The 144,179-nt window shown below is 37.6% G+C and overlaps 2 protein-coding genes and 1 long non-coding RNA gene across 4 annotated transcripts; 2 read left to right on the top strand and 1 right to left on the bottom strand.

Moving 5' to 3' along the window:
- Nucleotides 1-15,503: 15,503 nt before the first annotated feature.
- On the bottom strand, nucleotides 15,504-21,779 carry UTP23 (UTP23 small subunit processome component). The gene is made up of 3 exons (XM_038555377.1): nucleotides 21,508-21,779; nucleotides 17,601-17,775; nucleotides 15,504-16,046 (listed from the first exon to the last, which is right to left on the bottom strand). The coding sequence occupies exons 1-3, from the start codon at nucleotides 21,693-21,695 to the stop codon at nucleotides 15,666-15,668; spliced, it is 744 nt and encodes a 247-aa protein (XP_038411305.1). The 5' UTR covers nucleotides 21,696-21,779; the 3' UTR covers nucleotides 15,504-15,665.
- Nucleotides 21,780-21,877: 98 nt separating this feature from the next.
- Nucleotides 21,878-29,326, top strand: LOC102156646. 2 transcript variants are annotated; one of them, XR_005368571.1, is made up of 6 exons: nucleotides 21,878-22,109; nucleotides 24,384-24,466; nucleotides 25,191-25,236; nucleotides 25,406-25,469; nucleotides 26,288-26,339; nucleotides 28,637-28,839. It is a non-coding gene; the product is annotated as an uncharacterized LOC102156646 (long non-coding RNA). The 2 variants fall into 2 exon arrangements; XR_005368570.1 differs by lacking the exon at nucleotides 28,637-28,839 and adding an exon at nucleotides 28,846-29,326 and having other exon boundaries at nucleotides 21,879-22,109.
- A 3,684-nt stretch (nucleotides 29,327-33,010) lies between these two features.
- EIF3H (eukaryotic translation initiation factor 3 subunit H) lies at nucleotides 33,011-128,904 on the top strand. The gene is made up of 8 exons (XM_038555376.1): nucleotides 33,011-33,177; nucleotides 56,525-56,681; nucleotides 113,670-113,837; nucleotides 115,361-115,460; nucleotides 116,642-116,791; nucleotides 124,840-124,960; nucleotides 127,130-127,262; nucleotides 128,675-128,904. The coding sequence occupies exons 1-8, from the start codon at nucleotides 33,046-33,048 to the stop codon at nucleotides 128,770-128,772; spliced, it is 1,059 nt and encodes a 352-aa protein (XP_038411304.1). The 5' UTR covers nucleotides 33,011-33,045; the 3' UTR covers nucleotides 128,773-128,904.
- The last annotated feature ends 15,275 nt before the right edge of the window (nucleotides 128,905-144,179 follow it).

Below are 144,179 nucleotides of genomic sequence, written 5' to 3'. Positions count from 1 at the left end.
CACAGACCTGCAGTGAGAGGCAGAGTTGCCTCAGCTGCCACACTTGGAGAAATATCCAGTCAAGCTCAGCCTAGGTCTGCAAAACCATAGCCACCAATTGTAAAGGATTTTTTTTTTTAATTTTATTTATTTATTCATGAGAGACAGAGAGAGAGGCAGAGACACAGGCAGAGGAAGAAGCAGGCTCCATGCAGGGAGCCCGATGTGGGATTTGATCCCAGGACTCCAGGATCATGCCCTGGGGTGAAGGCAGGCACTAAACCGCTGAGCCACGCAGGGATCCCTTGTAAAGGATTATTAATTTAAGCCGATGAGTTTGGTATGCTTTGGTATTTAGGAATACCTCAATGACACTTGTTCAAGCTACTGTCTTTTTGCCTCTTATTTAGAAACTAACCAAATCCAAATTAATTCAGATACAAAGGAGTATAAAGTCCAAGCCCTCCAGGAGTATGCAATCAAAATGGGAAAATAGGAATGAAGTTAATTTAATGAAGAAAGGAAAGCCTTTTCTTTTGAAGGCTGCTGTAACTGGAAATACCGTATTCTTAATTCAAAAAAGAAATTTGACCCCTCATTCCATATGCAAAAATTAATTGAAGATGGAGTATAGATCTGAACATAAAACTCCATGTTAAAATAAATTTCTAGGGCAGCCCAGGTAGCTCAGCGGTTTAGCGCCACTTTCAGCCCAGGGCGTGATCCTAGAGACCCGGGATTGAGTCCCCCATCGGGCTCCCTGCATGGAGCCTGCTTCTCCCTCTGCCTGTGTCTCTGCCTCTCTCTGTGTGTCCCTCATGAATGAGTAAATTTTAAAATTAATTAATTAATTGATTGATTAATTAATTTCTAGATGGAGCTGCTCCTGCCCAGGGTGCCATATTAGTAACTTGAGATTTAGGTTACTCTCATGTCTCTGTAACTGCTCTGCCTGAACCAAAAACATAGTGTATCCAGTCAACTAATCCCCAGACACCAAGCCAACTCTGGGTTCCTTATTTATTTCCTTGTTCCTTCGCACCCCAAACAAGGTTTACTTGGTAGTCCCAGCCAATCAGATATTTTTCTCTTCCTTGTACTTTACTCTTTATCCTATACCAGCGATCTGCCTTTTGCACCATTTTGCAGATCTCCCAAAGGAGATAGTCCATTCATGAAGTGTTGAAGTTTGTGTCACATACACAGTTTTCTTTAAACATTTCTTTTTTTTTTTAGAGTGTGGCCTTTATTTATTTATTTTTATTATTCATGAGAGTCACAGAGAGAGAGAGAGAGAGAGAGGCAGAGACATAGGCAGAGGGAGAAGCAGGCTCCATGCAGGGAGCCCGATGTGGGACTCAATCCTGGGACTCCAGAATCACACACTGAGCCAAAGGCAGATGCTTAACCGCTGAGCCAACCAGGCATCTCTCTTTAAACATTTCTTAACATCAGAAATATAAAAGTTATAGTTCCTAATCTAATTATACTATGTGTTCACAATATGCTGTTTTAGTCAAAGCAATTCCTAGAATTCACTAAATACTTATGTACCAGACCCTGAAAAACACTTCCACCTGTATTTTATTTTGTTCTCAAAAACAATGTATGATATGTAAGTGATGAATCACTAAATTCTACTCCTGAAACCAATACTACACTATATGTTAACTAAATTGAATTTAGATAAAAAGCTTTTAAAAATTCAAATTCTGGGTCTTACCCCAGACCCACTGAATCAGAGGCTCTGAAGAAAGACCCAGAAATCTGAGTTTTAATAAAATCTCCAAATGATTCTTATGCGCACCAAGGTTTGAGGTCCACTGTTCCATTAGTGCTCTTGAACTCTCACTACATATTGGAATCACTTGGGAAACTTTAAAAATATTCAGAAGCTTAGGCACCTCCTTTAGAGAATCTCATTTGATATTTGGAAACATCTCATTAGAGACAAGTCTGCAGCTGAGGGATGAAAAAAGCTGCTCTGAATCATAATGTTTTCCTTAGAAAGGAAAATAGGGCCCAGGTGTGTGACTATAGAAGTTGGGTGGAGTGGAGGACAGAGTAAGGGAACATTTATTTTCTTAGATCATTAAGTAGCCTTCTAATATGAGTTTTGATGGCTGCATAGTATTCTATTATAATCTATGAACTTTTATTGAACAGATACTAAATGCCAGACACTATCTTATTTACAACTTGTATTAACTCTGTTTTACCCATGAGAAAACTGAGGCTGAGAGAAGCTCTGTTAATTGTTTGGACCTGGAACTGCCTGACTCCCAGACCCAAATTCTTCTCTATATCAGAGGTTCTCCATCTGAGGGCTCCTGAGAAACACCTGAGGAACATTGAAATTACATAAATGTGAGCTTTCCAGATGGTAAACATGTGGAGACTTGGGGAGATGCCATGCTCAGAGAGAGTGTGGAAGCTCCTGCCCTTGCCCTATGCATCTCTTTCATCTGGCTGCTCCTGGTGACATCTTTTTATTATTATTATTATTATTATTATTATTATTATTATTAAAATATTTTATTTTTTCTTTTTTATGACATCTTTTTATTATGAATCAGTAATCGATTATGTATGTATGTATGCATGTATAGATGAATGAATGAATGCCTGGATTCCACACGAGACTAAAGAAATCTAAACCTCTTAAGAAGGGGTGAGAGAGTTGGGCATCTTTTTTTTTTTTTTTTAACTATTCCCCATGACTCTAATTCAAAGTAAAGGCTAAGACCTACTGTCCCATAGCATTCTGCTTCTGGTGTTGATGGTATACATACCTATTTCTCGCTCTTTTTTTTTTAAATTGTATTTATTTATTCATGAGAGACAGAGAGAGAGGCAGAGACATAGGCAGAGGAAGAAACAGGCTCCCTGCAGGAAGCCCAACATGGAACTCGATCCCAGGACCCTGGGATCATGACCAGAGCCAAAGGCAGACGCTCAACCACTGAGTCACCCTGGTGCCCCCCTACCTATTTCTGACTTCCTTTTTCCTTTTTCGCTTTAGCAGAGTCATTTTCTTCTCCTCCTTTTGTTACTTCACCAAAGTCACTAAGAAAACATTCAGAAGGTCTAGAGTGTATTTAGCCAGAATATGGTAAGGGCCAGAAAATTTGTGATGGTGGCATATTACATTCAGAGAGGCTAAAGTACTTTCTCATTGCAGTGAGAAGTAATGGGGAGGTAGAGGCTGTCCTCCCAGGAAGTCAGAACAGCATGTGTATCAGTGCAAAGAATAAAGACACAGTTGAAAGGACACTGAATCAGAGAAATTTTGAGTGTGGTCCAATGATGGCTCCCTTATAATCAACTGGTTTTGGTTGACAGAGACAGAAAGGAAATAGTGTATCTCTCTGCCCCCCTGTGAGTCAGCAATGACCTCTGGAAAACAGAGTTTTAGAATTGGTGAGGCACCCAGCCAGTAGCCTTGCACCGTAACCATACTTGTTCTAAAAAGTAATGTGTTTTATGTGCAACAGATTGTACACACATGTGCACATACATGTACAGTCTCTCTCAGAACCCCCATACACACACACATTAGATTACCTGAATCAGTATAATTCATAAAACAATGATGAGAAAAGTACTAAATAATGTTTAGAGGCAGATAAACTTAATATTTTAGTCGGGGTACACATTTTGCCAACCAACATATTTCTAAATGTTTTTTCCTTTTCAACAAAATGTAAGTTTTTTTTTTTTTCCTTATGGCTGGCTATTTCCAAATTCTAAAGTGCTCAAGGAATAAAATTTTGAGCAATGTATGTGCTGTATTGGCAAGCTAAATTAGATGGCCCTTATTTTGTCATACATTAAAGAAACAGAGTCATGAGTTAGGAAGGCAGGAGACTCTGGATACAGATATAATAGAAGAACCCATTTCATCCAATTCAGTTTTTCATTTGTTCATTCATTCACTCACTCATTCAACTTTTATTAAGTACCTAGGTACCAGAATGATATCAAACACTCCTAAAAACAAGACTGAACTTTAAAAAGGCATTGAAGTTTAGTCAAAGAAAAACCTAGTGACAGCTCTGAGTGTCTAAATGTATTGTTTTGGGAAATGATGATGAGACAGAAAAACCCAGAAGCTGTCAGGATTAGGGTTGGAACCTACCTGACTCATACTCTGGGCTGGCTGCCATTCTAAGGGGACACACATGTGGACATTACATGCTAACAATAAACGTGGGTCTTCTAAACTTCACAGTTTCTTTTCATGCCTCTGCTCTTTCTGAATGTGGAAACTATAAATGTCACCGTGAATGTTATTCCATCATATAGCTAAACAGCATCATGCTCATGTTGCCTACCATGTGAAAGATTTACAGGCACTAATTCAGTTTTGGAACTTAAAATGTTTAATTACCTAGGAATTATGATTTTCACATCAAATTGAACAAAATATCATTGTATAATAGTTGTGTAAAGTGATGAGCATTTGGAAAACTTTCCTTTTCAGCATTTGCTACCTGTAGAAAGATTTAGATAATTTGTAAAATTTTGGCAGCTGAAGGGAACAGATGGCACTTTTCTGACCACATCAGGAAGTGAACAATAAGCATTAGCTAGTTGGCAGAGATCCACCTGAGATTAATTCATAGGAGAAGCAGAAATGAAGTATTAGCACCCAGATAGCTTGCCAATAATTTTTTTCCTTAAAAGAAAGTGGAAACATTCCTACGTTTTCTTTTCTTCTTTAGCTGCCACTAAAAATATCTAAGGTGCAAAAGTATATTTTGTTCAATTCATTCAGGTACATGGGTAATTTATGAGTAAGTATATAATATACACCTATGGTATATACTTTTTTAAATGGCTTTTTTGAGATGTAATTCACATAGCACAATTCACCTACTTAAAGTGTACAAATTCAATGGTTTAATATATTCACACTGTTGTATATCCATCAGTACAATCAACTTTAGAATTTTTTCTTAGAACTCTAAGAATTCTAGAGGTAGCAACTACAGGAAGCAGCCTCTGCCCTTAGGGGAAGGGGAGAAAGGGAAGAGGTTAGAATTTTTAAAAAAGATTTTATTTATTTATTTGACAGATGACAGAGAGCACGGGGTGGGATGGGGGGCAGAGGAAGAAGGAGAAGCAGACCCCCTGCTGAGCAGGGACCCCCCCCCCCTCCATGGAGGGGGCAAGATTGGATCCCAGGACCCTGAAATGATGACCTGAGCCAAAGGCAGATGCTTAACAATGGAGCCACTCAGGCACCCAGGAAGAGGTTAGCATTATTAAAACTTAAAAACTAAGAGAAGGAGTCCTGTGGAGCTGAACCCTGTGAGGAGGTAGGCTCTAATTCATTGGTGCTATCATCTCCGTTCATGGGAGGAGCCCCATGGATCTTCTACTGAGACAGAACTCAGAAGAATGGGCTCCAGCCAGTGAGTGCTGATGTCTGCTTCTCTGGTTAGGGGAGAGGGATGGAGGCAATGCAGCCATTTCTGTAAGTGTTGCAAACTAGATTTAGGTACCATTGGTAAGAAAGAAAAGGTTGTTGCTTCCTACAGTGAAGCGGTGACCCTCGCAAGAACCTCAAGGAGTCTACGGTAAACTCACGGGAGGAAGCACCTTCTTTCCACCCTACCTTTCTTCCAGGTACCTTTCTTCCAGGTCCTGCCTCTGGCACCTCTCATTGGCAGAATTTAAGAGAAAGCAGCTGCCTCCAGAGAACTGTGGTTTGCAGAGTTTCGCCTCCATCATTACCCTGCACAGTATAGGAAGGTGGGCTTGGAGTGAGCACAAAAAACCCTTTTGGCTATTCAGCATCCATCATACCTTTCTGTACCAATGTTAACTTTCATGTAACAATTAAACAACTCCTCCTGTCATCTAATGTGATGTAATGATCTTTCATACAAATGAAAATATTTTCACCCTCTTCATAAAATGGGAAGATGCAAAGTGCTAATGGTCATTGTAGCTATCTCTGAGCTATACTAATCATGCCTCAATTCAGTCTCAGTCCCATCTGAAATTGTTACCTAAAGATTAAATAGGAAAGTTAACCTCAAATAAACAAACAAAAACACTCATATAAAATAATCAGGGAGGGGCAGCCCGGGTGGCTCAGAGGTTTAGTGCTGCCTTCAGCCCAGGGCCTGATCCTGGAGACCCGGGATTGAGTCCTACGTCAGGCTCTCTACATGGAGCCTGCTTCTCCCTCTGCCTGTCTGCATCTCTCTCTCTGTGTGTCTCTCGTGAATAAATAAATAAAATCTTTTAAAAAATAAAATAATCAGGGAGGGATGCCTGGGTGGCTCAGTCAGTTAAGCATTTGCCTTCCACTCAGGTCATGATCCCAGCACCCTGAGATCAAGCCCCACATCGGGCTCCCTGCTCAGAGAAGAGTCTGCTTCTCCCTCTCCCGTTCCCTCTGTGTGTACGCTCTCTCTTACCTGCTGTCTCTTAAATAAACAAATAAAATCTTTAAATACTCAGGGAAAGGAAGAGAGAGGGAAGAGAGAGAAGTAAATAGTATATATGTGTGAATGTATGATTCTATTATATATAATACATAGTGTGTATGCATAATAATGTATATGCACATATATTTATATTATATTAACATATTGTCAATATACATGGCTGTATATTACACATACATATAGACATAGAAAGGAAGCAGCAAGGAAGAAAATACTCATACAGGTTAGAGACATAATTTATGTAACTGGTCACAAGGCCATAGTTGATATTTTTTAAAACTTCCTTCTTCTAAAAAAAAAAAAAAAACAACAAACTTCCTTCTTCTGCTATTGTATTAGTTATCTTTTGCTGCATAACAAATGACTTCAAAATTTAGTGGCTTACAAACAACCACAAACATTTATCTCACATAGTTTCTGTGGGTCAGGAATTCAAGAGTGGCTGAACTGAGTGGTTCTGCCTCCCGTGAATTCACAGTCAGGATGTCAGCTGGATTGCAGTCATCAGAAGGCTTGAGGAGACCGAGAGGAAACACTCCCAAGATGGATCACTCCCATTGCTAGCAAAGCGATGCTGGCTGTTTGCAGGAGGCATCCTTCCCTCTCCACATGGAATTCTTGGTAGGCCTTGCAACATGGAGCTGGCTTCCCCCTAGAGGAGCAAGTGATCCAAGAGGCAGCAAGATGGAAGAAGGCCCATGTTTTTTTTAAGATCAAACTTGAGTTACACACCATCACTTCCATAATAGTAATATCCTATGGTTACATGGGTCAGCTCTATCCAGTCTGGGAGAGGACACACAGCTTATGAATACCAGGAAGTAAGAATCTTTGGGTACCATCCTAGAGGCTGGCTACTGCAACTACCTGTCCCATATTTCCTTTGACCTCTGCCAGAATCTCATTTTGTTCTTTAATTGGTGGGGTAACAAAACTTTCATTCCTGAAAGGTCTGAATTCTATCCCCCTTTGTTTGTAGTAGTTTCTTTCCATTAATGTTCACTATTGGACATAGAAGTACTAAGAGACATCTTAGAGACTCTCCTGGATTGCAGAAATAGTCTTTCACACTCTCATCCTATAGCAGCAATCCAATTTGTTCTTGGAAATTAGGGTCAATCATCCCATCAGTAGAATAAATCCTTTCATGGCCTGTTGGTTCAGAAGCATAAGAAAGAAATTCCCAAGTGACCTGGTGGCAGTCTTATCTTCCAAAGCAATGGAATTATTGTTGTGTCCTCAATAGAGGTATTCCTCCTTTGGGAACAAGACCTTGTAACCAGCAGAGCCCAAAGTTGTGGGAGAAGGAAGCAAAAATTCTCCAAGTAGGTTATAAGAAGTGATAGAAGCTACTTCTACTTCTATTCCTCAATTCTTGCACCCGTATATTCTAGTTATAGGAGAGACATACCATACATTGGTCTCTGATTCAAAGCTTATACTAGATCTTATAAGATAAAATGTCTATTCTTTCCAGGTGTTGTCTCCAAATTGACACTGTAAATAATGTTTATATAGCAAAACCACTTAATACTACAAATTCCTTGACCAGAAGCAATGTCGGTGAAATACCATGATGCCAGATAAGGCATTTTGTTAAGTGATGCTGGCAGAAGCGTTATGGGAAAGAAAAGAAAGTCCTATACAGAATAGGCTCTGCTCCACTAAGGATGCATTTTCTATTCCCTCCATAATGGAAAGGATACTAGTGTAATCAACCTACCACCAGGTGGCTCACTGGTTCCTTCCCTCTATATTCCCAGGAATGGCACCATATTGGGTGCTCACTATTGATCTCCGTGTGTCATGTTAGGCACTTGCTTGCATTGGTTTGGTAGCTAGGTCAGCTATGCTGTTGAAGCCCATGTATACTGTCCATTCCTGCCACCATAATTACTTTGTTCACAAGCCCAATGAACAAGCACCCAGTTGGTAGGGAAAGAAGTTGACATTTATAAAAAGTGCACCTTTGTCTACCTGACTGCTGAGAGCTTTCTATATAGTGAATGCCTATAATGGTGTTATGCAAATTAAGTCTGATTAGCAGAAGTGCATTCAAATGACACACAAATATCTTCATACTCTGTTATCATTCTGAAAAATCTATCTACGTACCTCTTCGCCAGACATCCTTCCCACCAATCTTCTAATCTGATCCTTTCCAAACCTTTAACTACCCAGCCAAGCCATTAGCAACTGCCCATAAATAAGTGCAGTTCTATGATTCTGACCATTTCTGAATCCAAACAAAGTGGACAACCAGATATATTGTTCAAATTTCTGCCAACAGGGGAATTTCCCTCCTTTGCTGTCTTCCTGGACTATCAGTAAATGCGACTTTAATGTTGCAGCTATTTACTTTTGGTTTTGGGCAGCATATAGCATCCAGTAAACCAGGCTGAGGTTTTTTTTTCCTCAGACAACTGATCATAGGAAAACTCCTTGAGGTTATAAGTATGAGCTGGGGGAGCGGTGGCAATGCAGCACAAGTTTGTGTTAAAAGAGTATGAGACAACTCATTCATGCACCTTACTTGTACATGCTTCCCCTACCTAAGTCAGGTCTCTTATGCCCCATTTCCACTTGATGCACATGCCCAACCTCATGGCTTAATGGGCAAATAGCATCCAGTTAATTACAGGAAATTCAGGTTGCCTGGTCATTTGATGTCCTATGGCTAGGACCCAGTAGCAAGATTATAGCTCTTTGTCAAAGTATAATAATTATCTGCAGAAGAGGATATGATTTTTTCTAAAACCTTAGAGGTATGTGCCATGATTCTTCTATTGTGTTTGCCAGAGACTTCACGCTGCTCCAGACACTTCAGTATCATTGGATCTGGTGGCCCAAGCAGAAAAAGAGCTTGCACTGCACCCCAGACTTGCTACAGAGCCTTATTTTGACTAGCTCCCATTCAAACTCTCAGTCCTATGGGTTATTTAGTAATTGGGACAAAGTTACAAATCAAAATGTGGCATGTGTTGCCTCTAATACTCAAAATAGCCTACCAAGCTTTTGTGCCCCTTCTTGAGTGATACATGGTTGTGGTGCAATAATATGTCATCAAGAGGTTATTTGGGCTCTAGACTCTCTGTCACTGAGGTAGCTGACCCCTGACTTTTCATAGGATCTATCTCCCAGCCTCTGGTTCATAAAACTTGACAAAGACATTTGTAGTACTTGCTACTTCCTGCTTATCAGATTTAATTTGCATAATTCTATCAATGTCATGGGTCAGTGTGATGTTTTATGCAATGTCAAGATGGTCAAGATCTCTGCAGACTATGTTATGGCTGAGAGCACGTAAACTGACTTAGCATGAAGCAAGATTGTGAAGGTGTACTGTGGACTCTATCAAGGAAAAACATACTGCTTTTGGTGGCACTAGCAAATTATTAAAAACAAAGGGGACGGGGGAGGGGAAGAAAAGCATTTTTCGTGTCAGGTTCAAAAAGCAGTGCGGATTTGTTCCAGCAAGGACTATACATCTGGAAGAGCTGCTTCAAATAAGTCACCCTCTGATCAACATTAAAATAATGTAGTCATGCTTTGAAGTCCATCTGCCTCTGCACAGACCAAATAGAGGAGTTAAGTGGAGATGTAATAGGAATCAACACTTCTGCATCAATCAAGTGTTTGATGATGGTAGTAATTCCTGTAGTCACTCCAACGACATCCTATTCTCGTGGTTTACTATCCTGGTAAGGAGGAGAAATGCTAACAGCTTCCCCTTGACTCTTCATATCCTAGTGATCCTTAGTCCATAAATTAGGGAGCTAACATGGGACACACCAATTGCCTAGTGTACCTTTACCAATTCTACGTTCTGGAACTGGAGAAAAACACAGGGTGAACTCACAGACCTATGGAGCCCATTGTGATTCAAACTTGGCCTGTAACTCAATCACCTGACCCCCATAAATCCCTACTTTGATTGTCGGAGCAGCACCATTTGGGGCCCTCACCATTATTATCAATTGAGAACCAGTATCTAATAATCCTCCCAAAGTCTGGGTATTTCCATTTTCCAATGCACATTCACTTTAGAAAATGGCCTCAGGGAAACTTATAGCAGTGCTTCAGGATCTTTTCTGAAAAAAACCCAGCTTCCCCTTAAATTGAAGGGCTCTGGGCCTCTGGACTCATTTAGGTGTGGAAACTGAATGAGATCGCTATAGCTGTTCTTTCTGAGAGACGTGACTTCATTTTCACATATTTGACAAATATGTATTGACACATCCTACTCTTAGTACACTCTTTGCCTACTATACTGTCATAAAGGAAAGCCAATGATATAGTCAGCTCTTACCAAAAAATGTAATTGTAAGAAGTACTTCAAGTGGATTCATATCCAATATTACTGATAAAACTTATGACTTGAAATACCAGCTTTACAAAGCCATCTAATGGCAAAGATTTTAAAATAGTATATTTTATCTTCGCCATCCTTTACATTTGGGTTTTTTCTGTGTGTATTTTTATACTGTACAGTAAAAAATCTATATAGTTTATAAATATACATTTATAGTTATAGACAAAAGTTCTTTTACTGACAAGGATGTATGATTAAATATTCAGAGGCCACCAATCTAGGATCATATGATTTCTTATATGCTTATAAGTTCAGTCCAAGGGATCCCTGGGTGGCTCAGTGGTTTAGAGCCTGCCTTTGGCACAGGGCGTGATCCTGGAGTCCCAGGATCGAGTCGAGTCCCACATCGGGCTCCCTGCATGGAGCCTGCTTCTCCCTCTGCCTGTGTCTCTGCCTCTCTCTCTCTCTCTCTCTCTGTCTCTCACGAATAAATAAATAAAATCTTAAAAAAAAAAATTAGTTCAGTCCAGACATTTCTTTTGCCTATATTCCTAATTAGTTTTGGACCTCAAAATATATAGAGAGTTATACCAACTTACTGTATTTTTTCATTTACATTTAAGCTAAGAACTCTTAAGAAAAGATGTTTAAAAACATTTTAAAGAATACAAACTATTCACCTAGCCACCCATGAAAATCTATTAATTAAACCTGTTAAATCACAGCCAACTTGCTTTACCAGGTACAGAGACATAAAATACTATCTCTTAACTCTATACATAAATAGAAAACAGGAAATCTTACTTTTGAAACTCAGCTGTTCTGAAATGACTTCTAGTTTTGACTTACATACTTGTGGGAGTGAGAAATGGCCGTAGGGCTTCAAAAATGTAGGGACTACAGAATCCTGCTCAGAAATTCAACTACAAATACTTTTTTGAAGCATTCATACCAAACAGTCTGGCAAACTTCAGAGTTCAAAAGCACATGTACTTCACTTTTATCCCCCAACAAAGCTAGTAGCTACCCTCTAAAGCAGATGCTCTCAACATTTTCTTTTTCCCAAACTGCAAATTGGATTCTGATCACATGTTCACATGTGTACACTCTCATGTGCCACGCCCCCTTCCTTAAGGTGTATGGAGAAAAATAAAGCAAGTAGCACTAAGGATTTCTGGGGTGGTGTTATGAGGGTACTATTCGCAAAAGAATTGTACAGATACGAGATCCTTTAGTCAAAATATTTTTAAAGTAATTTATAAATATGTAATATTTCTATATATAACTACTGTTTTAAAATATTAAATATTATAATACAATGTATTAATATTTTAACTTAAAAATTACTATTTTATAAAAATCAGTTGACTTTTCTAGCTTTCCAGTTCAGATGCTATTAATAGGTGACCAGATAGCACTGAATAAATATATATTTTGGTTCCTTAGACCCAATTTCAATGTATATTGGGGGTTTAACCCTTACACATACAAGAGGCAGTGTGTCTTACAATTCAACTCAATTCTGACATTATGTACCCAGAGATGGTATTAGATCCGACAACTTAAGGGTTCAATCTTTTAAGACTGCCACCTTCCCACCCCACCCCACACACACTTCAGACCTATGCCTGTGCTTCTGACTTCTGGCTATAAAGCAGGAGTTCCCACAACACTCTTCTCCATTAAATTAATTTGCTAGTGTGGCTTACAGAACTCAAGAGAAACATTTTACTTATTACATTACAAGTTCATTATAAAAGGATATAACTCAAGAACAGCCAGATGGAAGAGACGCATAGGGCAAGATATGGGGAAAGGGTAGGAGCTTCCAAGCCCTCTCCCAGTGGGTCACCCTCCCCAATCTCCGCTTGTTTATTAACCTGGAAGCTCTCCAAACCCAGTCCCAGTGGGTTTTTATAGAGGCTTCATTACATAACCATGATTGATTAAATCAGTGACCATTCTACCTGTTACCTCTCCCCACAGGTTAGGGGTGGGGTGGGACTAGAAATTCCAACCCTCTAATCACATGATTGGCTCCAAAGGTAACCAGCTGCCATCCTTAGATATCTCTCAAAACCATTTCAACATGAGACACCTTTAAGTTCTCATCACTTAGGAAATTCTCGGTTTGGGGAGCTGTGAGCCAAAAACCAAATATATATGTACTTATTATAAATCACAATAAAATTTGTTAAAAAGAGAAATACCCAAAACATGCATTTTAGTATATTGAAAATATCATCAGTGTACATTTCATCCATTTTATCACTTTGTCTACATTTGATTTGGTAATCCTCTCATCACTCTTGACAGTTTTTTCTCCTCACAGAAACTATAGAGCTATATTCATTTTTTCCCAGTATCTTTTCCTTCTTTTTAAAAAATGTTCATTAAGAGTTTAAAACAGAATTATGCAATGACAATCAAGCACTAACCTAGCTTGCTAGGTAATACAACCTGAATGTTATTCCTGGTGTACTTAAGGCTGAAACTTCACTTTCTACCCCAAAAAAGCATCTCTGAATTCCACTGTGAATATTTCTGTAGAAAAATGTAATTGGTCTCAAATTTAAGAAACATAATTTTAGTCATTAAGAATTTATTCATGAAAAAAAAGAATTTATTCATGATGTACTTCATACCTGATCATGAAACCCTAGGGATACTGATTCAGAACCACCATTCAAAGGTGTCATAGGCAGTACAAAGTCAGGCGTTAAAGATCAGATTCCACTTTTCCAACTTTATATTTCAATAGTACAGCACAGAAACATTGTAATTTTGGTCTGGTGGATAATTAAAACAATTGGGGAGAGGGCTGAAAAAGACAATTTTATTCCTAATAGATTCCTAATAGAATCAGCCATTCAGACATTTTATTAAAAAATTCAAATGTATTTACTACATAACCTGTTAAGTTCTATTTTTTTAAGACTTTATTTATTCATGAGACACAGAGAGAGAGAGAGACAGAGACATAGGCAGAGGGAGAAGCAGGCTCCCTGCAGGGAGACTGGCAGAACTCAATCCCAGCACCCCGGGATCATGATTTGAGCCAAAGGTAGATGCTCAATCACTGAGCCACCTAGGTGTCCCAAAATCTATTAAATTCTGGTGACCTCTTAGACACCCTTTAATTTACATTCATAACCAATCTTAGAGTATTATTTTGGAATTTTGCTATTGAATTTAACATTTACTTTCTTAGTGGACAAATGGAAGTAAAAAAAATAAAAATAGTTTTCGTTTTTCCCCCTTGGACCCTATAAACAATTAAGAGACTCTCTAGGGGAACTGAGTGAAATGATCCTCAATCAAGGATTATCTTCAGGCTCCCTGCTCAGCAGGGAGTCTGCCTCTCCCTCTCCTGCCCCTCTTGTGCTGTGTGTCAAAAAAATAAATATTTTTTTTTAAAAGGGGGGCACCTGGATGGCTCAGGTGGTAAGCATCTGCTTTTGGCTCAGGTCATGATCTCAGGATCGAGATCAAGCCTCATGTCCATCTGGCTCCCTGTTAAGTGGGGAGTCTGCTTCTTCTTCCTCTGCTGCTCCACCTGCTTGTGCTGTGTCAAAAAAAAAATAATATATATATATATATATTTTACTATATATATATAGTAAAATATATATATAGTAAAATATATATATATATATATATATATATTTTTTAAAGAACTATCTTGTTAGGGTTGCCTGAGTTAGTAGAATAGAGCTTGCAACACTTGATCTCAGGGTTGTGACTTCAAGTATCATGTTGGGTGCAGATATTACTTTAAAGTTTTTTTTTTTTAAAGTAATTATCTTGGGGCACCTGGGTGGCTTAGTGGTTGAGCATCTCCCTTTGGCTCAGGTCATGGTCCTGGGGTCCTGGGAGCTTATCCCACATTGAGGTCCCCACAGTGAGCCTGCTTCTCCTCTGCCTGTGTCTCTGCCTCTCTTTCTGTGTCTCTCATGAATAAATAAAATCTTAAAAAAAAAAAAATCTTTAAAAAAATAAAATAAATTAAAAAAAATTATCTTGCTAGATTATTAGTGCAACAAATGAAGATAAACATTGGTTGAGCCTCAAAAAATGTTCTACCTACACACTCCATGCTTCACTAGAGCAAAGGGAAAACCAAGAAAGAGTACAAAAACCTAAGAAACAGAAATGACAAAGTAAGTTTCTGGATAAGGGCAAGAAGTGCTTGGATGACAGCTGAGCAACATAGCTGGCAGAAAACCTTCCTACATTGGAGGACAGAGGACTCTAGGAGTATCTCCTGGAGTGAGGAATTCTCTCACATTATCATATAGAAAATCCTAAGTTTCTTTACAGAGTTATTGGAAAATGAGGCAAAGCCTAGTCAGAGACTTAAAGAAAATGAGGACATTAACTTTCAGAATAACAAAGTAGTACAGGAAATAAATTCAATCATAGCATGGCAAAGTTTATAGTCATAATAATGAAAATGCTTTATTTATAAAGACTAAAGTATTAATATATTAGAAATGTGGAGGAGTAATAAAAGCAAAATTTCCACTTTATAGTAGAAAGTCAAGTAACAGATGGACGAAAAGGTAGCAGCATATTCTTATTATTTGGAAGTATAAATTTTACAACCACTATGTGAATTGAATGAAGACTTTCTGTGAATGTGAAAGGGGACAACCTCTTGTTGTAAAAAATACAAGTCTTTTGTATTTTTTAACACTATTTGCATATAATGTTAGAGGGTATAGGGCTATGGTGAGACAAAGAGACAACAGTTTTATACTGAAAGAGTGTTTTTTAATATAAATAATTTTACTCAAAGGCCTATGGGTCAATATCTATTTATAAAAATAATAGTCTTTTATTGTAAATACTTCCAGTTTTAAAAAGAAATTTGGTTTTCACATGAGTGTCTTTAAAAAGTATTCAAAGAATTATCATTCTGCATTCTGCTTTTCAGAAAGTACTTTTGAGATAGATCTGTTCCGAATTCTTTTTCTTTTTCTTTTCTTTTCAGAAGCAGATGATTTTGTATCCTGTGCTTTCTTCTTTTTCTTCAAACAGCTAAGAGGATTGGGGCCACTTATTTTCTTGTGTTTCTTTCTTCTTCTCTGTTCAGGGTTTTTCACTAAACCCTGTTCTTCTTTGAGTTGCTTGATACTTTGTTTCTCATGCACGGAGACAAGCTGACCTGACTCTACTGCTTTAACAAAAGCAACTGTTTTGGGAGAAGGTTTGTCCAAGACTATTGTGTTCTGAATAATAAACATGAGAGGAACTCCAGGCTTTTTCTTTACTTTCATAGACAAATTCTGATCCTATTAAAAGGAAAAAGAATTGTTTAGTTCAGATATTAATTAAACAAGCCAATTAAATACGATGCCTTAAATAGTAAAAATAAAAGAGATCACAAGTTTTACTTTACTTTTTTTTTTAAGATTTTATTTATTTACTCAGGAGAGAGAGAGAGAGACAGAGAGAGAGAGAAGCAGAGACGACACAGGCAGAAGGAGAAGCAGGCTCCATGCAGGGATCCTGATGTGGGACTCGATCCTGGGTCTCCAGGATCACACCCCAGGCTGAAGGCAGTGCTAAACTGCTAAGCCACCAGGGCTGTCCACAAGTTTTACTTTTCAAATCAGTATGTCGGTTTCACTAATGGGAGTATACTTTATGATTTAAAAAAAAAAAAAAAAAAGGACAACCATGAAATCTGAACACAGTTAAGAGGCAACAATGTGAACCAGACATCATTATGTAGCACCACAAATTACAAACTAACCCAAAGGTAAATGTATTAGGCAATGCCCCATGTTTCTACTCTAAGACATACTTCAAAAAGGGATAAGAATGTTAACAGAGGATGAAGGAACAGCAACAAAGAATTAGCTGACTCAGATTCTAGATTCAGCTCTGCATCTAATTGTATGATTTTATAATTCTAAGCATATTTAAACAAATTTGTATATATGTGAACTTCTTTGTTAACATCAATCCTGAGAGTCTCTCTTTCCCCTTCCTAATCTTTAAAAGTCAGAAACAGTTCTATATTGGTAGCACAATTTCAAGTAATATGAAACATGACTTTCTGAGAAAAAATATGAACTATAAGAACACGAAAAAACACTGATGAACACAGAATGTAAAATCTTTGCTCCACATATTTTCCCTTCAAGAACCCTGAAACATACAATCATATCTTTGTCAATAATTGTATTTATTTTATTTTTTTAAAGATTTTATTTATTTATTAATGAGAGAGAGAGAAAGAGAGAGAGAGAGGCAGAGACACAGGCAGAGGGAGAAGCAGGCTCCAGGCAGGAGCCTGATGTGGGACTCGATCCCAGGTCTCCAGAATCACACCCTGGGCTGAAGGCAGCACTAAGCTGCTGAGCCACCCGGGCTGCCCAATAAATGTATTAAAAAAAACAAAAAACAAAAAACAAAGAACCTCATCAAGAAGAAAAATCAATTATGCTTAAGGTTCTCTTCTCAAATTCTCCAATGATAACTGCTTTTTTTTTTTTTTCTAAGATTTTATTTATTTGACAGAGAGAGAGCACACAAGCAGAGGGAGTGGCAGGGAGAGGGAGAAGCAGGCTCTCTGCAGAGCAGGAAGCCCAACGTGGGACTCGAACCCAGGACCCTGGGATCATGACTGGAGCCAAAAGCAGATGCTTAACTAACTGAGCTACCCAGGTGCACTGACAACTGCTTTTATTGACTGTAAATTAACTTAAAAGGCTTCATTTTAAAAAGTTGAAACATTTTAACCAAGCACTTCCACCTATTTTTTTCTGATTATAAGTAGCTCCACATGAAATTTAAATACAAATGATTAAAATTGAATCTGGTTTCAAAAGCATGATCACCTGTGTTGCCACAAAATAATGATGAGGATTTCCCTCTTCAATCATGGAGAGCAGACATTCTGATCCACTCACTGCATTCTTGAAATGGGGACAATTTCTGACTTGGCATTTTTGTGCAATCAGTTTTGCCCCATATAAGTCCTTTCCCAATGTTTCTAACTCTTTTAACACACATCTGGAAAAAAAAAAAAAGTTATTAGCAGCTCACAATTATATATAGTCATATATTGATTGTTCACATAAACTAAGTATAAAAAATATTCAATTTTATGAAATTAAAACTATATCATTACAATCAATTTGTCATGTGTTGGCCCCAATCATATGGTAGCCATTTTACTCTTTTAAAAACCTGGAAAACACAAACATCAAGTAGAAGGAATAATAGTTCAAGTTTACTGAGCATTTATTGTGTGTCAGGCTGCATGCTAACTGCTCTTTAATCTTAAAGCAGCCCTGAGTTAGCCACTTTACTTGAAAATTATCCTTATTTTAGAGCACCTCACTCCGAGAGATTTTTTTTTTTAAGGTTTTCATTTATTTATTCATCAGAAACACAGAGAGAAGCAGAGACATAGGCAGAGGGAGAAGCAGGCTCCATGCAAGGAGCCTTGACTCGACCCCAGAATCCCAGGATCACACCCTGAGCCAAAGATAGACACTCAACCATTGGGCCACCCAGGCATCCCAGTCTGAGAGATTTCAAGTAACATGCTCAAACACAACTAATAAATGGTAAAGCTGAAATGTGAATCCAAGTAGTTGACAACAGATGCCTTGCCCCAACCTTAGTGCTACATGCTTCTACAAGTACAAACTGGTACATCTTTAAACTGTTTTCAGTACAGAAAGTAAAATTTTCAAGTCATCATTTTAATATCACAACTTGCTTTTTCAGTCTGCATTTCTGTATTAATATAAGCCAATGTTTTTCAAAGTGTCAGCTAAAAACTAACCATATCAAAATGAAAGTGATAATTGCATTAATTTCTACTCCTTTCTCATCCCCAAATCTGCACCTCTCATGGAGCCAAGTATTAGCATTTTAATAAGCTCCCTAGGCACTTCTTCCATCAAAGAAAGAAAGAAAAGAAAGGAAGGAAAGCGGGAGGGTGAGTTGGTGGAAGGAAGGGAGAAAAAATTATGAGAACTACCTAGTTAAAAATTTCTTACTCTCTAGCCAGCTCTTGCCAGACTCTACGTTGACTCACCTTTAGCATCTCTTTAGGTTTTAAGAAGAGACTGCTTTCTAGTCATCAGTTTTGAACCCTTTTTTGGAGTTTCAGGACCAAACTACCAAGTATTTATTGAATGTTTCCTACGGATGTACATCAGCTCTTCAAATTCATGTCTATAATTAAAGTACTTCCCTGCCTCCAAACTTCTCCAGGACATGCTATCTCTTTGAATTTATTTATTTGTAATAGATAAAATCTTCATATTAAAAAAAAATTACTTATTTATTCAAGAGAGACAGAGAGATAGAGAGAGAGAGGCAGAGAAGCAGGCTCCATGCAGGGAGCCGGACGCGGAACTTGATCCTGGGTCTCCAGGATCACGCCCTGGGCTGCAGGCAGCGCTAAACTGCTGAGCCACCCAGGCTGCCCTAGCTCTTTGAGTTTATTAACTTCTCAGACCCTGGGTGTAAGTCAAAAATCCTAATTGACCTTTTCTTCCTCATCCCTACCTCTATTCCACCACCTGTTAGTCTTATTTTGGCTGTTGGTGTCTATCTTATGTCTCTTTGTAGAACTCTGACATTCCTGCCTTTCCTCTCTAAAGTCCAGGCTCCCATTGTATCTTGATTGGACAACCATAAAAGGAGTTTGCCTGTCTTCATGCTTCTGCTTCTCCAACTTAGCTGCCGCACCACCGCAATTAGCTTTTCTAAAAGACAGCTATCAGGTCTGACAGCAATTATCTCTTCATAATGCACACCAAGAATTGACAGAATAATATGCTTTAAAATGAACTATTAGTAAAGTGGGAGGATGGATAAATGAAACAAGATTGGCTGTGTGGATAATTCGAAAAGCTGGGTGATAGACATTTCATTGGACTACTCTACTTTTGCGTATGTATAAAATATTTTTGAAGTTAAAATGAATCTTTTAAGGAAAAAAATGCTATAGAATATTGTTTCATGCCGTACTTCCCAAACTTTTTTTATTATAGTACTACATTAAAAACATTAATATTTCTAGGCACACAGGAGTAAACAGAAAGGTTTTGTGTAGCCAGAAGCGATGGACTCAGGGCACAGGCCAACTAAGGAGTTGTCTGGCAGCCCTGAGGGCTAAGGGGATAAAAAAATTGTGGGGTATCTATAACCAATCTGAGGCGCTACTAGAATATGGAAAGCTGTTCAGTATTATGCAAGAAAAGCAGGCCAATACTGTATGCCCAAGAAGAGTCCGTTCCTCCGTGTGTGTGCATGTGCATACATAAAGAACGGGATGGATGCTGCAGCATGTTAACAGTGGTAGTAATTCACGGGGGCATTTTAATTTTCTTTTACTTTTTTTGAGTAAATACTCTCCAATGGGGAAGAACCCCCTAAGTTCCTTATCAGTTCATATTGTATATTCCATTTACCTTCTTCCCAGCTTCGTTTCCAATTACATCCTGTGCTCTAACCTCTTTTCCAGGCATTTCACGACTCCATTTCTTTCCTTTTTAAATAAAATGATTTATTCATTTATTCATAAGAGACACACAGAGAGAGAGAGAGAGAGAGACCGAGACACAGGCATAGGGAGAAGCAGGCCCCACGCAGGGAGCCCCACGCGGGACCGGATCCCGGGTCTCCACGATCACGCCCCGGGCCGAAGGCGGTGCTAAACCGCTGCGCCACCCAGGCATCCGGGAGTCCATTTCTTTACTCAAGAGGTCTCCACAAGTCACTCATCTCTTTTCTGTCACTCAAATAGTCCTTCGGGGGAAGCCCGGGTGACTCAGCGGTTTAGCGCCTGCCTTCGGAGTCCTGGGATCGGGTCCCGCGTCAGGCTCCCTGCATGGAGCCTGCTCCTCCCTCTGCCTGTGTCTCTGCCTCTCTCTCTCTCTCTCTCTGTGTCTTTCATGGATAAATAAAATAAATATCTTAAAACAACAACAACAAAAATAGTCCTTCGCCTCAGAACCGAAAGGAGACTGGGCTCGAAAGTGATGTCTTCTACGAAACCCTCGGCGATTCCATCCTCACTCCCATCCCCCAGAAGTTCCATTTTAAAAGTGTCCCCACACTGAGGAAGTCACGACAGGTTGGGGTCAAATCACACGCGCGGAGGCGGACTTAGGCACTTCGCTGGCCCTGAGGGCTGGACGTGAGTGTCCTGTTGGAGGAATCCTCCGTGACCGGAGCAGTGCCTGGCCTGCGGCTGGTACTTATTAAGGCAGCTGAATAAACAAATGACCGCAGGCAAAGGTTTTCACCTCGAGTTCGGAATTCTGTGCCTAGCAACCGAAGACGTCCCCTCACAGAGCAGGCTTGAAAGTTTGTTTCATTTACGCCAGGAAAAGGTGCACAAACGACAGCAACCACTGACGGGGGTAGGTTTGGGTGCCCGCAAGCGCTCTACACACACTTGACCTGGTTTGATCCTCACAGCAGCCTCCTCAGCCACGGTCTCCTCCTCACAGACGAGAACTCCAAGGCCCAGAGATGAGCTCGCCGGAAAACACACCGCTGGTGGGGCTGGGACCTCGACTCGAGGCCAGGTCGCACTGCGGGGCGCTGCTCTTACCTGTGGCGCTGCGCTTTCTACCGACATTGCAGACACCGCCGGGCCTCCCCAGGGCCTGCGCTGTCGCCTCGTCGTGGGCGGGGCGTTTAGCACCGCGTGCCTCCGCCTCCACCACACCCGCAGGACCCCCGCCCGGGCCTCCTCCCCGGACCCGCCGGGCCCACCTGGTGGTGCACAGCTGTGTCTCCCCCATGAGGTAGCGGGGCAGCTGCTCCCGCAGCTGGATACGGCCGCGCAGCGCCGCCTGACAGAAGGTACCGTCCAGCAGGATCTGGTACGGCTCGCGAACTCCGAAATTATTGCGGAAGAAGCTGAGGTGCTTCTTGGCATGTTTCTGCCTCGTGATCTTCATGCCCGGTTGTCGAGGACCGAGACCTACGGCGGTAAGAGACGCCTACAGCACCGGCCGCCCCTCCCGGAAGTAAAGCGCCTTTGCCCCCGGAAGCAAACGCCCCCATCTGCCGGGCCTGCCCCGCCCCTGCTTACGTCACGGTCAGACGAGCGCGCGCTTCATTCGCAGCGCCCGCGCTTTACGGCGCGCGCCCTCGGAGCCGTGCTTGCGCCTGGCGCGCCCCTGGGCCTGCCGTCAGGCAGCCTCTCGAAGGTTGGCGGTCCACGATAATCAGCGAGAGCTCTCGGGCCCCAGATATGCTGCCGCCATCGTTCTCAGTAATTTACCATCTATCATTCCCTTCAATGTGTGTAATTCCCAAGTGGGGAAAGGAAAGGGCCCAGACTCTGGACAGGTGTGGACGACTCTGGGCAGGTGTGTCCGACGGCCTTCCCCTAAGGTGAAGGCAGTTTGCTAAGGGCACGCGGGTCTTCAGTGTTAGGGCCGAACCTGGAAACCACCGCTGGGGTTAGGGTCCCTGTAGTCCAATGTTCTCGCTACCCACCCTCCGGAGGAGCTGCTGTGGCTGAGAGCCGAAGTTGGGGCAGAAGATCACATCATTTTCCATTTCCCCCGCCCCTTAGGACCGTTCTAAATGGTTTCCCCAAGGTGTTTCCCAAAACACTCTCAAGAGCTGCTTTTTCTGAGGGTCAGAATCCCTCAACTTGAGTCCTATGGCTGCCACTAACCCAAGCTGTTTCACCTTGAGCAACAACTCACAAGAGCTGGGTCCAGTTCCTCAGTCTCCAACTGGTTGGTGGGACTAGACTATTTAAAACATAAATATATATATATATATATATATATTATTTATTTATTCATGAGAGACACATGTAGACGGAGAAGAAGCAGGCTGCATGCGGGGAGCCGGACGTGGGACTCGATCCAGGTCTCCAGGATCAGGGCCTGGGCTGAAGGTAGCACTAAGCCCCTGAGCCATCCAGGCTGCCCCTGGGTGAGACTAAATTTAAGAACACTTTATGTCTCCACTCTCTGAGGTGTGAAGATCACATACTGCAGTAGTAATAGGAAGGGGAAAAGATGGCCAAAAGTTTACAAATTACGTGGTCAACTCAACTAATGAAGAGTTATTTAGAAAACGTTGTTCTCCAGCAAGTAATTGCCAAGCATCCGCCTCAATTCACAGCATGATAATCAAAGAATGTGGAGAATAGAATTTTGCATATTTGCCCTGGCCTGGAATCTGTCCCAGATCTAGCTTTGGCTAACGCTCGAAAGAAAGAACCAACACAGAACAGTGATTTACAAAGTGATTGAGATGTATTATTTGCATTTGGGGTTGTCTTTGAAGATCCAGGTTTATGAAACTGGAACTAAGACCTTCTATAATGTTTGCCGTGTTCTAATTCCCAACACCAACACTTAGATGGGCACTTTTATCTGACTGAAAATAAATTTAGGAACTGGAAGCTATAACGTGTTATTATGGGATTGGATTCATGATTCTTGAGTATAATTGCTCACTGCTTTCCAGTGTTACTCTTTTATTCCTTCATGCCAACTCCCCACCCCAGCTATACTCCCACCACGGAGAAATGATACCATCCGAGCCTTGCAAAACAGTTAAAACATTTGTTTTTTTAATTGAGGTATTATTTATTAGCACATATTTATGTACTTACAAAATTGTTTTTATCCAATACACCATCCTACATAATATCTCAAGAATGAACATCATATTCCGGAAGTAAAAATGCAAGCTTCTTAATAATGTATGCATAACCCAACATCTTTTGGATCACAAAATACCATCTATTTGGCTTTAGAGAACACAAATAACTTTTTACAATTTTTTGTAGTCAAGAAGAAAGTAAAAAAAAAAAGAAAAAGAACAAAGTAAATTCAACAACATAAATTTAGTTGACCCTGAGTGTATTGCTAATTTGCTTAATTTTTTAAATACATGCATATCATTCTTCCCTTAAACTTACTAGTACACTACCATTTGGTTTCTATTCAGTCATCTCGATTTTCTACCTCATTAATTCCTAAGATAAGAAGGAACAGAGAGGGATGCCTGGGTGGCTCAGTGGTTGAACACCTGCCTTTGGCCCAGGGCATGACCCTGGAGTCTGGGGATCAAGTCCCATTTTGGGCTCCCTGCATAGAGCCTGCTTCTCCCTCCGCCTATGTCTCTGCTTCTGTCTTTGTGTGTCTCTCATGAATAAATAAATAACATCTTTAGAAAAAAAAGAAGAACAGAGAATGGGCAACAGTTAAAACATTAAAAAAAAAACCCATAAGATTCACAGATTTATCTACCAACTTCATCCCATTGGTCATATTTTATTTGTGATCATTAATAAAGGGAAACCTCACGGCAATGGAGTTGGAAAATTAGGCAGAGAGAGCTCTCACACCCCACTACTCTTACTCAATAACAGACCCAATCAGAAGCAACAGACCCTGTAGGTGGATACTACTTTACTACCCCAGCAGGGGGATAAAAGGCTTTCCTTATCCAATGCCCCACCAACAGCCCAGCCAATGATAGACAGTCACAACTTAGCCCTCGAGAAGCCACTACAAAGTTCTCAGTTTACACCAATGGGCTTTTTGTTTATCCCAGTCTTTCTAACCCTCTGATTACCTGTATAAAAAGACCAGTACCTCTTCTTTGTTTCCCAGATTTGCCTATGGTTTTGCTGTAGCTCGTGTGTCTGGTATCGCAATTGTCTGCTATTCCTGAATGAAGCCATCTTTTTTCCTTGGTAAAATAACTGGGTTAAAATAACTGGTTTGATTTTTAAGGTTTACTCGTGAGAAAAATGTGGTGCAGGACTAGGGAGTCTTATTCTAGTTTTGTTTTTTTTTTAATTTACTAAGTGACAGCAAAATTATTTTTCAAATTTTCTATATAGGACAGTGCAGCTTGCATATCAGATCCTTATTTCACAAACATGAAGACAGTCAATAATGGTGATTACCAAGTTTAAAACAGTTTTCTGTTATAGCAGTATTTCTCAAAACATGATCGTGGGACATACAGAAAAAGGCTCTTTTTCTGAGCCTTTTCTGCTGTGCTTGTTTAAAATGACCATTTCTGGCTTGGAACATGTATTGAGGGATAGGGATACTATTCAGAAAGGAAGTGATGTTTATTACAATCTTCCCAAATCATTATTATGCATATTAATGTTCCTGAGGTTTGCAGTAAAGCATCACTGTTTATCCAATAGGACATTTTCAGTAGGTAGTCCAATGAATACTTTTTGGTCTGATGGTCAATGACCTAGTATTAGAAAACCAATAAGTGGCCACAACCAAGGCAGAAGCCGAATATTGCCATTAATGGTTGAACTATTTAGATATAAATTAAAATCTGAAATTTTCTTTAAAAATTATTATGATATCATTGTTAAGAGTTTTAATAGTCATTGAAAATAATTTTGGCCTTATATTGCTGGAACAATAATCTGCTAGCTTTTTTCTTAGGTCACTACCCTGGACATTTTCCATGCCAAATAGACATTCAACTCAGGTAGGTAGGGAATTAATTTTTTTTCTTTATTTTTTCATGCCCTTCATATTCTTTATTATGTCTGGATCAAATATAATTTATAATATGATTTGTTGTACATGATTTTGAAGTTTTTTTCTTCATGAAATTTTGATGAAGCCAAGTTGACAGAATGATTTATTCTTGCAAGGTGTGGCTAATTCCCAAACAAGACTTCTTCATGAAAGATTCATGGCCGAAATGGAATTAAATAGGTAAACATTAAATACAACTCATAAAGGTTATTTTGTTTAATTTCATAAATGTTAGTATTCCAGATAATTCACAAAGATCTCTTGTGACATTATTCTGCTTTACATTCATATTTAAATATTTTAAAACATTGGTTAACATCCATTAGTTCAAAAAGAATACGATGTTCTTTCTAATATTGTGTAGCTAACACATGTCCTAAGCAAATAATTTCCCTAAATAAGTCATTTAAAACAACTTAGGTAAACTGCATTGAGGGCCTACTAAGTTCTTCACTAGGATCTCCTGTGATAAACTCCATCCTGGACTTGCTTACCGTGAATTTTCATATATGGCAGACAGTGTTTTGAAGGTTGGATCTGGAGGCTCCTCAATGTTCTAAAACATTTTTATGTTTTTCAAATTGCAAAAATGGCTATCACGACAAGTGGAACAATGGAACAACACAAAGATATTCATCCCTTCTTCCCTTGCCCAGAAAAAAACATGAACAACCTACTGTGTATCCTTCAATTTCTCATACTCATATACTTACACATCATTTGCAGACACACATGTAGAGTTTTGCCACTTTATGTTATTAAAAATGAAATCATATTTTATCACTTTTATACATTTTGCTTTTCTCACCCAGCAATCCTTGTGGAAATCCTCCCCTGCCACATACCCCAAGTCAGTTGGCATAGATCTCATTCATTATTTTTAATGGCTGCATGACATTCTCCACAAACCATCACATATAACATAGTGGATGTGACAGACTGTGAATTGTCACCCAATCTCTCTTTTTTTTTAGTAATAGAATTTTGATTTTATTCAGGACATTAATACGTGCTCAAAGAAAAGAATCCATTTTCCAGACTTCTGTGCAGGTAAGTATCATCATATGGTTAAGTTCTAGCCAAGGATACATAAGTATAAATGTTACAAGGGACTTCTGGGAAGGCTGCTTAAAAGATGCCAACTTAGCTCAGCGATTGGCACTTTGGTTTTTTTCCACTTTCTTCCTTCCTAGTGGAATTGGGTTGTGATGAATGGAATACTAGAAGCCTATTTTAGTCCATGAGGTAAACTTGGGCATGGAGACCATGCTAAGCTGGCAAAGCAGATAAAGGAAGGAGTCTGTGTTTTTTGTGAGACCATCTTTCCAAATCTAGGCTTTCTATGTCTGGACTTGTTTTACATGAGAAGAAAAGTAAACTTTTAGCTTGGTTTAAAAAATATTATTTTAAGTTTTTTTTTTTTTTTTCACTTCCCGAGACTTTATTTATTTTGGAGCAACTTAAGGTTTACAACAAAATTAAAAGGAAGATACAGGGATTCCCTATATATTCCCAGCCTCAAGACATACGCAGCTTCCCTCATTATCGACATCACTCACCAGAATGCTACTTTTTTTTTTCATCCGAGGATAAATCTAGAATGGCACATTCAGTTTCTTTTATATGCAGCCAAACCCACTCCTAACTGATAAAGTTAAAACTACTTGCCAGAATTTTAAATTGTCAGATGTTTTTGATGAAACTTTGATGTCGGTTTGTGTTTGCCAATATAATTGCCCTTTCTTTGAACAGACTAAAAATTCTAGTTTATATATTTTCTGTAAAAGGTAGAATATTTTTTCAAGGCAAATTAAGTTAAACCTTTTTACATACAATAAAAGCTATCTTAACATTTTTTTTTCTTTTGAAAGTTTAAACAATTTGATTTGAACTGGATATGTCAATGGGATGAATCTTCTGTTGAGTAAAGTTATTTAAATACGAAGACCCCCCACCCCCACCACCTCCAGCTGCTTGGGCAATAAACATCAAGGAAATGTTAGTGCAACCCAGTTGTCAATTAAAGAAAGCAATTAGGATTTTTGTCATGTTGGCCCAACTAGTACCAGTGAGCACTTCCTCCAGGGTATATGAGAATAAAGAAAACGTCTCTTAGAAAAAAATTTCAAGGGATTTCGGTTTGTCAACGATATTTTCAAACCAGGCAGTAAACAGGAAGTATCCACCATTGGTTATCAGATGGCTGTAAAATTAGGCTAGCAAATTTGCTTGCTGTAATAGTCTATCTGAATGAAATCATACAGAGAACAAATACTGCCACGGGAATTAAGTCTAAAGGGATTCAGTATTTCATTATAACAGATCTGAATAGTGTTCTACATCGGGAGGTTACTAACAAAATGTTTAATGGTATTAATTAAAGTAAAATCGAAAACTGGTAGAGAAGAGGAAAAGTTCAAAAGTGGCAGCAATGTGCAAACTATCTTACTTTGATGCATAACAAACTGCCCCTTTGAAATTTAATTAAATCATAACTGAAACTAGTAGAGAAGTTTGTACCGTATGGGGTCTTTCATTTTAACTTATCAAAGCATTTTAGAAGATTAATGAATCCTTGTAAAATTACTCTAGGTAAGCAAATATTATTGCTGTTACTTAAAGGAGTTCGAAGATTGAAAATTATGTCAGATTATGGCATCAAAAGGATTTTCTACAAACACTATTTATTTATATTGAACAAAATGTTGAAGACAACCATTTCACTCATGCTTTCGTATATATTTTTAAGCAGCAGGAGGACTTTAGGGCAGAAACTGAACTCCTGGTGGCAAGAAATTAAACAGACTTTCAATAATCCAGTAGAATATTATTTCAAAGTCTCATATTTATAATTAAATTGCACCAATACAAGGTATTAATTACATGATATTATACAAAAGAAAAGTCACTCTTAGAACCTGTGCAAATGTTTTCAGTGCTAGATCACTTGTTTTAATACTAGTTGGTAATTCATAAATCAAAATACTGGGATGAGAAGGCCAAATGTTGTTCTTTAAATTATTATTATTTTAGCAAACACATAGAAAATGCCTACATGCTGGGTCATATGTATAAATGAATATTATTTTCTTTTTATTGGCTCGATCTCTCTATTGTTCCTTTCGTGATACTGAGCAAATCACTTAGCTCTTTAAACAATGGACTCACACAGTCTCATTCCACATGTACATAGAGGGAAGCTTAGGACTTAAATTGATCCCAATCAGACTAAAGAGAAAGATCCTTTTTCCCCATGGGTGGGGGAGAGGTTTTCTTTTTCTCGCAATAAACGTAAGAAAGTAAGTGCATTGTGTCCACTGCTACTGGCAGCTGTTTTGAAATTATAGGGGTAGCCAGTCTGTGGACAGAACCAAAACATGTCAGAAGCCAGAGTCAAGAGAATCCTAATGATATGGAACTGAGATTTTATGCTACTTTATTCGGAATATGCTCGTACTAGAAATTTTATTATGTGATTGAATATATATCCTTCTTGTTTAAAATAATTAAAATTGTTTGTGTGTGTGTGTGTATTTGTTTTTTTTGTTACTTATAGCCCAAAATGACCTACCTGATGGAATATTTGCTAAATCCAGCCCCCCAAAAAGTGTATTTTAAAAGGAAAAATGATGCAGGTGCCTGGCTGACTCAGTTGGTGGAACGTGCAACTCTTGGTCTCAGAGTTGTGAATTTAAGCCCCATTTTGGGCGTAGAGCTCACTTAAAAAAATAAATAAGTAAAAGGACAAATGATGGTATTACCTCTATAATACCTTGCTTTAAAGAAATTTAAGGTGTTCTGCATATGTTCTTGTCTTATCCTGAGCAACATTAGGAAGAGGCTTGGATGCAGAAACCTGTTGCTATTATCTGCTTTCAGCATCTCCCAAAGGCATCTTTTCCACTCTAGTTAAATATTGAGAGGGGATCCCTGGGTGGCTCAGCGGTTTGGCACCTGCCTTTGGCCCAGGGCGGGATCCAGGAGTCCCGGGATGGAGTCCCATGTCGGGCTCCCGGTGCATGGAGCCTGCTTCTCCCTCTGCCTGTGTCTCTGCCTCTCTCTCTCTCTATGTCTATCATGAATGAATAAATAAAATCTTTAAAACAAATAAAAATAAAAAAATAAATATTAAGCAAAATGTTAGTGTTTTCAGCCTGATGATTTTCTTTGGCCAAGTGAATATTTGTGGACTTCTAAAAAAGTATACTAGCTTAATCCAGAACTTTAGTTTTTCCTTATTTATATGTTGTTTCTTCTGGCTTTGCTTACATCTAATTTTTGTGTCGTAGACCTGGCCTGTTATTTATGATGACACCATATAGTCTCATAGGGAGGAGGAGAAATTGCCCTTTCCTCTCATTTCCATAGAAAGGGGAGTTTCTGATCCCCTCCTGACAAGTGAGTATCATTGGAGGGTAGCCTTCCTGTTTCTCTCCATTCCCTGTTACTTGTGACGCCTGAAAGAAGGAAGAGCTAATCTGATATTTTTGGAGATGTCATAACCATTACATAACCACATCTCTTTCCCAAGGGTAAAAAAGATCTTTGTACGCCTTTTCTAGAAAATAATCTATATAGAAGAGTTAAGAACATACATCTCTTAACAGAATCTCTTGCTGGAAGCTTTGAAAGTTTCCTTGCTTTGTTTGTTTCTAATGGATAGTAGAGGACAACCCCTTAGCTGTTGTCATGGATATACAGTTATTTCCCAAAAGGAACAGTAAATAGAAAGATCAGATTATTTCCTACCCTCTTCCTTCCCACAAAAGCTAGAACGGATGTTAAGTTGGTCCTATAGAGGTTAGCTATGAGCCCTGGGCAGGCACAGACACAGAGCCCAATCTATGTCTATCTACTCCATGACCTAGAGAGCTGCTCAGCTCAGGCCTCAAGACTTATCAGATGTTCAAAGGAACTTTGCCTTCCACAGAGGTCTGGAAGCAGGCAACAACTGAATCAGAATAAGCTGATATTAAAAAAAAAAAAAATCCTTCGGCTCATCTGTGTACTAAATAGGAATAAAGTGGTATTTTAAAAAATTCTTTGGCTCATCTTGGTGTCTTGACTCTCATTTTACTACATTGAAAGATTTAAGTAGGCCTTAGCCAAGTCAGAAAAAGCAGCTCCAACACTGGCTGGTTTCTAGAGTATATGGCTGGACTGGTGACAGTCTGACATTCAACGGGCTGTGTTTTCCTAGTGGGTAGAGTTACTATGCCACAAAGCGGAACTAGTCAGACTGTTTATTTTTTCATTTTTTCATTCAGGTATGGCAGGCTATTCTTTGCTTCCTGACTCTAGGCAGTAGTCACCCCCCGGCACAGCCCACAGCTTGCTTTGGAAGGTCCTTACCATCCTCTCTCTTTTTGCTTCTGACTAAATTTGTAATACTTTCGGGATATGTAGAAGTATGCTAAAAACTTTAGTTCCTGTGACAGAAATAATGAAGAATGTATTATTACAAATACAGGGTAAATATATTTTGTCCAGTAAATGAATAGCCACAATAACATTAATATCCATGATATCAAACTGCTTTTGGCTGGGGTGGGGGGCAGAAGTACAATGTAATGACTCTGACCAGCCTTCTTTGGGTGATCAGTACAGAATAATCAGCATTCTGCAATAATCTGTTATTTAAATTTTTCTGCATGCTTTAGTTTTATTTTTTATGTTTATTTTATTTTATTTTTTATTTTTATTTTTTTAAAAAGATTTTATTTATTAGAGACACAGAGAGAGAGAGAGAGAGAGAGAGAGGCAGAGACACAGGCAGAGGGAGAAGCAGGCTCCACGCAGGGAGCCCGACATGGGACTCAATTCCGGGAACCCAGGATCATGCCCTGGGCTGAAGGTGGCGCTAAACCGCTAAACCACTGGGCTGCCCTTTTTAATGTTTATTTTAAAGATTTTATTTATTTATTTATTTATTTGAGAGGGAAAGAGAGAGAGAGAGTGCACAAGCAGGGGGAAGGGCGAGGGAGAAGCAGACTCCCCAACGAATGGGGAGCCCTACACAATCCCAGGACCCTGGGATCATGACCTGAACCAAAGGCAGACACGTAATTGAGCCACCTAGGACTTTAGGTTTATTTTGCTCTTATTTTTCTAAGATTTTGAGAAGGGAGCTTTGGTTATGGATTTGAGATATTTCCTCTTCCATAATGTATACATTTAGCTATAAACTTTTCTCTTAGCACTGATGTAGCTGTGTCTCACAAATTTTGACATTTTATGTTTTCACATTCATTCGGTTCAATGTGTTTGTGTTTTTAAAGTTCCCTGAAGACTTCCTCTTTGACCCATGGGTTATTAGAAGCATGTTGTTTAGCTTCCAAGTATTTGGAAAATTTTCTGTTACCTTTTTGTTTTGACTTCTAGTTTGAATCTGTTGTGGTTGGAGAACATACTCTGTGATTTCAGTTCTTTTAAACTTGTTGAGGTTTGTTCATGGCTCAGGATACGGTTTATACCTTCCATGGGCATTTGAAAATAATGAAACAAATGTGTATTCTGTTGTTGGGTGGAATGTTTTTATAAATGTTGATTAGATCCTGTTGATGGTATTGCTGAGTTCTTTTATATTTTTGATGATTTTTTCTCTAGTTGTTCTGTTAATTGTTGAAAGAGGGGAGTTGATGTCTTAAACTATGACTGTGTATATGTCTATTTGTCTTTGAGTTCCAGGAGTTTTTTCTTTACAGAAGCTCAGCTTTGTTGCTAGGGAATACACATTTAGAATTACTATGTGTTTTTGGTGATTGGCCAATTTATCATTATATAATGTCTCTCTCTGTCTCTGGTGGTTTTCTTTGCTCCAAATTCTCCTTTATCTGATATTAATAATATAGCCACTGCTGCATTCTTTGGCGTAATGTTTGCATGATATATTTTCCATCATTTCACTTTCAGTATGCCTATATTACTATGTTTGAAATGAGTTTCTTTTCGACAGCCTATAATTGGGTGGATTTGTACTATGTCAACTTTGCTAAGCTGGAATCATACTTCCTAGAATTCCCTTTCTTGTAGAGTCTGAGCTAGGGTTGGCTGCAGGGGTGTGAGGGAAACAGAGAAGTCAAAGATGACTCTAGGGTTTTTGGTCTAATAAACTGGAAGAATTGAGCTGTCATCAAATGAGATGAGGAAGACTATGGAGGGAGGTGGTATTTGGAGTTCAGTTTTGGAAAGTCTGGGTTGTTAGTCCATGTGGAACATTTAAGTAGAGAAGTTGCATAGGCAGATGGACATGCCGGTGTGGACTTCGGTGGAGGGGTCTAGGGAAAATCAATTTGGGAATTATCAGTTCTGCATAGACATCTCTTGAAGGGGTAAACATTTCAAAAATAAGCAACAGGCAAAATTTGGAAAGACGGAAAGAATGTCTTCATTAAAAAAAAAATTAAAAGTGAAATCGTTTTCAGGCGAGACGCTACCTGCATGAGAGCTATAACGCTGTTACGGCCAACTGACTCATGGAGACTGACTAAACGTGAGGTGGGAAACATCTTTAAAAGTCTACCTGTGTCTTAGAAAGCTTTTGCGGAGCAAGAAGCCGCAAACGCACTTCGCACATGCGCAAAGGCGTTCCCTGGCGGAAGCGTGGGAGCCGGACGAGCGGAGGGAGGCGGGGCCCCGCGCCAGCCTCTCCTCCCGCTCCGCCCCCCGGGCGCCGGGCTGCTCGTGACGTCACGTGGAGTTCGTACTTCCGCTTCCGGCCACTCACGTTTCTCTTTTTTCCTGTCCGGCTGAAAAGATGGCGTCCCGCAAGGAAGGCGCCGGCTCCGCTGCCACTTCTTCCAGCTCCACCACCGGCCCGGCGGGGAAAGGCAAAGGCAAAGGCGGGTCCGGAGATTCGGCCGTGAAGCAAGTGCAGATAGATGGCTTGGTGAGTGGGCTTCCGTTTCGCCGGGTCCACGTGGGGACCTCGGTTCTTCGTCCTGTCCCGCCAGACGCGCTGCTTGGCAGCCTCTCCCTGGGGCCTCGTGAGACTGGGACAGAGTTTTTTTCCCCGAAAACCTTTCTCTTTCATCTTCACTGTTTGTGGGGAGGCGCGACAACTTTCTCTGCCACCCATCGTGGGGGTTGAGGACTTAGGGAACAGGCTAGGGGTGTGTGTGTGACAGATTCTTGGGGTCTTGTCACGAGACGCTTAGATTTGGAGAAAGAGTCGTTTGGAAGACACATAGGGGAAGGCAGGTATCAAGAAGGATCTAGGAATCCACGGCTTTTGGAAGGTGAGGTAAACTTCATTGCTTCTCTGCCTGGGTCTGACATCCGTAACTTCCCAAGTGGAGATTGACTTTATAGCCACTTGTGAGCCGGTGAAGCCGTGGAGTGGGGATGAACATGTCTTATGTTGGCTTCCCCTTTCCCCGTCTGTGCCTGTTGGAGGGCCTCGGGATTGGGGTTTAGGCATCTTTCTATCCGGTCTCTGTTTGACGGGTGTAACCAGAGGAGGTAAAAGCACACTCCTGGAGCCAGACGGCGTGGGTTTGAGTCCCACCTGAATAAGAGGCGCCTGGGTGGCTCAGTGGTTGAGCATCTGCCTTCGGCTCAGGTCCTGGGATCGAGTCCCGCATCAGCCTCCCCACATGGAGCCCGCTTCTCCCTCTGCCTGTGTCTCTGCCTCTCGCTCTGTGGGTCTCTCATGAATAAGTAAGTAAAATCATTAAAGAAAAAATTTAAAATTAGCTGAATGGTATTGGTTAAGTTAATCTTTACATTTATGTTCCTCATTTCGGTTGTTTTGAGGATTAAAATTGGCTTAATATATGTCAGTAACTAGAACAGTGTTCTGGGACATAGTTAATGACCATTTAATCCCTAGTTGCTCAAGTGTTATTATTTGTGTTCCAAAAAGTCACAACAGTAGATACTCCTTAAATTCCTTTCTTGTGGCTTTTTTTTTTTTTTTTTTTTTTAATGATAGGCACACAGTGAGAGAGAGAGAGAGAGGCAGAGACACAGGCAGAGGGAGAAGCAGGCTCCATGCACCGGGAGCCTGACGTGGGATTCGATCCTGGGTCTCTAGGATCGCGCCCTGGGCCAAAGGCAGGCGCCAAACCGCTGCGCCACCCAGGGATCCCCTTTCTTGTGGCTTTAAATATAATTTATATTCTGATAACCTTTAGATTTATATTTCTTGCCAGACTTGGTTTTTGAGTGCCACTCTTGAACACCCCACTCTTTGCCTGACATCCCTATTTGGATATCTTATAGGCATCTCAAATTTTACTTGTCCAAAATAAAAGTATGGCCATGTCCCTTTCCTTCCTTTCTCCTCTTCGGTCTTTCCTTGGTCTCCCGTCCTAGGAAATGGACCTATCATCTATGCATTTGAACAAGTCAGAAAACCTAGGCATTAACCCTACATTTGTTTTTTTTTTTTTTCCTCCGTCAGCAAATCCTGTTAGTTCCACCTCCAAAATGTATCAAATTCCATTTTTTTTTTAAGATTTTATTTATTTATTTGAGAGAGAGAGAGAGAGAGAGAGGCAGAGACACAGGCAGAGGGAAAAGCCGGCTCCATGCAGGGAGCCCAATGTGGGACTTGATCCCAGGACCCAGGATCACAGCGTGAGCCAGAGGCAGACGCTCAACCGCCGAGCCACCCAGGCATCCCTATATCAAATTTCTCTGCTTCTCATCTATATGCCATCAACCATGTCCACTTGGAATAAAATATAGTCTTCTTACCCCATTCTTCAAGGTCCTGCTATTCTAGTCTCTTCTCCAAACTCACCTCCTACTTGTAGACTACATTCCTAGTGACATTTTAGTTCTTTGTTTTCTCCTGAAATACTCAAGTATTTCTTACTACTTGGTGGCTTCTTACGATCCTCGAGGTCCTTGGCTTTATTTTTAATTTTTATTTTTTTAAGATTTTATTTATTTATTCATGAGAGAGAGAGAGAGGCAGAGACATAGGCAGAGGGTGAAGCATGCTCCATGCAGGGAGCCCGACATGGGACTCGATCCCAGGTCTCTAGGATCACACCCTTGGCTGAAGGGAGCGCTAAACCACTGAGCCCCCCGGGCTGCCCTGGTCCTTGACTTTAACGCCGCATTTTAAGAACGGCTTTGCCTACCAAACCTGTCGAAATGTATCTCTCTCTCCATCCTCCTCCATCACACCACTCTGTTTCATAGCATTTTCCACTTCCTGTAACTGTCTTTGTTTTCTTGTCTCCCCCACCAAGAATGTAAGCTCCTGAGGGCAGGCAAGGGACTATGCTCTTTCATGAGTTATGTTTCCAATAGAACCTTTTAGCTGATATGGATAGAATTTAAATGAATGAATAAAAGATTTCATTTTATTTTTTTTTTAAGATTTCTTTATTTTAAGAGGAGGAGTGGGCAGGGTAAGGGTGTGGGTCAGAGGAAGGAGAGAAGCAGACTTCCCACCCACCAAGTGCTAGCTGGCTGTGAGGCTACATCCTATGACCCTGAGATTATGACCTGAACCAAAATCAAGAGTTGGACACCTAAAGACTGAGCCACCCAGGTGTCCCTCATTTTTATACTGTTCCTAGTTCATGTCCTGATATCTTATAGATTATTTTAGTGATATCTTGAATTGTTCTCTTAGCCCTCTTCAGTCAATCCTTCATACATTTTTTTTAAAATTTTTATTTTTAAGATTTAGTTTATTTGAGAGATAGCAAGAGAAAGAGAACACACAAGCAGAGCAGGGAGGGAGAAGCAGGCTCCTCTCTGTGCAAGGAGCTGGACACGAGGCACCCAGAGTCCTGGGATCATGACCTGAGCCAAAGGCAGATGCTTAAGCAGCTAAGCCAACCAGGTGCCCCTTTCCTTCATACTTTTCATTAAAACCTTCACTTAACTTAATGTGAAAGTTAAGATCTTGTTAACTTCCTTCCTGAAATGTTTACAGTGATATTGTATTGAATTCAAGGCCTACTAAGATGTCCTTGGTTTTGTGTTCAGATTAATTTCCTTCTATTTCCAAGACTTGTAGAAAGTGTATGTTCCAGCCACATAGGACAATTCGTTAGCTTGGTGTTTAATTTACATTTGTTCCTGCCATCTTGTTAGAGGTCAAGACCTGTTTTTCTTCTTGTATTGACCCTTTCCTTTACTACCTTTGGTCTATTTCATAAAATCTTCTATATCTTTAATATTACCTTCCTCTTACGAACATTGTCAGGACTTTTCCCATGTTAAAATGTTCAGTTCTCTTTTTCACGTAACACTGTGTTCCATTCTTAGTTGCCACTTTTTTCCTCTTGAAGTCAACGGTTAAACAATTACATAGACTTGTAGTTTTTCATTCTTTCTTCAACTCACTGTTAGAATCTCCATCACCAGTAATTCCCTGATTTAGTATTTATTTATTTATTTATTTATTTAAAGATTTTATTTATTTATTCATGAGTGACACAGAGAGAGACAGAGACACAGGTAGAGGGAGAAGCAGGCTCCATGCAGGAAGCCTGATGTGGGACTCGATCCCCAGACCCTGGGATCATGTCCTGAATCAAAGGCAACTGCTGACCCACTCAGGTGGCTAAATCCCTGATTTAGTATTTAGAAAAATCATTGATAGCATTTGCAAAGAAGTATAAAAAATGCCAAAATATTCTCACACATGCAAAATATCACACATGCAATTATATCTATGATACATAATTTAAATAATCACAAAATTAACATCCAGTTATCTGCCATTCAACTTGAGAAATAGAACATTATGAATATCTTTGAAACCTCTTCCTCTTTCGTTCTTTTCTCCCATCCCTAATCCCCACTATGTAATCACTATTGTGAGTTTTGTTTCAAGGATTGGGTTTTCTTTATAGCTTCACCATAGAGTATTTCTAAACAATTTGTTTACTTTTGCCTCTTTATATTGATAATATGGATGAAATATGAATTAAATCATAGTATATGTTCTCTAATGTCTTGAGTCATATATGCATATCTCACATTGTTTTTGAGATTAGCCCATTCTAGACTAAGTGGCTATAATTCATTCATTTTCATTACAGTAGAGCATCTCATTGTATAAATATGACATGATTGTCCTCATCTGACCATTAATGGACAATTAGATGGCTTGTTTTCCTTGTGTGAAACGGTATCTCACAAGAATCTTTTCGTTGTCCATTCCATTAGAACCCTGCAGAGTCAGTGCTCATGTATCCTCTTGGAATGGAGGAATGGATCTGTGGATCTTTGTTGTAGTCAAATGATCTCATTGTTCCTAGAAAAGATCAAACTTATCCTTCCTGTTGAACTTTTCACGTAAAACCCATGTCATTCCCCCGAACCAGTTTCCATGGATTAGAGAGACAAGCTGAGTTGCTCTCACCTGGTACCTTGTTAAAAATGCAGAAATACAGTATATCAGAATCTCAGGCCCCCATCTTGATTTACTGCATCAGGTGATTTATGGCATATTAATGTTTGAGAAGTATTGTTCTGGTCCACATTGATTTTTTCCTTTATCTGAACTTTTTATGATGACTGCTTATATTGCTCATCTTGACACATGGTCATAGACTGTTCATTACTGGTTTCCTGTTTATTTTTCTTTTCTCACTGAGATGACAATTTGAAGGCAAAATTGTAAAACAAAATTTAGGATTTTATTTATTTATTTTACAGAGAGAGTGATCGTTAGTGGGGGAGGGAGAGGGACAGGAAGACACTGTGCTGAATTCTTGAGTCTGGAGCCAAACTCCAGAAGCAGGGCTTGGTCTTGACCTTGAGATCACTACCTGAGCCAAAACCAAGAGTCAGACCATTGCTTAACTGACTATGCCCCCCAGGTCCCAAATTGTAAAATATTTGTATCTTTCATAGTTCCAGTGCTTAAAACTAATTACCATAGAAATTTATTTCCTTTTAAATTTTGTTTTTCTCTTTATGTAAAACTATCTTATTGTTTAAAATTGTTAGCTACCTCATCCGTCCTTTATTGGAAGTAAGGTAGAGTATGTTACTAATAAATGAAAAAGTCAGAGTTCCATATACTTTGTCATTTGGGTGTCAGCTCAGATGTTACCTCACAGGTACTTCCCAACTGCTCTACAGTGACCCCATCAGTTCTTTGACCTTTATATTCACTCTGTTGGGCCCTTTGTTACTGTTGAAATTCTCTTATTTGTTGCTTGTCTCTCTCTCTCTCTCTCTCTCTCTTTTTTTTTTAAGATTTTATTTATTTATTCATGAGAGACACAGAGAGAGAGAGAGAGGCAGAGACACAGGCAGAGGGAGAAGCAGGCTCCACGTAGGGAGCCTGATGCGGGACTCAACCCCGGGTCTCCAGGATCAGGCCCTGAGCTGAAGGCGGTGCTAAACCGCTGAGCCACCCGGGCTGCCCTGTTGCTTGTCTTCTCAAACTAAAATACCAGCTTCCTGAGAGCAGGGCCAGTGTCAGGTTTGTTCACTGCAATGTTAATAGTGACTGACACAAAGAAAGCACTAAGATACTATAAATGAATTAATACAGTTCTGTGGTACAAGAAATTTTCTTGAAAATGAATCGTGAGGAAACTGGGGCAGTAAATGCTTTGTAGAAATGTGTTGGTGAGGAACACAGTGAGTCTGGGAGACTGAGCTTTATAAACTCACTCATATTTCTTCCTTTTTTTAAGCATCGGTGTCTTATCTATAAGAAAAATCACTAGTGTTAATTGAGCACCTGCTATTTATAAGACCCTGTGAAGGAAAGTTCAGTTAGATTATGTCTGATTCTTACAACAGTTTTAAGGGTAGATGTTACCTGTCTTACTTATCTGGTGGTTATTCAGATCTGATGAGAAAATGTTGGTAGAAGTACTTTGTGAACTGAAATGAGTAATTCAATTTGTAAGGAGGTTATACGAGGCTATGACATATATGACTGTATATTTTGTGTGTGTGTGTGTGAGAGAGAGACACTACATGAAGTTACAGAGACTAGATTGCAGCGCATTAAACTATGAAATGGAAGCCCTAGTCTAAAATCCATGTCTCAAGTAGAATACAGTTTGGCCTTTTAATGTTTCACAACAAAAAATTGTGTGGCTCTTGGCTCCTTCTTTCCTTTTAGGTTTTTATTATTTATTCATGAGAGAGACAGAGAGAGAGGCAGAGACATAGGCAGAGGGAGAAGCAGGCTCCCTGCAGGGAGCCCAATTCAGGACTCGATCCTAGGACCCCGGGATCACAACCTGAGCCAAAGGCAAGATGCTCAACCACTGAGTCACCCAGGTGTTCCAAATTGTCTTCAGGAAAGAATAAGTTGCTTCACATACTTGGATATTTTAGTCAAATAACTTGAAATTCTTTCAAGCACCAAAATTTTTACATTTTAGCTAGAAATCATTCTGAAGTGTATTACATAAATTTCTGCCTCTTTAGTCAGAGAATATTGGACATAGCTTAGCCAAGTTTTGATGACTTAGTATTATTATTAAGAACAAAATTTATTGCCCCATACTAGACAGTCCTCTTGAATCCCTTTGGGTATTTACATCTGTTTATTTCTATATTGTCCCGTGTCTTTGAGGTGTCTTGAGTAATTTGTCTTTCTAGTTGGCTGCCTTTCTTTCTTACTGTTTTGTTGGTAAATTTACATGTCTTTTACCCCATTTATTTCCAATTTGTCATTTGCTGTGGATAGTAAACCAGATAAGCAGTCTTGTTAGCATTATTTTTAATATGAGACTAAACAGACTCTAAGTATGCAGTCTGACATTTTGACTACTTATATTTTTGCTTTGGCAAGTAAGATATCACTAATTTTAAGTAATAGTGTTTTATAGTAGATTAAAACATTTGACAGACATACAGTATTATATCCCTGGAACTTCAGGAGCTGATAGAACTAATATTAGCTGGATTAGATGTCTATTCAGTCACTCATGGAAACTGAGTGGCTTTTCAAGGGCATAAAGTGATTTTAATTTGGAGCTTGGACTCAAATCACAAATTGCCACCTTTTTTCATTTTGTTTTCCATTATTCAACTGCTTCATATATTGTAAGTACTCAGTAGATGTTAGCTCTTATTAATGTGCTAGGTACTATTCAGAGTACTTTATATGTATTATAGCATTGAAACTGTATAGCTCTGATTTGGGAACCATTATTACCCCCATTTTACAAATGAAGCATATATATATATATATATATATATATATATATATGCATGCTCTTACAGACTTAGAACTTTAAAATGTACAAGACAGCTAATATATCAGAATCTGTATATTTAATAATCTGTCATATTCAAGGGGAAGATTTGTAGCTAAAAGAAGTCAATTTAGTAAATATTCTTATTTAGGAAAAGGCAACTTTAGCTGGTGGGTCACACTGTAAGATATTGGGGAATCAATATTGAAGAAAATAGGAGGCATACCAAAGACAATTGAGAGGAGTGCTGGTAGGTATTCCTCAGTAAGGTTTTTTACTTGCCTTAGGATAGGCAAATCTAAGTCTGTCTGACTTCTTAGGATGCTTTTAAGATTTGTCTAATCGTGCAGACATTCTGGACTTTGTTCCTTTCCTTTAAGGTCAGAGGGCTTATTGAAATCCATTGCCTTTTTGAGACTGCTTTCTGATCGTGCTTCTTGTGTTTATGGCATATATATCAGTGTTTCTTGTAGCTGTCTTGGAATAATTTAAGGAGCATAGCATGCACAGTATTTCTCATGGGGGAGATGATTTAAAAAATCAGTTGCATCTCTGGGTCTTAGTTTCTTCTTTAATATGAGGATAACGTGTGGCCTTCCTATTGTAATAAATAGAAGCTTAATATATATTATTTTTATTGATGTTTAATTATTGCTAGTAACAGATTCAGTAGTTGGTATTGATTTTAATAGTTGTTATTCATTACAGTGGGATTCCAAACTCGATGTTTTACAGAGTAAATGGAAGATAATGAAAAATTTTAACTTTAGTTGTAGCATATCTGACCCAGATGAAATGGCATATGTACTCTTCAAATGGTTTTTTTGACATTAAAAGGTGTGGGTGGCACAATATTGAGGTTTCTTTTGTTTTCTTGTCATCTTTGGCTCCAGCTAGCTCTTATATAAATATAAATTCTGATCTTCAGCTTAAAATCTGAGATTTCAAGAGCTTTGCTGAGCAGCACTAGGTATTTTAAGTCTTCCTAGCGTTTTTCTGGATGTTCAGCTTAGTCCAGCCTTTAATACTGGGGAGACAAGCCTCTACAAAGCATTAGGCTTTGACTAGGGTCCTGTGGTCAAATATCCTCACTTGTACTTTACCAGGTCTTCCTTAATTTCTTGGGTGAAAACTTACGATTTCAGCACTGACACGGAAACTTGGTTGCATTTCCTTTTCTCTTGGAGATTAGTTCATAATTTTTCTTTTGTAAAATATCATTTAAATTATGATTTCCTTCAGCAATGTATGAGAAATATACTTAAAGAGAAAATAGATTTTTTCCCATAAACTGTAGATCATTCTTTTTTTTAATTTTAATTTAATTTAATTTTTATTATTTTAGATCATTCTATAAAATGGTTATATCTTGTTAAAGATAAGATTTAATAGCAGAAATTACAGTGCAGTATACATCTCCATCTATATGGTGACAAACTAACTGTACTTATTTCATTAAAACCAAAAAAGCTGGGGGATCCCTGGGTGGCGCAGCGGTTTGGCGCCTGCCTTTGGCCCAGGGCACGATCCTGCAGACCCGGGATCGAATCCCACGTTAGGCTCCCGGTGCATGGAGCCTGCTTCTCCCTCTGCCTATGTCTCTGCCTCTCTCTCTCTCTCTCTCGCTCTATGTGACTATCATAAAAAAAAAAAAAAAAAAAAAAAAAACCAAAAAAGCTGAAATGGACACTGGTGTATGCCAGAGTAGTACCCTGTATTTTTGTTAATGTTGGCACCAAGCCCAAAAATACGGGAGAGAAAATGGATTTCAGCAAAATAGTGATAACTTAGTATTAACTTAATCAAAATATAAAACTTTTTTACTGTTTGAGTCTGGATAGCAGCTGTATTTTGGCATAACATTTTAGAGTTTTAGTTTTACTACAAATAGTACCTAAATACCACAGATACTCCTCACATCCTGATGATTAATATGAATTTTTTTCCTCAGTACCTCTTCTACTTCTATCCTTGTCCCAAGCTAGTTTAATCTGACATAAGTAGCAAAAGTTTATCTGTGGTACAGTAGTAATGTGCTAAAATTCATTTTTTTTAACAAAAATTAATATGTATTCATTGAATGGAAAGTTTGGAGAAATCATTCATAGATACATGCACATGCACACGCCTACACACACAAACCAGAAAGAAAATATCTCAGTTTATAAGCTCATAACATGAGGGTGGGTAGCACCATTAAGATTTTGAGGTTTACTTTTCTAATGTTTTCCCTCTGCTTTAATAAATACCTACATTGGGGTTAATGGCTTGAAGATTATGCATGATTTTAAGCATGTTGCCAAAGTGCTCTCCAGAATAGTTGTATAATATAGTTTATTTTCCCATGTATAGAGGATTGAAGTGCTGCTTCTTGGCATCATTGCCAAGGGAGTTAGTATTTTTAAAAATCTTACTCTTTTTTTTTAAGATTTTATTTATTTATTCATGAGAGACACGGAGAGAGAGAGAGGCAGAGACACAGGCAGAGGGAGAAGCAGGCTCCATGCAGGGAGTTGGATGTGGGACTCGATCCTGGGTCTCCAGGATCACACCCTGGGCTGAAGGCGGCGCTTAAACTGCTGAGCCACCCGGGCTGCCCAAAATCTTATTCTATATTTTTAAAATTACATGTGCCTATTAGGATGCTAATATACTTGTTACAGTGATTCCAGTGAGATGCTTTTTGTTGTCTGTTAGTGTTACCACCATCTGCCCAAGTCACTAGGGCTTCTGATATCATCTTTGATTGCTCTATAGGGTTTCCCTTGGATTGTTTTTTTAGGATCACTTAGTTTGTGAGTCTATAACTGTGTTATCTACAGTATTCATTTCTTACTCTCTGAATTATTGCAAAAGTCTCATGTGACTGGTCTTACAGATTCTATTTTATACTTGACTACTACTACACACAATGCTGCTGAGTAAATAATTACCTTTTTTAAAAAAAGATTTATTTATTCATGAGAGACACTTAGAGGCAGAGACTCAGGCAGAGGGAGAAGCAGGCTCTCTGCAGGGAGCCTGTTGTGGGACTTGATCCCAGTACCCTGGGATCATGACCTGAGCCGAAGGCAGACACTCAACCACTGAGCCACCCAGGCATCCCATAAATAATTATCTTGAAGGACAGCTATAGTCCTAGAATGCAAAAACCTTTTGGAAAATCCCCATTACACAAAATAAAATCTAACCTGATACCCTGACTATTAAGATCTTTATCTTCTGTTTTTGCCTCCAAATGAGGACTTGTAGATAACTGTAGATAAATTTTCAAGTTTGGTTTAAGGATAGCCTTTAAAACAATTAAAACCAAAATATTTTCCCTTGAATAGAAGAAAACTACGGTTATATTTTGTGCAGAAATGCATAACCTTCACTTTGGTTCTGAGGGATCTCCTGAAGTTGAATAATCACCTTCTTCTGGTATTACTGTGGTGTGCTTTTTGAAAACTAACCCTATTCAATTAAACAGCCATTTGGATACCTATGGTACATAAATCAAAAAGCAAAAAAGAGTATGTATTGAAAAGAAGCTCTCACTTTCATCCATCTTCAACCACCATCTTCTCAGAGGCAGTCACAATTACTCTTTTTAATGTGTCCTTCTGGACTTTTTTTAGTAAGCACTGCCTCCTGTTAAGAAACAGAAACAAACTATAATTGAAGTGCCACCAGATCACCTAAAGGCCTTCTAACCTAAGCAGTGATCCATTCTCCTCAATATAACAAACTTAAAACATGTTAGGAGTGGATCGCTCATAGCAGTTTTATAATTTTTCGGTTTGTTTTGTATGAGAGAGGAAATGAATTTTGTTCCAGCAAAGCCTTTTTTTTTTAAAGATTTTATTTGTTTATTCATGATAGACACAGAGAGAGGGAGAGAGAGAGGGGCAGAGACTCAGGCAGAGGGAGAAGGAGGCTCCATGCCGGGAGCCCGACGCCCAGGAAAGCTTTTTTATCACTCATTTTACTTTGGAAAAATTAATTTTTTAATTTTTGGGAAAATTTGCAGATCGGTTATGTACATTGAGTTGGTAAAAACTTAACGTTAAAAATAAAACATCCTCATCACTTAACACTTAATTGTGATTATACATTTGTATGTTTGATTACATTATTGGACTTTCTCATGACCAATTTTTATGAGGAGAGCAGTGCTATTCTGTTGAATTTCTGGAGACTACTTTACCTTTCTCCCCCTTTCTGCAACAATTATTAGTTGATTTAACTTTAAAATTGTGGACCATTGATGAACATTAGATCCAAGAGAATAATGATGAAGTATGCTCTTTCAACTGAAATATTATAGAAGTGATATTGATTAAGTGTTTTGGAGCATTGCAACTAATCCTGTATGTGTCAGGAGCAAAATGTCTTTTTTTTTTTTTTTTTTTTTTTTTTGCGCTATTGAAGTTACTTAAATTTCTTTCACATCAAAACTGAACAGCAGTGATTTAAATCCTATTTATTATTTGACTCAGCCAGTTATGAAATGGAGCCCCTATCCCACTTGAGCCATAAAATGTGTTAAATTTAAGACTAATGCTGCTTTCTGCTTTTTGAATTTACATTTTGGCAGTAACTACCTTCTTTGTTCAGTGTTAGAAAAAAATGATCTAGGCTTAACCAAATAAGAAAACTGCCAAGTTCACAGATCAGTCAGTGAAAGAAGCCAGAATTAAATGAAAGTCTAGTTATTGACTTTACAGAATATGCTAAGGGGAGATTCTGTGGCATTACAGTTTCTTTGAGACTAAAATTCTTCTATGGTAATAGCTGTTCTTTGACAGTGATTGATGTGAGAAATTCAGGCTGTGGACCTTACCTCCCAGAATCTATAAAACTGGAATAAAGCCAGTGTAGGAATCATGCATCCTGCCTGACCTCTTCTCCAAATGACCAGCAACTGGTGCAGTTGGGTGTTTTGCCTTTTTATTTCAGTTTTAAGAAACTCTTGGAGTGGATCTAGTCTTTACCTTTAGCAAGGATGATGATATTTTTAAGGGAACTTGCGTGTATATGTAAACACATGTATACACCATATGCACTGCTGTTTTGAATAAGTCCATTTACTGTTAACTTTGACAATTTAATACAGATTTAAAAGTCTTGTTTTAAAACCCTGTGGTATTGGTTGTTATAAGAAATAGCTCTAGATCAACATGATTGATACGTCTTAACAAAACTAGAAGTTTGGTGTCAGGTGGTTGATTTTTTTTTAATAAATCTCCTTTATTAGATTAAGTTTTTTTTTTTTTTTTTAAGATTTCATTCATTCATTCATGACACACACACACACACACACAGAGAGAGAGAGAGAGAGGCAGAGGGAGAGAAGCAGGCTCCATGCAGGGAGCCCGAACAGGACTCGATCCCGCGTCTCCAGGATCCAGCCCTGGGCTGAAGGCGACTCTAAACCGCTGAGCCACCTGGGCTGCCCAGGTGGTTGATTTTTAATAAATTATATTTACATCTTACTATACTGAAAAAAATCTCTGAGGAATAAACTGAACATTCTGGGGAGGCAAGGGTCAGTGACATGACCTGGCATATTCTAGTCAGTCACTAAATATTTGTTGGATAGGTGGACAGATGAGTGAATGGATTAGGTGAAATGTTTTTTCTAGTAGCTATTGTGTTTCTGAGAATTTACTAGGCACTGTGCACTCTGGGTACTTTGGATGGATTATTTTTTGATCTTTGCAACAGTGCTGTGAGATAGGCACTGACTGATTTATCTCCACAGGAGGTAGGTGAGGGCTGCCAAACTTTATTTTGAATTCTAGTACTCCAGCCTTTCAACTGTGCTATATAGTTTTTCTTTGTACAAACCAGAGGTTCACATTTGTGTATACAATCATAAGAAATAATTTTTAAGCTTTTACTAAAATTTTCTTTCTCACTTGAACATTATTTTTTTCACACAGAAATTAAGATTACTTCTAGAGTAATCTAGATTAAATTAGTAAATTAAGGTTAATAAATTAAGATTACTTCTAGAGTTACTATGTACAACAAGTGGAAGACAGCAAATTGACATTTGAATGTTGGTCTTCAGCTAGGCTTACTCACTGGATAAATAATCCACTTTCTTACCTCTGTCCTGTAGAGCTTATAATTTAAAGTGGGCCGCTGACATAAGTTTGTTTTTACCCCTGTTGAAAATGCAGTGTTCAGAATGGAATTAGAGCTAAAAGAATAGTGATTTGACCCCATCTAAGGACTATGCTTGTCCTCTCCTACAGAAGCAGCATGGGGTGGTGGAGGAACTATTGGGCTCGATAGCCCCATAGTTTGGAGTATATCTCTATTGAAATATTGTCATATTTTGAAAGACTTCGTATCAGTAACATAAATTAAGATTTGTTTGATTATAATGTCTAAATGTTCATCTTCTAGAACTAGGAGAGAATGGTCTACCTGCTTAATGTTACAGCTTCCATAAACCAGTGCCACCTAAAATATGGGTATGGTTTGTGAACTGTTTACTGTCTATATGAAATAAACACAGGGTTGAGATTAAGTGTTTAAAAACCTCTATAGCAGTATAATATTGCTGTGATAGCCAAGAGTGTGATCCCTGGGCTTGTATTTTCTCTTTTGAAAAAATGTCACTTTTCTTGTAAGTTTTATTTTTTTTACTATGGTATTGGTCTGTGAGGGCCCAGAGGAAAATAAGTTCTTCATTATGGATACTTTGAGAAGCCCTGTTGTAAACTATTTGCATACCTATTTTATTTAGCTAATAGCATCTTCAAATAACCAGAGTCTAATAATCTTATATAGAACCTTGTATAAAATACTATTGTGATTATTAAATATCACTAGATTGGCTTTTTTTGTATTGGCTTTAGTGATAAAACATTTAAATACTTTCAGCATTTCTTTTATCTGTGAGCTGTTTAAAAAGATGAACAAATGGATTTAGTGTTTTCTTGTTCTAGGTGCACAATACAGGTTGCAACCTCTGAACATTCCCTGTGAACTCAGCTTTATACAAGAAGGTTTAAAATGATAGAAGGTATAGTTCTACAATTTAAAAGCTACTTATGTCTAATTTTATTTTATTTTATTTTTATTATTTTTTAAAGATTTTGTTTATTTATTTATGAGAGACTCACAGAGAGAGAGGCGGAGACACAGGCAGAGGGAGAAGCAAGGTCCATTCAGGGAGCCCCATGTGGGACCTGATCCCGGGACTCCAGGATTATGCCCTGGGCAGAAGGCAGGCGCTAAACTGCTGAGCCACCCAGGGATCCCCTTATGTCTCTAATTTTAATTGGGCTTTCAGCAGATCCTTTTTCTGTCTACTATAGGGACAGTGGGAAACCAGCTTTTCTTGGTGAAGACTTACTGCTGTTAGTTTGCTCAAAATTTGAATTGATATTTTTGCTGATTTAAATTGGCTTATGTTAGGCTTCTCTTAAACAGACCTCTCTGCTTGTTGAAAACCAGACTGTATATCCAGAAGTTACCTCTTTGACCTTGGTGGTATGTACATACACATATTGTGTAGTCCTTTGTGTATGTGAGTGCAGTGAGATCTGTGAATAGAGGTGAAGAGTAACCATATCAGCAGGAGATTAGAATTTAAAGTCAGCAGATGTTCAGGCTTACAGTCGTATTTTTTCGTTTTCTCCTCTTTCAAAGCCACTTCTTCACCCACTCCTTTTTTACATACCCCCAGAAACATGCTAAAATCAAGATAAGTCCACATTCTGTAAACTCAGGAGCATTGTCAGAAAGAAATTTTGGGTTTTTTTTGGGTGAAACTTCATGCAGTAAATTGCAGTAATTGCTGGATTTTAAAATCTTTTAACTTTTTCTTTTTTTTTCTTTCTTTTTTTTTTAAGATAGATTTATTTATTTATTTATTTATTTATTTATTTATTTATTTATTTATTTATTGAGAGTGAAAGAGAGGCAGAGATACAGGCAGAGAGAAGCAGGCTCCATGCAGGGAGCCCGATGCGGGACTCGATCCCGGGTCTCCAGGATCACACCCCGGGCTGCAGGCGGCACTAAACCCCTGCGCCACCGGGGCTGCCCATCTTTTAACTTTTTCTTAATATTGATGTTTTTTGAATTGAAAACAAATACATGCCTATTATAACTAAATAATAACAGATTCATAAAAGATATGTCCTTCACCATTCTTGTTCATGCAGACATAAAAGCATACCTGCATGTATGTGATACATTTTTATTACTATTAATTTTTAAAACTCTAACCTTTTGTGTGTTGTGGCCTCTTGGGGAATCTGAGGAATGCCCCAGACCTTTCTTCCAGGAAAATGCCTTTAAGTATATAGAAATTATCAGTAAAATACCTAAATAATCCAATTAATTCCAAAATACTTCAAAAAATGGCAAAATTGTGAATGTTTTACTATTTTGGCTTCTAAAACAGTACAGTTTAATTTATTCTTGATTGCCTGGGCTTATTATAAACGTGAGTTATTATAAGCTTGTGTTTATATATATTTATATAAAACATATATTATACATAATGCAGGTATATAGCAGTGCTTTTTTACCTAGTTCCTTGTAAGCATTTCAGGGGATCTTTGAACTCTGAATTGAGAAAAATTGGTAGTGCCTACATATCTGAGTTGTTTCTTCATCAAATTTCTTTTTTCTTTTTTCTTTTTTTAATATTTTATTTACTTATTCATGAGAGACAGAGAGAGAGAGAGAGAGGCAGAGACACAGGTAGAGGGAGAAGCAGGCTCCATGCAGGGAGCCTGACGTTGGACTCCATCCCGGGTTTCCAGGATGACACCCTGGGCTGAAGGCGGCGCTAAACCGCTGAGCCACCAGAGCTGCCCCTTCATCAGATTTCTAAAAATGTGTATAGGTTTTTAAAGTTAAGGTGTTATTTATACAGAATAAAATTCACCTACTTTAAATATGTAATATGAACTTTTGTAGTTATAAATAACTGTACAGTTGCCACATCATCAAGGTGTAAAAATACTTGCTTTGCCCTAAAGAGTGTGTCCATTTGCAGTCAGTATCAGCTCTCACCTTGGCCCGAGGCAACTACTTAGGGTAGGTTTTGTTTTCCCTTTTCTAGAATTTCAAATAAATGAAATCATATAGTACATAGCATTTTGTTTGGCTTCTTTCAGTTAGTATAGTGTTTTTCAGATTCTTCTGTTTTACTGGTATTTTGTTCCTTTTTATTGGGCTGAGTAGTAGTACATACAATGGATATAGTACAATTTGTTTTTGTAGGTTTTACCTAGGTGGCCTTTGGGTTGCTTTTAGTTTTTAGCTATTATGAATAATGCTGTTATGTTGTGGACGTATCTTTATGTGTGTATGTTTTCGTTTCTCCTGGTGAATTCCTAGCAATAGGAATTTGGGTCATGTAGTAACTTTGTATTTAACTAGAAGATGCTGCAGTTACTGTGTTCTACCTTTCCACAACACTTTTCATGGAATTCTAACTTTTTGGAAGGGTCTCAGTTTCTACTTTATTAACTCAGAAGTCTAGGACACCATCTTTTGATCCAGGACAGAAAATGGATTGTAATCCAACTCCTAGCTCTTGGATATTATATCTAGGTCTGATATACCTTTGGATACTACGGTGTGTTAATTCACACGGTTAATGTTCTGGTTGTTGGTTTCCTTGTCTTCACTTGATTGATCTATTTTAAACTTTATAGAAATTCAGTATATTCAACATTTCTGTATGTCTACAGGAGTGGAGGGGATTCGGGTACTGCAAATTGGCATATTGCAAAGACTAAAAATTCCAGGTATATTTCTTAAATAGTTTGTTTTAACCCTGAACTTTAGTAAAGTTGCTTTAAAAGGGGAATTTTGTGTGGTAGATTCATAGACCGAATTTTACTGGGTAAAGATGGACTCTGACACTGGTATTGGAAATATTGTTGATCAAAAGTCATTGCAATATTTCCTGAAAGGATTTTGCTAATCTACAAAAATTATATGAAATTTCTCATCTTAAATTAATATGATGGTATCTTGAGACATAACTTCCTGTGAGGAGATTGAGTTTATTATTTATATACCAGTGCTTTTGGTAAAAGCATGAAAGTCTTCTGCTCCCATCCTAGTGTTCATCCATCTTTAGTTTTTTTTTGTTCTCCTGAAGTTTGATTTGTGTACTTCATAAAAAGTAAATATTAGCATTTTAATTTGAAATCCAGAGCTGGCAAGTATTCTCTTCACCCAAGCTGACTCTGTTCAGGTGTCATCAGGGGTCTTTCCAGGGTCATTCCAGTGGAGTTACCTCCTTTTCACTCCTCTCTTTATTTTCTCCAGAGTGCACTTCACTATAATTTTCATTCACTTTCTTAATTGTCATTCTGGAATAGTGGTCTTTTTTTTTTTTTTTTTTTTTTTTAAGATTTTATTTATTTATTCATGAGAGACACACATAGAGGCAGGGACATAGGCAGAGGGAGAAGCAGGCTCCATGCAGGGACTTGATCCTGGGACTCCGGGATCACACCCTGAAGGCAGACGCTCAACCCCTGAGCCACCCAGGTGTCCCAGGAATAGTGGTTCTTAAAGTGGGAGAATTCCCAATACTTTTATAGAGGGTCTCTGAGGTCTAAACTATTTTCATAATAATATTTAAATGTTACTTGTCATTCTTACTTTCATTTATGAGGGTTAAATAGAGGTTTCTTTCTTTCTTTCTTTCTTTCTTTCTTTCTTTCTTTCTTTCTTTCTTTCTTTCCTTTCTCTTTCTTTTCTTTTCTTTTCTTTTCTTTTCTTTTCTTTTCTTTTCTTTTCTTTTCTTTTCTTTTCTTTTCTTTCTTTCTTTTCTTTTCTTTTCTTTTCTTTCTTTTTCATGAGAAACACAGAGAGAGGGGCAGAGACATAGGCAGAGGGAGAAGCAGGTTCCCTGTGGGAGCCCAGTGAGGGACTCAATCCCAGGACCCTGAGCTGGGATCCCAGGAATCACACCCTGAGCTGAAGGCAGATACTCAACCACTGAGCCACCCAAGTACCCCTAGGCCGTCAGCTTTTTATTTTCTTTTTTGTTTTTGCTTTTGTTTTTGTTCTTTAATACTGATGGCTTTAATATATAGCCGAGGTGAAGACCACTCTTCATTTATTTAAAAATATTCCGCAGGCCATTTTGATGAGCTGAGAACAAGGGATATAGAGCTCTTGAGTATGTGGGATCATTTGTGACACTTAAAAATAAAATACAGGAGTATGTTTTTGTTTTGGAGATTATTAAGCTTTCATATATCTATTTTTAAAAGAGGAAGCATGACATAAACAGTATTAATTAAAAATATATCAGCACTGTTTTAGGGACAGAGGCATATGGTTGGTTGAGGGAGGGAAATAAAAGGGGATGAACTTGACTGAAACAGGACTTCTGTGGTGGAACATTCCCATCTTGTGGCTTGTGAGAATAGTGCTGCTCAATATTGGAAGCTGTATTGGCATTCTGGCAACTAATGGCAGTTTCCTGTTGATGCTACTTGATACCTAGTGGTCAGAGCCAAAAAATTTCACCTCTAGCACCATTCCCTTACTGTCTTTTGCTGCCTGACCCTATAACCTTACACTGAACTTTTTCTGCTTCATGACAAAACCTTGCTTCTGCAGCCTAGTTACAGGGGCTTCTTCAGAGCTGTTGCCCCTGCATTCTGTTTTAACCTTGTAGTTACAAAGTTACTCAGTTATTGTCAAGTAATTATAAGTACCTTGAAGTCGAAAGTCATATCTCACCTCCCTGATTTAATAAGTCTGTGTCAGATTGTCTCTGTTTCCTTATCTGTCAAGTAAATGAGGAAATCTTTTTCACTTCATACAATAGTTATGGGATTGAGTCATTGTGTGTAAGATACTGTGGAGTGCTTGATGTAAGTTATTGATAAATGCTTAACTTTCATTCCTTCAGCAAATATATTCTGAGTATCTTTTAAGTGCCAGTACCAGTCAGTGTTGGGTGTTGAAGATGTGGTGAATAAAAACATCTCTTCGTTTCTATGAGAATTTTTAAGAGGAAAGCAGAACATGAATTTTTTGTCTTAGAAATATGAAACATCTGTCGAACATTTTTATTTATACAGTAAATTACTGGATATTTCTATAGAATATCAAAAACTTGCATGTGAATTTGTTCCTTCTGATCAGGAGTTTCCTTTTGACATCTCTCAAGTTTGAATTGCAAGTCCATTACATGAGTTTTTGAACTAAAGAATAGAGATTTTAGCATGTATGTAGGAAATAAGGGCATAAGATGTCAGACTGAAGAATGAGTTAGCTTAATTTTGATAGAAAAATTAAAAAAATATTTTTGGATGTTTTATCAGATTACATTACAGTGCAAGATCATAAATGATAGGGAATTATTTTACTGATGACTAAAGTCTTTTTATTTTGAACAGCATTAAATGCTAGAGAGAATTCATCCTTAAAATTTAAGCCTTCTTTCCTGATACTGTCACCTGTGGTCTAGTGTGTCTTTCAAAAGAAGACACATCCTCTTGTGCCTCACTAGAGAGTGCTGTTTGTGATGGGCTCTACTCTGGAGAGAGATTGGAATTCATTGAACTAGTTCTCATCACAGGGTTTTAAGCTTTCTTACTTATAATTACCCCTTTCTGTGTATACTTATTTATGTTGATTGTTTATAGCAGATAGTTAAACCACCTGCTTCTCCCATCTCTGGTTGGGTACTGTTCCTGTAAATGTTTTCTGGTCATCATAGAGAACTGAATATGACAGGTGATAATTTCTCTTACTTGAAGTACTGTACTTCTGTTGATGCTATATGAAGTTGCAATGATTCTTTAGGCATATCAAGCTGCGGTGCTGTTTGGTTATATTCTCTCCTATCCCTCCACTCCCATTGATCTACAGTTCATTTTTGTTACAGTTAAGACGGTGCTTCCGTATAAGTTATTTTTGTATTGTGGTAACTAATTTTCAAGTATAATAATAATTTTTCTTAATTTTCTTTGTAAAAGGAAATGGGGTTGTTTTGGACTGGCTTCTTTTTGAAACTGCTGGGTCCTTGTCATCACACTCCTTTTTGCACATGTGAGTGCCAGCTGTTGAATCAACTCTAGAGTTTGTCTAAAGATCTGCATTAAGCTCCTCTGTCTTCTGGCATCTCTCATCTCTCATTTACTTTGATTTCAACAGTAGTTCAGTGATCTCATTGATAGGGTTAAGTGTCTAGGAACCTAGGCAACCTAGACAAGCTGATAGGTGTGTTTTTAATAACTTTTAATTAGTTCTGTTTATCCTTTCTTAGTCATCCATGTTTCTTTTTTAAGTGTGACAACAAGTGCCCTTAGCAGAGAAGTAAATTGAATATTCAATTGAATTGAATAAATTGAGTAAGTGGTTTTTATTAGTTAGTGCTTTTTATTGACAAAAATCAATAATTTTGATCATTTATTATTTATTACGTGTCAGACCCTGTGTGAAGTATCTATCATACATTATCTCATTTTTTATAGTGTCCATGTTGCAAATTAGAAGTCAAAGATTTAGGGGACACCTGGGTGGCTCAGCAGTTTAGCGCCTGCCTTTGACCCAGGCCATGATCCTGGAGTTCGGGGATCGAGTCCCGCGTCGGGCTCCCTGCGTGGAGCCTGCTTCTTCCTCTGTGTCTCTGCCTCTCTCTGTGTCTCTCATGAATAAGTAAATAAAATATTAAAAAAAAAAAGTCAAAGATTTAGAAAGATCAAATAGCTTTCCCAGGGTCACAGCTAGTAAATGTTGGAACTGGAACTCCTACCCATACCTGCATGACTTAAAGCTCATTTTGTGCTTTTTCAAGAAGGGGAAGAGGTCTTTTATGTACAAATGTGTAAGATGGTGCACTTTCTTTATTTCACAGTATTGATGGTCTTAATCAGTTGGCTGATTTCTCTGTCAGGAAATTATCATCCTATTAACTTTCCACGTTAAGTTCTTTTCCCTGCTAACTGCTTGGTATCCTTAAAAGGGCTGGGTCTCATTGGTGTAAAATCTTTTTGGGGTCAGTTAAATCTTTTTGGGGTCAGTTAATCTGTGAGTAATCCACTGTTTTAGTTATTGAATTATTGATATTAAAGTCAGTTTTCTCGTTATTAAAGTTAAAATACTCACAAAGCTTTGGAGTTCGGCTTGGTTTAAAACTTGGTTTTTCCACTTCTTGGATGTGTGACCTTTAGCCATTTATTTTCTCTCTGCTTTTGTTTTGTTTTGTTTTTAAAGATTTATTTATTTATCTTAGAGAAGAGAGAGGAGAGGGGTCGAGGGAGGGGGAGAAAGAGTCTTACGCCGACTCTGTGCTGAATGCAGAGCCATATACAGGGCTCAGTCCCATGATGTTGAGATCACAACCTGAGTCAGAAACTAAGAGTTGGATGCCCAACTGACTGCACCACCCAGGCGCCCCACTGCTTTTGTTCTCTTGTTTGTTGAAAGATTATATTCCTTTCTCTTAAAATAGTTATAGGAATTACATGATTTGATAATACACATGAAATAATTAAGAATATTGCCTGGCATATAATATTCACTAATTATAACCTGTTATTAACTGGTTATCTATGATTAATTTATGTCATAATGTATTTGTTTTAAGTGAAACACAAATCAGTAAAATACTAATTAGCATTTTGTTGTAAGACTTATTTTGCCCTCTGGGAACTTACTACATTTTAGATTGTGTTGCCCTTTAGTCTTCAGGTCATGTGCTTATACTAAATGATGTTACTACTATTAATAAATACTATGTGCCAATTGCATTCAAAGCACTTCACATACATTAAAAACCTTATTTCCGGGCAGCCCCGGTGGTCCAGTGGTTTAGCGCCTTCAGCCTGGGGCGGGATCCTGGATTCCTGGGATAGAGTCCTACGTCAGGCTCCCTGCATGGAGCCTGCTTCTCCCTCTGCCTGTGTCTCTGCCTCTCTCTTTCTGTGTCTCTCATGAATAAATAAATAAAACCTTTAAAAAAAAATAAAAACCTTATTTCCTAGGAATTATAATTAATGAGTACTGTTACTGTGAACTTTTAAATTAATTGCATGTCCAGCCTTACAGTGTTACTTCTTTATCTTTGTGGAAATGTGATAGGAGGGAGTAATATAAGAGCCAGTTTTTCCATTAAAGGTTATTTGGTGTATCTTTCTGGTTGAGGAAAATTAGCTAGTGCTGGAGACTTTGTTCTTTGTTTTTTGTGTTACCAAACATCCTTCTTGGATACAGGTTTTCATTGTTGCTTTCTTTGGCTTAATGAGATGTTCTGTTCAGGAACCATCTTGAGATGTTGAAATTGTCAGGGGAATAGTTTGTTTCAGGTTTTCAGGTAATTGAGTTCTTTATCTCTGTGTCTTTTTTTTTTTTTTTTAAGATTTTATTTATTTATTTATAGACACAGAGAGAGAGGCAGAGACACAGGCAGAGGGAGAAGCAGGCTCCATTGAGGGAGCGCCATGTGGGACTTGATCCCAGGTCTCCAGGATCACACACCAGGCTGCAGGCGGCGCCAAACGGCTGCGCCACCGGGGCTGCCCTTATCTCTGAGTTTTATTGATGGTTTTATCGTCTCTGTCAGGAAATTATCATCCTATTAACAGACATTAACTTTGGATTGAGATGATACTTTTTGAAGGCGTTCCTGGATGCCAGACCTTTTGGAAGCCTTGACCTGAAGGTCATAAGTGCTGTACGTGGACATTTAAAAACATTTTTTAAAATTTATTCATTCATAAGAGAGAGGCAGAGACATAGGTGGAGAAAGAAGCAGGCTCTATGCAGGGAGCCTGATGTGGGACTTGATCCCGGGACTCCGGGATCACACCCTGGGCCGAAGGCAGGCGCTAAACCTCTGAGCCACCCAGGGATCCCCATGTACTGGACGTTTTTGACATATCTTCAAACTCTAGGAGTTACAGATGTACATTTAGATTATATCAGTTTTATTACTTGTATCAGAGTAAAGGAATTGATTTGTAAGAAACTTGGTTAGTTCTGTCACATAATTTTGTGATTTTTGCAAACCCACTATTTTGGTTCATTTTTTTCCTTTGAAATAAGGAAATGTAAATTGTTAGGATCGTTTTAAACTTACTTTTGTATTTCTTTTAGGTGGTATTAAAAATAATCAAACATTATCAGGAAGAGGGACAAGGAACTGAAGTGGTTCAAGGAGTGCTTTTGGGCTTGGTTGTAGAAGATCGACTTGAAATTACCAACTGCTTTCCTTTCCCCCAGCACACAGAAGATGATGCTGATTTTGATGAAGGTAAGGGTACTTATTTCACACGACTACAGTACACACAAATGTTGACTTGTGAGTTGAGGGAGGGGCAGAAGGAGAGAGAAACAGACTCTTAGGCAGATTCTGTGTCAAACTTGGAGCCGGATGCGAGGTTTGGTCTCACTACCCTGAGATCACGACCTGAGCTGAAATTTAACAGTTTGATGCTTAACTGACTGAGCTACTCAGGAGCTCTAGAAATGGTTTTTAATACAGATCTTACCATAATCTTTGATTATCTCTTATTGGGAGCCTATCAGGCCAGCCTAGTACATTTGATTACTGGGTTTCTTGAAAAAATTATGCAAATTATTTGAAATGAGGATTTATATTAAAAACTTCAGTAGTTGGCCTTATTTGGAATTTGAGATTCTGATTTTGTAATTTGGAGAGGAGCTCTGCTGTTAAGTTTCCCATCATTAAATCACTTGCAAATGACTGACATGGTGAAGGATAGAGATTATCATTATGTGTCCATCATCCATTTTCTTCTATAGTATTTTGAATTAATGTTTAAGAGGATCAGCATAGCCATCTATTTCAAAAAGAAGACACTGAACATTTCAGGAGTTGTGGGGTTTTTTGGTTGGTTGGTTGGTTGATTTTATTTATTTATTTATTTATTTATTTATTTATGCTACAGATATAATTGCTTTGTTAGCAAAGGCCATTAGTAGTTACAGCTCACACCAAAGGCCAAGGTCAATAATTTCCCATTTGTTTGAACCCTCAGGGATCATTTTCTATATAACTTTTTTCTTATAATGATAAGAATGAGTAGCTTAATTTACCATCTTAAACCATTTTTGGGTGTGTAATATAGAGTGTTAACTATATGCAGGTTCTGCAACAAAGCTCTGGAATTTTTTCATCTGGCAGAAACCTGAAATTGTATCCTTTAACCAACCCCAGTTCTTTTCTTCCTTGCCAGCCTCTGGTAACCACTATTCTGCTTGCCTGCTTGCTTGCTGACTTGCTTTCCTTTTCCTTTTTTTTTTTTTTTTTTTTTTTTAAATATTTTATTTTTAACTAATTTCTATATCCAAAGTTGGGTTCAAACCCATGACTCTGAGATCAAGAGTCACGTGCTCTACCGCCTGAGCCAGCCAGGTGTCCCATCTGCTTTCTGTTTCTAATAGTTTGACTCCTTTAAATATTTCATAAAAATGAAATCATGCAGTGTTTGTCTTTCTAGAGACTGGATTATTTAGCTTAATGTTCTCAAGGTTCATCCATGTTATAGCATATGACAAGATATGCTTTTTTAAGGCTGAATAATATTCTGTGATATGTATGTACTACTTTATCCATTTATCTGTTGATAAATATTTAGATTGTTTCCGTCTTTTGGCTCTTTTGGATCATGTTGCAGATATGTCTTCAAGGTTCTGTTTTCAGTTCTCTTAAATGTATACCCAGAAATGGGATTTGCAAGAGCATATAGCAATTCTGTATTTAATTTTTTTTTGAAGAACTTCCATACTGTTTTTCATAGTAGTTACACTAGTTTATATTACCCACCACTACTGGGCAAGAGTTCTGATTTCTTCACATCCTCACCAAAATTTGTTATTTTCTGGTTACTTATTTTTTTGATAGCGATCCTTCTAATAGGTATGAGGTGATATCTCAGTGTGGTTATGATTTCTATTTCCCTGAGGGATAATGATGTTGAGCATCTTTTCATGTGCTTGTTGTCTGTATGTATGCTTTGAAGAAAGGTCTGTTAAGGCCCTTTGCCCATTTTATAGGATTGTTGTTGAATTGAAGAAGTTCTCAGTGTATTCTAGATATTAACAGTTTATCATATGTATGGTTTGCAGATATTTTCTCCCATTGTGTAGGTTACTTTTTTACTCTGTTGGTTGTTTCCTTTGCAGAAGTTTTTTAGTTTGATGTAATCCATATTGTCTGTTCCTGCTTTTGTTGCTAGTGCTTTTGGTGTAACATGTAAGAAATTATTGCCAAGACCAATGTTAGGAAGTTTCTTTTTTATATTTTCCTCTAGGAATGCTATGCTGGTACCATTCTGCTTTGGTTACTGTTGCTTTGTAATATGTTTTGAAATCAGGAAATGTGATCCAGCTTTGTTTTGTGTTCTCAAGATTTTGGCTGTTTAGGGTTCTTTGAAATTCCATATGAATTTTAGGATTTTTCCCCCCTATTTCCATGAAAATACATTGTGATTTTGATAGGGATTACATAAAATCTGTAGATCACTTTGGGTAGCATGGGCATTTTAACAATATTAAATCTTCAGTATGTGAACACAGTATGTCTCTCCATTTATTTGTGTTTTTATTTTCTTCCAGCTATTTTGTAGACACCAAACGTATTCTTGCTAAGGTTAGTACCTTGATATTGCAGTTTGTCTACAAAAATCATTTTTTCATTAAAGTAATACCTTTAGAAACTAACCACAAGGCTGTTTTATTCTAGGCACTTGTGTATTTACGTTTTTAAAAACTTTTGTGCAGTATGTACTTTTTTTTCTTAAGGTGGCTAAGCTCTCCTTGTTTCATATGAACTGTAATATATTTTTTTAAAGATTTATTTATCCATGAGAGAACAGAGAGAGAGATACACACACGCACACACACAGACACAGGCTCCATGTAGGGAGAAGGAATGCAGGACTCGATCCTGGATCCCAGGATCACACCCTGAGCCAAAGGCAGATGCTCAACTGCTGAGCCACCCAGGCATCCTTGAACTGTAATATTTTATCTGAAGTACTGTAATACTCTCAGATTATGGTTGGGATTTTTCTGCACTCTATTCCAGGAGTGTTAGGATATCTCAGTTCCTCTCTTTACCACTCTATCTGGAGATGCTTAATTATATCTCAGTAATAACTCTATTAGAGCTGGAAGACTATAGGAGATGACAAGGGATTGTTAACATAGTTTTTGGTTTGCAGGTGAGGAGTCTGAGAGGTTCACTAGTAGTGACTCAGTTACTTTGTTAGTGGCGTAGTTGGGAGTAGAATTGTTTCCAGAATGGTTTATATTGTCACATAGTTTTTCAGGTAATTAATTTTGCCTTATAAAATTCTCAATTTAGAATACGTGTAAGAAATAATGGTCAGTGCAATTTGGGTAGATGAGCAAAGCAAAATGTATTATTAATTTTTTTTAATTAATTTTTTATCTGGATCCCTGGATGCTGACTTTTTAAATGGCTTTCAGGTGATTGACCAACATGCTATTTTATTAACAGGTACTTTAAGAAGCTCATTAAAAAGGTGTTTTAACAACATAGACATAATAAGAATTTTCAGTTTAGCGTTAAATAGTAAAAAAAAAACTTGCTGAGTATTGTGTGCTGTGTATTATATGTACATAGTCTGTAATTAATCTGCACATTTGAACGTTTTATCAGTCCCATTTTCCAAATTAGGAAACTGATGCTCAGTAAGACAAATAACTTGTCAAAAATAATTTAACTGGGAATTTATAGAATAGGGATTGAAATCTTTGAATCTGCCTGGTTCCAAGTCTCATGATTTTTCTTCTACATATTGTTGCTTTTGGACATTTAGTGAACTGGAAGTCAGTGATTAAAGGATATAGAATGAGGAGGCATCATTATTTTGTAACTGAAATCTGGTTTTTGGTAAAACAGCCATGTTTTTAATTTATCTTTATAAGCTAGTAGGATTTGCCATTTTTCTTGCATGTGAAAAATCTAAGATCATAACTCTGTATTTCTTCCTACCCTAAGAGAGAGTCAGTCTTGAATTTTAGGTTCTCTAACATAATTCATTAAATAAATGAATTTGAATAGGCTTTAGTATGTAGTCACCATTTGATTTTTATCAAACCTAGGCAAAAGCTAAATTTTCTCATTATATGAATATATCTTGGACTAGAAGAGCCCTTCATGTTTATTATATTAAATCATTAAACATCCATTGGTTTACGTGCTGCTTTTCTGTTACTTTATGCCTACTAAAACCAATATTTATTTAGGGAATATCCTTTTTTTCTACCCTTCACCTTATGGAAGTAAAGATCTCACAAACTAATAGTTTTAATGATTAAATATTTTGAGTTGCTTAGGTGTTTGTTTGTTTCTGTGTTTTTGTTTTGGTGCCTCATGTAAAGTGGAGATTTTTAATCTCAGATCTCAAAGTGAAATGTTTTAAATTAGGGGCTGACAGGCTACAATCTGGGCCTGCTTTTGCATGTAAAGTTTTATTGGAACACTGCCATGGCCATTCATTTATATAGTTTCTGTGTCTTGCGTTCCTGCTACAGTGGCATAGTTGGCTAGTTGTGACAGAGACCATATGGGCACCAAACCTGAATTTTTTTTTTTAACTCTCCAGCCCTTTAAAGTTTGACCACTTTTCTTTAGTGTATGTGCACACACACACACACACACACGCACGTACACATATTTTTCTTCTTGTTATTTTCCGTCTCTCATAAGATTAAAGAATAAGGTAATAGTTCTCTCATTGTGTCATGAATAGATGACTTTTTCTTTGTTGCTTATTCCATCTAGATGTTGTCTTAACATTGACTCTGAGTCCAGAATGTATTGTGGGCACTGTAAGAAAAACACTGATATCATTGGATATTTGTTTCACATGCATCTGGAAAGTATCAGAGGATGTAGTTTTTCCTTTATTTTAATGCATTTTTTTCTTTTGACCCTCCCCCCCCCCCCCCCGCCCCCAATTGAGTTTTGATGTTTAGGGGAACTGTCTATAGATATTAGGGAAGAAAAACATTTAATTCACGGTTGCAGACTTGTGAGCCAGGTACAGGTTTCCGTGAAAATAGAGTGTTTCTATGAAACCTTTGTCGCGAAGTGAAGAGGCAAATACCATTAATTTATATGGAAAAAATTTTGAGTGTTCCCAGGCCCAAGAAATAATTTCTGTTAGGCTTTTCTGATACCTTCATACACATCTTGCTAATGGATGCACAAAATAAATCAAGATAAAGCACAGATGCTTACAGGCACAGTTCAAAGCTATGGCAGCTTGATAGTGGGGACGTTTGTTAGGGCCACTCTTGCTGCTTGGCATCTGTGCTGCCTCTGACAGTTCACTGCAAAACAAATGCTGAATGTTATTTTCGCTTTTTGCCTCTTTTGGTAAGAGTGAAAATTCTCTTTGGATTTCTTTCAGTAGGACTTTTGGAAAAGTGAAGTGGTATACCACAAACTTCCAAAAGCAGAGTATGCCTGTATTATGGAAAGGTAATGAATGGTAGAAGGCCAAAAAACTTGGGTGGGAATCTCAGCTCTATACTTAGATCAATGTGACACTGAATGACTTCAATACTGAGCTAGTTTTTTCCTGACTCTGTACTATCTTTCATTTAACAAATGTTAATTGCTTACTGAGTACTAGAAACGTAGCTGAAGGATAATTTCTTTATGAGATCAGTGCCACTTTGGATTATGTTACCAGAGGGTGATTCAAAACCAGGAAAACTTGTGGCATGAAGTTTTTCTTTTTTCTTTCTCTCCATGAATTCACTTTTTGCTTTTCCACATGTGATAATTCTCCCTTAAGTGGCTTCAATCTTGATATTCTTTTATATTACTGGATTTACTTTGTGGTTAAAAGTGAGATAACTTGCTCATATTAGAGAATATATGCTTTTTAAAAATTGAGTAGAAAGACTCCTATTAAAATTCCCATTAGGGGGCACTATTATCAAGCTTAGGAGAACTGGAGACTAATTTGTTTTCTCAGACATGCTACCCGAGGCTTGCTAAAAGGGAAAAATATTTTCATCTGATAAGATTCAGATACTGTTTTATACAACTGAATTCCTTAAATATGTTATAAAGTGCACTGAATTAAACACAGATCTAATAACTCACTGTCTTGTTTTTCAGCAGACTAAATCAATTTAATATTGCAGGTGATATAAGAAGCTTACTTTATTCTGCATCAGAGCCAAATCCATAATTTTCATATTTGGAATGGACAGATTTCTTAGTTTGCTCTCTTTAAGTCAGTCCAAAGGATGATGCTTAGACTTCAAATAAGTTTCCTTCAAAAACGAAGCATGAAGACTATATTGTACTACTAAAATGCAGTTAGGGGAATGAAATGATGCCTAACTGACTCAGACAGTACGAACGTGTGCAGCATGTAGAATTTGTGAAGTAATTCCACACACAGACGTGATATGTACACAGAGACAGCTTTTGGCTTTTTTGTTCATTTCCACATACTCGAAAATTATTTTTTTACTCAAGTTTGGTGTTAGAGCAAGAAATACTACCTTAGACTGTTGGACACAATTATTTTGTTATGATTAAACTTCCAAAAGAAAAGCAGTTATGTAGAGTATTCAACAGACTTTTCAAAGCCAAAATATGAATTGGCAAAAATGGAATTACAATAAAATATACTGGGAGTTCAGAGAGAGTAGGTTTTATGTAGCTACCTTATTTGTAACACTGTCCACTTAAGCAAGCCATAGTTTGCATTGGGGAAAATCTCTGCTTAATCGCTTGCTTCCTGAACTCTCACCTTCTCTTTCTTCTTAGTTTGCCTGCAGCCCACACCCAGGGCAACACTGCTTGAAACCTCCCCGATAATTACTGTTTTGGCTTTGTATTGCTTTCAGTTCAGGGAAGAGTTGAGTCAGGATAGAGAAAGCTTTCTTTCTTTCTTCTTCTTCTTCTTTTTTTTTTTTTTTTAATACGGATGGGGACATTTTGTGACAAGACATGATGCTTATTTTGTATTATCTTCTGTCTGTGTGAATAATCAGTGATCATTGTGATCTGTTCGCAGATTCAGTTTTGAAAAAAAAATCTTGTTTTTACTGCATTTTTTTTTCCAAATAGCTTTTCTTGGTGCAGATATTGGAAATACATATAGATCATTTTGGAGTGTGTTTTGAAACTTATTGGAGAAGTCAGAGGATGTTTAATTTGTGACCTCAGATCCTTAAGAGGTATGATAAAATGTTTCAAATATCTCAGAAAACAAAACTAGTTCTTAGTAATTCATTTCAGCATTTATTCAGCAAATTACATGGAATGGGTGGTGGAAAAGATCCAAAGAAAGGGAACCCTGGTCACTGCTTTGGAAAGATACTAGGTGGGAGAATTATGAAACAGAATTGAGAAAAGTCTAGAGTGGGAAATGACAAAAAGTGATGCGAACACTCAGGTATGAGCTAATAATTCCTCCAGGGAAATGACTCCACAGGAGAGCGGAAGTTTGATTTTGTAGGTGGATGTTGTTTGTATTTTAAGTAATTTTTAAGGAAGTTACATCTTGTGAATTTGTTGCAATTCACATTTCTGGGCCTGCATAAGTAATACAAGCATTTCTAGAAACAAAGCAAATTATTGACTATAAATTCAACTTGGCATCTTTATCTTTATTGTTCAGTGGTAATAATATTCCTTGACAATATTTTTCAAATTTTGTGCTGATTTTGTATCCAGGTGGGGAAGCTGTTTCTGACATCTGGGGTTTTTTTTTTTTTTTTTTTTGATACATAAAGGACTCCTGACAATAATTTAGGGCCATGTTTATAGAAATCTAGGACTCATGCTGCGCTTAGCTCTATGTAAAATATTTGATAAATATTTAAATGTGATATCTAATAAATTGTAAATATTTAATAAAACATTTAATATATATTTCATTTTAAATGAAACAGTGTATAGGTAGGTAACTAGAGAGAATCTGTACACTGAATTATGATATAATTCTCCTGGGTACTGATATCTTTGTTGATATTCATGGTAGTATTTTGAAAATGTTAAACTGTTTGCATTTAATGGCTTATCACTGAATATTCAGGGCAATGAACTTTAGATTATTATTGCTTACTTAAATTATTTTGATTGCTCAGAAAGTCTGGTTTGTGATTTGGAAGTAACTTAAGAATTTTACTTTATATGTTTAGTCTTTGGTTTATTAAGGTGATTAGAATATGAGACATACAATTCAAATGTGAAGCATCAAGCCCAGTGTTTTTATGACTTTTTTGTTCTTTTACTTTGGATGTCTCAAGATAGTAAATACAAGAGTAGGAATAAAGTCTAGCTTTTTAAAAGTTTGAAGAAATTTTTTGCATTTAATGTTTTAAAACTTAGGTTTATTCCCTCCTTTTAAATGAGTTGAGGAATTCCTGTGCATGGAAGGATATATTCTATTGAAAATGTGGTCAAGGTAAAAGATTTTTCTGCTTAAAGAAATTAAAGCGCTTTACACTATACCCTCCCTTGGTCCCTAAAGTGTAAGTGCTATGGTTTGGAAAGAAGCCAAGTAAAACGTGTTCAAATTTTGTGCAGACTTAAAGTAATACTTTAAGATTTGAAAATTACAGGTGGATACAGTACTTAAATAGTATTTAAAATTCCTAAGTTTCCCAAGTCTAAAAGTGTAATCCTTAAATTACTATTCCCAGTGGTTTACATTTTAATTAAATAAAAATTGTCTTAACTTTTGAACCACAACAACTTTAGGTATAGATATTTGAATTTATTACTGAACATTAAGGTAATAACCATTAAAAATGAACTGTTTTGGCACTAATTAAATGTCAGAAAGCCACAGTTACAGTGTGTAACCAAAGATCCTTGCTGTTTCTGCTTTTCCAAAAATTGTCTTAAGCAACACAGTTTAAACTTGCTTCCTATCTTGCCCAGAAATGCAAACCAACTTATCTCACTAGGTGAAATTTTCATAGATCTTGAAACTTTTATCCATTTGTGATTACTTTTGTGGCTAACCTTTTACACCACTTTGAGAGTGCTGTTTTCATACCTTTATTTTTTTCCACCTTGAGGGTCATCAGCTGCTTTATTTTTTAGTAGTAATTTTTACCCAGTGCATTTTAGACACTTTCTAATTTATTTGAGAACAAAGGCAATTTTTATTTTGGCTTAAGTAACAGTATAATTGATTACTTAATGCATTATCATGCAACCCTACATCTCCCCACTACCCTTATCCTCATATACATTCATTTTGTTTTCTCTAACATTGAACCTACAGACATTTTAATATACAGCGACCTTTTTTCCCTGCTTGATTGGTGAGAAGATCACAAGGTTATCCTAGTGGTCTTTGTAGAAATATTACGTAATGACTGTTTTGTAGAATTGAATAGTGCTCACCTCAGAGAGGGAGTTTTTGATGGCAGGTTACTAACCCTGCAACTGGCAACTGTGGCTGTAAGAGTCCAACAGCAGAGTCCTAGGTGGGGCTCTTTGGACTTGGAGCATGCCGTTAATAACCCCAGCAGGCAGCAGGGCAGTAGCAGCAGTTGCTGTACAAATACCAGTTGTCCTCAAACCACTATCTAGCTCATCTCCTTTCACTTTACCTTCCCCCTTTTTTTTTCTTTATTCCTTTGTTATTCATTTCATCAAATCAATATTTAAGTGGGAACCAGGAGCCAGGCATTTCTACTGGCTGTTATGTACCTATGTTTCTACTAAGAATGTTTTCTGAAGTCTTCATTATGTAAAGAACTTACGTAGCTATTCTAAGCGATATATTTGACTTGAAGGTTTGTTAGCACATAATTTTAGTGAATTATTATTATGACTTTAAAATATTTTATCTATTCATGAGAGACACACACACAGAGAGGTAGAGACATAGGCAGAGGGAGAAGCAGGCTTCATGCAGGAAGCCCAGTGTGGGACCTTATCCTGGGGCTCCGGGATCACACCCTGAGCCGAAGGCAGACGCTCAACTGCTGAGCCACCCAGGCATCCCTATTTTAGTAAGTTAGATTATTAGTATAAAGTAAAGATTATAATGTTATTTAGGTGAAAGTGTCCAGAAAATATTTTTATGTAGTTGGGGAATGACTCACGTTTACAAGTATATGTTGGCAAATCTGTGTCTCCAAGTTTGCAATTCAGAGTGTTTCTGTTGTTTCGTTAAAATAATTTTGTTCCTGAAAATTTGTAAATTATCTGTTTTTCATTTTCATAGTGGAAATACTTTGTTTTTATTTTTGATCTCATTTAGTAGTGACTCCTAGAATTTTAGATGAACATTTTTCTGACAATAATTTAATCTGTAAATAAATATACTTGGTTTAAAAAGTCTATCACCAAGACTCTTTTGGTAATGTGAATTACTTCTTCTTAGATTTAAAATTTCTTCTCCTATTACTCCTATCACCACTCCTGCCCTGAAAATGTAGTTAATACAAAAAGATTTAGTACTAGGGGAGAGTGAAATGAAAGGTTTTATGAAGAGTGGTGACATAAAACTTGGATGGGTATTAGCCATTTTCTTTGGTGATCGCTTGAGGAATGGGATGGTATAGACATAATATGAAATATTAAGATCATTATAAGCCATATCTGAGTTATTTCCTTGCTCCTTTAGCTAACAATAAGACTGTGATGTTTTTATCAGAATCCAGGCTTGAATTTCTTTAGAATTGTCTCTATTCTGTGAACACCCTGATAGAAGATAGCCAGTTTCACATATATGGAAATGATGTGTGTATGCATAAATATTATAGTCATTTTTAAATATATTTTTAAAAGATTTTACGCACAAGCACGCACAAGCAGTGGGAGTGGCAGAGGGAGAAGCAAGCTCCCCGCTGAGCAGGGAGCATGGTATGGGTCTTGATCCTAGGGCCCTGGGATCATGACCTAAGCCCAAGGCAGACACTGTACCGACTGAGCCACCCAGGTGCCTGTCCTCCCTACCCGCCCCCCCCCCCCCCCATTATAATCTTAGTTGAGAGAATTCCCAAAATCATTCATGGACAGATCTTGCAAACTTTTCTGAAAGGCATAAAAAAAGGATGTTTAGAGTGAGTTCTAGCCAAAGTTCTGGTAAGGTTCTGGCTTACTACTAATTGAAATCAGGGGTCTCTCCAGCCTCAGTTTTCACATTTGCAGAGTAGATCACAACAGAAACTTTTGAGGGATGGCTGGGTGGCTCAGCGGTTAAGCCTCTGCCTTCGGCTCAGGGTGATCCTGGGTCTGGGGATCGAGTCCCACATCGGGCTTCCTGTGTGGAGCCTGCTTCTTTCTCTGTCTGTGTCTCTGCCTTTCTCTCTCTGTGTCTCTCATGAATAAATAAATAAAATCTTAAAAAAAAAAAAAAAAGAAACCCCAACATGAAATGTGTAATCCACAACAATTTAGGAGGGTTGTCAATAATCCTAGTATTTTGTCAAAATCACTGTGAGTGATATAGATGCCTGCAGTTGTAACTGGCAGGATGATATATTTACTTAGACGTTTACTTCTTAGTGTTACCAGTTACTGTCAGCACTACTGGAATCATAGTTGACTTTAATGTTAAACTTCAGAAAGTTTCCTAAGTTTGTGTATATACACTAGGTAGTAAAAAAAACAAAGGACAATTCTAACCTTTAGGTCAACTGAAAATTAATACTAGTTGAATATGTACATTCTGCTCAGACTCTTGAAACCCATTTAAATACTGAAAGCATGGGTTCTGATATTTTGCTACATGGAATGAAGAAAGTAATTATAGGTTAATCTGGGTAGATTAAGGGAGGAAAATAGTTTATTAAGTTCTACTGAATGCAGTTCCAAACAATAGGTTGAATAGATGGTTTAATTAATTTAGGAAATCATTGTTGACTGACACAGGAAAACTTTCTAGAATACATTGCTTTGCAGATGACTTAAAAAGGCAGTAGTGATAGAGACTGAGTACATGCATTATTAAGTGGTATGTTGTGCACTGTTTCCAATCTGCTGTGACTGCCATCTGCAAGCAGAATGAAAGAGAAGAGAGCATGGAAAGGAGATGGATTAGTTAGTTGTAAGGAATCTATTTGAACGCTGGGTGCCACTCGTGAAACACTGAGCAGTTACTTAGTGGTTTTCCTTTGTAACCAGTACAACTAACTGTCTGTAAACTGGAGGTGTGCAACATGTACACCTCTCACAGTTGACCTTTTTGGATGTCACAGTGTGTATCTGTGGTTGAGACCAAGTAGGAAGTCCGGGGATTTTAACTATGATCATGCTACCCTTTTCTTACTCTTCTCTATCTTTGGTTATAATCTTTTTGCTGCTTCGGTGTTTGGCACCAATATGGAGGTAGATGTAATATGCACATATTTACTGTGCCAAATGGAATCTTTTTGGAAACAAATTATGCTCTAAAACAAGTTTCCTGAGAAACAGTTAAGTACCTTTGAAAAACGTCAGTAAGACCTATAGATAGGAAAATTGCTTCAAAATCTTAAAGTTGTAACCAGAGAATCATATGGATGATGGAAAAGTTTTGTATGGGTGAGAGGGAACTGACTGGTACAATCTAACCTGTGTACCTTTGTCAGTGGATAAATCTCTTATTTGAATCTGAGGTTTATAACTTGTAAACAGTTCTTTTTATGTGCATATGGTTACCTTTTTGATGTAAACATGTGAGCCCTTATAAAACTGTGTTAACCATGAGTCATCTGGTACCTTCTTAGGAATTAACATACTTATATAGATGACTAATAATACAAAGCCACCGTGGTTTCTGTGGTTTTACCCGCCATGGCTCCAGTTCTAAAACATTTAAAAGGAGACCCGCTCTCTCTTTTTAAATTTTTTTGGACGAAGAGTTAGCTTATCAGAAAACTGCAGTAAACTTAAGCAGATCCATAACTGGGGGGAATTAATAACAGAAAGTTTTTGTTGACACCAGGAAGTAGATTAAATAGTGCAATTGTGGTAATGAGTACCATATATGATAAGCCTGAGCCACCTGGGTTTTATTAAGCTGCTTGATACTTTGATCACAATATTATTTCAAGGCTTGTCTGTTTAAATTGCTAAGGTTTCTCGTCATCTTTGTGAGTTAGACCATAATTTTTTTCACTGTGAAGAGATTTTTTTTTTTTTTTTTTTAAAGAAAGACTCTGCCCAAGCCAGAATTCTAGGGAGGTGCAACTTCAATAGCTAAGTGAGCCATAGAATGAGAAAATCTGTAAACATAAAATTAAAAGCTTGAAAGTATAGTAGTTGAATATCAAGTTATCTGACCTTGCTTCTCTTTAGTTTTTTGCTTGGATCATAATTATGCTTTTGTTTATCATATGATAGTGGAGTACTATCAGGACTTTTGGCATAATTGAATTAGTTATTATTTGATAGAAACATGTCCTTTTGGGCAGCCCTGGTGGCTCAGCGGTTTAGTGCTGCCTTCGGCCCAGGGTGTGATCCTAGAGATCTGGGATTGAGTCCCACGTCGGGCTTCCTGCGTGGAGCCTGCTTCTTTCTCCCTCTGCCTGTGTCTCTGCCTCTCTCTCCGTGTGTGTCTCTCATAAATAAATAAATAAAATCTTAAAAAAAAAGAAATATGTGCTTTTAAAATACAGGTTTCGTGCTATGAGAATATAGTACTGCTACTGGTTTAACTTAAACTGGTATTAAGTGGTGATGGACATCTTTGAGGATTTATGGAAAGATTTGAACTATTTCACCCATAATGAATGAATTATATACTAATCATAGAATTTATTTAATTTGTTTGAGAAATTATCTTGGTTTGTCTTTGAACTTGAAATTTTAAACTTATGTCTGGTACAGATGAATGAAATTTTTAGTGATCAAAATCAACAGACTCTATCCACTAATTTTCTTTACTATATAATCTTTCACAGATATTTAATACATGTTTGTTATGTATTTAAGTAATTATTTTGGTTTGAGAAATATATCTTCATTTTGATTAGTAAAGGGGGAGAACAGGGATGATTTAGAAATTTAGGATGTTATCATTAGCATAATGTATAATCATTATTAAGTACCATCTTGAAAATTTACATATAAATGCTTTGTACATGCATTCACGTGCTTTTTTTTACTGCTTTGATTTTTGAGTACTCTTAAAATTTTTTTAAAAGATTTTATTTGTCAGAGAGAGAGAGAAAGCACAAACGGGGAGTTGCACAGGGAGAGGGGAGAAGCAGACTCCGCATTGAGTGGGGGGCCCCACTCGAGATTCAATCCCGGCACTCTGGGATCATGACCTCAGTCAAAGGCAGATGCATAACCGGCTGAGCCACATAGGCATCCCTGATTTTTGAGTATTCTTAATCAGTTGGCTTGAAGTTTCCATGTCCCAGTGTAACTTTAAGCCTGGTTTTGGGCACTTAAGGATGTAATGTTCTTCTTTTAGTGTATCTTGTTTGCCCTTGGCAGTGAAAGGATTATATGGAAGTGGCAGTCAACAGCGCTTTTCTCTTCCCTGTTAAGACAAAAGAGAAAAGTATTAAAAATAGAAAATGATGTGAACATGGATAGAGTTGTTTACCAGGTGTTTGTAACATTCTGATTTTTGGAAAATAGAGAAGTACTTCTAAGTTTTAGGGATATGTGACTCATAGATTGAGGAAAGAAAGATGAACTCTGACAAAAGGCAGAGAAGCATGGATTCAGGAATAAGCGTGTGATATAGGCATAGAAAAATGAGAAAAATCTGCTAATTAGAGCAAGCACTTAGTACAGGGGGAATGGTCTGAAATAATAGGGTCAGATCATGGAAGACTTTGAACGCTTGAAAAAGCAGCATAGACACGAAGCAGCTGTGAATCATTTTAGGTTCCCCAGAAGAAGTGTGATAGTATAAAATCAATATTTTTTGGCCAGAGGCAGGACAAACCGATAGATAATGGGGGTTTGAATGAAGTATGGGCAGTAGCAATAAGAATGAAAAGGTGAGTTCTAGAAAGATGGAAGAAATGGCAAATGATTGAGATCAAGGTAGTATACACACATTTTGAGGGGTTGACTTCAGATATCAGACTTTAATATCTGACATATTCTAGAAGAATTAAATTTCCGCTTGTTATCTCTTTCCCTCTTGAATAGTTTGTAAAAAATACCTGTTGTGTGATAATGGTGTGTATGACAGAGCAGATGGGTATAGTAAATGTAAGTTGTTGATAACCAGCAGGGGGATTCCTGTACTTACAATACTGGCATTGCTAAAATATTAAATATTTAAGATTTTTCAACTCAGGGAGTTGTTTGGTCCATTTTGAAAGTACATATATTGTTTGGAATAGTTGATATGAAATAGATGTGACATGATATATTTGTTTTTGTCCTAATGTAATTGAACCAACTTGAGTTTGCTCTTTGGTGAGTCACAGATAAGAAACTATACCAGGTGAGTTGTCACACAAAGGAAACTATTTGTAGCAAATAAGGAGATCACTGGGAATAAGTTCCAAAGCCGTGACTCCCTGAGCAAGGGTAAATGGGTTCCTTTTTTAAGGATTAGGATGAATATTTAAATAGGGAAGCCTTGTCATTGTATGTAAGGCGGGCATAAGGCTGGGCATACACCTTAAGAAAACATGCCTATTCATACATTGCATGTTAGGTAGATGAGGCTTGTGTGCCTCCTTGAACAGAAATTTTAGTATTATGATAAGATAAAGGGAGTTGTCGGTCATTCTAGAGGTCACTTCATGGTTCCTGTGCGCAGGCATGAGTTAGGGGTATCCTCAAAGTGGTCTGGGTGGTCTGGGCCAGTGGAGGGTCTTGTTAGGGCAGTTTCTATCACTTGAAGGGTGGTTTCAGTTTCCATTTGCCTGTGTTAAGAGATGAGCCGGAAGGAAGAACTTAAGCAAAAATGTGGGGCAGAGGTTAGTGTGGTAAAGCAGGTGGGCAGTAAAGGTCAGGTCTTGGGGTCTAGCTGGTGACACTGAGAGCATTAATCTTTACTATAAAGATCCTAAGATATAGGGCAGCCCCTGTGGCGCAGCGGTTTAGCGCCGCCTGCAGCCCGGGGTGTGATTCTGGGGACCTGGGATCGAGTCTCACATCAGGCTTCCTGCATGGAGCCTGTTTCTCCCTCTGCCTGTGTTTCTGCCTCTCTCTCTCTCTCTCTCTCTCTCTCTCTCTTTGAATAAATAAATAAATCTTTAATTAAAAAAAAAGATCCTAAGATATAAAAATAAAAGGAAACTTGCTTCACCCTTTGAACAGAATAATTCTTTCATTGGATGGGATCCTTACACAGTTATGCCCTGTCTTAATGATAGCTTTTGCAACTTGTTGGATTCATTCATTTAACAGACATTGGGGTGCCAGGGTGGCTCAGTCCATTCAGTGTCTGACTCTTGGTTTTGGCTCAAGTCAGGATCTCAGGGTTGTGAGATTGAGCTCCATGTAGGGCTCCATGCTCAGCGTGGAATCTGCTTGAGATTTTCTTCTCTGCCTCTGTGCCTCCCCCCACATGCTTGTATGTGCATTCTCTCTCATAAATAAATAAATAAATAAACAAACAAACAAACAAACCACATCCGGATATTTACCTTGTGCATGTATCTCAGGAACTTTACCAGATGTTGAGGGATAGCAAAATGAACAACTGGAGTAGGAAGTTAACTGGAGTTAACCAAATAATTGTAAGTTGTGCTAAGTACTGTGGAAGAAATAAGCAGATGCTTTAATGGGTGGTGTCCCACTTAAGCAGATCCCTTCAGGGAGTCTGATATGGAGATATATTTGGCTGAAGGATAAAGTATATTCAGTTGACTTGAAGGATAAGAATGGTGAGGATAAGCTGAGTGAAGAGCCTGGAGTGGAAGAAAACCAAGTGCAAAAGCCACCCCTGAGGTGAGAATGTGCTTAGCGTTGTTTAGCAACTCTTAGAAGACTAGTGTGTGTCCAAATAAATCCTGCTGAATGAGAAACAAGGAGCTATGCCATTGAGAGCCTTGCAGGAGTTTGGATAATATTAATTAAGCAGCAAGAGGCTATTGAATTGAAGATTTTTAAGAATATGTAGTAATCTAATTGAACTGATGATTATTGTGTTCTTTATAGTTTTGTGACCTAATTAGGACTTTTGGTGTTGCATCGAAATGTTTATAGAAACTCAGTTTGGTGATTGGATTCATTGGTGATAGTGTTTACTGTAAGAAAGTTTACCCATGGCTATTAGATCATCTTCATAAAAACATAAAATATAAAGTTTGTCTGCAGTCTTTATTTTTTATTAAATTTTTCATTTTGGAATCATTTTAGGTATACTAAAAACTTTCAAAGATAGTACAGAGAGTTCCCCCTTGTGGTCTTCAACCAGACTTCCTCTAATATTATCATCTTACATTACTGTTAAACTCCAGACTTTATCCAGATTGCACCAGTTTTTTCCATTAATGTCCTTTATTTTTCTGGGATCCAGTTCATAATTTCACACTGCATTTAGTCATGTCCCATTAGTACCCTCTGGTCTATGATTATTTCTCAGTCTTCCCTTGTTTTTCATGATCTGGGTAGCTTTGGGAAGTATTAGGTAAGTGTTCTGTAGGATGTTCCTCAGTTTGAGTTTGATATTTTTTCATTGTTAGATGAGAGTTACAGGTTTTGAGGGAAAACCCCACCGCGATGAAGTGCCCTTCTCATTGCATTCTATTAGAGGGTAGAATGATAGCCACATGAAACCACTAGTGATGCTAACTTTGGTCTCTTGGTATGGTGGTGGTTGACATCCTTTTTGAATTATCATACTATCTTGGAATTTTGTGACTTAAGGAACCATTGTGATACAAATGTTGTGGTTGAAAAAATCTTTCTTGGAAGAAACAGCTTGAATAATTTTCCTCCTTATACTATGTTTCTAATAGTTTAATATTTAAATAACATAGGTAAATATTATATATTATGTGCCTTACTGTGTAGCTTTTCACAAATTAGATGACACTTTTGCTTTGCTTATGTACTGTATACCATCTTAGATAGACTTTTGGGTATATAACTTCATATAGGTGAGGTAGGATCCATTTCTGATTAAATCTGAATTAGATTTTGGAGAACATTCTTTGTAGCTTATTAGCACTTCAATATCTGGAATATTTGATAACAGCAATTAACATTACCCATGTGTGATGTTACACGGTGTTATTGGCAGTTTGTTTCCATGACACAATGCCTTTTATACAAAGGAACCCTCATCCAGCTTCCCTTAATATTAACATCTTATGTAACCAAACCATGGTGCAGTTGTCAAAACTCAAAATTGGCATAATACCATTGACTAAGTTGCAGATTTTATTTAGATTTTTCCAACGTTCCTACTCGTGTTTTCTGTTCCAGGATTCAACCCAAGATACCATATGCCTTTAGCTGTCATGTCTCTTTAGTCTCCTCCAATCTGTATCTTTTCCTTGTTTTTCCTGACCTTGACATTTTTGAAGAGCAGTGTTAGCTATTAGGCCTGTTGTCTGTCATTTTGAGTTTTGACATTTTCTCAGGATCAGATTAATGTTACAGATTTTGTGGAAGAATACAAGCAAGTGCCTTTCTCATCACATTATATCAGGTGCTGTGTTGTTAACTCAACATAGTGATATTAATCTTGGTTACTTGGTTTGGATGGCGAGTGCCAGGTTTCTCCACTGAATAGTGACTATTTTCCCTAGAAGTGAGTCCTAAGTCCAGCCCATACTCGAAGAGGGAAGCTAAATTCATCTTCTGGTGGAAGGGATATCAAAGAATTTCTGAAGTATATGAAAAACACCCTCGTAGTTAATAAATACAATAAGGACTATTGGGCTATATCTTAATTATCTTTTTCAATTATTATCATTTACTTTTCTGGATGCTCATCAGCTTATTTTTTCTATTGAATGTAGAACAGTGGCATGTGGTAAATAGTAAAATATTTATTGAATGGCTAGAACTGAAACAGGAGTTTGTGAATTGTTTACAAAGCTGAAGTTAAGCTTGATGCTCTAGTAGTGAGTGGAACAGTTTTAATAGTGCTTGAGTCATATGAAAAATTTGTTTTAGTTTCCTTTGTTTTAATTTTGTTTGTGATTAGGGAATGTATTCTTCCCTAATTTTAGCATATTTAGAAAAAAGGTTTTTTTTCCATAGCTTTGAAGAAATACTGATTAGAGTAAAGCAATTTAACAAAATAAATTTAGACCAGAAGTCCTATTTTATGATTAAAGGTACTAGTTTAGTACCTTTAGAATGTTTTGAGCATACGCTATGTTTAGAAGGGTGGATTTAACTTGAGAAAGCATATAATTTCTAAGTAAATTAGCAGTGATAGAAAAATCCCTTCCCATTTCTCAAAAAAGGTGTTTAAAAGTACCAGTGTTATGTTTAATTTAGCTTTTGCATTAAAAATGGACTCTGAACCCTAAGCATGCTAAACTTAACTTCCATATTGAATGGCAGTTTTACTTATGCCTTTCTGGGTTTCTTTCAAGCTGTCTAAATCTTTCTGATTTTTTCCATTTTTAAAAAGAATGTTGTTTGATCCACTAGAAAGAGGAAGAGTAAGCTATTTGACCATTGGTGTTTTTGCTAAACAGTAGCTAAGAAGTGAAGAGGTTTCTTCTTAAAGAAGCACTTGAAGAGTTTAGGAGATTGACAATTGGCTCTAATCTTTTGTTTCAACTGCTATGGCCACCACCCAGCATTCTTGCTCCAGGGCCAGATTATCAGTAGTTTTTTAAGACTGTTAAAGTACTTTGTCTCCTACTTCATTATTTCCATTAAAAACAAAAAATCTACATTGTCATTGTGGTTGATTTTCAGGGTCCTTACCGTTAAAGGAGAAGAATCAGAGGGGTGCTTGGGTGGTGCAGGTTAAGTGTCCAGCTCTTGGTTTCAGCTTGAGTCCTAATCTCAGAGTTGTGAGATAGAGCCCCATGTTGTGGGGAGTCTGCTTGAGACTTTCTGCCTCTCCCTCTGCCCCTCCCCCATAAAATAAATAAATTAAAATCTTTTAAAAAATAGATCTTTAAAAGAGATCAGAACACCTCTGTGTTCATTTAAATTAGCAGTTTTGGTGAAATTTAAGGAAAAGCTGTAGAATTTAGAGGCATCAAATGTCCAGTGTTACTGATGACAAAAATTATTGGGAAATAGAACTGTGAAATGAGTGGAGATGTAAATAAATGTCATCAAATCGGTATTTATTTATTGTAATTCACAAAATGATACAATTGCATGACAAGATGGTGGAGCTACACCTCATTTATATATATAACGTGTAACTCATTTCTATAGCATGAATGTGTGTGTGTATGTCAACCTTACATCTAAATTCTTAACAGCCACACCTCTGTTACTGATATGAAAAATGTCTTGCATCTCTTAGTGGAAAAAAGTATTGAACAGTGATATTTAGGAATAGGCAGCATTAAAGAGGTAGGAAGTAACATGAGGTTAGGATTTCTCAAAATGGGGGTAGGGAGAAGTTGGTGTGGTTAGCCATTTAGAGGCTGTTGCATGACCAAAGGTAGCTATATATGTAAGGTGTGCTAATATCTTTTAGTTTTGATTTCCTCATTTGTAAAATGAAGACAATTGGTAACTTACAACATAGTGTCTGTTGTGACCATTTTGTTAAACAGTTTGGCCTTTATGCCATTGACAGTAAGCAACTATGAAGGCTCTTTGTGAATACTATGATAATGTTCATATCTGTTTTAAGGAAAAATATGAAATTAGAGGAAGACCAGAGTATTGGTAGTAAGAATGAAGAGAAGGGGTAGATATGAGAAATTTTATGTCTTCTGAGTAAGGGGGTAGTTTGAATTAGTGAGTGATAGCTAACTTGACTTGTAGGCTAGGCTTATGAGAATGTAGAAAATTGTGGCTTAAACTCATTTTGAATGAAATGTATATGATGTATTTCTTTAAATAATCAGCCTTGTCACATTTTTGTATCAGAGTAATCAGTTAAGTAAAGCTATGGTGAAAATAGGGTTGCCTGGGTGGCTCAGTCGGTTAAGTGTCCGACTCTTGATTTTGGCTCAGGTCATGATCTCAGGGTCCTGAAGTTGAGCCCTGTGTTGGGCTCTGCACTGAGCTTGGAGCCTGCTTGAGATTCTCTCTCTCTCTCTCTCTCTCTCTCTCTGCTCCATCCCCTGCTCATGCTCTCCTTTCTCACACTGTCTCTCAAAAATGAATGAATGAATGAATGAATAAAGCTGTGGTAAAAATAGCTGCTATTATAATTATTTGGTATGTGAAATCAGAGCTACCCAGTAACCATGATTGTGGCCCTCTGGTGTAATAGTCAAAGCATAGGCTCTGATGTTAAACAGACTTGGCTGCATTTGAATCTGATCTGATTGTGAGTGTGATAACACCATCTACCATTCAGAATTGTTCTGGGGATTAGGTAAGAATGCATGTATAACAGTAAGGTGCAATGCCTGACTCATGGTAAACACTCAGTGAACAGTAGATATTGTTATTTTTCACAATTTTGGGTACATTTGGGGTATGATTTTGGGTTCATTGTATGCCTGGAGCCATATGAAATATATGGAATCTGTCTTCCACCATAGCATAATTTAATCAGGTGAGATTATGCTTATCAAATTTCAACATCAAGCCTTATTGAGTAGACTAATTTGCATTGTATAATACCAAGTAATCAGGGCAAGTTGAAATTCAGATTTTTAAATAGTATGATATTTAATAGGAACAAATAAAGGTTTGGGCCCTGAGGGAAGAAACGTAAACCATTACTAATTCAGTATGAGGAGGACAGGTTTAGCTAGAGGTTTCTGGTAAAGGGGGTAAAAAAAGTAAGTTTGTAATATAATGCAGTGGGAACCTTCTTATAATGCCAGTGTGATTCACAAGCTCCCTGGTAGAGTGGTCATCCTTATAATGTCAGTTTAATTCACAAGTTCATCAATGGAATGAACTCCACAGTTTGTTCCCAGTGTGTAGGAAGGTTATTTACTGGTAGTAGAACAGAAGTGTAAAGGGAGCAGATCTGTCAGCATTGGTGAAGGTTGGTAAAGGCAACAAACAATAGGTCTTTTTTTGCAAAGAGACATGCATTTTTAAAAATTAAACTTTCCTAAAAACCTTAAAATCTGTCCTTTCTTTTTAAAGAGTTTAATGCAGGCCCATTATTTCCCCTGGGGGGGATTTGTAACCTGTTAGGAAAGCCACAGTGAGTGAGACTGCCACTTGTGTGCCCTTATATGTGTTATAATATGGGGAGGTTTGGTGTTCTAGCCTTTTTTGTTTGACTGCATGTACTGCCTTAACTGTTTTTATTTTGCTTTTTTTTCTTTTTAAAAAGTTTCTGGTCTCTGCTTTGCATTCTGTTTTTAGAGGTTAGGCTGTTCTTCCTATGTTTTGTAGTCAAATTTATACATCAATTTTACTCTCACAAATTACTTTGGTTTTTGTTTCTCAAGAGGACTAAGCATGATACAAGGATTAAATGTATGAGTATATAAGAGAAATTCAATATCCTACAAACAACAAACTGAATTGTACATATTCTGAAGCCTTAGTTATGGAACCCTATAGATAGTAGTAACAAATTATTTCAGAAATAATTTCTCTAGTGCCTTGGAATCTAATCTTTGATGTAGTCATGAAATGTGCTTTTATCTTCTATCAAATCTTAATCACTATTCCTAACTATGAATTATAGTAGAGCTAGAAAACTTTGAATAGTGTCAGGCAAGAACCATTTATGAGTATTTGTCCAGGGGTAGGGTATTTGGGAACTTTGTAAGCAGCCTATTTAAAAACTTTTCAATTTAATCATATATCTGTTTGTATCTGTGTATATTCACAGTTTCCTTTTTTATTCAATGGGTTATTATTATACGTTACTGTCATTATTTATTTTGATGTTCATTTTATCCCAAATTTGATCAGTAGGATCCCATTCCAGGTAGCTGTGGCCTTTTACAATGTCCTCATCAATTATTTGAGCATCATTTCCTTGCTCTGTGGCATAACACGATATTCCAGATTGATTTTGTATTTCCCTGTCACAGGTCTGGATTCAGTCACTTCTCAAAGGAGCCCTTATTCTCCCCAAGAGGAATTGTATTTAGAAGATGAGAACTGGGCACTGAGTGTGCTTATTGCTGTTGCAGTATCACTTCCTCTGGGCCTTTTATGCTGACAGGGTTAGGGAATGTATATATTTAAGGTGGTGCCTAAATGAAGTGTTTCTTGATTGAATGGGGGCCCCCAAATGTGGGACAACAATCCGGTGGAAGCTGGTGTGCGGGCGGTGAAAGAATTTATCCAAGGCAGAACAAAATAGTTTATTCAGTACACTACAAGGAAGGAGTGTGTAGGAGAGCAAAGCAGAACTGTCTCCTGGAAGGTGGTGGGGTTTGGGGAGTTGCAGTTAAAGGGGGAAGGTGAGGAGATGTATGCGAACCGGGAATTGTCTTTTTTTGGTACATGTACCCAGGCATTAGGTAACCCATTGGTTAGCTATGGCTTATGGATATTTTCAGGTGGGTTGCCTATGGGCCTGTTTATACTCAGCAAGGGGATAGGGGGTCACTGTGGGCCCTTCTGCCTTACTCGGGTTTCCATTGCTCAAGTTGATTGCCTTTGAAGTGACCTCTACACTATCTATGGCTTGCCTTCCTTAACCCTGAGGTCAGATGCTGACTTTTCAGTTGACTTTTTCATCTATCACTTCCACATTCCCCACTTTCTTGAGTCTTTGACACCCCATGCCAGCCATCCTCTTGTGGGGCTGCTTTTCTTACTCTGTTTAGGCTTGGACACCATCCTCACCTGCTCAGTCTTTGGGCCATTGTACACCCTTCTGCTCCCCAGGGTGTGGACTTACAGAATTTAAGAGGTTGATTCTAGTTTTTAATGCCTTTGCATTAGATGGGATTTTCTTAATTGTTGTTTAAAGATGATGCGGGCTGATCATGGGATGAATAAAGGAATTCTGGAGAGAAACTTTTATTTTCTTAGTCCCTGTTACTGTGTTATAATACCACCTCCATGAGTTAGTTTTAGTTCCTGCTTCCTTCGAATGATTAAGCTATATACATCACATAGTATCTCGATCTCATCTGAACATAATTTAGTTTTAGGAATATTTTTAGGGAGAGGTAACAGAACTACTTCTCAAGAATAATTTATAATATAGACCAAAGATTTCAGTGTAATAAAAACAAAATGAAAAATAAAATCATGGAAGAACGAAAGAAAACATGAGTGAATTATATAATATTCGATCTTAGAGATTAGGATCTTTCTGTGTATGGCATAGAACCCAGAAGAAATAAAATACATGGTTGATAATTCAAAAAAATAAAAATTAAAACATCTATATGGCAAAATGAAAGAAAATCTTTATAGTTCAGCACTGACAAAAAGCTAATTTCTGAATTATGTTTAAATCACTTTTACAAATCACATGGGGGAAAAAGAAAACAAGTAGACCACTGGAAACAGTGGGCCAAAGATGGTTCATAGAGTTCACAGGAAAAGATAGCAAATAACTCAACCTTCTTCATGATGTGTAAGAGATGGAGTTTAAAATTACAACAAAATTCCATTAGTCACACTTTAGATTTGCAAAGATTAGAAAGTTTTGTAGCACGCTGAATTTGACAAATACTATGTAAAAAAATAGGGACCCTCTTATATTGCTGATGGAGTTTGAAGTTGGTACAAACTGTATGAAGAGAAATTTAGCAAACAAGTTTTTCCTTTTTTTTTTTTTTTAAGATTTTATTTATTTATTCATGAGAGACACAGAGAGAGAGGCAGAGACATAAGCAGAGGGAGAAGCAGGCTCTATTTGGGAATCCGATGTGGGACTTGATCCTGGGACTCCAGGATCACGCCCTGGGCTGAAGGCAGATGCTCAACCACTGAGCCACGCAGGCATCCCAAGACAAGTTTTTCCTGCTTTCTGAATGAAAGTAAAACATTTCTGTGAAACCTATTTTAAGCCAAAATGATAATGAAGTGAAAATGTAATTACCATTAATTTATATGGAGAAATTTCTGAGTTCTCACACCCAAAAAATAATCTCTTAGGCTGTTGTGATACTTTAGGACACAAATTGCTAATGGATGTGCAAAATTAAGATAAAGGACTGATGCTCATAGACACATTTGAGGGCTCTGGTAGCTTGATGCTGAGATGCTGAGTGGTAGGTTCCTCGGGAAAGATCTTGGAGGTGCCACTCATACTGCTTGGGGTGCTTGTTGGAAAAGAAATTCTGAGTGATTTTAACTTTGCTTTTTTTCTGTAAAAATGAAAGTCTTCTTTGAATTTCTTTTAGTAGGTTTTTTGTAAAAGTGAAGTAATTAGCATGAACTTTCAAAAAGTGGGGGATACCAGTATCAAAAATGGAAATACTTGGTCACAGTTCTTTACTTTAAAATTTCCCTTAAAGAAATTTGATGTATGTATGATCTTAACACATATGTGAAGTGAACTACATACAAGAATATTGATTATAGAAATGTGTGGTATTGGAAGATTGAAAAAACTTTTTTTTTTAAAGATTTTTATTTATTTATTCATGAGAGACACACACACAGAGAGAGAGAGGCAGAGACACAGGCAGAGGGAGAAGCAAGCTCCATGCAGGGAGCCCGACGTGGGACTTGATCCCGGGTCTCCAGGATCAGGCCCTGAGGTGAAGGCGGCGCTAAACCGCTGAGCCACCTGGGCTGCCCAATTGAAAAAACTTTAATGTCCACCAGTAGAATGATTAAAATATTTTATATCCATTCAGTGGGATGCCACACATCTGTACAAAAATATGAAAAACTTTATGAACAGGTGTGGGAAATCTCTAAGACATATTTTTAAGGTAATATTTTGGGGGGGGCTTTTTTTTTGGTATGCTACCATTTGTGTTGAAAATACATGAATTTATGTATCCTTATTGGTAATGGCTTGTATAAACATAAACTGCATCTTTAAAGATAAATACACTGGAAAGAGGGTGAAGTCTGAATGAGGAGCATAGGAATGTGAGGAGGATCTACTTTTCATTTTGCACCTACTGAATTTTGAAACACAGGCATATGTTATTTTGGGGAAAACTTACTGAACTAATATAAGTGAGCAAATAATTTTATGTTGACCTACTCCGATGTTGATGCTTGCAGGATGTTTCCTTGCTTACTGCTTCTATCTTAAGCATAAATGACTTTCCATTTGTTGGTTGAAACTCTTTATTTTTTGAGTCTGTGTTTTGGGAGGAAGATTTAATAGATAAAACAAATTTTATGTTAGAAATATTTTTAGCTGCACTACAGTGTACTCCTCACAAATTTGTAGTTTTTATTTCCATCATGGGTTCAAAGTGGTTTAGTGAATTGGCCTAGCAGGCTGCCCAGTTTAGTATTCAGCATCCACTTATCAGTGCAGCAGTGCGATTCTCTTCATTATCGTGTTGTGAGTGATGTCATTTGGGAAGCATTAAAACTTTATTTCTAAAAAATTGGCCCTGAAAATAGCAACCCCTTACTCCTAGGTAGGCAGTTCTGTTAAACTGTCATTTATAATTATGAACAGTTACTAAAATTTGTGGTTATAAATGATGCTAATAATGTACTTATAAGATTAAAAAATTACAGATTGAATTTGAACATTCACTGTATTTTTGGGAATACTTTACCTCTATTTGGTAATCTAACAGCCAAATTTGTTATTTTGACTTTCTAATAGATTCTTGCATCAATGTTACTGAAGGCCAAAAACTTACCTAGTTTTTAGGAGGCATAACATTTTTGTTTAATTGCATGCTTTTCTGGACATGGACTTTGGATATTAAAGATTTTGGGCTTTAAGAAATCTTTTTTCAAAGTTAGTTACTTTGGCATATAAATTGATTTCACTTTATTCCTAAGTAGAAAGAGGTAAGCAGGAATTGGCATAAAGATAAAATTAATTGGGCAGCCCGGGTGGCTCAGCAGTTGAGCGCCATCTTCAGCCCAGGGTTCAGACACATCATTCATGTATGTGTCTCTCATGAATGAATGAATGAATGAATGGAGATATAAAATTATTATTATTTTTAAAGATTTTATTTATTTATTCATGAGAGACAGAGAGAGAGAGGCAGAGACACAGGCAGAGGGAGAAGCAGGCTCCATGTAGGGAGCCTGACGTGGGACTTGATCCCAGGATTCCAGGATCACACCCTGAGCCACAGGCATACGCTCAACTGCTGAGCCACCCAGGTGTCCCTAGAGAGATAAAATTAATTTAAGCTTTATGCCAGATAGAAGAACTTGGTATTTATTAAGACATAGCAGATTATAGAAACCAAATTGAAGGCTTGCTATTCTCTTAGACTCTCTTAAATTTGATATTGACTATTTTAATACTTTACTTTGGAGAATAAATTCATTAAACATATTATTGTGTACTGTATTTCTAAATAAATGTCTGCCACAGTATAAAATGAAAATGGCAGGAAAAGGATTCCTTTTTTGAAGGGCAGATTATATGTTTTTCCTGAGTTTAATTCTTACTATTGTACCAAAACATTCTCTAAATGTTTTGCCTAAGTTCCAGTTAGGTTAGATTTGAAAACTATGTTTACTTTTTTTTTTTTTTTTTTACCACCAATAAACAAGGATTTATATATTTACTTTTAATCAAAGGTAATAAGCTAGGTGGTCTTTTCTGTGAATCAGCACTTAATTGGTCTTTATTAGTGTATTGATAGTTTTATATATATGTTATATACTTTTATATATGTTATATATATAAGTATCTTAAAAGCATCTATAGCATATATTGTATATATAAAGGCATCTATTATAGCATTTTTATATGTTTGTATATATACATCAATGTATATATTTAAAATCAAGGTCCTGAAAAAAATACATAGTTGTACTTTTGTAAATCTCATGGTCTTTTAAAATGTACTAAGAACTCACCATTAAGAGAAATCTTGGTTGTTAAGTCTTTATGAAGTGGATGACTGTTTCCTTTAGTTTCTCTTAGTTTATGTAATATTATTGAAATCATGTTGAACTTGTATGAGGTTTAGGAAGCCTTTCAGAGTGCTTGCAAAATTATGCGTATATTTTTCTACATTTATCCTTGTAGTCTGTTACATTTAGCTTGGTCCAGTAGCGGAAATAAATGGTGCTAGAGTGGGATCCAAGGGAGGATTTATAGGAGGTTGTTACTAGAAAGCAAGACCTTATCTACCAGCGTAAAACAGTGAGCACTGGGTACAGGCAATTCATATTCGTGATTTCACTAGTTATGAGAATATCTCTCATCCAAGTGGAATAATATACAAATTATTGTGTCTCTATTTATATTGGACAAATAGACTTTAAGACTGTAACAGGAGACAAAGGACACTAAATAAAGGGAATATTCCAACAAGAGGATATAACAGTTATACATAAATATTTTTGCACCCAACATGGGAGCACTCAGGTACATAAAGCAGTTAATAACAAGCATAAAGGAAGTAATTGATAGTAATATAATAATGGTAGAGGACTTTAACACCTCCCATATGTCAGTGGATAGACCATCCAACCAGAAAATCAGTGGCTTTGAATGATGTATTGGAGCAGATGCATCTAATGGAACAATCCATCCTAAAACAGCAGAATATATCTTCAAGTGGACATGGAACATTCTCCAGAATAGACCATGTATTAGGCCACAAAATTAGTCTCAACAAATTCAGAAAGATTGAAATCATACCATGCATCTTTTCTTACTGCAATGCATTGAAACTAGAAATTAACCACAAGAAAAATTGTGGAAAGATCACACATACCTTATGGAGGTTAAGTAACATGCTACTAAACAGTGAATGAGTCAACCAAGAAATCAAGGAGAAAAATAAAAAAATACATGGAGACAAATGAAAATGAAAAAACAGTGGCCCCAAATCTTTGGAATGCAGCAAATGTGGTTCTAAGAGAGAATTGTATAGCAATGCAGGTCTACTTCAAGAAGCAAGAAAAATCTCAAACAACCTGATCTTACACCTAAAGGAGCTAGAACGAGAAGAACAAACAAAACCCAAACCCAAAACCAGCAGAAGAAAAGAGATAATAAAGATGCAAGTAGAAATAAATGAAATAGAAACTTAAAAAAAAAAAAAAAAATGGTTCCTGAAACCAGGAGCTGGTTCCTTGAAAAGATCAACAAAATTGATAAACTTTTAGCCAGACTCAAGGAAAAAAAAAAGGACTCAAAAATCAGAAATGAAAGAAAAATAGAAAAGGATTATAGAGAATGTTATGAAAAATTATATGCTAATAAATTGGACAACCTAGAAGAAATGGATAAATTCCTCAAAGCCAATAGCCTCCCAAAACCAAAGCAGGAAGAAATAGAAGATTTGATAGACTGATTATCAACAATGAAATTAAACCAGTAAATAGAAAAACTCTCAAGTAGAAGTTTAGGACCAGACGGCTCCACAAGTGAATTCTTCTGAAGATTCAAGAAGAGTTAATACCTACTGATATGAAACTATTCCAAAAAACAGAAGAGGAAAGAAACCTTCCAAATTCATTCTATGAGGCCAGTATTACCCTGATACCAAAATCAGATAAGGACGCTATTAAAAAGAACTATAGGTCAACATCTCTGATGTATATAGATGCAAAAAATCCCTAACAAAATGTTAGGATGCAGAATCTAACAATACAATAGAAAAACTATTCACCACAATCAAGTGGGATTTATTCCTGAGAGATGCAAGAGTGGTTCATTATTCACCAATCAGTGTTATACATCACAGCAGCAAGAGAAAGGATAAAAACCATATGATCATTTCAAAAGAAAAAGCATTTGACAAAGTACAACATCCATTCATGATAAAAACCCTCAATAAACTAGATTTAGAAGGAATATACTTCAATATCATAAAGGCCAACATATGAAAAACCCACAGCTGAAATCATACTCAGTGGGATAATGGGGAAAAACTGAGAGCTTATCCCCTAAGGTCAGGAACAAGACAAGGCTATCCACTTTTACCAGCTTTACTCAACATAGTACTAGAATTCTTAGCCATAGCAGTTAGACAAGAAAAAGGAATAAAAGGCATTTGGGTAAGGAAGTAGTAAAACTTTTACTATTTGATTGATACTATATATGGAAAACTCTGAAGAGTCTAGCAAAAAGCTGGTAGGACTGATATATGAATTCAGTAAGGTCACTGGATACAAAATCAATACACAGAAATCCATTGCATTTCTGTATACTAATAATGAAGCATCAGAAAGAGAAATTAAGAAAACAGTCCCATTTATAATTGTACCAAAAATAATGAAACAGGCAGGAATAAATTTCACCAAGGAGGTGAAAGACCTGTATTCTGAAAACTGTGAAACATTAATGAAAGAAGTTGAAGATGACACAAACAAGTGGGAAGATATTCCGTGCTCATGGGTTGGAAGAATTAATATTAAAATGCCCATACTATCCCTACCCAAAGCAATCTAATTGGGTTTAATTCAATCCTTGTCAAAATACCAACAGCATTTTTCACAGAACTAGAACAGACAATCCTGAAATTTGTATGGACCCACAAAAGACCCTGAGTAGCCAAAGCAATCTTGAGAAAGCAGAACAAAACTGTAAATATATCATCAACACAGATTTCAAGTTATACTACAAAACTGTAGTAATCAAAACAGTATGGTACTGGCACAGAAATAGACACATAAATAAATAGATAAATGGAATAGAATTGAAATCCTAGAAATAAACCCACAATTATATGGTCAATTAATCTTTGAGAAAGCTGGAAAGAAGAATATACTATGGGAAAAAGACAATCTCTTAAACAAATGGTGTTGGGAAATTTGGTAGCTAGGTGCAAAAGAATGAAACTGTAATAGTTTGTTAACACCTTATACAAAAATAACTCAAAATGAACTAAGGACCTAAATGGGAGACCTGGAACCATAAAAATCCTAGAAGAGAGTGCAGGCAGTAATTTCTCTTGCATTGACCATAGCAGCATTTTTTTTTTTTTTAAGGTGTGTCTCCTAAGACAAGGGAAACAAAAGCAAAAATAAACTATTGGGACGACATCAAAATAAAAATTAGCTTTTGCACAGTGAAGGGAAACAATCAACAAAACTAAAAGATAACCTACTGAAGATAGGGAGAAGATATTTACAAATGACATATCTGTTAAAGTGCTAATCCAAAATATATAAGGAACTTACACAACTCAACATCCAAAAAAGCAAATAGTCCAGTTGAAAAATGGGGAGAACATAAACACATTTCTCCAAAGAACACATAGAGATGGCCAACAGACACATGAAAAGATGCTCAACATCACTGATCATCAGGAAAAGGCACATCAAAACTACAATGAGATATTACCTTATATCTGTCAAAATGGCTAAAATTAAACACACAAGAAATAAGTATTGATGAAGATGTGAAGAAAACCCTTGGCACTGTTGGTAAGAATGCAAACTGGTGCAGCCACTGTGGAAAATAGTATGAAGGTTCCTCAAAAAGTTAAAAAGGGTTATGGTTCATTAATTGCACTACTGGGTATTATTTACCCACAAAATATATAAATTAATTCAAAGGGATACATGCACCCCTATGTTTATGGCAGTATTTTTTACATTAGACAAATTATGGAAGCAGTTCCAGTGTTCATCCATAGATGAATGGATAAAGGAGATAGTAGTATATATACACAATGTAGTATTACTCAGCCATTTAAGTGAATGAACTCTTGGCATTTGCAGCAACATGGATGGATCTATAAAGTATAAAGCTAAATGAAATAAAGGAGTCAGAGAAAGACAAATATATGATTTGATTTGTGGAATTTAAGAAAAAGAACTGAAAAAAAAAAAAAAGATACAAACCAAAAACCAGACTCTTAATTATAGAGAAAAGATGATGGTTACCAGAGGGAAGGTGGGTGGGGGGATGGGTAAAGTAGGTGAAGAGGTTTAGGAGTATATTGACTTGATGAGCACTGAGTAACTCGAATCATAATGAACTTTTGAATCATATTGTACCCTTGAAACTAATATAACACTGTATATTAACTATATTGGATTTAAAATAAAAAAAATCATTGTGTCTAATCTATCAAACCTTTGAAATAGGAACTTTATATACCCCTCCCCCCCGTTTTATTTTTTTATTTTTTTTTTTTTTTAAATTTTATTTATTTATGATAGTCACATAGAGAGAGAGAGAGGCAGAGACACAGGCAGAGGGAGAAGCAGGCTCCATGCCCCGGGAGCCCGATGTGGGATTCGATCCCGGGTCTCCAGGATCGCGCCCTGGGCCAAAGGCAGGCGCCAAACCGCTGCGCCACCCAGGGATCCCATCCCCCCCGTTTTAAATAGATGGGCATTTCTTTTATAGGATTCATTTTAAAAGTTTGTTTTTAGTAGGTGGAGCTTACTGGTAGTGGTGTTTTGAGGCAGAATTTAAACAGTTGAAGAATGTAATGTGGTAGGCAGGAAACACAGGTTTAGTACATGTTGAGCAATCAAAAAAGTACATGTGAGAGCATATTTTTTGAGTGTCCTTAGCGCTTTTTAAGTACATCTTTCCTCTACTGAAAGCCAGGTTTGTAAAGAATGACAAGTGAGTCAGAACTAAAAAAATGGCATTTTGGTCTTGAACCAGAGTCCATATTAGCAATATTTCATTAAATGTATTCTTTCTTTCGTTCTTTTGTTTTTTCGTTCTTTCTTTCTCTCTCTCTCTCTCTGTCATGGATAGAGATAGATATTTTTTTTAGTATTATTATTTATTTATTCATGAGAGACATAGGAAGAGAGGTAGGCTCTCTATGGGGAGCCTGATGTGGGACTTGATCCCAGGACCCCAGAGTCATGACCTGAGCCAAAGGCAGATGCTTAACCACTGTGCCACCCAGGTACCCCAATATGGATTATTCCACCATCTACATACAATATTACTTCTAGAGAGATGAGGCTAGAAAAATTGTTCTCATCTGTATTAATGAATTTTATACGTTACTGTTTTTTGTTTTTTTTTTTAAGAGAGGTAGAGAGAGTGAGTGAGGATAGGAAGGGGCAGAGGCAGAGGGAGAGGGAGAGAATCTTAAGTATTAAGTAGGCTCCACACCCAGCCCAGATCCCATGATCCTGAGATCATGACCTGAGCTGAAATCAAGAGTCAGACGCTTAACTGACTGAACCACCCATGGGTCCCTTTAACAACTTTTTTTTGGGTAAGATTCCTGTACCATACAATTCTCCCATTTAAATTATACAATTCCTTGTTTTTAAATGTATCTACAGATATGTACAGCATCACAGTGGTCAGTTGTAGAGAACATTGCCTCACAAAGAAGCCTTGTATCATTAACTGTCATCTCCCTATCCCCCCACCTTCCACCTCTAGCCTTAAGCAACCACTAATTTACTTTCCAATCTATTTTCTGTTTTGTGCATTTCATATGAATGGAATCATAGATTGTGTGGTCTTTGCGATTGACTTCTTTCACTTAGCATGTTTTTAAGATTCATCTCTATTGTAGCGTATGTCAGTACTTCATGTTTTTTGATATACATATTTTTAAATTGTAAAATATACATATAATAAAACTTGTTACTTAAACAATTTTTAAATGTACAATTAAGTGGCATTAATTATAGTCATTATGTTGTACAACCATCAGCACTATTTCAAAACTCTGCCATCATTCCAGATGGAAACTCTGTGCCTGGATAGCAATACCTTCTCATTCCTTTTCCCTGCAGCCCCTAATAACCTCATCTGCTTTCTGTGTGAATTTGACTTTTCTAGCTACCTCCTAGTAGTAGAATCATATATTTGTCCATTTGTGATGGGCTTATTCAGAAATTTTTCATGTTCGTCCATATTGTCGCATTGATCAGAACCTCTTTCTTTGTTATGGCTGAGTAACATTCCACATTTTGTTTATTAGTGGTTGGATACTGGACTCTAATACTGCTGTAAACATTTGCATACAGGCTTCTGTGTGGACATTAGGTTGTAATTTCTCTTGAGCATATACGTAGGAGGGAATTGCTGGGTTGTATAATAACTATGTCTGATCAATTAAGGAAATACCAGAATTCTCTAAAGTGACTAGACCATTTACTTGGGATTTTTTTTTCTTTTTTAAAAAATCAGAATACTCATTAATTTTGAGCCATTTGCTTCACTTAATAAAACATATCCCATGTAACAGCATGTTTATTGCATAATTTACAGGAGAAGTTCATAAAGCAAATGTGGTTAGGTGAATAATTACAAAGCCATCACCCACATAACCACTACTTTGGTTAAGAAATAGAACATGGATTGCACACTGAATCTCCCTTAGTTTAATGGGCTGATCAGATCATCCTTGTGTTTCCTACTGGAAGCAACTAGTTTTCTGACATTTCTGGACTTAGTCTTTTACAGTTTTGCCAGCTCTGTTATCTATTATGAATTCAGTTTTGTTTGATTTTTGAACTTTATGTAATAACAGTATGTATTTTATGTCTTCTTTTATTCAGCATTATATTTGTGAGGTTCATCTTCTGCAGTTTATTCATTTTCTACTGTATTCTATTGTGTAAATATATCACATTTTATGTATTCATTCTATCCTCAGTGGGTATTTGGATTGTTCCCAGTTATTATGTGAAATTTCTACATTTTAAAAATTTCTACATTTTTATTTATTTATTTATTTATTTTTATTTTTTTATGATAGTCACAGAGAGAGAGGCAGAGACAGAGGCAGAGGGAGAAGCAGGCCCCATGCACCGGGAGCCCGATGTGGGACTCGATCCCGGGTCTCCAGGATCGCGCCCTGGGCCAAAGGCAGGCGCCAAACCGCTGCGCCACCCAGGGATCCCAAATTTCTACATTTTTAAAAGCACTGCACATATCAAGACATCTTATGCTATGCTAAAGTTGGCCATTTACAACCTTTATTTAAAGTATGAATACCAGAGAGAGTTAGACACCATTCTGTGTTTAGAGCTAGTACTTGGAGCATATTCAGAAGAAGGCATTTCACTACTGTCTAATATGTTTATGGTGAGTTTGACAGTAGTTGTTACAAAGTTTTCCTTGTTACTCAATTTTTTCTTTAGTTTTTCCCAATAATAATATCATAGGTAAAAGTGAGGTAAGTAAGGAGTTAAATCGGACTGACTAAATATGTATTTACCTTTATTTTTTTATTGTTTTGGACTGACAGTAACATTTTGTTGTATTGCATTTAGGCTGTGGTCAGAATATGCCTCTTGACCTTTCAAAGCACTTTATTTTTAACTATCCTTAACTTGTATTGTAAGTATATATGGGCATTAGTAAGACCTGCTTCATTCTAGATTGCTGTCTTGGACATTGTAGGTTTCTTATTTGAATGAATGATTGTTTTTGTGACCAAGTTTCTTTTTTTTTTTTTTTTTTTTAAATTTTTTAATTTATTTATGATAGTTACAGAGAGAGAGAGAGGCAGAGACACAGGCAGAGGGAGAAGCAGGCTCCATGCACCGGGAGCCCGACGTGGGACTCGATCCCGGGTCTCCAGGATCGCGCCCTGGGCCAAAGGCAGGCGCCAAACCGCTGCGCCACCCAGGGATCCCCCAAGTTTCTATTACAAGTAACTTTAAAAGGAATTATGAAGAATTTACATAATTTAGCAGCCCTCATTGTTAGAGGTTTTAAAAATTTAGGTGGTTTTCAATAGGTTTGAAAATTATTTCAGAAATGAAAGCAACCGTGGGAAAAACAGTTTGGAAACGGCGCAGTTTTAAAACCCTATAAAAATGCTCCAGATTAAATAAATGTCTCCTGGCCCTTCTAACTTAAAAAAAAAAAAAAAAAAAAAAAATCAGAGCCAAGTAGAAAACACTTCATAAGCCTGTCAAATGGCTGCATTAATTTTTCTTGAATTCCTACATCTATTTGTCTTTAGATGATATAGTAACAAAATAATGGAATTATAAATTGTAGCAGTTGTTTATTTGAAAACTTGCTGGTTGCACTGTTGATTTGTAGATTTTATGATAGCAGTTTGTGATTTATGTCTCTTGCTGGGGCTCCAAGGGTGGGGCAGGCAGAACGTGGATTTCTAGTCCCCTTCTTGAATGTAAACTTTGGTGATTCCTAAAATTAAAATTGTATTAATTTTTTAATATGGTATACAACCTAAAATGCTTTTGGGAATTTTGATACTGCCTTAGTGGCACACTTACTTTTCCATGAACCCCTTTTAAAGGTAGCATGTAAAGTTGTTGAGCGTATTCCATTTCTCGTGTTAACTACTCAGGCTGTCCACATACCTAACTTCCTTATCATCTCTGGCCTGAATTATTGCAGTAGCCCCATAATAGATCACCTTGCCCATGTCTTTCTCTTTTGGGTTCATCTTCCACTCCAAAGTGATGCCGTAAAACAGAAGTCTGACAGTGTCACTCCTGGCTCCTCTCCCTTAAAACCCTTCTCTGATAACGTTCCTGCCTGCACAGTGAAACCCAATTCTCCCTGGCCTGTGGCCCTTTCAGATTTGGCTCAGGCCTGTGTTTCCATCCCATCTCTTGTTCTTTGTCCTGTGCCCGTGATACAGTATGAGATTGTTTATAGAGTTCCCTAAAAATGTCTGTCTTTCACACCTCTGTGTCTTTGCATAGTGGTTTTCTCAGGCCAGAATACTGCTCACTTGTTCTGCCTGGCAAGCTCTTGCCCATCCTTTAGAAACTAGCACAGGTTTGGAACCTCTGTAAAGTCTTTCCTGTTGCCTCTGTTCCATAGTCCCCTGTGCATTAATTCTGCACCCTATATATCTATTGAATTTATCAGAGGGTATTGTTAATATGACTTTCTTACCTACTGTGAACTGCTTGAAGGCAGGCCTATGGCTTGAGTCAAGGCTGGCTGTCAGCTTTCACCATAACACCTAGAAATAGATGGCAACTCATTCTGTAATGATTTTGGTAATCTTTTCACATCCTCCTGTTTTTAATGTAAAATGGGTGATTTGAGTCTTTTTAGTCCCTCATCTTTTATTTTCGAGGATATGTAGACTATTATTCTTTCTGATTTGTAGGTAGTCAAGATATGCGCAGAACCACCACACATAAAAAAATTCACTTCCACAGAGCTTATCATTGACTTTGAACTTGGTGTAAAATCAATTCCTGATGTCATGCTAAATGCTTTATATTTTAAGTAATATGGTTTTATTTAATCCAGAATATGGAACCCAAAATAAATGTCATAAATAACATTTGTAAACTATCCCCTAAGGCTTTTGTGATTAGTTCTTTAGTCCAGTAGTTAAGCAGCAGAAATGAGAAGTTAAGTATTCATTCTTTTCATTGATAACTTCCTGTGTTTAATAGTAGGATTAGTCTGTAATTGTGTTCTCTTTTCTTCTGTCAGTAAAGTTTATTGTATTAAAATGTTGGGTAAAATGCAGTGTCTCTTTCACGAGTACTAATGGAAGTAGCTGATAGTGTGAGGTGATGGAAACATTTTATTTCTAAACACTTTTCAGTTTGCAGTTGATTTCTATTACTCTAGGGGACTGATCCTTCACAGCTGTTAGAAAATGTAAGTGGGTTCCTCTCCTGCTGTGCAGATCTTTCCTTGTTTGGGAACCTTTGATGGCACAGTAGGGGCTTTTAAAAGTGTCACAAATGTAAGGCAATTTATACTGCAGTAAAGCATAGAATTTTGTTGTTGCTGTTTATGGCAGAAAATTGAAAGTTAAAAGTAAATGGAGGAGAAAGGCTGCTAAGCATGGTGTGCTTTTGAAAGCAGCCTTTTTTGAGTTAATAATACCATCTCTCTGGTTATCTGGACTTGCTAGTTTTCCTTGCCTGTTTCTTCTACCCCAGGTTCTCTTATTGGTGAATTGAAAATAAAAGCAGAATAGATTGATGAATCACAGACAAGAAATAGCATACATCCTGTCTTGATTAATGCCTTGGTTAATGTACTTGGGGGAGGGATGTAATCAGCAATCACATGGTAGAAGGAGTCTATTGAATAGGTATGTGTTTTGATCTGAAGTATGTACTTATTACAGAAATATTTCTCTGAGTACTCTGTGAGGCCCAGTTGTTAGCGTTTTGCTTGAGAAAAAAAAAAGCACTCTGTGGCTGAAGAAGGTACTTCTTTAGTACCTTTTTATTCTCCATTATGCCTTTACCACTTAGCATGGAGATTACAGCTATCACATTGGAATATTAACCTTAGCAACAGATGTGATCCTGAGGCACGTTACACATTTCACCAGATGTTCCATTTCTCTTTAGGGCAAACTTCTGGTTTCTTGTATCAAGCACTGTAAAAAGTCAGAATTTTAAGTTTATTTTAGACATACTATGGTTGTTTATAAGTAAGAGAGAAAAAAGGCACAGCCTTTTATAACCTGAAAGACTGGGTGATTTGCATAATATCAAATAACTTGTTCTGCAACTACACTTTATAAATATTTTCCTAGTCAATATTGTATTCTGTATGAAAAAGTTTGGGAAATACATATATTTCAAGAAGTACTTCTTACGAACTAAGTAGTAAAGTAGTACTCTTTGTTGATTGTGCTGCATATATTTATGATTTGCATACTCCTTCCAAAAGAGCATTTGAAGCAGATATGAGTTCTTGCTAATTTGACAATTTAAAACAATTTATAATTGAACAAATTGTGAATATTCTTAATCATAACATCTGCAGGATGTTGATTTAGAAGCACTGTAAAATGCCGTGTTGTTTTCATGCTATGCATACTTCCTGTAGTGTATGCTTACAGTTCAAAAGAATTATTTTCTTATCTATTTCCTTCAGTCTTTGAATTTTAGCACTAGTCATAATTTTGAGTCTGGAAAAGATTTCATGATATTCCAAATTTCTTTGTTTTTCCTTCCCATCAGTAATGGTCTAGCAGTTTTATGTAACATTAAGGAGTGCTGTTTTTGTAAAAATAGCAGTAGTATCTAAGGAAAAATGCATCATCTTGTTTCTTTGGAATGGTAGGAATAGAATAGCGGCAAAGTAATTTTAAAAGGTGTATTAATTGAGAAAAGGGAAAAGTCACCATGACTTCTCTTTTGGAAACTTTGTGTTCATTATACATCTTCACTTTAGGGGAGATTGAGCAAGAATAGTTTTAAAGTAGGTGTATTATTTCAGAAGATACACTCTCTGTTCTTTCTATTTTGAATCAAATATTTTGGAAAAAGCTCTAGTGTCTATAAGACTTCTATCTGGTGAGACCTTGATCCTTTCCGCCCAGTTTCATCTTGGCTCTCTCTAGTGGTTGTAGCATAATAGCTTCTCTTTAAGATTAAAACAGAACAGAGACAGGCTCTTTTTATTAATAATCAAATGAAAGTTTACAGGTTTGTGATTAGTTTTTTCCAGATAAGGAGTTAATTAGAGACAGATCATATTTTATTCCTTTGAACTCTGTATTTTAAAATTGTACTACTGTAGTAGACAGTGCTTATACTCTCCTTGTCTGTAAAATGGGAGTAATAATAGTACCCACATCATAGAACTGTTTGGAGGATTATCACAAATACATGAGAAGTGGGTAGGCTACCAATCAGTGGAGGCTATTAGTCATCTTGTGGCTTTAAAAAAATAAAGATAGCTATAATTAAAAACAATTCAACATATGTAACTAGCATGGTTATATAAATCACTCAGTGCTAGTTATGACCTTAGCATTTACAAAACAGCAACTTCATTATAGCTGGAGATTATGTTTTTTGCTTTTGCTCAGTTTTGTTATTGTTTCCTTTTAGTCTTTTCTATGAATATTTTGACATCAACAGTTTTTTTTTATTTAAAAACTTCATGATTTAAACATTTTTAGTTTATGTCATCCATCCCTGTGCACACACACCATAGCCAAATTGAGAAAGTGAAATAGAAATTGTTATGGACTAACAAAATGTGTATGTTATTTGTGTCTTCCAAATTTTATAGGTTGAAGCCCCAACTCCCAGTGTGTTGATACTTGGAGATAGGGCCATTGGGAGGTAACTAGAGTTAGATGTAATGCTGAGGCTCGGGCCATAGTCTGATATAATTTGGTCTTTACAAGAAGAAACACTGGAGAACTTGTGCGTTCATTTCTCTGACATGTGAAGACACAGGGCAAGCCAGGAAGAAGGCTCTTTCTTACCAGGAACCTGAGGAGCCAGCACTTTGATCTTGGACTTCTTGACCTCCAGAATTGTGAGAAAATAAATTTCTATTGTTTCAGCCACCCAGTATATGGTATTTTGTTTTGGCTGCCCAAGCACAGTTATATATAAACAAGTGAAGCTCAAAAATGAAGTTAACAGTCAGGTGTAAAGTAGGCAAATTAATCTCTCATACTAAGGATACATATAGGGCACTGAGACCAGAAAAGCCATTCTGTTTACTGCGTGATGTATGGCTCTATCTGCTTTTATTTCTGATAGGAGAGCAGGTATCTATTGAAGTTTTTGTTTTATGGTGCCATCTGTAAAATGTTATTGTTTAGTAGATGGTGGGAACTGTGACACGTTTTGACCTTAAATATTCATGCAAGTTTAGTTAATTTCTCTGAACAGGCATTTAATGTACTAGTCATAATTCAGTACCAGATGATTATCATCTAAGCAAAGGTCTCTTTGGAAAAGTTCATGCATCACAACTATAGCAGGCAACATTCCACAATATTTTATTTTTTGTAGATTCTCTTGATTAGGTTGTTGAATAGAAGTAACAGGCAATTGGAAGGTAAGACTTTCATTCCCAAGACATGAAATATTTCCTGCTCAAGTGATTCCTACCACTTTGCGTATCTTTAGTGAAAATTCCATTTTAATTTTGTAGGGACGGTAAAATTATTAGATACAGACCAAACAGGATAATTTTTTCTTTTTACCTATTATGAGTAATTTAACAAGAGTATGCACCTTCTGTTCTCTTCAAGTGTGACCTGTGAAGTGTCTCTTGAGGGCATTTGAACTGTGCTGCCTCTGGAGGCAGGAATATCTTTTTTTAAAGAATATTTTTAATCTGGTTTTGAGAAGTCCTTAGAGAAAAGTATCTGTAACATTGCCTAATCTATATAAAAGTAAAACAGGAGAGAGATGCTTGGAGAGAAAGACATGGTGGCAGTGAAATCAAATAAAGTGGATATTTGCTAATTATTGTTAGTAACTTTTTACTGCCTCAGATGAGACACTGTTCACTTAAATTATGCTTTTGACCTCTGAGTTTCGACCTGATTGCTAAACTTCCTTTCCCCGATGAAATGCTTGAGGAAGCACTCTTCTCATCTTTCCAGTACTTTCTTACTCAACAGCCTTCAACTGATTTTAATTTTGCGTTTTGCTGAGAGCTTAGTGTGGCTTGATCCCTTCAGTGTAATGGACAATTCTATAGTAAATGGACTCTACTTTATGCTCTTTGATCTGAATGTAGCCTTTGACATTTCGAATTTCTGTCTCCTAGACCCTCTGCTGCAATTCCATAGGAACATCTGGTTTACCTCTTGAAATGCTTCTGTTGCTGAACTCCTCAAATTCTTGATCTTTCTTTTGCTTTTTCTCTCCCTATCTTATCTGTATCTTTAAACTTAACTATCACTTTTGTGAGCATGTGAATTTTGTTACAAATTAAAGAACAGAATGTACTCTGTTTGAACTTTTAGTTCTTGCTAAGTTTTCCTTTTTAAAATCTGTTTTTTGAATTATAAAAAGGCAATAGAATATTTTAGGAAATTTGGAAAATAGGAAAAGATATTCATCTTATAGCTTTAACAGTGGTTGTTAATAATTTGGTATATTTCCTTCAACTTAGAATGCTTTTTAAAATTTAAAATGTCTAAAAATTTTAATTTTAGTGTTTCTACCTTTTGCATCAGTCTCACATCATAGATCATCATATTGTGTTATTAAATGATCTTCACCATTGTTGTTAAAGCTGTACTGTAAACACTTGAAGGCATGAACATACCACAGTTAAATGTTCCTGTCACCAGACATATTGGGTAGTTCAAAAATTTTTATGACCTCTTAATAACAACTTTTTCCCCCTGAAATGTAAATTATAATATTATTGCTGATTTCTAGTAGAGGAATCAGTTATAGGACATAAGCATTTTTATGTCATATTGGAAAGAAGGTGAATTTGGTAGCTGGGAAAGGCTAGTTTTGAGTACTGTTGGTTGCCTTTTTTATGAACAAGTTACTCATGTGACAAATGGAAAAAACTAAGACCTATCTTAGTATGAAATATGGGGAGTGTCTGATTTATTGATTGAAATATAATAGGTGCTTAGTAATTAGGAATTACTGTGACACAATTATTATTACTGTGGCTGCCTGAAAATAGGTTTTATTGACTTCTTGAGTCATTTTCCCCTTTTCCCCAAAGTTTTTAGTCATTTATGAAACTTTTTCAAGTGGTGGCATAATGCCATCAGAACATTTGTGTGTTTAAAAAAAAACTACAGTGACATATTTTTTAAATCAATAAAGTTTTTTCCAGTACAAATCTAAAATAATACTTTCCAAAGAATTATTTCCAAAAATAATGAATTTTGTAGCTAAGAATGGTCAAATCCCGACTACCAGAGCATCATTCATAGCAGTACTTTCTTTTAAAGCACAAACAAGCAGGAGTCACACTGTTGCAGTGAACCTTATAAAACAGCTGCAGAGTTAATGACAAATACTATGTTTGGGAACAAAGAGTAGCTATGTTGTTTCTTTAACAAAATGACTGTTAAATACTATTGTTTAATACAAGTGATACAGTATGTAAAAACACTGTTTTAAATGTTCATGTTACTAAATACTCATTCAGGTTCACAATTGATATGCACAGAAGCATTTCTTCTAACCTAACATGTATGTTGTTCTTCTATAACAGAGAAGTGCTAGGTAATTTTCTTGCTCATCATGGAAGATCCATGATTGAAGAGGGGAGAGTTTTCTTTAACAATTATTTTGTGAGCTGTGATACAGTCTGGAAAAAAAGTATGTTAGGATCAGTACTGGTGAATACAGTTTTGTTTTTAGCAAGAAAAGGGCGTTACCACAGTGCTCACCCACACACCACTTTGTTTACAGGGAACAGCTTCATTGACTCTAGAATTTTCCTCCCATATCCTCCTTTTTTTGTACCTGAACATCAATGAAAGTGGGTTGCATTTTTTTTTAATCAATGATGTCTAAGAATTAAAATTGCCAGCCCTCTTTCCTTCTTTTTTTTTGTACTCAGTGGAATTTTAGATTTCATAAAATAATGTTGTTTCCTAATCTTAGTTTAGTATGGAGGGAAATAGTGAAAGTAATGAAATTAAAATTTCAACCTCTGAGTGTGTTTGTCTTTAGAATATGCTGAATGAAAAATCTGACCCTGCTTTTCCAGTACTACCTAGCAGGAGAAAGATGTCTGCATGAATCTTTGACATTAAATTTTTATGCTTTCTTTATGACAGTGCCGATAAAAGCTATTTCCATTCCTTCAAATAATTTGCTAAAGGTGGCATATTTTAGCTAAACACGTAGTAACCTAACTAGCATTACAATTAAGTAAAAAATCACAACTTTTAATTTTAGGATTGTGATCTTGGGATAAGTAGATTGTTTCCACTTTACTAAGCCTTGATAATTTTAATTTATTTGAGGAAGAAGTTGATGAGATTGCTGTGCATATTTTAAAAACTATATCTAAATATGGCAGTAGGACATGAATAGCTCCAGAGCTTAATAAAATCAAGGGTTAAAATCTAGTTTCCAGAATTTCCCTAATTGAAATAGTAGTTTTTAGGCCTAATGTGTTCCTTGGACAGATCTATATGTAGGATCATCTGACAGTAACAAAACACTTGTTGCATTTCCTGATAACCTGTAAGTCTCTTAGATATACCACCTATAACCCACATCATCCATCTCCAGGTTGTGTGTTAAACCCTGGACATCATGCACAGCATCTCTGTCACAGATATACAGTAGTTTTGTTATTGTTCTTAATTTTAATCAAACTTTTATTTATATAACTAAAGTTAGGATAACAACATTTTTTAAAATTTGAAATTGGTGGTTTTCATGAGTGCCAAATGTCCAATAAATGATGTACCAGATGATACAAGTTTGAGAGAGAGACACTGTTCCACTGCTTATTTGTCTGAAATAAGTGTTAGAAAGAAAATTTGATGCCTCTTTCAAAACTCCTCCTTCTTCAGGGTTAGCCCGAGGCCTTTTTTTTTCTGTGTGGGGAGCCCACATATACTTGTTAGTCTAGAACTCTTATCACGTTTTAAGCTAGGATCCTTGTTACTGCCCCTGCTCTTCTGACCTACGCTTGTCGTTAGAGTTTCTAGACCATATTTTTTAGTGAAACTGACTTTTTTCATTTATCTCTGTGGAATATTAGCATCTAAAAGCATTATAGAGATCATTGATTCCAACTTCAAAGCTTAGCAAAGAAACACAATGAAATTTTATTTCTGGAGGATTTTTATCTGGTCCTTGCTTTAAAACGCTTGTCATCATTATCATGTGATAAGCATTAAACCAAATCATTTTTCCAGTTGAGATAAAGTCTAGATGGTTTTAAAACTGTATTTTAAAGGACAGTTTGGTTACTTGGAGGCTTTCCCCTGCTTTATTTTATTGTATTTACTGGCAAGGCCAAAATAGAATTCAGGTCTCCTGTTTTCTCAGCCTGCGAATATTTTTTTGCACTGCATTATTTGGCAGAGTAAGAAGCCAGGTCTTTGACTCCCAAACTTGATTTCCTGGTTGTTATTAACAGAGATAGTTTCTTCATTTTAAATGTACAGAGAACTATATAGGATTGCCCAGATATTTTCTTTAGGGAACGTTTAAACATTTGTGTAGATCCAGGAATGCTGGCCATCACTGTGTGTGTCATATCTGCTCTTCTCTACTAGAATGTCAGCTGCAGGAACCTTTCTGTCTTCATTGCCCAGTGCTGGACAGCACCTAAAAGTCTGGCAGAATAAATACTTGTATGAATATATGAAGAGATGAATGTGTGAATTTGCTGTTTAAGATTTTTCTCCCCCAGAATATGAGGAGGAAACATCTGTAAGCCATTTATAATGCCTTTATCTAACCGACTATTGTAATCTTTTCTGCAAGGGAAAAAATGTGTCTGTACAAACACATACATATACATATACATATATACACCACAAACACACAGACACACATACATACACACACCCTTGGGAGATGAAAGAGAGTTTTTGTTGTTGTTAAGGTAATATTACCTAGTTTGAAAATGCTTTGAAACATTGCAAATACTCTGATTAAACTCAGCTTTTTAAGGAGATACTGTTTGGTTTGCCTTTGGCATAATTTCAAAAGCCTTGGCATAAGTTGTGAGCTCTCAGTATCTATGGACACTGCTGTGAGGGACAGCTTTTTTTTTTTTTTTTTTTTTTTTTTTTTTTTTTTTTTTTGTGGGGTGGGAGAAATAATCTGAAACAAATTCAGAGAAAGTAAAACAAAGATAGCCCTTCCTAGATAGTTATTTATGCTTCCCTAGATATTTATTTATTTATAGTTATGCAGTTTATTTCTATCAGTGTAGCCCATAGAGGTTAATTCTATTTCAAACATCTGGCAGGATCTTGCCTGCCAATTGCGGAAGAGAATTATTTGATCTGTTTTGTAGCCTTCCAACATCTTTCTGTAGTAATTTTCTTGCTTTTCAATGATTTTTGCTTCCTCCTGCACACTGTATTTCATCTTCCTCACTAATCCAAGAGGCCTTCCATAGAAAAACATCTTTAGGAGCTTCAGATTACATAGGACAGCTGATTAGATATGTCTCAGTAATGGCATGTAGAGATCTCTGTAAAAACTCTAAAAGATAACAGGGTTGCTGAGTTGCCTGAGGATGGTGTTCGTGTTAGTGTGTGTCTGTAGAGCTGTATTGCCAAGGTACATTTGTATCATTGCAGAATATGATTGGTTTTTAGAATATAGTATTTTTGGTGGAGACCAACCTCTCCCCCCAAAATGTGTATTCTTCCCAAATAGAGAAGGGTTATTTCTCTTTTAGGATCACAACTCCCTCCCTGCCTTTAGAACAGTTTTAGCTTGTAAAGCACTGTCGCTGTGTGGGTAAGCGCATGTTTTCTCTTGGCCATTTTGGGAATTACTAGTCTTGGTCACAGATTAGTTTAGGTGAAGCCTCCATCCAGCTTTCTCCATGATGGACTTCCTGGTCTTGGTAGGACAAGGGTAAAAGTGACATTGTTGAGTATCTTGCTGAAAGTTGGTGTTTTCTCTGGTCCTTTGGCCTGCCATTCTTACTCTTCTGGATAGTGTTATCTTTAGTGATCTCATTGCTGTTTGTGCTGCTGTTTGGCTACCCCTGAAGTGAATCGATTATTGCTTCACACCTAGCCCCTTCTCCTCTCCCCACATACGTAGAGAGGAGTGGTAATCCCTAGGTGGGACCACATTTGGCCTGTCCTCCATGGCATCTCAGTACTGGTTACTCATCTTTTGGATCTTGAATCCCTTTGAAAATTTAGTGAAAGCTTTCGATCTTCTCTCTACAAGAGTGCATGTGCATATGGTTTTGGGAAAAGGAGATTGTAACAGGAAAGGCAACATGGCCTCATTAAAAATAAGCCATGGTTTTCTAACCTCAGATTTATTGTGGCTGCCATAAGGATTTCTGCTTGATTATTTTCTCAGCATAGAACTCTTATGTTCCTTCTCCTATAAAAGTAAGTTTGGACGAAGCAGAGCGTGTGGGGAAAGAGGTGAGGGACACACACACACACAAAAACAGGTGAATGGAGAGTGGATTTAAGTAATCCATAGGAAATTGTTTGCCCTTCCTAACCTTTTCTTTAACTCTGGTCATTTGCCATTTTTGCCAGCTTTCCCTTCTTTAGTTAATAGTTAGGGATATTCTTCAAAGACTAGGCCCCTTAGGCTTTCTTCTTATGGCATCTTTAGTACTGGTTTTCTAGTCCAAATTATCATGATGCTTGAAGGTAAAGGAACCTATCTTTGGAAAGTTGAGGCTGCCGGAGTGGATCATCTCTCTAAGCAATAGGGGCATGTTATAAAGCTGTTTGCTATATCTGATTGAGTTTACTATTTTACTTGGAGTGACAGTATTTCCAGTAGCCTTTACCTAATTCCCATGTAAGCTGTCATTACTGCTCATTCTTCCTTCCCATCCCCACCTGCATTCTGTGTTGTTTTTAAAGTCACCTGTTGGGAGGGGGCAGGGGACTTATTTTCTTTCTTTGGAAGAGTTGCAAATGGAATCAGGAGATAGAAACTTATATAGTACAATGCAGTTATATTGTTATATACACAGTAATAATAGAACACCCAAGATTACCTTTTCTTGAAATCTAATTTCTGTAGCTTGTCTCTTTCTTTATTGAATCTGTTCTTTATTGTGCAGAATATAATTAGCTTATAGTTTTAGTATCTAAGAAGTAATTTTTTTGGTTTAATAATCTTTTCTCATGCTAGATTTTTTTTGATCATATTCATATTTGTACATATGAATTCAGTTTCATGAAATGGATGTTACAGATTCATATATTTTTTTTTTTTTTTGTAGTCACACATACAACCTCTAACCTCCTTCTCTGTTTTCCTCATTCCCTCCTACTCCTGATATGGAAATGGGCAAAAGAGAGTCTATATGACACTTGGAGACCAAGTTAATCAAATCCAATTTTCCAAAACCTTTTCCTTCACTTTAGATAAGTGCCATGACTTCTCAATTCTAAGTAGCATTTCTGAATAATAGGTGGTGGTGAAGACCTATTTAATTCTTCCTGAGGTTAACTACTTTCTAAAGTAGGTACTGTTTTCCCTCTTATTTTACAACAGAGCAGACCTAGGCCAAAATAATTTTGTGTAGGTTATACAACTGGTATGTGTTAAAGATTGTGTCTTGGCTCCAGCTGCTGTAACAAAATATAATAGATTGGTGGTTTAAACAATAGGAATTTATTTCTCAGTTTTGGAGACTAGAAGTCCAAGATTAGGGTGCTACAGAGCTGGCACGTTTCACTGTGACTTCACATGGCACAGGTAGTCCATACTGCCTGTGGTTGGAGATGGGGAGAGAGAGAAAGGGAGGAAGCCGACTTTGTGGTGTCTCCTCCTGTTGTATCTACAGGGCACTAATCCCATTGTGAGGGCTCTACCCTCATGGCCTCAACTGAACCTGATTACTTTCTAAAGACCCCATCTCTAAATACCATCACCTTGGAGGGTTAGGGCTTTAACTAAGAATTTTGAGTGGGTGAATTATGATTCAGTCTAGAGCAGATGGTATTTAGACCAGGTTGGCTACTTTAGATTCTGAGTAGTCTGGAACCTTGTTCTATTCCCTGCTCCCATAATTTAGGAGTGCTAGTACCCAGGTTATTTGATAAGCATGGTAAATGTAGGCCAGTTAGCCAGCAGTAGAAAATTCTTTTGATACATATTGCATATATGCCTTTAATGTCATATGTATTGCACAATTCTTTTGCCAGAAAACATGGAAAGTAAGGGCAAGAATAAGTAAGAAAACAAAAATCATGTATGATGTCACTCCCTGGAGAACTATTGCCATTACCATTTTAGCATATTTCTTCCTAGTCTTTCCTACTACAAGGAGGGAGGAACCCAGGTTGTTCACATATTGGCATTTATATGGTTTATAGTTTTATATTCTGCCTTTTTTCCTAGTAGCATCTCATGAACATTTTCCCAAGTCATTTATAAATCTTTAAGAAACATTCTAAATGCCTTGGAGAAAATAAATTTGAGACCAGTTCAAACAGTAGATAGCTATATAAGCTGAATATGAGCAATGTGGTCAAGATTAGGGTTTTTGGGTGGGATGGATAAAGTCAGTGTATATGTTTATAGTGTGTAGTATCTATGGGACTTTCTCCTGAAAATGCTCAGTAAGCACAAAGCCATGTGGGCTGGAGGTAAATTTTTTAAATTGCCATCATTATATGGTTGGAAGTGGAAATCACCATTTTCCAGCTGGAGAAATTAAAGCTCAGAGAGATAAATGCATTAACTACCACCAGCTTGTTGGGCAGCCATATTGAAGAGGGCACTTTTTAGAAAATGGTGTCACTATAACTTTATGAGGCTCCCAGCACAGGTGGTGCTCAGTAAATGGTGTCAGTACAGTTTTGCTTGTACATTCCAAACAGTACCTCTCAGAAGTGATCATTTGTTCTCCATTATGAAACTTTACTGCTCACTGCTAAAACATCTCATTATATTTTTCGAACAACTGGAGTTTGAATTGATAGGGGATGAAACTTTTAAGATTTATTTATTTATTAGAGGGAGAAGCGAATATGTGCATGGGAGGGGCAGAGAGAGAGAGAAGGGGAGAGAGAAAGCTCTTAGCAGACCGCTGAGCCCAACTTGAGGCTCAATCCCATGACCTTGAGATCATAACCTGAGCTGAAACCAAGAGTTGGACACGCAGCTGACTGTACCACCCATGTGCCCCGGGGGATGAAAATATTAATTCATTTTGGCAGCTCTTTCTTTTCTCCTCCTTCTCTTTCTCCTCCTCCTCCTTCCCACCTCCTTCTTCCTCTTCTTCCTCCCTCTTCCTTCTTCCTCTTCTGTAGACTTTTATTTGCTGTAACAAGTACTCATGAGGCCATTCTTTCCTTGTTTTACATTAAAAACTCAGATTTATAGGAAAGGTAAATCAAGTGTGACTATTCTATTACAGAAATGTCTTCTGTTTCTCAAAAGATTGCACAGTTTTGCTTTGAAACCTAGTACTAGTACTAGGGAAACTAGTACTAGGAAAAGTCTTACCAACTTTGAGCTCTGATGTTTTTCTCCCTTTGGATAATAATATAAATGACCATATTTCCCTTACTGCTTTGATGGCCAGGTTGCTCAGAGCCAAATTTGTGTATTCAAATGAAAATATCTATGGTTTACTTGATTTTGTTCGGGTCTCTGCCTCACCTGCAATTTCTACTTTACGTATTCTAACTTATACTTTGCCTAGTCCTGATTTACTGATGATTTTAGATGTTTTAAAGTAAGCTAATTCATGTCCTTTGTGAACATGGTTATGTATTTATAAAATTTTATATATGTGTATATATATAATATATATAATTTATTATTAGTTGTGACGTTTTTAGTACATTAACAACAATCATGTTTTTGAAATACTCTATTTTTTTCTGAATATTTTCAGTACTTAACTTTGGGCCAGAATTAATGTAGTACCTGATATATAGCTGTAAATATAACAGAGGTATTACTTGTCCTCATGAAAGAGCCTGTAACCTAGTATGAAACATGTATTTTTCTGAATCCAGAGATTCTCCTTTGATCTTCTAACATATCATCCTTGTAATTGTAGCAAGAGGTAGCAGTGGTCAACAGGCTGCTCTTCAAGATAGAATTCTTCAAGGTGATGGGCAAGGAGATCTATAGCCTTTGTCTCATTCAGGTGAATTCACTTTGTATAAACAGATCTCAGATGACATATAGTTAACTTCTTAGTTGCTCTCTCTGTCATCCAGTTACCTGCATGTGTTTTCATGACCAAGGGCATAAATGTATATACATTTTAAATTTCATGACCTCAAAGAAATAAGATCTCTTGGTTGTGTTTCATGATTTGGTTGTACAAGATGTACATGTTATTTTCTGTAAAGAGTCCAGTTTATTTCATAAAAGACTTTTTAGAGACACATAAAGACCTCAAAAAAAAAAAAAAAACCCCTCCTGATTTCCTGTTTTCAGAGCTCTTACTTGTCTTAAAAGATAGCCCCCTCCCTTCCTTATCTTCATCTTGGCATTTAGAAGAAATTATTGGTCAGAATTCATAAACACTTTAAAGAAGAAATTAAACCACCCAGGACAAATGAACTATTGAAAAATATTTCTGTAAGATTATTAAGAAAAGTAGTATTTTTCATATTCTACTCTAGATAGAGTAGAATATATATCAAGCACTTAATGTGAAAAATGAACTGTTACCAGAATCCTTAAGCATTCACAGGGGTGGCCTTAATAACAGATGTATTAATTGAAAAAAAGGATGAATATATGATACAGACTGGGTGAAGAGAATATGCAGTTATTCCATAATTCTCTTCACCCAAAGTAGACTCTTATTTAAGTTTTTTTTTCTTCAAATGCACATTCTGTTTGCTTAAATCTACATCTGCTACTAGCTTTGAACACTGCCTGAAACGTATGTGCAGCTTGGCAGAAAGTCTGATATGAAGAGGAAAGCACAGAATGGTTTGTCTTGTTAAATAATGAGGCAAAGCCTTCACAGTTCATAGCCTGTCAGTGCTCACTGGTGTCCCATGCTACTGCTGGGAAAAAAGCTTGTAATTATTTTTTTAAAAGTCCTGCTTAGGTTAGCCGTTGAGCTAAAACAGCTAGGAAGTTTTGATGTATTCCACTTCCCTGTCATGTTTGTTGAAATCATTGATTTGTTTCAGGTTGTGGGGTTTTGTTTGTTTGTTTGCTTTTAAAGCCATTTGCATCTCTAGATTGAACTTAGTAGGTTTCTTTGCTTGCAGAGAGCATTTATACTAATTCTGGTGGCTGTTCCCTTACTTGATGTATTTGTACAAGCCATTTTTGATCTAAGCCAGTTCTTAGTTACAAGGTAGTATTGCCGTAAATTTCAAATAATAACATAGAATGCAGTGTTGAGAAGTTTGATTACATATTTGTGATAACTATGGACTTGGATATTTAACAAATCTTTTTAGGTAGTTTTTAACTTAAAATCTTGCTGGTATTGCTAAATTATTTGTTGATTTAGTGGTCAAACGTGCACAAGCTGTGTTTTCTCAAAATCTAGAAATTGTATATTTCTGTTGTGTTAGTGTGTTATGCTTTATTGGCTCAAAAATAATTTACACTTTACCAGTAAGAGGAGATGAAATTCTGTGAGTGGTTGCCTGGGCTTTGGAGTCAGAGAGTCTGAAGTCAGATTGAGTCCTGCCATTTTTCAAGCTGTGGTAAGCAGTTTTTTTAAGAGGTTTTCAGTAATGGTGATTAGCTCATTAGAGTTATTGTGAGGAATAAAGTCAAATAACATATGTAGACCACTTCGCAGGAAGTCTGACATAGTAAGTGCTCAGTAAGTGCGAGTTTCTCTCCTGGTGTTTAGCTCTGTCCTTTGCATCTAGGCTGTGTGTGTGTGTGTGTGTGTGTGTGTATTTTTATATAATTTTATCATTTATTTTTATTTTAAAATAATTTGTATTTATTCAATAATAGTTTTCAGTCATTAAATGAAACAGTACATCTATTAAGTTGTCTTTAATTTCTAAAATTTAAATTAGGTCACATTATCTTTTAAAAGTTCCCTAATAAGATATCTATAAAACCCTTTTTTTCCTCCCTTAGTCTGACATACATTAATCTTGAGTTTTGGACTATGTTACAGCTTTAACTTTCTGCCTTCAGCTCATCACAGCCTAGCCTACTGTGGCAATTCTTTGTTTTTTACTGAGAGATTATATTTCAGTAAGGCTCACTTAAAATAATAAAATAAAAAAGATGATTTTAAAGATGAGGGTGAAGAATTGAAGAATGTTGATTAACTATTCTACTGAGCTAAAAAGCTTCTAATTCCTTGTTCTTCTCAGTGATATTTAGGACTCAACTCTTAAAGGTTTTTTGTTGTTTGCCAGTGTAACTCCAGATATAGCATTTAAATATAAAACAACATATTATTTTCAGTGTTTTCATATTTGGAGATAAAAACATGAGAAAGCCTAACAAATGTGGTAGATTTTTGAAAGGAATAGTTTTTGGGCAGCCTGCCTCAGTTAAGACAGTTTTAGCTCAAGGCAATTTAAAATTGACTGTTTTGCAAAGAGGATATCTGGAAAAAGTGAATGTGAATATACTGGTGCCAAACTTCGAACAGTTATTCAGTGTTGTAAACCAGGCTCTCCTTTGCTTGGGAGAGGCTTTACCAATTAAGACAATTCTAGAGGTTGAAGAGATTTATAAAACTTCAGCTCATTTTTAATATCCTTCCAAATTTTGTATATCACTTCAGTTGCATGTTAATAAGTATAGCTTTTGTATTAGTAATTTGAGTTGGCTTAATAGTAACTACCAATTTGTTTTTGAAATTTATTTGCTGTGTACTGTTTCTCCTTGGTCAGTAGGATATTTGCTTTTTAGACTAAGAATGCTTAAAAATTAAAAATTTCTTTCCTAAACTTTTCACTATACAATTCCTTCTGTTGGATATTACCATGATTTAAAAATCGTCCCCTTCCAAAAACAATTTTCCTCTTGCTCTTCATCTTTGGGAACTCCCCCAGGAATATTAATTCAGAGGCAAATATCATTGGTTGAAATTGCTGCTTGGGCTTCTTTTTGTTAAATATGAGAACTTTAGAACGAAAGTGAAAGTGTGCCTAGTCCTAGACCAACCCTCAAAGATGTCAGGAAGTGCTCCTTATTTCATTGACCTGCATTAACAATAGGGAGTTGTGGTACTTTGTATCAGGGAGCCTCATTTTTTCCTTTCTTCTCGTTTTATTTTTTTATTTTTTGCTATTATTCGCTTGAGTTCTGAGGTGTGAGGCACTTCCTAGACAGGGGTGAACCTTATCTCTGCCTAGACAAATCTTTTATGTCTTTCTCTTACAACTCCAGCCCAGTAAAGTGAGTCCAGCTGGGCAGGAGAAAGCTAATATGGCTCTATCTCCCACTCACCCAGAGCCTCTGGCTTGGGACAAGGCATTCTCACAGCCACTTCCAGAAAGCAAAAGCTTCCTCCTCTCTCCTGTTACCTTAGTATTGTAGCTGAATTGGGTCTCTTGTGTGCCTTAAGTACCCACCTCCAGTGTAACTTCTGAGAGGAACTACATAGCCATAAAAGCAGTGGCATTCACCTGGGAGATTAGAGTCTGCAATGATCCATCCTTACTTTCCTGCATAAAATTTACTGGCACATCACTATGTCACGATTTTTCCCTTGTGTCTTCCATAGGCCAGAGGGGTAAATAGGTGTTAGCTCGTGTGGCAGCTCAGATCATTTGGTGGTAGCTGCCTGGAGCATGGATTTGAGACCATTTTCATGGGATGGTCTGCTGTGCATTTCTTATCCTTACTTAGGTTTATGAGGGTTCTTTTGCAGATTGGTTTTGTGCTTTTTGAAAATTTGGGTTGGAGGAGAAAGAAAGGAAACACTGGGTGGGTGAAGGAAGAGAAGACTTGTCTTTGTCATCATTAGAAGGGAGGACACACACTGAAAAGTCTGCAGAGAAAGCAGTTCACTTGGCTGGCTGTGAGGTTTTTCTTGTTCCTCAGTTTGTATATAGTAGAAAAGCATATCATTTCATATATATATATTTTTTAATTGAATTAAACTTACCTCTTTGAACTGTGCACTTACTAGAGGCTCATATGAATAGTCCTGGTAAGGACTGGGCCTCAGTGTACCCCAACTTTACTTTGAAGCTGCAGCTTCAAAGATGAGCCCCAATGCTTATCTTTTCACAGGTCACTGCAGTCCTTTTATTTTTTAAAGATTTATTCATTGACTTTAGAGAGCATGAGCAGGAGGGGCAGAGGGAGAGGGAGAGAATCTTAAGCAGACTCCCATGCTGAGTGTGAAGTCCGACATGGAACCTGACTTGGGGCTCAGTCTCATGACCCTGAGGTCATGACCTGAACTGAAACCAAAGAGTTAGATGTTCAACTAACTCTACCACCCAGGTGTCCCATCACTTGCAGTCCTTTAAGATCCTATCTTTCTGTGTGTGATGCCTCCAAGAGGCATTCTTTGTGTTTTTTAATTTTTAAAGTTGAGTTTCATGTAGAATAGGTCCAGAATATATTTTTTGTGCAATAGTGAAATTCCACTGCCTTGTAGATTTTTAGAACCAATTTATCAACTTACTTGTCTTGTTCCTACCCCTTACATTTTAATACTTATTTACCATATTTAGGTCATATGAAAACTCTTGTGACCTTAAAAATAGGTTTTTATTAGAGCCTTGCAAACTCATCTCTCTACTTGTAAATTCTCAAGAAGTGAATACACTAGAGCAGTGGTATCTCCCATAGACAAGCCTTCTATTCCTTAGTCTCTTCCTACCTGAGAGGAATACTTTATTTTCATTCTTGTCCAAGGGGTTGTAAAGTAGGTAAGATTTTGAGTGAAGAAGGAATTTGGAGGTTTGCTACTGATCATAAAGTTTATTTTACCTCCTGCATCCTGAAAATGCTATTATAAAACATTTTGTATTGAGGCTATTTGGGGACTGACTTAGTAAGATTACCAACTCTTTTTCAGAGGAATGCATTTTTAAGTATCAATGGATGCTGGAGGCTCTGCTTAGTTTGTAGTAAAATTACTACTTATAATTAGCATATTCAGTGAACACTGTGAAGTCAAAACATTTTGACTGTGATGTGCTCTCAAATCTTTCTGGAGATGGGAAGGCTGAACATCGGATAAGGAGCAATAACTGGACAGCAAGATTCCCCATAGAAAAAGAATCTAAGATCTAGTATGAGAACCTAGATCCCAAGATTCCAAGTCTTTTCTTTTTTTCCTACTGTTGTAAACTGAATCTAACTTCTGCTTATAACACACCTAAATTGTATATTGGCAGATATTTTGAAAATACTGATTTTAAAAAATCATCCTACACAACCACATTTGTACTATCAATTGCTTGGTAATCTCTCCCCATCTCTTCCCTACTCCTTTAAAATGAATAGTAAATTTAGTCTGACTCCTGTTATACTTGTGATATTGGAACTTTGTGTGCATTAAATTTGATTAAATTCCATTAGACAAAAGAGTGATTTTACTTTAAAAGAGGGAATTTTAAAGCAGAAAGAGACCATAGCAATGGTTCTATATCATATTTTTGTGGTTGGTGTGTATGAATCTGTTAAAGGGAAGGAGGTCTGTTAGGTGCTGGAGAGACAAAAATTTAAGTAAAAGGTGGTTGATATACGATTATCATATTAATTTTATATCACTTCTTCTTGAGGCCATCATATTTGTATATAAAAGAAAAACTAAAAAACTCAATTCTTGAATAGTTAAAAAGTTGGCTGCCATATTTTATCATGAGAATTATAACCTTCCTTGGAATAGCAGATTTATAATTTCTTTGCCTAGTAACAAATGTTGAAAAATAAGATTGTGACATCTGAGGGAGGTTCTTTTTTACTTCATGATCCTGAATCTTGTTTGTTTTATAAAACCGTAGTGCTATAACCAAGGAATTCACAGGCATATCATTTTACTTTTGCTAAAACCTGATCGAGAGTTTTAAAAATGAAATGGTAAGATTCCGAGTTAAGCAAATATATTTATTCCACATAGCTGTACATTCATTATAATAGAAATAGCTTGGATATTATGTTGACTATAAAATTTTCTCCTGTATTACATACTTGCTACTCATTATTGGGCTTTATTGCTTCTTAAAATCTTTTACTTGTTATGGTCTCAGTTCGCACCTATTCTAGAAATATTGCTTTAAGTTAATGTTATACATTATAGTCATTAATTTGATGAAAGTGTAGCCTTTCAGCCTTTTCATTCTATACATGGTGATTAACATATAACTGATGAAAAATTAATATCTGTTACTTAACACAGAAGAACATACAAATAAAAAAAGAATTATTTTTAAAATTTAGCATATGCAGCAGGGGGCACCAGATGAAGGCAAAAATGAATTCTTATATTTTAAATCAGCTACAGCTTGTATTCTGTTCATATTTAAATAATATGGTAGTTAATTGTTTCCCTATTCATTCTCTTGATGATTTTAACCTCTCAGTTCTAAAAGCTGAGTTGAAAGAGACTTTGATAAGTATTCTCACTTTACTAATTCAAATGAATATCTTAAAAAACCAACCAGTTTAGCAAATACACAAATCTTTTTCTTAAAGATTTATTACTATTTTTAAGAGTTTTAAGAAATGAGTGAAAACTACATTTAATAAATAATTTCTTGTTTAGAACAAGGCATTAATGTGTTCTTAGTAAGTTTTCTACAGTAGGTCGTTTCATTATTGAAAAAAGGAAAGCTTCAGTGATTTGAAATGATTTGAAAGCTTAAATTCGTTTTTGTTATATGTGAACTGATTGAATTTTAAACCTGGAAACCTGTGCCCTTTAGCTAATAAATGGTTGTGTAAAAATTCATTTCAAAAAAATCTTGTTTTTACTATTTGTAGCATCATTAGTTTTTCTTTTACTCCTCTGTCCCTGTCATCTAGTCCAGTATCAGATGGAAATGATGCGCAGCCTTCGCCATGTCAACATTGATCACCTCCACGTGGGCTGGTATCAGTCCACGTACTATGGCTCGTTCGTCACCCGAGCACTCCTGGATTCTCAGTTCAGTTACCAGCATGCCATTGAAGAATCTGTCGTTCTCATTTACGGTTAGTAGGAGTTTCCTTTATTATTCTTTTCTTCCCTTAATGTTATTACTACTATTTTTGCTTTCTGTCTTTTTGCCTCTAAGAGCAGCCTGGCAGGCCTTCTCAAGTAAATACCAACCCTGTTTCTGCAGCAGCCTCAGCAGCAGCTAAGTCTAGACAGGGTTTCCTTCTTTCTGTTTATTTTTCTTGCTATCAGAGCCCTGATGTGTACATTTTGGAATGCTGGAGTAGCTGCTTCATTTTTATTCCTCCATCTCCCCTCCCTCATTTGAAGGGGCTGGTGGAACTAGACCAGATGTCTAACAAACCCCAATTGCTAGAGTGTCTGGCTCTGTACGTGACTGACCAATCATAACACAGTGTGCCAAGTTTTTTTATACCTCTGACAGCAGCGTACAAAACCTGGACTGTTTCTTAGCACAAAGATTTTTTTCTTTTCGGCCTATTTAATGGTGTTTCCTCAAGCTCTCCAGACCAGATGTTCTGTGCTGTATCAGAACTGTAGGCAATTTAACAGCTTTATAGCCTTCCCCCTCCCCAAACACTCACAGTTTGCCATATCTGGCAGACTTGCATATAGTTTCCAGCTGAGAAGTAAATGTAACGTCCTGAGTATCTGTCAGAAAAAATACTAATGAATACGATCAATCTTATGAGCTGCCCCAAAATTGTTTCAGTATGTTAACAATTGGATTACAGTAAAGAACAAGTTGTTAAAGTGTACTTATATTGGCTGGAAACATTGCATCATCAGACCTTGATGAATTTTCCACTTGTTTCAATCTATTTTGGTTTTCATTTTATCACCTATTGCTAAAAGTTTCACTGTGTTAAGTTTCAGACAACATGAATGTTAACACAGGTTTTAGGCGAATATTGGCATGCCGGAGCCGTTATCATGCAGCAAGTGCTAAGCTCCCTTACTCATGGAGTGTGTAAGCAGCTAGTTTTGACCAAATAAGTTTCTCTGAAACTAAAAAGACACTTTTGTGATAGCACTTTTTAGTCATTTTTAGAATCTCTTTTAACTAAAAAAATTGGACAATGATTACTAGGATGGATAAACTTTTGTTCACAGGGCCATTCATTTAAATTAGTCCACTGAATTACACAACTTCATGGTGTATTTTCATATTTAATATTCATTAATATTTTTCTTCTAATTATACAAGATGAATATAAGCTGGACAGAACATAGGAGATGTTTAATTTTCACCAAGATTTCTGGATCAAGCAGACGAATAGGTTTAAAAATAACTGCATTTTGAATCTTCTGTTTTTACCTTAGGGAGGAAGTTACTCTACCTATTACAAGTAGGATGATAGGGTTCCTATGTTTTTTCACTTAACTATTTGCTATATGATTTGAATCTGCTTCAGACTGAGTTCTGATCATTTATTTTGATCTTCATTTTGCAAAGATTGTACGATTAGTAATAGTGTGCCTAGAACCAGTGTCATTCAAGCAAAGCAATGGCAGTAACAAAAGTGTTAGTAATTTCTTTCTCTTTTCCTTATTTGAGATCCCATAAAAACTGCCCAAGGGTCCCTCTCGCTGAAAGCATACAGACTGACTCCTAAACTGATGGAAGTTTGTAAAGAGAAGGATTTTTCTCCTGAAGCGTAAGTGTTTGGGGGCCTGTGAGGCATATGGTAAAGCATTGGCTGTTTTCCTCTTAAGATTGTAGTTTGCCACATTTATTGAATCCTTGGTGGTGGTGGTGTGGCAATGCTTTTGCCATGTGGACTGTAGAAGAGTTTTGCATGGCCAAGTGCCTCTTGATTTCTCCCTTTCCATGTTTAAACTGTTCTTTATGGAATGTCTCATCTGTTGTTCACACTGTGTATGAATTCAGTTGGAGGGGGAATTAAATAGCTACTGGATTTGAAGAGAGAGAATGGGATGAGTGACCAGTGGCTGCCATAGCTCTGTGTCAGGATAATTGTGAGCTATATGTCTTATGTTCTGGGTCCTATTTCATGAAGGTGGGGATGGGAAAGACATAAACATTTTAAGGTATCAGTAAGGAATGTGGCATTTTGGAAATTTTATGGGTGCTAGATATGCACAGAATTAATTGGTAAAGCTGTTTTATGATTTTTCATAATGGCATTGGAATATTTGTTAAAATTTTTTGAAAATTAGAATTCTTTCATTTTCTGTTAATTAAGGGAATTTTGGTTTCTTATTAAAGTTAGCAGCTTTGGGACAGGTTTTTGCTAGTTTTCCAATAGCTTTTTAAGAAATTAGGTTGCAAAAAATTTTAAAAGCTAACTCATGAACAACTCCTGGGTATGGTAGTTAAAACTAACTTATGAGAAACCATTTTCTTGCTGTATTCTGAACTATTGTATATAAGATATACTGTGAGTGTTCTGCTAGTTGTTAATTTCTTTAGTTTGGTAGACTTTTAAAATGGAACTTTCCAAGAACTGCAGTATTTCTCTTTTCCAGCTATTTATTTAAATGTTTTAGATAGAAGTTATATAACATAATTTCCCATGACATTTACATTTTAGTATCAATGAAATTTTGAAGATACCTGATTATAAAGAAAGACTAGTTTCTTCTGCCAAGAATCTTGTTTTTGGGGCTTTATAGCTCAAACTTGGATTGTTTTCAATGTTATTCATATCATTCAGCTTCAGCTTGACTCTGTAAAACTAGTTTCTCTCTTTTTAAAAGAGTGCTAATGAAACAGAGATCCTGGAGAGGGCCTGTAATTAGGGAAAGATGTATGAAATAGTCAATTTAACACTTACTTCTGACCACCAGACTAAAGTATTTTTAACACGCTTCACAGATTGAAAAAGGGAAATATCACCTTTGAGCACATGTTTGAAGAAGTGCCGATTGTAATTAAAAACTCACATCTGATCAACGTCCTAATGTGGGAGCTTGAGAAGAAGTCAGCTGTAGCAGATAAACATGAATTGCTCAGTCTTGCTAGCAGGTAAGTGGCCCTGTCTAATGAAAAGTCCTTTAAAAAAAAAAAAACAACAACAACACTTTCTGTGAAAATATTCTTTCACTTAGAATTTAACTCATGGACCAAGAAAAAAATTACCCAAGTACATTTTGAGGTTCTTAGGACCTGTATTACGACACGTAGTATTTGTCCAGCCCTGCTGAGAATTCAGGAAAAAGGCCAAACTGATAAACAGTGTTCGAATACTAATAATACTGTTATAAGAACCCTCTGATGCCTTTGTTGTATTATTTTTGCTTTGATACGGTAAATGCCCATGAGGGAGGGCTCTTTGGGGGAGGGGGTGCTTAGCTTTATTGTACACTGTCCTTAGAGGATTATGGTATTATGTCTGGATGTTCAATAATGCTGAGGAAAACTGTGAAAAATGCAAATGCTTCTTTGTTTTACTGGTAGCACTTGCCCTTGTTCAGATGCAGACTCTTAGTGAATTTCCAATGTGGCTTTTCAACTAAAATTAGAATTTTCCGAATCTGACCCTGGCTTTTGGTATCTTAGATGGGGGTGACATAACTTCCTCCATTGTGACTGGTTTAGCTATCTAGTTGCTAGATATTATTTATTGTATTGGTAAAGTGCTGACTGATGTGTTCCAAATAGATTATTTCCTTTATGGAATTAATGTTTCTTTTCTATCATTTATTGCTCTTAACAGAAATATAAGCAGAATCATCTATAGGTAGCTCCTATGAAATCCCCTGTAAGCTTGATCTTGGTGATTGTTTTGTGGTGGGAGTATGCTAGCAGCAGACCTGTAGAATGAAATTAAATAGAGTAGTAGGTAGTCAGTATGCATTTGTTGAATGACTGGAAGAAACAAGGTATGTTTTCTTAAGCAACCACTTTGGAATAGAAGCACAGTTGTTTATCAAGTTTCTCTTATCCCAGATAGAAGCTTATACAAAAGAATCTACAGACTTTGTACTTCTTTGTTATAAGACAACTAGGGTAAACCCAGGAGGACCAGAGAACCCAGTGTTGTTTTCTGTGCTCTGGGGTGGATAGGACTGTGCTTTAAGTGCCACTTTTTATTGCATGAATCCATCATAGGGGCCACTAGAAAGTCTGTACAGAGGAAGGAGACGGAAACTGCATGGTGAACGGAGTGCTAAGTAATGCAGCCAGCTTGCAAGGCTAATTTGGCACTGAAGAGTGTACTGTTGACTGCAAACATATATTCATAATAGTCCTTTAATTTGTCTCTTTTAGAAGGTCATACTTTTCTTTATTGCTTTTGCAAACACACTCAGCACACCTGTACTTAAAGCATTGCGCTAAGAACATTTCTTTAGTGTGCAAGGTTACAATTTGATGTATTAAGTATATGTAGTTATACAGTAATTTTAAATTTACTACATGAAAGCGTTTGCTTATATAATTTATGCCTTCACCTTTTCCAAGTTTATTGAGCATACAAAACAAATATAGCCTCTTTGTGCTTTAAATTACCAATGAGCTGGTCCATAATGTCTGTTTGTCCAAAATAGCATTTTTCAAAAAATTTATTTAAAACATTTTATTTATTTATTTGAGAGAGAGAGCATGAGCGGACAGAGGGAATGGGAGGGCCTGATCCCAGGACCTTGGGACCATGACCCGAGCTGAAGGCAGACACTTAATGGACTAAGCCACCCAGTTGGCCCCAAAACAGCATTTTTAATAGCCAAGAAAACGTTCCCAGTTTGCCATAGCAACTAAGATCTAGAAAAATGTTTTATTATAGTTTTTATCTTCTGTATTTTAAGTGAAATTGAAAGAGGGGCCCCTTCTTTTTCGTGTGAAATTATTTAAAAGGTAAATTTGTGTTCTTGTTGGAAGGAAAAAAATAAGGCAAGCAACCCTGGAGCAGTGCCTATACTAATCGGCTATTGTATTCATCCAAACTGACAGTACTGTTTTATAAGAATGAAATATAACCTTTGTACATCTCCGATTTTAATTCTTTGAAGATTTATTTGTTTTAGAGAGAGAGCATGCAAGCAGGGGGATGGTTTGAGGGAGAGGGTGAGAGAGAGAATCTCAAGCAGACTCCCTATTGAGTACAGAGCCTAACATGGAGCTTGATCTCACGACCCTGAGATCATGACCTCAGCCGAAATCAAGAATTGGATGCTTAACTGACTGAGCCACCCAGGCACCCTTCAAATTTTAATTTCCAACTTTAATAGCATGATGATAATCAGGCCAGTCACCATAAGATTTTTTCTGAGAAACCATATCAGAAATCATGTCCAAACAGCTCCTCAAATATTTTGCTTGGTCTTGCTTTTCACAACCCATATGTGGATTCCACTTTTTTGGTTTACTTGATAAATTTGTTTTAGGCTGTGAATAAAACATACTACATTTCCTTTCATTTAATTTTTTTTTCTTTTTTAGTTTTAATTGTATTTGTTGGAAGTTCTAGCAATGGCTGTTTTCATAACAGCCTTTAAAAATTTTTAAAAATCTGCTACCCAAGTCTTCAGCTTTTCACACATGAAGAAATGATTCTGTTTTTATTTCTCCTTTAAACAAGTAAACTGAGGATGGGCATTATACATTAAGGATAAGGATAAATTGATCCTGCAACCAGAGCAGACTTCTCACTGCATGTCTTGGTTTCACATCTGTTTAAGTGAGCTGTTTTTCAGTTCTTTGTTTCCTTGACAATAAAAGAAAAGGGTATATTACTGAAACTCCTAGCAATAATTCCCTAGTTCAGTATTCTAGTTGAATTGGTACTAAAAAGATCCCCATAAAGTTGTTCTTGGTAATGGACCCGATTCCCTGTGAATGTTATCTGTGAAATAAGTATTATTTTTAATTATTTTTGTCCTTCAATATCTGTCATGCAAATTTTTGAGTGTTTCTTATTGGATATATTTCTGAAAAACATTGTAGTAATATAAATGTTAGGAAATGCTTAAAGGCCACATATCTGTGCTTGTCTTCTTTCAGTAATTGGATATATCTAACAATATATAATAATAGTACTTTATATCAAAGACATTTTTTGGTGGAGAGGGAAGGTCTATTCTAGTAGCACCTTTCTCATTGCTAAAATCAGTATAATCTGTCTCTAGGATTTAAGGTGTGGAAACAAATAATAGCTCTGTCTCTGTATCTGGCAGTAACTGTACTTTATGGTTTTCTCCAATGTCACTACCACCATCACTACCATCTCTGACCCACCACCCTAACTAATTGTGTAATGACAGCATTTCTTGCCAGCTCTCTGAGTCTCAGATCTTCTACTGGGGAAGTGAGAGTTGGTTCCCCCTTCCTTAAGGCTGTCCGATTCCCATCCATCCTGCCTTCTTGGGATCCAACTTGATTCTTCTATACTCTTTCCTCATATTTTCAGTTGCTATCTGTACTGGTTTTCTATTAGCTTTCTTGACTTGTTTTTCCCATTAAAAAAAATTGAAAATATTCAGCTCCTTAGAAAAACTGAAAGAGAATGAGCTGATGAACACACGTAAACCGTTTCCTAGATTCACCACTGATCCATCTTGCCATATTTGTACCTGCTCTTTGTCCATACACATAAGTACATGCTTTTTTTTCTGAACCATGTGACAGTGAATTGCTGACATGACTTTTAACCCCTGTTTGAACATACATCTCCCAAGAATAAGAATGTTTAAACTTAAATCTCCTTCATCTTAAAAAACAAAGTTACAAAAAGAGCACTTTTTGACCTCATGCTGTTATTATCCATTTCCTTTCATCTTTTGGTTCATAGTCACCTGTTTGTTTTTTAAGATCGATTTATTTATTGGAAAGAGAGCACAAGTAAGTATGGGGTGGGGGGTTGGAACAGAGGGAGAAGGAGAGAAAGTCTTAAGCAGACTCCTCCCCCATGCAAGGCTCCATCTCCTAACCCTGAGGTCATGACCTGAGTGGAAATCAAGAGTTGGGTGGCTAACTGAGCAGCCACTCAAGCGTCCTGTATTCACCTGTTTTTATAGTCAAACTTCTTAGTGTTCCTTTTCTTCTCTGTTGTCAGAGCTCTCACTAAAGTCACAAAGGGTGACTTTATCACTGTGTTACTACTGGGTGTTGTAGGCACTCAAACATTTAATGTGTTGATGACTCCTTCCTGAAATAACCTTTCTTTTTGGAGTCTGTGCAACTACAACTCTGGTCCTTCTCATTCTCCACAGTGAGACCTCTTTGCTCATCCCTAAATATCATTGTACCTCAGGGTCTGTCTTCCCATGTGTACATTCCTGGGGTGATTTCATCTTATTTCTGTGTCTTTTGCTACCTTTGGCCAGGGCCTCATTATTTCTAGTCCTGATTACTTTCGCAGTCTCCTAACTTCCCGCTTTTAACCTTTTCCTCTTTCATTGTAGTGATCTTGCTAAATGCAAATTGTATGATTATATTACTCCTTTGCTTAACTTTTTGACTGGTTCCCCACTGGCCTTAGAATAGAATCCAAACTTCTAGTCCCGGCGTCCAAGTCACTGTGCTGTGCCTGTTGTCTGCCTTAGTTTCACTGCTGTCTTTCTTCCCAGTCTCACCCTTCTGGGCATTTCTTCAGAGGCATTCTGATTTTCATGTCAGAGTGTCCGAACACACTGCCTTCACCCAGTAGCTGCAGTGTCCTTCCTGTTTTCCTTGTCTCCAGATCCTCTTCAAAAACTCAAAATTCGACTGTCAAATAATCTGGAAGGTCTCATCTGGTCCTACCAAACTATCTTTTCTGCTTCCATTCTGTTAGAGCAAAGACACCACTATGCTGTGTTTATCTGTTTGCATTCCTGTTTTCTCACTAGCATAGGTGGAGTTTAGCAATGTCTTACATAGCTTCAGTAGCTGGTAGAGTGACTGGCAAAGTTCATGTATACTCAGTAGTAGCTATTGAAAGAGTACATTTAGCGGACAGATTATTGTTAAATTTTAATCTTGAAGGAGTTTGGAACACAGTGTGGCTATGCATTCAGTGGACCTGGACATTTGAGTAGCTGCTTGATAGAAAAAATCATTTTAATTGCTCAGCTTGCAACATTGGCCCAGACACTTAATTAGAGGTGAGTTAAAATCAAGCTGTTAAAAAATTAGAAGGAAACAGAAACAAATACTTAATCTCATTTCCAAAGAAAAAGAAATATTTTAAAGTAAAAAAAAATGATTCACAAAATTAAAATGCAATTAAATGGAATAAGAAAAATATGAAAATTTAACTGGAAAAAAGCACTTTTTCAGAAAACTGAAACTTTTGAAAAAAGATTAAGTCATTAGGCCAAGTCACTGGGCCAAGGTTATGTAGATGCTGCCAGTCCTAGGATTTGAGGGTACATTTATTCACACACACACACACACACACACACAGCCAATCCTAGGCTTAGAGGTTACATTTATTCATATGCGTGCACATGTGTGGTGTGCCCCCCACCCCCCTTTCTGTGCTCTTTCTGCTATTTAAGAAGGAGCCAAAACTTGCTAATTTTCTCCAGGTTACAGATACAGTCCGTTTAGGATTCATAATGTAACTGGATTACTTTAATTTATTCCCAACATTCCCAGTCTGTTCCTTCCTAAACCTGCCCCTTCTCTGAAATGCCATAGCCAACCATTCAGCTGCTCAAGCCAGGAAACTGGGAGTCGCTCTTAATTTCTCTCACTTCTGCCCATTTTTCCCATGCTTACTGCTACCATCCTCATCTAAGCCATCACTGTTTTCTCTGTAATACCACAATAATTCTGTGTATGTATGAGTGTGTGTGTATAGTGTTTAAAGTAGAGATAAGGGCAGCTGCGGTGGCTCAGCGGTTTAGCGCCGCCTTCAACCCAGGATGTGATCTTGGAGACCCGAGATCAAGTCCCAGTCCCACGTTGGGCTCCCTGCATGGAGCCTGCTTCTCCCTCTGCCTGTGTCCCGCCCCCCCCCCCATGTGTCTCTCATGAATAAATAAATAAAATCTTGAAAGAAAATGAGTATAAAGTAGAGATAAAATTTACATAATGTAAAATCTACCATCTTAACCATTTTAAAGAGTATAATTCTGTGATTTTTAATATATTTACAGTGTCACCCGTCCTTCCTCCACAACCTGGCAGCCACTCATTACTTTCTGTTTCTACGGATTTGCCTATTCTGAATATTTCATATAAATGGAACCATACAGCAAGAGGCCTTTTGTATCTGGCTTCTTTTACTTAGTGTAATGTTTTTAAGTTTTATTTATATATCAGGACTTCATTCTTTTTATGACGTAATAGTATTCTGTTATATGGGCATACCACAATTTATCCATTCATCTTTTGATGACATTTGTTTTTTTTCCACTTTTTGACTATTATGAATAATACAATTTTTAACATACATGTCTGGTGTCTTGTGAGCAAATGTTTTCAGTTCTCTTGGGTATATCTACCTAGAAGTGGAATTGCCGTGTCGTATGGTAACCTAACTTTTTGAGAAACCACCAAACTATTTTTCATATAGTAGTTGTACCATTGTAAATTCATTCCCACCACAGTGTATGGGTGTTCTGGGTTCTCTATATCCTTGCCCGTACTCCACAATCAACTCTTAACTAATCTCCTGGTTTCTACTCTCCAGTCTGTTCTCTGCATAGTAGCCAGAGTGGTCATTAAAAATTTAAAAAATAATTTTTAAGGATATTATTTATTCATGAGAGACACACAGAGAGAGGCAGAGACATAGGCAGAGAGAGGAGCAGGCTCCCTGTAGGGAGCCCAGTGTGGGACTCGATCCCAGGACCCCAGGATCATGACCTGAGCCAAAGACAGATGCTCAACCACTGAGCCACCCAGATGCCCCAGTCATTTAAAAGTTTATGGCAAAATCTATTGCAACCATGTACAACTCAAGGACACCATTTATGTTGAAGTTGTGGAGTCTCGTTCACGCTAACTGTGGTTGGTGTATTTTGTAGTGCATCTAATGGCTTCCCAGCTGTGCTTGTCCTTTGTAACCTGTCCCTGTGCTCCAGACATGCCAGACCTCTTCCTTTTGTCTGCCTAGTTCTTGCCCTGCTCAGGCATTCGGCACTGATGCTGTCTTCTGCCTGAAATACTTTGTTGCTTGGTTGATTCCTTCTGATCGTTTGCTTTCAGCCTGTTCTCTCCTGAAGGGAAAGAGATATGGCAACCATACCATCTGTATGTCTTTTTTCTCCTTCCCACTCCCACTCATTTGTAAGCTCAGTGAAGATAGAGACCATGAATGTCTCATTCATGATTGTTTCTCTGTTTGCTAACACTGAAGTCAGAACATAATAGGTACTTTGTCCTTGTTTGAAATGAATGAGCAAATACTATTTGTTAACTAGTTATTTTAAGAATACATATATGTAGTAGCAGGCTTTACTCTGGTAGGAGATAGTTGCAAGCAGAAATTAATGAATATGGTGTTCAGAGTACTAACCAGGAGCATCATTTTCTAAGGTGATTTTGGTAAGTGAATTGTAATAGGAATTTCTGAAGAGGAAAAGAAGTGTGAATGACTGTACTACAGATTCTAGGAAGGGCAAGAAGAAAGGAGCCTTCTTTCTTCACTTGGCTTTCCAGAATAAATGCTATTGTTGTTCTTTTAGAACCTGCTAGATAGAGAAACCATGTACCAGAAGTCTTAGTGTGTTGGCATGGTCCTTCCTTTGCATGGCTCCTCATTTAAATGCTCTGGAGCACAGTTGGGGAGAGGGTTGTGCTAAGAAAAAAGGTGCAGGAGTACTGAGCTTAAGTTAAACATGGTTGTTCAGAAAATACACATTATAACCTGCTAGATACGTTTAACAGCCCCTACCCTGATATATGTATGCTCTGACAATAAGAAACTGAGCTATATCAGATACTCTGGTGGTTACAGTTGTGGGTTCAGTATGGAAAGTTTAATAACAAGCTGACTCAGATTCTTTCCTGTCCCCTGCTTTCATGCATATGTGTGCTCTCATTCATTTGGCAAATGACAGATCAATATAATATCTCAGGAGTGTTTAGAGCAGTGGCAGAGCTATAGCTTTAAAGTATGATATGTCGGTATATTTACCTTTCAGCAATCATTTGGGGAAGAATCTACAGTTGCTGATGGACAGAGTGGATGAAATGAGCCAAGATATAGTTAAATATAACACATACATGAGGAACACGAGTAAACAACAGCAGCAGAAACATCAGGTTAGTGTTATGGGAAAATTTGACAAACACAATTCATTTCTAAGTATGGTGCTTCAAGAGTTATCTTCAAAATGATCAAAATCATATTTGATAAAGCATTGACTATTAGCTAGTAACTCTACATCATATTTAATTTATTATCATATATTATTTCTAAGTTGTACTTAAAAATACCTGTTTTAAAGAGAGCCGATGTATTAAGCTCAGATTGTGATGGCAGTGTTATGCAAATAAGAGATACATTTATTGAGAAAATCAGAGGCAAAAGAGATTCTGGAGTGTCACAGCTCATTTCTTTACTAACTATAATTGGTTTGGTAGTGGCTCATTGCAGCATAGTTAGCAATCTTCAGTTCATTTGAAAAACTGAGCAATTGTGATTAAGAGCAAGCAATTTTGATAGGAAATAATAGACCAACTGCTGTGAAATAGATAGTATAATACAGATAAAAACCCCAGAATTATCTGAATATTCTCATATGCACATATATACTGCTGTGGCCATTTAACCTTTTCTTTATTCGTGTTGCTTGACGGTCACATGATTTTCACAGTTCCTGGAATATTGTTTTTAGACTGTATTGCTCTGCAGTGTTCTTATAGCATTTGATTCATAGATAAGTTGATTCCAGAATGTTCATCTGTGAAAGCATTTGTATATGATTACTGTGTGTTCATTAAAATATATGTTAAATTAGGTATTAACTATAGTTTTCAACACAACTACAACTTAAATGTCTCTGAGAATTTTATATTTTTAAAAATTGTTTTAATATCAATATTCATATATAGTAAAATTTGAAATACTTTGTTTCTGCTGCACTGAGGATTTAAAAGACATATGAATCTATAAAGTATATACTTTTTAACCGAAAAGAAAATGAGTGGTAAAGATGGCAATGGTAAAAAAAACTTATAAAGGATCAGGGGAAGACAAAAAAAAAAAAAAAACCCTAGCTTAATTCCATTCTCCTGCTGATTCTTCCCATAGGTAAAGGATGCAACCTGGAGTATCAAGACACTTGATTCTGGAACCAATCTTATAGATGTTTTCCAGACTTCCAGCATGTCTTAAAATTTTGCATTTGATGTTCATTTGTACCAGCACCATTCAGTACCCTTTTTAGATTTGTCAGGCTTTTACCCTCAAACCCTGTGATAAGTTTAGAAATCTTTGCAAAAAGGAGGGTATTCTCCTTCTTAAATTTTTTACCACCTTGGTTTCTCATTACCTGACCTTCTAAGGCTGCATGTGGGATATTTTCCCTCTGCTATTGTGAGCAACCCATAAGTATTAATCTCTTGATTATGATTTTCTCAGTAAGTTTGTACATACCTTTAGATGTATGCCCACCTTCTTAGATTTCTAGGAATCTAATTTGACAGTTTTTGAAACATTATCGAAGCTAATATTCATTCTTAGCTATAGAGCTAAAAGCACAGCTGATTAGTAGAAGTATTTACTATAATAACAATAGTGATGATGTTAACAGTATCAGCATCATCAGCATTATTGTTGTTTTGGTCAGTAGGGATAAAGTTGAAAAAGTTCCCCAGTGTGGTGATTGATTACTTTGTTACTACAGTTAAGATGAGTCATACTTATAATGCTGTCATTTACCCCATTTTCCTAAATGGTAAAAACACTGCCCTTCACTCACTAATCATGAGCTTCTTTGCCTTTAAGCCCTCATTTGCCACATAACCAGTTTGCTTTCTGCATGTCATTGGTTATAGACTCTTTTTTTTTTTTTTTAAAGATTTTATTTATTTATTCATGATAGTTACACAGAGAGAGAGAGAGAGGCAGAGACACAGGCAGAGGGAGAAGCAGGCTCCATGCACCAGGAGCCCGACGTGGGATTCGATCCCAGAGCCTCCAGGATCGCGCCCCGGGCCAAAGGCAGGCGCCAAACCGCTGCGCCACCCAGGGATCCCATGGTTATAGACTCTTCAGAGCTCAGAGTAACACAAGAGTTTCCGATAAAGAAATTTTCTTTGTTGTCATATTTATTAGCTTCTTAGAAGGAGGAGTTACCATGGATTACCATTTATAAAACTGAGCTTGGAATTCAGGGCAACGGGGTTTTTCTGATTGCATAACTGAGGAGGCTTTTTATCTCCTCGGGTAGAGAAAAATAACCAAATCATTTCTTCTCTGAATTTTAGTATCAGCAGCGTCGCCAGCAGGAGAATATGCAGCGCCAGAGTCGGGGAGAACCCCCACTGCCTGAGGAGGATCTGTCCAAACTTTTCAAACCACCTCAGCCTCCTGCCAGGATGGATTCTCTACTCATTGCAGGTATTGTTAGCCAGTGCAAACATGGCTAGTTTTCTCTTTTCCTTAGGAAGCAGAAGACAAGAAGAGATTTATAAACTGAAAAATACATCGTAAAAGCTAGTGTATTTAAAATGGTTGAATGATGAATTCGAATCTAGCACCTATAATTTCTGAAATTTAAGAATTTGTCAGTCTTTGTTATTTCTAAGGTCCTTTCAGTGCTTCTTCATTCTGTGTTTATCTAAACATTTTTGAGATGGCATTATAAACTTTCTAAAGTGGAAAGATTTTATTTGAGTCATCTTTCATAGAAACCAGCGGAAAATGTTTACGTTCCAAAGCAGAAGATCATTCAGCTCAAGCTGCTTGCTTTTCATGTTCCAGCCTAGCCCCACGTCTGCATGTGGGTGTTTGAACTGAATTGGATTTTCTGACTGCAGGAAAAGGATTTCCCTTACTTTGCCTTACATTGTAGCAACAGGAATGCAATTCTGGATGTGCTTTGGGAGTATCTACCATTTAATACTGCCTTTCAGTGGTGGAGTCTTATGTCCTATGTCAGGACTTGATTTTGCTCTTATTTATCTATAATAACCTTATTTCTGTATAAATGTTGCTAAATACTGTTTGATTCAATCAGCCGGTTGCCTGTGAGAGATTTATTAGAGTGAAAATCCTACTTAAAGAAAAGCTGATATTCCACAGTTTCTCAGTTCTGCTTATACATTTTCAGTGTGTGTAGGGGGGGTGGGGTCAGATTCCAGATTTTTAAAAACTTTCTAGAACACATATAAATTAAATTTGGGAAACCGAGGCACATTCCTTACTTAACATCCAGTTCAGGCGGAGTTGTATTATATATATAAAACACCTTGCATGAATGTTGTATCAGATTAGATAATGAGTTTTAAGACTTAAAGAGCAGTGACGGAGCCCTTTCTTCATGGGGACTCTGTTTCTGCTCTGTCTTGGATCAGAAAAGGAAACCTTAATATTTTCAGAGCACAGCCTGACAACTCCTGCACTTGTGCACATCTGGGTCAGGTGGGGCCATTTCGTTTGTAGTTCTGTGATTTCGCATCTCCTTTGTACCTGGCTGAGGAGAGTCCGTGCTGTTTTCCCACTTGTCTTAGTACAGCGTGTGTCCGATCTCCATGGTCACTGCCTTCTGAACAGCTAATGTGTATGTAACCACTGTAGTTTTTCTTCAGTCTTCACGTAACCAAGAGTGGAAGGTAGCTTCTTTTCAGAAGAACTTATGTTCTTTATTATAAAGGTGGGGACAAACAGAATTGATTCCTATAAACTCCTGATTGAAAACAAAATTTTGATGATTCTGTATTATGCTGATTTTCTTGCTTCCCTAGTGTTCTAAGTCATTTTGTAATTTGTGGAACATTATGACTTTCTTTCTCACTTTCCCCAATGCACAGGCCAGATTAACACTTACTGCCAGAACATCAAGGAGTTCACTGCCCAAAACTTGGGCAAACTCTTCATGGCCCAGGCTCTTCAGGAATACAACAACTGAGAAAAGGAAGTTTCCAGAAAAGGAGTTAACATGGACTCTTGAGATCACATTGGGGCAATCCTTGGAAGAAATACATTTGTGTATTGAAAAGTCTTTCTAGCTAATAATAAAATAAAAATAAAACAACCTTGACTGCTTGCTTATTTGATTTTACGTGTAGTATATATAGCTTGTTATTTTTGTTTTGCTTATGCTATTTATCTCCACAAGATAAAACAGATTTGACCAGAAGCTACATCAAGCTCAGAGCTAGGGGCTCCCTCACCTTTGCTGCTACATCTGAGGTGCCACATTTCAACATATAGTCCAGTGCTACTTGTCCTAACTCCTGACCCGGAGGCCCTGGCACCTACTGTGAATTCTTTACCTCATTGCTCCCAAAGTAGTGCCCCTAGAAGTCCAGGCTTTGTGAGCTTGCCCAGGCAGCCCTCATCCTCAGGCCTAGAATTGCTTGGCATGCTTCTCATTGCTCCACTTTTTCACTTCCATAGGTAGTGGTCAACCAGTCCCCATGTTGATAGGTCATTAATCAGGCATGATAATTTTTTTAAAAGTTTCATCCAAAAAAACATATTTTGTATGAAAATGAAATACATTCTGTGTATATATATTTTATTTAGAACTTGTTTATCTTTTCTATACGATGAAACATGCTGACAGCATATTTTCTAAGTGGGGAGAGAAGAATTGGAAAAACAGTACTACTTTGAGGGAGGGGGAACCTTTTAACTTAATATTTGAGAGATCATCAAGGGGGCACCTGAGTGGCTCAGTTGATTAACCATCTGCCTTTGGCCCAGGTCATGATCCTAGGGTCCTGGGATCCAGCCCTGCATTGGGCTCCCTGCTCACAGGGGAGTCCCCTTCTCCCTCTGCATCTTCCCCTGCTCGTATTCTTTCTTTATCGTTGGCTCTCTCACTCTCTCACTTTCAAATAAAATCTTGTTAAAAATAAAAAATCCTGCTATTTTAACACCAAAGTAAGTGAGATCTACAGTTGGTGGAAGTGTGTCTGTGAGGCTCTTATTTAGTGATTCTCACCTTGAAGATATGGCCCATAGGAAGACAAAGAATGGGTAAAGGATAAGAAGAGTTGAGAAACCCTTCCCCCCCCCCCCCATATTGTTTTGGAGGTACCCCTGGGGCTCCAGAATCAAACAGTTGGATTGAAACCTGACTCTTTTCCTCTAAGGTGTCCTTAAACTAGTTGCTTAGTCTCCCTGTGCCTCATTTTCCTCATCCAAATTAGATGAGAAAAGGAGACAAGTATATTACCCTATAGGGTGGGTGTGAGTGTTAAGTTTATTGAAGGGCAGCCTGGGTGGCTCAGCGGTTTAACGCTTGCCTTCAGCCGAGGTCATGATCCTGGAGACCTGGGATCGAGTCCTGCGTCGTGCTCTCTGCATGGAGCCTGCTTTTCCCTCTGCCTGTGTCTCTGCCTCTCTCTCTCTCTGCGTCTCATAAATAAAATTAAAAAAAAAAAAAAGTTTACTGAAGATTGGGGTAAAGCACCTAGAACAGTGGTTGTTATGTCACAGATGCCATAGAGTTTATGTTGAGAGTTAAATTCTTGGGATATTGGATTGTTAGCAGGGTTTTGCTTTTAAAAGGTCATGGCCTTTGAACATTGTAGAATTCAGGGACGCCTGGGTGGCTCAGCGGTTGGGCATCTGCCTTTGACTCAGGGCGTGATCCCGGAGCTCCAGGATCGAGTCCCACATTTGGGCTCCCTGCATGGAGCCTGCTTCTCCCTCTGCCTCTCTCTGTGTGTCTCTCATGAATAAATAAAATCTTTTAAAAAGAACATTGTAGAATTCAGATATTTGCTCACACAAGTTAATTTTTCTAGGATAAATTTCTAGAAATGGACTTAGTGGTCAGAGAGTCTGTAAAATTCTGAGGCTTTTTACCCGTATTGCCAAATTGCCTTCAAGAAAGGTTATACTGATTTGCTCTCCCACCCATGGTGCTTCCTTATATGAGTCACATATTTTGAGTGTGACTCTGTGTTACATAGATGAGATGTATTGATAAGCAAAACTGGTCATAGTCTCTGTCCTTGTGGATTATATACTCTTGGTTTATTTCCTTGCATTCTAATTCCCTACATTTGGAATTCTGTTGGGAGTTAAAACACCCTTGAGGTATCAAATAGCAAAATAGAAGGAAGGAAAATCAGCTCAAACATAATTACTGTTTTCCTCATGGTGTAAGATTAATTTAACAGGATTCAATTATATTTTTAAAGACGTGGTTACTTCCTAAATTCCGTATGACTATTTAGATACCCATAACTCAGAGTAATATGTGAGTACACACTTAATGGAATATTTTAGGTGTTTTGGGTTAGGAATTACTGTAGTGGGAAAAACTGTTTAGGGAAACATGTCAGTGGAAATTAAATCTGCACAGTATGTAGTGTTAGAGACTAGCTTCTGTTCGGCATTTGATTTGAGTGCTATATTCTGACATTTTTCAGGAACAGATACGTATGGTTCATCTTCTATAAATATTTGCAGTTTCTTCAAGTTAAAATGAGAAAAGCTCATAAACTGAGTATCAGGTCTAATAAATCATTCACTTACCCAAGAACAAAAAGACAGAAAAAACTAGCATGTTAATTTAATGGAAAATTAAATGTGACAAAGCGGAAAAGTAAAACATACTTGAAATTGACCCCATGATCATTGATCACCTTTTTAAGGTTCTAGAAGACATAGCATTATTCTTAATTGAAACTACCTGAGAGAATAAATTTTTAGCCTGCCCCGGATAACCTTATTTTTTAAATATTGAGGTAAACTAAAAACTATTTTCTGCATTTTTGGAAGCCTGGAAATGGAGGTGTAGTTATCTAATGTTTACTTAATCATTTTGGATTTTCAGATTTTAGTGTTTTTAGTGTTGTTCACACTATTTTTATTAACAGTCTTTGGAAAATCTAAGTGAAACCTTCACTTTCAAACCATGCTGGCATTGAACTCTGATGTAGATATTAGAGTCTTACGAAAGAATTATTTGAGTTTTATGGTAAACATTTCTCATTCATATTAAATATATGCCATTTGTCCATTATTTTCCCCTTTGTCTATGATAGACACAGAGAGAGACAGAGAGGCAGAGACACAGGAGGAGGGAGAAGCAGGCTCCATGCCGGGAGCCTGACGCGGTACTTAATCCCAGGACTCCAGAATAGCGCCCTGGGCCAAAGGCAGGCACTAAACTGCTAAGCCACCCAGGGATCCCCTAAAGATTTATGTATTTATTTGTTGATGATAGTCATTTTTCCCCCTTAATCTTCTCATTGGGCATCTTCTTCTGTGATAGTCCTATCATAGAAACGGGACAAGGATGTTTAAAGAGATAATACTAACGTGGGGTCAAGCCAAATGCCTGTAGGGCCTATTTTAGCAATGATTCAAGTGCCCATCTGCAGAGAGCCTGATCAAGCCATCAGTGTCTTGGACAGTGCTTTGGTCTGTCTCAACAGGATTCCTTCTGTTGTGGCAGCAGTTAGTAGATAAATAATGAGGGGGGAAATGAGGATCCCGAGTCCCTTAATGTTTACAAAGATGAGAAAAAAAAAAAGCAGTGGGTGGTTTCTGCATCCCATAGTCAAGATTGTGCAATGGAGGAGTTAGAGCTGGCTTATCGTGTGGTGACTTCCAAATTAGAGTGAACCTCTTTGCATGGATTGGAATAGGATTGATCTAACTCCAGATTACCTGAGACTGGGAGGGAGGGGCTGGGGAGCCAGAACTACTGGGAAATTCTAATTTGCTGGAGCAAACAGCTGTGGCCTAATGCCCATTGCCTTGAGCTTTTCTTTTTCTTTTTATGTAGAAAAAAGAGTGATATGTACTTTAAGCCTGATTGGCCCTATAGTAGAACCCATAATGGCTATACCAAAGCCTCAATAGTGATTTAAGAGAGAAAATCCATGGATGCAGAAATGCTTTCCAAGAGCTACTACCCCCAGCTTGGGCCAGTCCATAGGGGTTTGGTTCATCCTAGACAATTCTTTGATTCCCTGTATTCTTGTTCTCAGAACTCTCACAGAGTTAGGCCCTCACATCAATTGTCATATGATCTGTTTGTTAGAGGCACTGTTTGATTCCATGGGATTGATGTTGACATCAGTTGCATTTTCTTAGGACTGAGTTAGACAACCCATTTCAGTTCTTTGAAAAGATTGGATGTAGTAGCCTTAGAGTCTTACTAATTTAAGTATTCCCTGGAACCTTCATGAGTTGAAGGGATAGTAGATGGGATGCCAAATCTATTCTTGTAGTGGGACTTGCTGGAAGCCCTTTTCAGTAGGTTGCAGATACATCTTTGGTCTTCTATGTGTATCTTCCTTTCGAGAAAACACTAAGAAAATCATAATCCATTGACCTTATACTACAAAGAAAGGTAAAAATGACTTTCTCTTCTTTTAATCCCCAAATTACTGTTTCTATATTTGAACAAAAGTGAAAGACTCTACCACTTTAACAGACCTCTAACAATACAGGGTGGCCCATGTCTCCTTATTTATAAGTTTAGTTGATTGCAGCAGGAAAATATTGCTTCTGGCATTTGTGTCAACCTCAAGACATAAACTCAGGTGTCACTTCTATTTCCTTCAGTAATATTTTTTTTCATTGACCTTTCTCCAGGGCACAGCCATTTCTGGCATCTTCCATCTTCCTTTGTGGACATGGAGGCAAAGGATTTGTTTAACTTTTCAGCAGTGTTTACCGCTTCTGACGGTAAATGGTCCTTGCCTTTTCTTCTTGGACCATAGTCTCTCTTGCCAATGTTTTACTTTGTATGTATTGGAAACAGCTCTTATTTTGTCAGATCCCCCGAGTAATCTTTCCCCACCTTTGTTTATCTTGTCATTTGGCTTTCACTTGCTTAACTCATTCCTAGATTCAGTCTGCTTGTGTTTTTATTTTGTGTGTGTGTGTGTTAGTTTTGATTCTTGCCCTTCTCTGGCTTGAGGTTTTTAAACTGCATTTTATTTTTTAAAATAGTCACACAGATTTTAATTTTTCCTTAATCTGATCATGCATTTCTGAATGTCATAATTCTCCAGTCAGGCAGGCAAGTGTCCCAGTAACCTCATCTCCTAGATCACAATGGTGAGGGTCTATTTTTCTCTTTGATGCGTGCAGCTCCCATTATTGCTAATGAAAGGTCTTCATGTGCATTAAGGGGAAACTAGACCTCTAATGAGATACAGAGAGGAATTGCTGCTGATGATTTCCACTCCTAGCCCACTGTACTATAACAGAAATGCACTCTCATGAGGCAATGGGCCAAAGAAATACAAAATGCATGTGCTGCCTACATAAAATATCTAGTATGGTCTTAATGGACGGGTGGTATTGTTTTGGCATATAGTCTTTGATAGTCCATACCTGCTGAGGGGGACCTTTATTATGGAGGCGAAAGACCCAGATACTTGAGGAAAGTGAATAGTTAGTTACGTTGCATTTGAATCAGCTTTGAAGAATGATCTACATTAATATATTACTTTACAGTCCACAAAGTACTTTCCCATATATTTTCTCATTTAGAATGGGAAAGGAGGACAAATGCATTCTGAAGCCAATGTGCTTGGTATTGAGAATACTAAGGGAGTGAGAAACATATAATTCTTGCTCAAATGAATTGCTTAGATGAAACCAGACTTCAAAAGAGTGATTGATTAAAGCAAACATATTCCTAGGTGGCAGGGCCAGGACTGGAGCTCAGGTCTTGGGTCCTCTTCCAGTACTTGGGACAACTTCCCTTCTTGACACAGCTCGAGGAAAATAATTCTTAGTTCAATATGGATTCCCATCCGTGATGTATCTTCTCTGTGGTGAACCACTCTCCCCTCACTCACCAATTTCAGAGAATTGTGTCACCCTCGTCATCACAGTGATTCACTGCAAGTCCTAAATTCATAAGCTCCCAGTGGTGAGCTCTCGATGTCTTTGTTTATAATTGGACCCTTTTCTGGTTGATGTGCAAGAAATGAGATTCAGGGGTTCTAGTGTCCATTCAGGCTCTTTCTTGAGTAGAGAATATTTAACCTCTTGTAACCATTTGTGATACAGGGCTGGGTTGCACAGCGGCGTGTAGGGGAAGAAGCAGAGAGGTGCAAAAATGAAAGCATGCCTCCGGTTCTTAACACTTGGATTTTCTGTTTCCAGTCCCTCTGTCCCTGTTTGTCTTCCTGCCCTTGGGTCTCATAAAAGCATAGCTGAATCTTAGTAACACTGCTTTTTTTTTTTTTTTCAGCACCTTTGAGTTGGTTTTTGTTGCTTTTAATCTCAAAAATACCTAACTCAACCCATGTATATGCCAAGGCTTATTTGCTGTTAGGCCTAATAGATTTGAAAAGGCGCAACCTTAAGAGGTAATAGAATAAAGGTTACTTAGCAAAAATTTTAATAGGATTTTAGAGTAGGAGGGAACCTAGCCTGATCAACAGATCAGGCCACCACAAACCTCCTGTTCACAGATGTGGAAAGAGGCTCCAAGAGCTTTAAATATTCTTTCCAAAACAGCCTAGATTGTTCACTCTTCTTTCAGTATTCTTCTGTGCCTCAGTATTTTTTCTTTTTCTTGATTTGATATTTGTATGTATTGCCAAATAACCAAAATGAGTAAGTCTAGTTAACATTTGTCACTGTACATAGTTACAAAAATTTTTTTCTTGTGGTGAATACTTTTAAGATCTACTCTCTTAGCATCTTTGCAATATGCACTATAGTATGAACTATAGCCACCATGCTGTACATGATGTCCCCATGACTTATTTTATGACTAGAAGTTTGTACCTTTTGACCCCTTCCACCCATTTTGCTCACCCTATACCCCCCGACCAGAATTTTGTAAAGAGCTCAATCAAGTGTTACACTGAATCTTTCCATGAGGGAAATGCTCTCCAATGCACTGCAAAGTTCATGTGTACTCTGCAACATTTGAAGCACGAAGGTAGACATTCTCAAGGAGTTAGGGACTAGTTAAAAATCTCTTGGATATCTGGGTCACCTTGACTGTTCCATCTGGGAAGTGGATGGAAGAGGTGAGTTTTTGCTTCATTGCTGGAGATTGGTGGTGTAAACAGGTGGTGGGTTATTCTAAATTTGGTCTGAGATGAAAACATTTCAAGCAAATGAGACTAAGTTAGATGCTTTTGACAGTAAAGTATTTCTTTAGAGATGCAGATGTCAGTTTTATTAAAGTACAGAGCAGCGTTGCAAAAAAAAAAAAAGTTGAGGGTGTGTGTGTGTGTGTGTGTGTGTGTGAAGACTCCTAACAGAAAATTTTGGAAAAATATAACTCGCCTTTGCCTTCTGTACTTAAGATGAAATGCTGTATGGAGTCCATTCCCTCCCACTTCCAAACTTAGAGAAGGGGAGAAGCTAGAGCAATTTGTTAGGAACAAAGACATTTGCATTTGTGATGTTCACGTCATTCTGTTCATGCTTCTGTTAAATAACAAATGTACAGAAATTCAGAAATCATCTGGGGTAGAAGAGGGAGAAAGGGAAGGTGTTGATTTTGTATTTTCATGAAGCCCTGATGTGGCAAATCTCTGATGACAATCTCTCATCTTGTTTCAACGGACTGTGGCAGTTGTGGGGTGCTCTGCTGAAAGTGATTAGAGGCTAGCCATGCAAATCCTCCATGGATTCTGAATAAATTCAATGTTAGTAGTAAATCTTTGCTCCCAGTTTAAGGCACACTTGGACAAATGATGATTTTCTCCTGATGCTTTCATATACTAGGTGTTCACTTGCCTTTCATTACCTCTCAGATGAAAAGTCAACCAACCTACCAGCCAACCAATAAGAGTGGCATTTTTCCTTAAAGAGAATCGAGTGTAGAACCTTACCCTGTAGGTTTAGCACTTTTGAGTCTCTGTGTCTAAATTGGCACCTGGGTTTTATCTCTGCAAGTGGAGCATCACTGTGGGATGAAAGTAGAATCCTAGACTTAACACTTTAAAGATGGTGATCATCACGGGTTTTCTTGTGTGTGGTGTCAATATTAGGGCAGCTTCAGGTGTTCATTCAGATGAATGTGCCAGATACCACTCACACTGGGAACAAAGGGGCAGTATATCCTGACCCTCAGGAGGCTTACCCAAGAGCAAGTGGTTCTCTTAAGTGTGGCCCCTGGAGGAGCATCACCCAGAGCTTGTCAGAAATGCACATTCCTGGGCCTCAAGCCAGACACACCGAATTAGGAGCTAAGTGTTGGTCAGAGCCAAGCAACCTGCACTTTGACGGCCATCCTGGGTAATCCCAGTGCTTGCTGGTTGTTCCTGAATGTGTGTCTCTGTGTCATTAAGGCCTGGAGAGTTTCTTTAAAAAGGTCTTGAAATCAGTCCTGGGAATCCTTTTTTTTTTAAGTTGCCAGAGAGAATTTGGGGAAGACATTTCAATAAGGTAAAGAGTAGCCACTTTTATTAGAAGTTAAGAGTAATAGGCCAGATCATTGAGAAGGAAGGGGATTCCAGGCATCGCAGAAAGAACCCAGGCCTGAGGGAGAGGAGACAAAGGCTGGAAGGAGTCCCAGAGGGAATTTCTCTCTTGAGTCACCAGTATTTCAAACCAGGAGTACAGGGTATCTGCTACAATAGCAGGGCTCTGTTTACCCGGCAGTGATTGCAGGGGCCACCTGCTAGCATGCTACAGCAAAAAGGACAGCAAGTGTGTGCCACTTCACAGCCTTGCACCAAACAAAGCCGCGGTGACATGAAATCTACGTTGAATCTCAGCAGCGGGAGGGAGAAGCACTGTGATAGCCTGCCTTCTATGTTCATCTTCAGCTTCCCCTAATTAGGGTCAAGGAGCCAGATTTTTCCAAAAGGAAAAAAAACACAAGATTCAATTAAGTATTTTTTTTTAAGCAAAAATATATTACCCCCAAGGCCCATAATTCATGGTAAAAATCATGTTGATATTGGAAAAAAATAATCACACTGTTCTCTGCCTTTGTAGTCAATCAAAATCACTTGTAATTCTTTCTGAACTGATAGCACCGAAACATGACCCATTCAATCCTGGGAGAAATTCCTTGGGTATTTGAGCACCACTGGTAGTGTTACACCAGAGCATGCAAAACATTCAGCATTCAGTGAAGGGATTTCTTGAGCACCTTTACAAAATTGGCAGGGAGAAGTGCATTTTTAGCAAACTGCAGAGTCTCAAACTAAGAGCCTGCTGGGAATGGAGGCTGCATGAACCGCCTGGGGGAAGGCGTACCCACAAACCTGGTGGCAGTGGAACAAGTCATTGTAGACATTAAAAATAAGTTCTCTTTCTTGCTGTCGATAACCTTTCTTCCTCTCTACTTCAACTTTTTTTGGTAGTGTTCTCTGAAACTTTTTTTTTTTTTAAGGAGCATATAGAAATTTAGATTTAATTTGTTACAGCTTGCATTTAAAACTCTGGAAAAATGCGAAATAATTGGAAGATAACAGTAGCAGCTGTGTAACCAGTTGTTTCAAAATATGGCAATAAAATATTAAACTTGAGACTTGCTATTTTTGTGCATGGGTGTCTGTCATTGGTTATGATAGATTTCTAACCTCCCTACCAAGTTAATATTTTAGGAGGGGGTAGGAGAGGACACTTATGATAAGTTATGGACCTAAATATTATTCCTGGAGAAAATTTGTAATAAATGAGGCCCCAACTGCAAACTTTACATATACTAGCAATTATTCTCTTTTAAAAAGTGGGGTGTATGTGAGGGGGGGAAACAGCCAAGTACATTGTTTAATTGACCTGGACTAAAAGGCAGCCTCTGGATACTGGATTTTGGATACTACCTTTGGAAAAAAGCCTGCGACTGATCCGGCACATAAATCCTAAGAACTTGGACTTAGAGGGAAAGTGAGCGGTTCTGATGGAAGATGCAGTTTATTTGCATTACAAATGGGAGGTATGGGATGGTTAAAGTGTATTAAATGAACATCCAACGCCACCCAAGGATGGAGTTTCATTATTCCTGTAAATGGAATTAGCCTGCAGCAACAGCATGGACTATTCAGGTTATTTTAGTGAAAATGGAGTTCCATTTGCCCGTGGAGGGAGGTACAGTGTGTCTCAAATTGGGCATCGCCAGAGCAGTTGTGTGGGTGTTCTGAGGGGGCAGGAGCTGGCACAGTCAGGGGGACGGGGACATGAAATGCTGCAGCCTCTCAGATGGGGATGGGGGACTGGAGGTGTCTCCACAGTGTGTCCCAAGGAAGACTAGTTTTGCAGGATATTTATATGTGCTACCTGAGGGGGGTGGGGGGAGATCCCGAGAACTTCTCCAGCCACATAAACTTAGGAAAAGTTTACTTGAACGGCATTCGGTTGGGTTCTTCAAGATTTGCACAACCTGTAATAATACAAAAAGTTGAGCGTCAAATTCTAAGAAGCAACTGTATAGCCAGTGGCGAAGGCACAGAGTTGGTTAGCATCTGCGTACTTCCACTTAACTGTGCTGCCCTTTGCACATCTTCAACGTGGAAGTTGCTAGGATTTGACTGACCAAAAAACAACAATTTCACATGATTCAGCCTGGTTCCGTTTGCACGCTATGTATGAGCATAGTGAGGCCCAGCTGGATCCTATGCTTGTGGGGAGAATTACATAAGGTAATGGGTGTGGAGCTCTTGACACTCACAGTAGCAAGCGTTGGTGGACTGGTGTTGTGTAGGCCACGTGATCAAAACAGTGTGACCAAGGAGCCCTGGTCTCTAGCAGTAGCTCCAGGACGGCTATGGATTCTAGGGAAGGTTGCTAGAGAGCTGGGGTCGGCGTGCTTTCCATAAAGAGCCACACAGTAAATATTTTAGGCTTTGTGGGCCAGAAGGTCTCTATGGCAACTACTCAGCTTTGCTCTTGTAGCAGGAAAACAGCCACAGAGAATAAGTAAGCAGATGGGTGCGGCTGTGTTCCAGTAAAACTTTATTTATAAAAATTCAGGCGATGGTCGGTATTTGGCCCCGGGACCAAGTTTTCGGACCCCTACTTCAGACCAAGGAAAGCAGTGAGTTGTAAAGATATGAAGACTGAATTGGGTGTTTGGAGACCTAGATTTTGTTTCCAGATCTGCTACGGCCTGTCAAGTTGACGTCTTTGAGCCTTACTAGTTTTATCAAGTGACTCTATTTTCTGCCCTAATAAAGCTTTAAACTAAGAACAGCGTGGAAGGACATGCCAGAAAGGCAGTCTAAAACCTATGCAGGGACACCTGGGTGGCTCAGTGGTTGAGCGTCTCTCCCTTTGGCTCAGGGCGTGATCCTGGGGTCTGGGATCGAATCCCACATCGGGCTCCCTCTGCCTATGTCTCTTCCTTTCTGTGTGTCTCTCATGAATAAATAAATAAAATCTTAAAAAAAAAAAAAAAACCTATGCAGACAGAGAACAGTATTTTTCTAGGGCTAGTATCTGTTCACTTGTTCAACAAGTTCTTTTTTCGTATCCTCTAGGGATCAGTACTTTATGGATATATTTGTGAATAAGATACTGCCCTTGTCCATCCAGAGCATACGTTCTCTTGGGGTATCTATTTTCGGAGTGTTGTTATGATTTAAATGGAAAGCGGTGCTCTAAGAATTATTGACTCTTCACTTTTTACAGGCATCTCTTTGTCCTGTGAGAAGAATAGAGCAAGGTAAATGAGAAGGTGAGTTCTTCAAATATAACGTTAGTCTAGAGAAGGGACTGACTTTTCCCAAGATACTTACTGAATAGGACTTAGGATGAAGTCAGGTTTAGTTGGTATTTGAGCTCTAGCTGCAGTCTTGTGTATAAGAATACAATATTCTGTTTATACAGCAGACTCTGCCTCCAGCCACAGATGTTTCCGGCACCTGGTTAATTTATCCAGGAAAGGCCAATGCTCATTAAGGCTCCCAAGTCCCAGAGCTAAGTTTTATGGGTAGGGAAACTGAGGTACTGAAATTGGTTATGGGATTGGCTCAGATCACAACTCGCTGGATGTAGGACTCCGGCCAACACAACTGGCAGGTCCTAGGAATGGGACCAAGGTCTCCCTCCCTGGGACTCCCTGACTCTCAGGAACGGCTGAGGCTTCTCAGACCCCCGTCTCCAATTAGGCTTAAGAAATATTAGAGGGACTCAAGACCCTGCCGGGAGAGAACCTGTTTTGACAAAGAGAGGCTTGAATCAGGAAACCAGATGTTGCTTTCAGGGCGCAGGAGCTCCGGCAGCATCAGAGCTGTGAGCCCTAGGCTGCAGCCTGTCAGGGACAAGCAGGACATGTGGAAACTGGGTCTCTCTTTTTCCTTTCGCTTGCTGGTTTCTAATGTCCCTGGAGTGGCCCCTTCTGAGATCTCTCAGTGGAGACACGTCCTGAAAGTGGATTCAGGATTCACTGTCTAGATGGTTGTGATATCATTTGTCGCTTTCCCTTTCACTAAGCACATCCAGAGGTGGAGCAACGTGTCTTACCCTTTCACCCCAGTCTATGGTGGTGGTCAGCAGCCCAGAGGGCTTGATGAGGCCCAATGTGGCCCCCGGGGGTTGGGGGAGCTGGGAGTGAACGGTATAGTTTGAAGAAGCTTATTTAATAGTCTAGTTTAATTTTGTGCTTTGGACATTGTGAAAAGAGAATCAGTTGGTTATGTGATTTGCCCACCTTGGCACTTGCCTCGGTGAATTACCAAAAGTGAAGCTCATTCGAATTCTCTTGGCCACTTGGGATAACTAGTCATACTAAAAATTGTTGGGAGACTAGGAGATTTTAATGTTTATTAAGGGGAGGGAAATAAGAAGACTGAAATACAAATAAACTCTTTTCTAGTTGCCTGGCTGAAACAACAAGCCCAGAATTGGGGGTTCTGGACACAGTCACAGCAGTGAAGACTAAAATTAATAAAATGCCATGTCTTTGAAAGAGCTGTCCCAGCTTTCCACCGTGACAAGAATGGTTAGTGAGGGGGCTCTGCACTGTGTTTGGGAAGCCACCTGATTTGGGTTGGCCAGACCTGCTGAGAGCTGGGAGTGTCGGAACGATCAGCTGCTATGACCTCAGGTCCCTGAAGCTTAACTCAAGCAAAGAAGTTATAGATGTTCCCGTGTGATTTGAGCAAGGCCTCACCGACTCAGGATGTCAAGGTCACACTTTGGTGCCTGGCACTGTTCAGAAGTGTTTTTGACTTCCTTGGAAGGTTAACAGGAGGCACAGAACTCAGATTTACATATGATAGTTTTAAGCCACCAAGATTTGGGGTTTTTTGTCACTACAGCAAAACTTAAAACTGTTCTGACTTAGCCTCAATTTTTTCATCTGCAAAATAGGAGTAAGATTAACCTTTTATGGCTTTTGTAAAGAACACAATAAATTAACGTGTATAAATTGTGTAATCAATGCCTTCATTGTACACGGTGCTCAATTAAAGGTAGCCATGACCATACTGTGTGGATACCATGTTACCATGTCGAGAACAGCTTTTTCCTTCAGTTTCCCAGAGGATGAGTTAGATTTGCTCTGATTCATCCACATTCTCTCATCCAAGCTTCACCATGTCTGCAAGCATATATTCATTTTATGCACATTAATTGGGGACCTCTTACACACCAGGCTTTGTGACAGGCCCAGGAAAAACTGGAGAATAAGTGAGAATTACTGCCTGTGTAAGTGTGAGTCCTCAGGAAGCAGAAGCCTTTTGAGAGAAAAAGGGGAGGGAGCTGGTGGGGGGAGCCTTCAGATAGTCCTGTGAAGGAGAGAGAACAGGAAGGAACTTGAGTAGCGAGAATCTCAGACTGCTGCTCAGTTCTAAGAAAGCTTTGGCCCTCTCAGAGGAGTCCCACATCCGGCAGGAATGATCTCCACTCAGTGCTTCCTAGGTCAGTGCTGGGCATAGCCTACGGGGAATGAGGCCGTGGCACAACACTTTGGTGGATTTGGAGCACAGCAGCTGGGGCCAGTTGTCAGCCTCGGGACAGCAGGAGGCCTGAGTGGCCCATTTTTAGGGCTGTCACACTGCCTTCATGGAATTTCTAGTTTGGAGGGAGATACAGGTATTAATCTCAGAAGCAAAGCATGATTTGCAGTTGTAGTTAGAGCCATGGAAGAGAAGCACGGGAGACCAGGAGACGGTATCACAGAGAGCCTGGTATTATGAAAGGTTGGGAAGACTTCGTGGAGGAAGGGATTTCCTGGGGCCAAGTTAGAAAGACACCTAGAGGTTGGCCAGGTGAAGAGGGTCTGAAAGCCTCTTCCAGAGAGAGTGAGAGGCAGGGGCTTTCCAGGGAGAGACAATAGAGTTGATGTCTGACAAGCTGTCCTAGAAATTCTGGGGGGCTTAAAAAAGGATCATTTCTGTTCTTTCCTAATATTCTTTCCTTTGGGATTCAGTGGTTGCATTTTTTTTCCCAGGAAAAAGAACTGACCGCTTCCCCACCAACCATACATTCTTAAGGAGACCCGGCTGAGACTTTGTACATCAAAAATCCAAAGAAGTCTGGATTCCAAAGAATCCTTGGGGGATTGGGACATCCTGGCCTTATTGATGAAGAATTTATCTGGCCATTGCTACCAAGGACCTCTAGTGTTGAGGAGAGGCCCTGGTCATCTCCCCTGTATTGAGAAATGAAGTGCAGGAACAGGTTATAAAATTAGTCCTATGAGTGTATCTCAAGGACACAGTATGTCACTTTAATGTTTGCCGACGGACAGCAAGAGTCTAAGCACGAGGTGGTGTCCTGTCCACTCGACCCCACGCAGCCTCCCAGGCATAGGCTCTGTTGGATCCTCGGTGATGTCGGTGGCTCTGCGCAGGTCATGAAGATGACAGAGGATGGCCCGTGTGCATCAGCCCTGATTCATGCACGTTGGTGTTGTGGGAGAGGGGCCAGGAGACAGAGAGAGATCTCCTGACTTTCCTATGAGACTTTTTCTGAAATCTATGGCTTTTCTTAAAACACTAGAAATCTTAGTTGATTTCTAAAAGAGGCCAGTGCCCCTAAAACTCCTTTACCTTCACCGAAACACCCTAACCAGACCCTCTGATAATCAAGGGCACTGGTCATAAGAGCGTCTCAGATGATTCCCAGCCCTTTGGGATGGAAAGCCCTACCTTGACTTCTGACATTGTTTCTGTTTAGTTTCTGTGCCCCTGTTGGAGACACAGGGTGGTCTTTTCCTCTTCTGCCTTAAATATATTAGCAATATGTATAAATCTCAGCAGCCTTCTCTTGTCGGAGAATAACATTTTTAATATTACTTAAAAGAAATAAGCTCTGTGTGATGAAGCATTCATTTCGGTTTTCTGCCCGCCTGTGCACCTGAAGAATGGTTCTTATTAGATGAGAATCTGTCTTGGGCTGTATTAGCGTTTCATGTTTTATCTTCTCTTTCTTGCAAGAGAGGAATACTCCCTCCCACGCACCCTCCGT

Source organism: Canis lupus, chromosome 13 (assembly GCF_011100685.1).
Source record: "Canis lupus familiaris isolate Mischka breed German Shepherd chromosome 13, alternate assembly UU_Cfam_GSD_1.0, whole genome shotgun sequence".
NCBI lineage: Eukaryota > Metazoa > Chordata > Mammalia > Carnivora > Canidae > Canis > Canis lupus.
This window is presented reverse-complemented; position numbering and strand designations above follow the sequence as displayed.

Bases quoted from the DNA above. Each gene is read 5' to 3' on its own strand.
- UTP23 (XM_038555377.1), bottom strand. From the start codon at position 21,695: ATGAAGATCACGAGGCAGAAACATGCCAAGAAGCACCTCAGCTTCTTC. The intron at 17,776-21,507 runs GTGGGCCCGGCG...TTTTTTTTCCAG, and splicing joins ACACAGCTGTGCACCACCAG to ATGTGTGTTAAAAGAGTTAG. The intron at 16,047-17,600 runs GTGATCATGCTT...TCCTTTTAATAG, and splicing joins ATTATTTTGTGGCAACACAG to GATCAGAATTTGTCTATGAA.
- EIF3H (XM_038555376.1), top strand. From the start codon at position 33,046: ATGGCGTCCCGCAAGGAAGGCGCCGGCTCCGCTGCCACTTCTTCCAGC. The intron at 33,178-56,524 runs GTGAGTGGGCTT...TATTTCTTTTAG, and splicing joins AAGTGCAGATAGATGGCTTG to GTGGTATTAAAAATAATCAA. The intron at 56,682-113,669 runs GTAAGGGTACTT...CCTGTCATCTAG, and splicing joins TGATGCTGATTTTGATGAAG to TCCAGTATCAGATGGAAATG.